The sequence below is a fragment of the Nicrophorus vespilloides genome, unplaced genomic scaffold (genome assembly GCF_001412225.1).
Source record: "Nicrophorus vespilloides isolate i.1.1-1 unplaced genomic scaffold, Nicve_v1.0, whole genome shotgun sequence".
NCBI classification, from domain to species: domain Eukaryota; kingdom Metazoa; phylum Arthropoda; class Insecta; order Coleoptera; family Silphidae; genus Nicrophorus; species Nicrophorus vespilloides.
The window spans coordinates 80217-223085 of NW_017098910.1; the positions used below are offsets into that span (position 1 = coordinate 80217).

At 31.2% G+C, this 142869-nt stretch overlaps 19 protein-coding genes and 1 long non-coding RNA gene across 31 annotated transcripts in view; 11 read left to right on the plus strand and 9 right to left on the minus strand.

Annotated features, from left to right (window-relative positions):
• Window positions 1-6764: 6764 nt before the first annotated feature.
• On the plus strand, window positions 6765-15581 carry LOC108563507 (putative mediator of RNA polymerase II transcription subunit 26). The gene is made up of 2 exons (XM_017922198.1): window positions 6765-6844; window positions 14073-15581. The coding sequence occupies exons 1-2, from the start codon at window positions 6827-6829 to the stop codon at window positions 15579-15581; spliced, it is 1527 nt and encodes a 508-aa protein (XP_017777687.1). The 5' UTR covers window positions 6765-6826.
• A 247-nt stretch (window positions 15582-15828) lies between these two features.
• On the plus strand, window positions 15829-21635 carry LOC108563508 (cGMP-dependent 3',5'-cyclic phosphodiesterase-like). The gene is made up of 9 exons (XM_017922199.1): window positions 15829-16047; window positions 16104-16389; window positions 18745-19436; window positions 19498-19808; window positions 19863-20025; window positions 20506-20637; window positions 20697-20783; window positions 20841-21019; window positions 21085-21635. The coding sequence occupies exons 1-9, from the start codon at window positions 15829-15831 to the stop codon at window positions 21326-21328; spliced, it is 2313 nt and encodes a 770-aa protein (XP_017777688.1). The 3' UTR covers window positions 21329-21635.
• A 7525-nt stretch (window positions 21636-29160) lies between these two features.
• Window positions 29161-60998, plus strand: LOC108563555 (polypeptide N-acetylgalactosaminyltransferase 2). Its single transcript, XM_017922266.1, has 8 exons — window positions 29161-29757; window positions 51344-51603; window positions 55615-55716; window positions 58363-58430; window positions 58492-58679; window positions 59675-60013; window positions 60072-60232; window positions 60296-60998. The coding sequence occupies exons 1-8, from the start codon at window positions 29668-29670 to the stop codon at window positions 60771-60773; spliced, it is 1686 nt and encodes a 561-aa protein (XP_017777755.1). The 5' UTR covers window positions 29161-29667; the 3' UTR covers window positions 60774-60998.
• A 281-nt stretch (window positions 60999-61279) lies between these two features.
• On the plus strand, window positions 61280-61944 carry LOC108563556 (cytochrome c oxidase subunit 7A2, mitochondrial-like). The gene is made up of 2 exons (XM_017922267.1): window positions 61280-61588; window positions 61677-61944. Exons 1-2 carry the CDS (start codon window positions 61544-61546, stop codon window positions 61878-61880), a joined length of 249 nt encoding a protein of 82 aa, XP_017777756.1. The 5' UTR covers window positions 61280-61543; the 3' UTR covers window positions 61881-61944.
• Window positions 61945-63414: 1470 nt separating this feature from the next.
• Window positions 63415-65380, plus strand: LOC108563550 (transmembrane protein 53). 2 transcript variants are annotated; one of them, XM_017922256.1, is made up of 5 exons: window positions 63415-63513; window positions 63764-63849; window positions 63917-64192; window positions 64299-64567; window positions 64619-65378. In XM_017922256.1, the coding sequence occupies exons 2-5, from the start codon at window positions 63778-63780 to the stop codon at window positions 64935-64937; spliced, it is 936 nt and encodes a 311-aa protein (XP_017777745.1). In that variant the 5' UTR covers window positions 63415-63513; window positions 63764-63777; the 3' UTR covers window positions 64938-65378. The 2 variants fall into 2 exon arrangements, with proteins under 2 accessions (XP_017777745.1, XP_017777746.1); XM_017922257.1 differs by having other exon boundaries at window positions 63419-63849; window positions 64302-64567; window positions 64619-65380.
• A 1750-nt stretch (window positions 65381-67130) lies between these two features.
• LOC108563551 (protein Smaug homolog 1) lies at window positions 67131-69936 on the minus strand. Its single transcript, XM_017922258.1, has 4 exons — window positions 69692-69936; window positions 68331-69535; window positions 68086-68272; window positions 67131-67695 (listed from the first exon to the last, which is right to left on the minus strand). Exons 2-4 carry the CDS (start codon window positions 69502-69504, stop codon window positions 67233-67235), a joined length of 1824 nt encoding a protein of 607 aa, XP_017777747.1. The 5' UTR covers window positions 69505-69535; window positions 69692-69936; the 3' UTR covers window positions 67131-67232.
• A 404-nt stretch (window positions 69937-70340) lies between these two features.
• On the plus strand, window positions 70341-74321 carry LOC108563557 (zinc finger matrin-type protein CG9776). 2 transcript variants are annotated; one of them, XM_017922268.1, is made up of 9 exons: window positions 70341-70460; window positions 70645-70814; window positions 70882-70983; window positions 71235-71364; window positions 71424-71608; window positions 71682-72015; window positions 72560-72678; window positions 72760-73442; window positions 73507-74321. In XM_017922268.1, exons 2-9 carry the CDS (start codon window positions 70653-70655, stop codon window positions 74279-74281), a joined length of 2490 nt encoding a protein of 829 aa, XP_017777757.1. In that variant the 5' UTR covers window positions 70341-70460; window positions 70645-70652; the 3' UTR covers window positions 74282-74321. The 2 variants fall into 2 exon arrangements, with proteins under 2 accessions (XP_017777757.1, XP_017777758.1); XM_017922269.1 differs by lacking the exon at window positions 70341-70460 and having other exon boundaries at window positions 70535-70814.
• Window positions 74322-74362: 41 nt separating this feature from the next.
• LOC108563558 (vacuolar ATPase assembly integral membrane protein VMA21 homolog) lies at window positions 74363-74892 on the plus strand. Its single transcript, XM_017922270.1, has 2 exons — window positions 74363-74582; window positions 74653-74892. Exons 1-2 carry the CDS (start codon window positions 74474-74476, stop codon window positions 74799-74801), a joined length of 258 nt encoding a protein of 85 aa, XP_017777759.1. The 5' UTR covers window positions 74363-74473; the 3' UTR covers window positions 74802-74892.
• Window positions 74893-75075: 183 nt separating this feature from the next.
• On the minus strand, window positions 75076-75758 carry LOC108563560. The gene is made up of 3 exons (XR_001891096.1): window positions 75658-75758; window positions 75270-75561; window positions 75076-75216 (listed from the first exon to the last, which is right to left on the minus strand). It is a non-coding gene; the product is annotated as an uncharacterized LOC108563560 (long non-coding RNA).
• A 4475-nt stretch (window positions 75759-80233) lies between these two features.
• Window positions 80234-90601, minus strand: LOC108563515 (aquaporin AQPAn.G-like). 4 transcript variants are annotated; one of them, XM_017922209.1, is made up of 8 exons: window positions 90403-90601; window positions 86017-86199; window positions 82200-82378; window positions 81419-81562; window positions 81251-81358; window positions 81056-81193; window positions 80600-80680; window positions 80234-80487 (listed from the first exon to the last, which is right to left on the minus strand). In XM_017922209.1, the coding sequence occupies exons 2-8, from the start codon at window positions 86150-86152 to the stop codon at window positions 80353-80355; spliced, it is 921 nt and encodes a 306-aa protein (XP_017777698.1). In that variant the 5' UTR covers window positions 86153-86199; window positions 90403-90601; the 3' UTR covers window positions 80234-80352. The 4 variants fall into 4 exon arrangements, with proteins under 4 accessions (XP_017777698.1, XP_017777699.1, XP_017777697.1 ...); XM_017922210.1 differs by lacking the exon at window positions 90403-90601 and adding an exon at window positions 90050-90148; XM_017922208.1 differs by lacking the exon at window positions 90403-90601 and having other exon boundaries at window positions 86017-86456.
• Window positions 90602-92712: 2111 nt separating this feature from the next.
• Window positions 92713-98302, minus strand: LOC108563545 (transcription factor mef2A-like). The gene is made up of 7 exons (XM_017922250.1): window positions 98174-98302; window positions 97865-98034; window positions 97523-97807; window positions 97319-97467; window positions 96491-97246; window positions 94584-95060; window positions 92713-92967 (listed from the first exon to the last, which is right to left on the minus strand). Exons 1-7 carry the CDS (start codon window positions 98182-98184, stop codon window positions 92827-92829), a joined length of 1989 nt encoding a protein of 662 aa, XP_017777739.1. The 5' UTR covers window positions 98185-98302; the 3' UTR covers window positions 92713-92826.
• On the plus strand, window positions 98030-101480 carry LOC108563547 (probable tRNA N6-adenosine threonylcarbamoyltransferase, mitochondrial). Of its 2 annotated transcripts, XM_017922252.1 has the most exons (8): window positions 98030-98148; window positions 98609-98708; window positions 98769-98902; window positions 98967-99223; window positions 99282-99489; window positions 99544-99692; window positions 101077-101222; window positions 101281-101480. In XM_017922252.1, exons 1-8 carry the CDS (start codon window positions 98142-98144, stop codon window positions 101426-101428), a joined length of 1149 nt encoding a protein of 382 aa, XP_017777741.1. In that variant the 5' UTR covers window positions 98030-98141; the 3' UTR covers window positions 101429-101480. The 2 variants fall into 2 exon arrangements, with proteins under 2 accessions (XP_017777741.1, XP_017777740.1); XM_017922251.1 differs by lacking the exon at window positions 98030-98148 and having other exon boundaries at window positions 98458-98708.
• Window positions 99724-100933, minus strand: LOC108563548 (sister chromatid cohesion protein DCC1). The gene has a single exon (XM_017922253.1). It carries the CDS (start codon window positions 100897-100899, stop codon window positions 99730-99732), a length of 1170 nt encoding a protein of 389 aa, XP_017777742.1. The 5' UTR covers window positions 100900-100933; the 3' UTR covers window positions 99724-99729.
• Window positions 101437-103039, minus strand: LOC108563549 (GTP-binding protein 10 homolog). The gene is made up of 6 exons (XM_017922255.1): window positions 102810-103039; window positions 102534-102751; window positions 102256-102474; window positions 101960-102198; window positions 101779-101902; window positions 101437-101713 (listed from the first exon to the last, which is right to left on the minus strand). The coding sequence occupies exons 1-6, from the start codon at window positions 102938-102940 to the stop codon at window positions 101478-101480; spliced, it is 1167 nt and encodes a 388-aa protein (XP_017777744.1). The 5' UTR covers window positions 102941-103039; the 3' UTR covers window positions 101437-101477.
• A 176-nt stretch (window positions 103040-103215) lies between these two features.
• LOC108563530 lies at window positions 103216-110337 on the minus strand. Its single transcript, XM_017922231.1, has 20 exons — window positions 110121-110337; window positions 109828-110063; window positions 109650-109769; window positions 108141-109596; window positions 107949-108083; window positions 107478-107893; window positions 107329-107416; window positions 106513-107275; window positions 106390-106454; window positions 105584-106336; window positions 105164-105526; window positions 104949-105108; window positions 104783-104892; window positions 104569-104731; window positions 104327-104510; window positions 104088-104273; window positions 103808-104030; window positions 103593-103754; window positions 103319-103534; window positions 103216-103256 (listed from the first exon to the last, which is right to left on the minus strand). The coding sequence occupies exons 1-20, from the start codon at window positions 110253-110255 to the stop codon at window positions 103230-103232; spliced, it is 5961 nt and encodes a 1986-aa protein (XP_017777720.1). The 5' UTR covers window positions 110256-110337; the 3' UTR covers window positions 103216-103229.
• Window positions 110338-112808: 2471 nt separating this feature from the next.
• On the minus strand, window positions 112809-128901 carry LOC108563532 (sterol regulatory element-binding protein cleavage-activating protein). 3 transcript variants are annotated; one of them, XM_017922232.1, is made up of 12 exons: window positions 128571-128901; window positions 124161-124441; window positions 117187-117429; window positions 116939-117122; window positions 116731-116876; window positions 115342-116672; window positions 115036-115271; window positions 114782-114930; window positions 114174-114723; window positions 113900-114115; window positions 113566-113845; window positions 112809-113512 (listed from the first exon to the last, which is right to left on the minus strand). In XM_017922232.1, exons 2-12 carry the CDS (start codon window positions 124316-124318, stop codon window positions 113127-113129), a joined length of 3879 nt encoding a protein of 1292 aa, XP_017777721.1. In that variant the 5' UTR covers window positions 124319-124441; window positions 128571-128901; the 3' UTR covers window positions 112809-113126. The 3 variants fall into 3 exon arrangements, with proteins under 3 accessions (XP_017777721.1, XP_017777723.1, XP_017777722.1); XM_017922234.1 differs by having other exon boundaries at window positions 113566-113842; window positions 128571-128886; XM_017922233.1 differs by lacking the exon at window positions 128571-128901 and adding an exon at window positions 124500-124916.
• Window positions 128902-131996: 3095 nt separating this feature from the next.
• Window positions 131997-133425, plus strand: LOC108563509 (protein NEL-like). Its single transcript, XM_017922200.1, has 6 exons — window positions 131997-132315; window positions 132369-132606; window positions 132660-132775; window positions 132827-133084; window positions 133141-133188; window positions 133249-133425. Exons 1-6 carry the CDS (start codon window positions 132264-132266, stop codon window positions 133386-133388), a joined length of 852 nt encoding a protein of 283 aa, XP_017777689.1. The 5' UTR covers window positions 131997-132263; the 3' UTR covers window positions 133389-133425.
• A 2453-nt stretch (window positions 133426-135878) lies between these two features.
• On the plus strand, window positions 135879-136621 carry LOC108563528. The gene is made up of 4 exons (XM_017922228.1): window positions 135879-135944; window positions 136003-136161; window positions 136223-136384; window positions 136451-136621. The coding sequence occupies exons 1-4, from the start codon at window positions 135888-135890 to the stop codon at window positions 136613-136615; spliced, it is 543 nt and encodes a 180-aa protein (XP_017777717.1). The 5' UTR covers window positions 135879-135887; the 3' UTR covers window positions 136616-136621.
• Window positions 136622-136673: 52 nt separating this feature from the next.
• LOC108563554 overlaps window positions 136674-142869 on the minus strand; it is a 12908-nt gene continuing 6712 nt past the window's right edge. The window contains exons 1-3 of one of the 2 annotated variants that reach the window (XM_017922265.1): window positions 141591-141669; window positions 137114-137284; window positions 136674-137057 (exon numbers count right to left, since the gene is read on the minus strand). In XM_017922265.1, coding sequence (XP_017777754.1) covers window positions 136737-137057; window positions 137114-137239 — 447 coding nt within the window. In that variant the 5' untranslated portion in view covers window positions 137240-137284; window positions 141591-141669 and the 3' untranslated portion in view covers window positions 136674-136736. Of the gene's footprint in view, window positions 137058-137113; window positions 137285-141590; window positions 141670-142869 lie in introns of those variants that run through there. The other variant, XM_017922264.1, reaches the window with a different exon arrangement.
• Window positions 139507-142869, plus strand: part of LOC108563553 (serine/threonine-protein kinase OSR1) — a 17226-nt gene continuing 13863 nt past the window's right edge. Inside the window, exon 1 of one of the 3 annotated variants that reach the window (XM_017922261.1) lies at window positions 139507-139591. Coding sequence is in view for 2 of the 3 variants with exons in the window: in XM_017922262.1 (XP_017777751.1) it covers window positions 142069-142121 (53 nt within the window). In the remaining variant the exon portion in view is untranslated. Of the gene's footprint in view, window positions 139592-141783; window positions 142122-142869 lie in introns of those variants that run through there. The other 2 variants (XM_017922262.1, XM_017922260.1) reach the window with 2 other exon arrangements.

Genomic DNA, 142869 nt, shown 5'->3' on the forward strand with positions numbered 1-142869 from the left:
CTTATTTACTTCCACATCTTCATTTCAATGTATTTACTTTGTAAAATTGAATAATTTTAAAATTATATATTTAATAAATATTTAAGCTATTTTTTAGTTGATTATGAAATTCCCATAAAATATAAGAAAATTCTTCAATTTAATCTAAATTAAGCAAAAAACAAAGAATACTAAGCAAGTGTCTTTGAAAGAAGTACGAAATTGCAACTTACTACTGAATAGGAAATTTAACGAGATAATCGAAATTTCATCCTGAACGAATATTTTATATAATTTTCTCCTTGCAACTTTAAGAACTTCTAATAGAGAAATTATTTTTTCAAAATGTTAAATCCACATTTAAATTTATTCAATTGTTAATTGATATAATCCCATTTATTACTTCTTATATGATTTTGATTATTAATAAAAAACAAATAATAATGTTATGTTATAAATATTTTCTAATAATTTCTATCTGTTTTTTTAGATAAAGAAAGAATAGGTTTCTTTGATTGTAAAAAAACTAACTTCTTTTGCACTGAAAAACTAGCAAGACAATGAAGATTTACGATCAAAATCTAAAAGAGAAATTATTTTCTATAATTTGCATCATTGTTTCTTTTTACTTCTTCATCTTAATTTCAATACATTTTATCATATTAAGTCATTGTTTTCAAGAAATTTAAAGAAATTGTTAATGATAAGAGTTTCAGATACTTTTTTTAAATGTAATATCAAAAGACGGAAAAATTTCGACTTCTTTTGAACCAAATTAGAGGCGCACAATCCGCGACTTCTCTTCTCATCGTCACTCGTTATGCGAAACGTCGCTCGTTAAGCGAATCATTTTTCTTACAATTCATTTTGCTCATTAAGCGAAATGCTCGTTATGCGATGTGCTCATTAAGCGAGGTTCCACTGTAATTACATTCTCGAACTGAACGAAAACACAGAAAATGTATTTCTTGGAAAGGAACAAGAAAATGAAGCGGAGTGCGCACGAAGCCAACAACTTTCATAGTTCACTTGATTTCCATATCCCGAGAAATCCTTCCATGTTTATCCAATAAATCACAAATAGTAGTTGTAGCATGCATGCTTCTCATTGCCAATCTCAAATATTTCTTCGACACCTTTAGTTGCGTATTTCTTTTGCCACCAACACATTATTCTTTTTTTCTTTCTTTTCTTTCACTATAAACTATCATTTATTATTATATTACGTGCGTCTCCTCTCCGAAACTTTCACTGATCACAATATTGTTTTATGCAAATGAACTAAACTACTTTCTGTTTCATCTCGTTACTCAATTTTGCTAATGCTTATCGATTGGGACCCAATATAATCCTTTCCAAAAAAAATTCGTGTGTAACGAATGAACTACATTTATTTTATTTTTTTGACACCTCATACTTTCTCATCGGTGTTATTAATACAGATATTTGATTTATTTTATTAACAAGTTTGATAATTACGGATTTCCTATTTGTATACATTTCCTATTTATGTAAGTTATTTAATAATATCATAAATTTATTAAATTTTCTTTGAATAAATAAAAAAATTAAAACATTCGAGTAAAATTTCATATATATCTAATACTAATCTTCAAATAATCAAAATAAATAAATAAATTAAGAAATAACGTAAACTGCAAAATTATTCACTAGAAAATCAGCGTTTATAGTTTGAGGTATAGGTTTTGCAACTTAAAATTGGATTGCGTTATATTTTTAAGTAAATGCGAAATGACAGCTGTCAAAGGTGACAACTACAACCAAATACGTTGGGTCGCGCGGCAAAAATGTTTAGAGATGTGTACATTTGTGCTAGTATTACAAATTAATTTATTAATTGATTTAGGTTATGCTATTATTTAATTAATTTATTTATTTGTAGATTTAAACAATATGATTGTTACATAAACTAGAAACTGTATATATATTAGTTATTGCATTAAGATAAATTATCAATAATAATCTTCATATAAATAAATTCATAACTAAAACAATAGACAAAATCAATTAATAAAAAAGTGAACTGTCAAATTATTGACTAGATCAGCGTTACACAATCAAGAGGCCCAAAATTGAATCTCGTTAAATATTGAATGACAGCTGTCACCTTACGTCATTTGTGACAGCTGTGATTTTGCTGGTAAAATAAATACAGGTATCCCCCAACTTACGAACTATTTCCGTTCCAAAGGATTTTAACAATTTCAAAATATGCTTATCTAAATTTGAAAAAAAAAATAGATTAAAATAAACAAAATACTTACTTACAAATTACGATTATTTAATAAAAAAAAATGACAAAACAAACATTTTATTAAAGAAATTATCAACTTTTGTTTAGACAGTTAAATTTTTTATTACTATATATCTCCTTGTAACAAGTTAGAGCTTTTAGAATTTCGTTCGTAAGTCCGGGAGTTCGTAAGTCGGGGGATACCTGTACTCTTATCGTTATTACAAATTAAAAACAAAATAAAGTTTGAGAAACTTAACAAATTCATTGATTATTATAGGATTTATTATATCAGAATGAAAATATATAATTTAGTTTAATCTTACTAACTAAAAACTTTTACTTATTACTACTATAAATAAGATAATTCTAATTTTGTCGAAAACTTAATTTCTACTAAACTATCCATAAAACTTGACACTTTAACATATCTTGATACAATGAACAATTGCACAATAAAAACATCTGGTATAAAAGAATGGATTTTATTTGTAACTTTGCAGATACATAAAACGAAGCAGCTCAGGTTCGAATCCTTCAATATCCGTGGATGGTGGTAATTATCATCAAGGGCGTCAAGAACTTTCTTAGAATAATGTAATGCAACAACAGTTTATACACTGCACCTTCCGGACTTATGACTTTCAAACTGAATATTTTCTAATTAAAAAATAAATCAGTTTTATAAGATTTAATACATTCTCTCATGGATACAATTATTTCATTATTTACTCTTGTTTTATATTCTCATTTCTTCCGTTTTAATTATTACTATATATACATTTTGAATTCAAAATTATCAAAAAAACTTTGAGAATTTTGAATTAACGAGCGACGTTTCGCATAACGAGTGACAAGGAGAAGAGAAGTCCCGGATTGCACGCCTGCTACATCATTTTTATAATATATTTCACTATACAAGTAAAAATCCGGAAAGTTTGGAACGGATTAAATTCGTTAAGCGAGGTTCCACTATAGTATAAAAATTAGTATATTTCATACGAAATGTGGGATTATATACAAATAATAGAAACAGATACAAATATAACTACAGAATATTTACTCAAATTAATTTGAAATTCTGCAATCTCACAGACGAGAATATTATATTCAATTTTATTATAGTTCTTCAAAACTGATGTTTCATCAAAAGAAAATATTTGTAATTTATAATTTTTATATCTCAAAATATTAGTAAGGTAATATATCAATTAACACGAATGATAGAATTATTCTAAATGAACATTTTGTTGATAAGCTTACAAGATTTATTATAACACAATATTAATTATAACATTAACATATTTTTGAGAATATAAGCATCTTTCTTTTATACAGTCATCATTTTAATTTTTTTTCTGCAACAAATTTGAACTAAATATAATGAGATCAATAATGAGAATAGTAAAGTATTTTATTAAAACGTATTTTTTTTAATTACAACTTAAGATCAGTTTCTCTCCAAATATGCATTTTAAAGCTAAAACTACACGTAACAAGAGAAGTATGCGCAACTGTTGGCCTTCCTGTAATTATCCAACATAATCGTTTACGAATTTACTAAGAACAACGAAAGTTTATTGCTTTTAAAGAAATTCACGAAAATCGCATAACATAATAAAAAAAATTGCAAATTGTTTACCCAACCATATTTAAGTTATTCAGTAAGCATTAGACAACATATGTTTTAGTTCATTTAGCATCTGGCGTTCAAAATAAAATAAACGTGATACCAAAATCAATAATATATTGCCTCATCAAAAAATTTACATTTAAACAAAGTTGAAAGCCAGTTTTCTCATATACAAGTGTATGTAATTAATAGTTTAAGATTCAAAGGTAATTAGATAAAAACAATCTAAATTACTAATTACTGACAATTTATTAAGTTCATGTAACTGATATGGATTTTAACGAAATCTTTGTTGATGAACAAAAGTATTGATTAGAATATTTGATTGTATTTAAAAAAAAATATATAATACAGCATAGTCCGGTTTCAAACAGTGCGAGATATTAGAAAAACCGATTACCTACACTATAGTATGTATTTTAAATAAAAACTTCGATCTCGTTTTATGTTGTTCGATTTTACAATTTTTTACACCAGAAATATTTTCAAAATTGATGTTTAAACGATATTTTAAAGCTTACGAAAGTTAAGCAATCTTTTTATATTTCGATGAGTGATTGTATTTCTTTTCTTATATTTTTTATAAATTAAAAAAAACAATTGGAACAGTAATAAATAAATTTAGGAACGCATTCTGTAAAATAATGAGTGGTATCATAGCAACAGCAAACAATAAATATGTTTCCATAACAATGATCATGTTTTTGGTGGAACGTAATCCTTTCAATAACAGTTTCTATCTGCATTGTTACACAAAGTAGATGAAATGTAGATAGTAAATCGTGCGAAATGAACGAATAATAACATGTAAATCGTACAGGCCACAGCAATCCGCAGTTGCGTAACGTGTGCGAACGCGCGAGAACGATCATAAACGCGTTGTTCGCGTTTCGCAAAAACCGTTTCGCATAAATTACGTACGGAACGGCGGCGAATATTCAAATTCGAATTGTCCGTTTGCACCAATTTGTTCACGTTCACGTGAAACGGACGAATTCTTTCATCCGAATAAACAGGAAATCACAATTGAGAATATTATAAAATGGAAATATTTTATTTGGTTTTCCACAGTGTATGCAATGTCATTTCAGGGATAAATAAATTTCAACAACAAACGAAAATATATTTTTTTAATTTTCCTTGACTTACGAAAATTTTCGATTAATGAAAATGGACGAATTATGAATTGGCAATTTTCTTTTCAAATCAAATCCGAATTGCAAAAATTATCAAAAATACAGATTAAAAAAGTACCAAATAATAAAGTTCAAGAGAAATAATGATTTCGTTTCAATAGAAAACGAGAAAATTATGCATAAAGTATTGAAAGCAAAAATTGATTTTTGCTATTTTTCATAAGATACAAATAATTGTTTTTGATGAAAACGAAATGCTCAATTTTGTAAGAATATAATTATTTCAGTAGAAAAGTAATTTAAATTGCGAAAAACATCAAACTGATACACAACAGCATTTGAGGAAGGAGAAATTAATAGAAATAAATCATTAAAATGAATTCCCAAAAGCAAAAATTAACAAACGAAAAGATACTATTATTAATTTTCCTCAATTTACGAACAATACCGATTATTCATATGAATATTATTTTCCTGTTTTTCCTCAAGACACAAACAATTTTCTTTGACGAAGAAAATAAATGAACAAATTAGGTGCAAATGAAGAAATTCCAATTGTAAAAACTATCCCATTCAATTTTTAATTACAAAATTTGCACCAATTTGTAACCGACATGCGACACGATAAAATTATTTAAATTTTTACCAATTTATTATATTCATGCGAAATAAATGCATTTTTTTAACTTAAAATTACAAAATCTCAATTACCAAATGAGAATTTCCGCATTTAATGTGTACTTCCTCTACTTAGTATCAATTCTGGTTAATAAAAAAGAAAGTAATGAAAAATATTACACTAATTTGTTTATGTGAAACAATTCATTTTTTTCAGCAGATTATGAGGAAATCTCAATTCAAAATATTATCAATTAGAAATAATTTACTTTACTGTTTTTCTGGAAATACAAATAATTAAAATTAAATGAAGAAATAAAGAATTATTTGTAATGTAAATGTGAAATAGAGGTATGTCATTCCTTTCATCCGAAAATGATCAATGTAAAATATTTCATTTTTGTCTGTTTATTTTATCGAATAATTCTGTTAAATAAAGAAAACAATAATGAAAAAATAAGTGCAAATTAATAATATTTGTCTGAAACAATTTCATTCTCTCAGCTGAAAACGAAGAAATATCAAAGCGATAAACGATTTTGTTTTTCCTCGAATATTACTATTTCAAAACCAAGAATTTAATGAATAACAAATAAAAATAATGTTTATTTGTGAAAAAACTTAATAATTTCTAAAGTGAATGTTATTTAACATAAATAGGAAATGATCATTCAGGCGGAACAGACTAATTATCAAAAATATTCTAATTTTTTGTTACCCTTCATTCACAAACAATTCCAACGAAGAAAAATATAATAGTAAAAAAAATGTTTGTTTATGACAAAAAAAGTGTCGTAATGACTTTCGCCGTTGTTTCATATATTTTTTCGGGCACTGATGAGCATTTCTCCAATGGGAAAGTATATAGAAAAAAATGTTAATTACTTCTCGTGTCTTCGGATCAACCATATGCTGTGGCATAATAACATGATAAATCCGGAGTTCGGTATACGCGCAACCGAAAGAATGTCGAGCTCGAGGTGTCTTGGTCTCATGATCGCGTTAAAGAGTGAACATGCAGGAAGAGTGGGCATCGGGGTGGAAGAACGAAGAAGTGGAGGAGTAGCAGAAATCATGGACCATCTCGCACGAGAACGGATATAAAACAATCGCCGCTGCAGCAACGTCGGTTAGTGCGCGAAAGCATCAAGAGTGCTTCAGGTTTCTCGTAGTTGTTTTTTTGTTTTTAGAGGATCGACATACAGGATGAAACTTCTACTTCTGGTAATAACAACAATAATAATAATAATCATTAAACAAAGCAAAGTGTTGTTCATTAATGTTCGGAAGTTTTAATTTTCAAATTTTATAATTAATTGTTCAAGTGTATTTCTAACGGTTTGTTGTTGATGAGATACGGGATGATCGTTCGTGAAAGTCGTCGGAAATGGATAAGATCCTTACGTCTCTTTGCGTCGTGCACTTTTATTTACGGAAATTGTATAATGAGCGCGAAGGCAGTAAAAGCATTGGGTAATAAATTGTGGCGTGCATATATGGTTTTCGTATATTCCTTCGTCTTCTATGGTTTCTCAATTACGTACGACGACAATCGCGTCTCCTGCCGCATTAATTGAGGCGCAAATAGATTATGTCATTTCTTCTTCCTTTCGGAACGAAGAACAATTAGATCTCACCGATGCACGTACAAATTGATGGACTTACGAAGAAACGAAACTTTCTTTTGAACGCAACTTACTATTGAAATACAAATAGAAGGAATCGAATCGTCCAATCGTTGCCTTTCTTCCTCATCCGAACCAACTTTGTTTTGCAAAAACTCTTCAGTCGTTTATTTTTAAATACGTGCAAAATCATTAAACACCAACGTTAAATTAACATGCATAACTTTAAAACCCATTAAAAGTGTTTTTACTCCATCACCATTTAAACATATTCATTTCAATTAAGCAAAATAGAGACATTAAAGTAAATATGTTTCAACCAAAACGATTTAATCATTTGAAAAAATATTAATTTTTGCAACAATTAGAAAATTACAGACAAAAAATGTGTGAAATAAAGACCATCATTAACATTAATTACAAATTATTAATTGCTTATTAAAACAATTTAAACAAACATTTTTAGTATAAAAAAATGATTATTTAACTAATTGTTAATTTCTCTTCACATTTTTTTATAAATTAAAATATTTAATAATCATAATATTTAGTAGAAATTTATTTATTTTTTTAACATAAACTGTAATTATTAATGATGAAAAGATTGTTAGTATTATTCTTAATTTATGTTTATGTATTAATTGAGTAACTCATTAATTAACAATAATTAAAGTAATAAGAGAACATCCATTGAAATATCCAGTGTTTTATACCGTTTCAGTCGTTGGTCTCTAATGCCGTTATGCAATAAGTTAACAACTAGTGCATTTATACGAGTATCAACCTTTCTTTGTAATTTCTAAAAAAAATAACTTCTGTTTGCATCAACTTCTTAGTATAGTTTCTAGCTGTTAATATGCTATATTACGTCTGCGTTTCTTCGAGCAATTTATAATCAAATCATTAATTTCTTTACAACATTGAATATGTTATTAACTGATTTCCTCTAGTTAGAGATTTGTTAGACAAGTTCTTTATTTAAGTTATTTCCAGTCGTTCGATTTTTTACTTTATTATTAAATTAAACTAGATTAAATTTGTTTATCACATAAAACTATTTTGCAAATGATGTAAAGCAATTATCAGATAATTCCAACATTTCAATGTTTAACATTTAATTTTCAATTAGTAATGATTAATTAATTTTATTAATAATTACAGTAATTAGTTCGAATAATGCAGGAAAATGTTTACATAATATAAAATTGCATCAAATAACTTATTAACATTTATGTTCTAACTAAATTTGAAGATAGTTTCATTTTACAAACTTTGGACAAGTGTACCAAAGTGGACAAAGTGTACAAGTGGACAAGTGTATATCACTTTCACTATACATAATTAAAATAACTTTAAAACATAATAATTAAAACTATAATTAATTTTCTTTTTTTATATAATTGGTGAATGTAACAGTAATAATTTTTCAATTTCCGTTTCCGTTATAATAATAAAATTTATATCCAAATTTAAGAAAATTAAACTTTATTGTCTTCACATAAAAATATATACTGATATACAGCAATACCTCGCAAAGTGCGGCTTCGTTCAGTCCGGATTCACTGTTTGAAAATGTCAAAATAAACTAAATTAAAAATAAACTCTGAAAAATTAGTACATAAAATTATTTTTTGTATACATAAATGATTCATTTAATCCGGTTTCAAACAGTCCAAGATAATGGCAAAACCAAGTACTTGCACTATGCGAGGTAATACAGCAATTATTTCAATTATATGTATTTTTATACCAATAAAATTAGTTACATCACATGAAGATGTACCATCAACAATCAATTATTACGTGTTAAATCCTTATAAGCTTACAATCTCACTATACGGAAATGTACGGATAAAAAATCTGTGCTCAAATTACCGTTAATTTTCAGTATGTTGTAAATCATTTACAATTACTGCATTTCATTTTTCCCTTCCCTATTTTTTCAATACTTGTAAAAACGAGTGTATTTAAATATGCTGTAAGTGTTTAATTAACAATTTAGTAATAGCATGCAAATTGCAAAAGTAATGTTAATTAATGGAGCAGAACGACCTAGGAAATATCGCGTTTATGACATTTACAGATGAATGAAGAATGTCAAGTTCCGCGTAACGGAACAAAGAATTAATTTAAATTAATAAACAACATGATTATATGCAATTAAATAATAAACTTTCCTATGTAATTACAAAAGAAATATAAACAATAATAAAACCTTTACAAAACAAGGTGAAATGAATGAAATTGTAATATTTTTGTATTTCAATAAGAGATGTCACTGTTAATTAGTTAAAAAAAAATCAACAATGAAATTCTATAAGCTATAATTTATGGGTCTATATCGCAAACCCGACAACCAAACATTCGAAATTCTGACTGTATTAAAGTCCCGACTATGTCAAAATTTCGACTACCATAATCCCGACGTTCGAAATCCCGACTTTGTCAAAATCCCGACTATATTGAAATTCCGACTACCATATAAATGTTATTATAGAAATTTATAATAATAGAAGACACTGTCGGGATTTCGATATTGTCGGAATTTTTATTGTCAGGATTTTGACATAGTCTTGATTTCGAACGTCGGGATTTAGATACACTCGGTATTACGAACGTCGGGATTTCGTTTGCCATCGATAATTTATAAGTATTGTTAAAAAATTAATTCATAAATATCAGAAATTCGATAATTGTAAAGACTATGATTCTAATTAGTTCAACTGTGTTAATTTTATGTAGACTTTATCAAAAATGATGGACTTATTGAGTCTTTATATTGTTTTACAAATTTCTTTGAATGTGACTCATGTACTTATCACAAAATTTCACTCTCAAGTGTCTTCAAATCTAGGTCGTGTGCAATTGTAATGCCTGAAGAATTTCAATGTTGGAATGACTTTGCAAAATACCGTAAATGTAATCAACACGAACCACTTCAATTCGAGAATGTCTTAAAGAAACAAACGATTTTTATAATATTTTTTTCAAAAAATTTATTGAAAAGTGATTCCATTCAATCGAGAAATTAATATGCGTTGTTTTCTTCATTTTCCAAAAACAACAACAAATTGCAGCGTGCAACTTTTATATGCGCAGCAGTTGGCATTTCGAATGTACACATTTGTACATTTGAGCTTGTTGTGGTATATCTTTAGAACTTTCTCCGTAGATGTTTGTTTATTTAAATTGAATTAACTACTTTCCGTTTCGTTCGTAATTTAACCAGAATAAAAGCAATTAATTGAATGTTTTAAATAAAGACGCTTATATTAAAATTTCTAGATATAAATTAATTATTTTTAATTCTATATCAATGACTTCTAATCTAACTTGCATAGGTAAAGTGAAAATTGAATTAATAAATGAATCGTTTTTTTTTTCATTTTATAATACAGTTTTTTTTCGTGTCAAGAAACGCGCAATTTACTGGACTGTGGATTATGCAGTCATTAATCTTTGGTAATTGAAAGGCCGTTTTAATTGCATTTAAACTGGCCTGCTTTTATTTGTATTTATATCTAAATTATACAGCGTATATTCTAATTAACTGAAACGCTTCGGTTTAGTGTAAATCAATAACTGGGATGCAAGTTTCTAAATTCCAGAACGTTGTATTGCACGAACGTATACAACAGCATTTGCATTTTCATCGCATAGATTCATTAGATTGCTTCCCATTCTTTCAAAAGTAGTCCAAAAACTGCTCATACGCTACATATGCATGACACGAGATGTATATGCATCGATATGTACTAACTACGATTGATTGTCACTTTAAAAGATGACAGTTAAATGGAAATGACAGCTTAAATTATAAAACGTGTTTAATTTAAAGTTACTAATGCTATTGCCATATGTATCATCAATTTATAATTCTACTCTACATGTTTTTGAATTATTTTCAAAACAAACCCCTAATTACCCCATAAGACAGTTATATAAATCTACAAAGAGTGAATAAAATGATATGTGTTAAAATATCAATACGATTGATTGGCACGATGATAGAAGACAATTAAACTGAAATGACAGCTTTCATTTTATATAATACAGAGTATATCTAACATCTATACATATGTGTACTCTATATATCTTTGAATCATTGTGAAAACAAATCGATTTATGATAAAAGTAATTAGCTAAACCTTCAAAAAATTCCTAGAATTATATGTGTCAACTACCATTGATTGTCACAGTGGCAGATGACAGTTAAACTAAAATGATAACTTTAATTGTACAATGTGTTTAATTGAAGCATATATATAATAGTAGGTACATCTGTCATCAATATATATACATATTCTTATTCTTCATGTCTTTGGGTCATTTTCAAAACAAAACGCTTTTTACCATAAAGTAATTAGCTAAACCCACTAAGAGTTAAAAAAAAATATGTGTGTCAATTGTACTAACTATCATTCATTGTCACATTGATAAATAACAGTTAAACTTGACTTGACAGCTGTTTTTACTCACTTTGTTCCCATTTGTACATAATTGTAAGTACGTCTGTAATGGGATTTATACTCTACATGTCTTTGGGTCATCGTATAAACAAAACGCTTATTACCATAAGGCAGTTAGCTAAACCCACTAGGAGTTTATGTCTATGTGTCAAGTGTACCAACTAGTATTAATTGCCACGTTGACAGATGCCAGTTATACTGAAATGACAGCTTTAACTATACAACGTGTTTAATTTACAGCTGCATTCGCACATAATGTTGCCATTAGTTAAACTTTTTAATTAATTCGTATGATTGAAGCAAACATTTTGCATGATGTTATTCCATATTGAACAACGCAACGCCCATCAAATTTTGATCTACATCTGAGTTATATAATATAATTATGCAACAAAACGAAATCGTCAATGGTGTTTTACCAACAATTGTCTTTTAATTTATTCACCGATATTTAAAAAATCTACTTACGAAAGCTCACGGTATTCGAAAATCCAATAAAATAACTACAAATGTTTATGAACTTATAAATGCTCTGACCTTTCTCAAGCATCTTGTTATGTAGTGCAAGAAATTGCATCCTTGAAATCAAAAGTGACTTAAACTGCGTTTTTTGGTCGTGCGTTCCGTTTTAATCTGAAAAAAAAAATGTATTCATTACGATCATAAACATTTATTGCGAGTCGGACCAGTCCTGTCCATATTCTGTAAATGCTGCAATAAATGTGGGTAAAATTATCATCGTTTTACACCGGTAATATCACAGCTTTAAATATAACTAATGCATAATCTTTAAAGGTCCACGTGATTTTATAATCATTACATAATACTCTTAATTGTCTTATGTATTTATAAACATAAATATTTCCATTTTACAATCAGCAGGTAATTAAATCTAGTGCAGATAATACATAAACAAGGTGAATTTTTAATGGACTTGTAATTATAGGAAATTATCTATAAATTATTTTAATGAATGTCTTACGAAATCCACATAACTTTTACTCTAATTTGCCGCGTCCAAAGTTTAATTGAGTTAATTTCAATTGATTATTTCTAATTAATAATTATAAACATTTTATGTTTTAATTAATATAAAACTTTAAATAATCTTATTTTTGTTGTTGTTGTGATAAATAATAATGAAGTAATTGTAAAATTAGCATTGTTTAAACGTATTGATGTATCAATAAATGATGATTGATGTAACCAATTTCAATATACGAAAGCAAAGAAAAAGTCGTGCAAAATGTTCCAATAGATCAACGTGTTTAGTTGGCGTCGTACGTTGCCAGAGAAACGTGAACTAATCCGATAATAAAGCAATCATTTGCATTTTTAATACATTAAAAGTGTAGTAATGATCGTTTAGTTTCACTGGTATCAGTTGGTAGCTCTCGAAAAACAACTGCCATAGTCACGACAATTGTTATTTTGTTTGCTTCTTTCTTTCCTTGCATTATTAAAAACTTTCATCGTTGAATTACTTCTCGTTACGCCTCTGCCTCATAATAAAACAATTTTAATATGTGATTCTTCCTTTTTTTTTGATGCAATTTGCGTTTCCGGACGAAGCAAACACTTCCTCTAAACAAAATCCTTGCAGCATTCAGCAATTGCGTTATTGTTTAAATTCATTACCAAAGGCAAGTGTCGTGCAGTTAACATCTCGTTCGATGAAGGGTACCAATTGTAGATGGATTTTTTTTTTTCGCTTGCTTTCTAAAGAAGTTGTAGTCGGGCGTTTCGTGAACGAATAGTGTAATTAAATGCAGGAGGTGTTTACGTTCCATTGACTTGCAGTCAGTATCTTCAGACAGTTTTAATTATCTGACAGCTCTTCAGGGGAAAAGTGAAAGAAGCGTGGCGACGAAGAGGAGCAGGCAAAATCTCGTGCGGCCATAGAAAGTAAAACCGATGGTTTTTTATTATTTCGGCCTCGCCGATCCGGGTGAAAGTATACCACCAACTGTCGGCTAATTCCATGAGATTGATGCCCACAAATTTTGGTAACAATACCTCCAAAATTGAGTTAATGGGAGGATCACAACAATTATGGGAATTATTGGCTTGCGAAATTTCGCGCTTCCGGACTTCACTAATTAGTATTTATCCGTCCGTTTCCCGTCTGATCCACATCTTTCTTTACTTTTCACCTCCAGTTCTTTCTTATTTCACTAATTGAGCATTCTTGCGATTGTTCATAATTTTGGAACCGAATCTCCTGTCATTCTCTTTTTCTCTGTAAAAAAAAATACCACAACCGTTGTAATTGCTTCAATATACTAATGTAATCTAGAAGGTTTATAAATTTAAGAATATAGTTAAATAAATTTATTAATATTTTTTGTTTTATTTTAGGTGGTTTTGGCGTTTTGCTGTTACTCAGCAACCTATGGAAAACGGATCAAGAAGACTCAGAAGGATCTTGGGACGATTCAGAAGGATGAGAAACACCAAACTGTCAAAACCAAGAAGGGCCAGCAACACCAGAAAGCCATCATTGCGATCGAGATTATAGATTCGAACGACAATTCCACGAAGACAGGAAGCGGTCGTAAGAGGACTATTGAATCATCGTTAGGATACGGCTATCAGAGCTTCTTTGGAGTTCAACAGAGGCCGCCCAAGTATGAAGTTTACAAGTACTCGCAGCAGGACCTCTTCCAAGGACACAAAGGTGCCCAGCAGGAGCAAGTCTATCACCATCAGCAGCCAGCGCAACAACAGCAGCAACAAGCTTTCGATATCCAGAAATCAGTTCAGTACGATTTGGGCACCACAGTTCAGCATTACGAAGCGCCCAAGCAGCAACAACAGCAGCAGCAGAATCTGAACCAATATTACCAACATGGCACTACGCTCTTCTCCAGTTTGGATCAGAACGGTCACGTCAGCCAGTTAAGTTCGGAAGCGCCGCAGCATCAAGGCAACTCTATGGTTCCAGTTATCGTCTTAAGAGTGTACACTAACCAATTGAATCAAGGCGGCGAGCTGCATCCCAACATTCCGCAAAACCATCCTTACTCTAGCTTAAGGTCGGTCGATCTGCAGAATCTTCTCTCTGGTTACGCGCAGCAACAACAGCAGCAACAGCATCCACAGCAACATGAACAGCAGCATTACCAAGAAGAACCACAGCATCAACAGTACCAACAACAACCGCAACAATACCAACAGTATCAGCAATCCCAACAGTACCAGCAATCCCAACAATATCAACAACCTCAACAGTATCAACAACAAGAATATCAGCCGCAATATTACCAACAACCGCAACAAGTTTATTACCAACAACCCAATGACGGTTTGTTGACTCACGAGAATTACCCTAGCAACGATCATACGAAAGTCATTTTCACGAAACAACCGAATAAGGAGACGCCTCAGATCCCGCAGCTGCCTAAAAAATTCAAAATAACCATCCCTGAAAACACTTTCAGCAAGGTCGAAGTGCAAGAGCACACCTACGAGCAGAACCAAGATCAAAATCAGCAACTGTACTATTATCCTCAACCAGCGCAACCATTCTACGAACAACCCCAACAATATCAATACCAATATTATCAAAACTACCCGGACCCGAGTCAATATTACCAACAGCAGCAATACCAATACGAAGAGACGCAAAATCCTCCGCAATACACTTACGAGCAGAACCAACAGCCCGCCCCTGTGGAGGAAGCGCAGCACAGCGAAAGCAGCGATCAGAATCTTCATAAATCCTCGAAGGATTTAGGCCGTGATCTTCATTCGAAACTGTACAACTACCATGCGCATGGACCGAGCACCACTGAGAAGAAGACGTCTAACAAGAGGATGACCAGAAAGAGGCCCGCTGTTACAGTTGAACGAGAGCACAAAGAGTAATCGACTGATCTTTATGTTACATTTGTATTAGTAATTATTTTTGTTAAATGTACGTGTTTTTTTTTTGTGTATAATATTAATAAATTAAATCTTCCAGTTATATTTTCTATTAAATATGTTGTGTTTTGTTATTTATTTTATTTCAATTCAATTTGACATTTGAACGTCACGCGTATTTCGAATTGGGAGGGTGGAAACTGAAAATTCCTGGAAATTCTGAAATAGTTTCGATTAGCAAATCAACAGCATGGATGACTTCTGTCAGTACAATTTGTTCAAGAAGCCCAAGGCTCACCTGATGATCCCGCCTCCTTACGTGCGGAAGAGCGAGGACGACGGAAAATGCAGGAGAAAGCAGACGCCCACCTTGAGGCTGAAGAGTAGTGACCCGGCGCACTTGCTATTGCTGTGCGAATCCCTGAGGCAAGGACACTCAAGGGAACTCGAAATCCTCTTAAATAAATACGTATAATTTTTATAATTGTTTCGGTGATTCATTGGCGCGCCATTACAGATGTTCAGTTTTTAGAGGAGACAACCTGCTCGACCGTGTTCTTAATTAACTTCTTCTCGGTGAGAGGGGAGGCCGTGATTCGAATCATCGGGAAAACTTTGTTGGAGAATCAGCTAAATTTGCCGCTGAATGATAATTTCGTCGAAGATGCGTTCAGCGCCGAAAGAGGCGGAATACACATTGGCTTCAATAGGATGAACTCCGATTTGGCAACGGAATTAAGGGAAGTTGCATCGGACGCTCTCGGTGGTGAAATCTATGCTTTTCCTGTTTTCGAACACGCTGATGAATCAGGTAAAGAAAATGAGTCAAAATCCGTACATGAATCAATTACTTACCATAACATTTAATGTATTACAAATATATAGAAATAGAAATAACAGTAGCAATTCATCATTGAGAGATGCAACAACAACTCCTCATAATCGTTTTCTCATTATTGCCAAAATGTGAATCACTAAACGACTAATATGAATTATATCATTTCATGACGTATTGAATTAGTATCAAAAAGAAATATCTGCTGTGATTACTGCATCTGATTACTCATTTACGACATTGGTAACGCTGACATAATATCTAGACTTGTATCATCTCCTGCATAAAATGGAAATTTCTGTTTCATTATTTCCGTTTTTTAAATTATTAAATATTTTATTTTATATCGTCGTAGAAATGAGCAAAGAGAATGTTTATTATCATTATCTATCGAGTTTTTATTTATTTTACAATGCTGCTTCCCGAACTTTAAAAATTATTACGAGCCATGGTAAATAGAATAAAAATTTAAAATATTTCAATAATTTTTATAAAATTTCTGAGATTATTTTGTTTTATGTTCTTAATAAAATTCCACTGTCCTGAATTGACGACGAAAAAGTCTGGCAACCGTATATATACATCAAGTAGTTTATACTTATTTCTGTTATTAAGAATATCTTATGCATTTAAAGATTTTATATGTCTATGAACATTTAGGATCAATTTTGTCAACAAATATTAAGCGCTAGCTATCTTTTTATATTTTCTCTTTCAAATATATAATTTTTATAAATATAGAAAGTAAAATCAATAATTTTCTATTAATATATGCACAATCATTGTTTACTTGCTTATTTTTGTTTATCGTGACATTTTTTCTCTTGCTTTTTTACCGAATTGAAATTTTGTAGTAATTTATCATATACTGTAGTTAAGTTGGTTATTAACAAAAAAAAAAGTCGATGAAGACACGTTTTGGTAGTATAGTAACAAGCAGGGACGGCTCGTCTATAGTTTTTAAAAATGTGTTTCTATTGTCACCGTGCTTTTATATATAATTTATTTTGATTGCTATAAATGCAACTTCAGTTAATACGAATTAAGGTTATAATTAATTGAATTACAGTTATTTAGAACAAATTTTGATTGTTATATACAGTTTCTAAAAACGTCTTACAGTTGTTATAAACCGTATGACAGCTATAATTGTTGATTACTATTGTTTTTGTAAAAGAAAAGTAATCATCTTAATATGTAAGAACTAAACAACATCCTTTATTATTAATGAGTTTTGTTTCATGAAATATTCGATTAAGCATAAATTCTCATTTTATTGTAGATTCTATGGCAAAGTTGATTTCAGCATCTTATAAAAGTTGCTAATGACATATGACAGTTTATATAAATTATACCTTAATGTTCACTTATAGTTATCAACAAGGGTATTTTAATTATTATACCCCAGTTGCTAAGAAAGACCAATGATTAAAATTAAGTGAGAGTTAGTTATTTAGTTATAGTAATAAAATAAATACTAAATGCGCCGTTTCTTGCTAATAGATGTATGACAGTTAGCAAAAGGGTTTACAGTTATGCGCATTTCCGCAATTACTGCTATTTTGGTTGCGTATTTGTATAAGATGATATTTTAATGAAAATTGATTTATCTAAACTTTTTGAATCGAATTGTTAAATTGGTTGCATATATTACCTACACTTCTACACATTTATTTCTCTTTACGAATTTCAGCAGAATATGTTAATTGTTTGTTTTGTACGTAACAAAAATCTAAATATTTATAAAGTTGAGGCCATGCAAATCCAATTGGAATAATGCATCCCGTTTTAGAAATTCCCCTATTTATTTGCACATTGATAAAAATCTGCGTCTATATATAAACCGCTTTTATTACATGACCTTTGATTCGTTGTGACTTATGTGAAAAGAGAAAAAACAAATAATGGAATGATCAGATAACATTTTGAATTGCGAAGGGTCCAAATTTTATTTCCGTACGTAATCACAACTATTTTTTTTTCTATACAAAAATAAAATGTGAAAAGTGTTACTTTGAATTGTGCTAATGAAAAATGTTCGCTCTGCGGTTCGTGAATGCAGAATAAAAAAAATGCTCAATTTGTGTTTCGATTGTTGCGAATGCTAATGGCAATCAAGATTAGCTTGTTTACTAACTAACCTAACCGACCCGTTTCCAAATTGGCTTTGCGTAACCACCAAGGAAGTGTACGCGAATTAGGCAATTTTGGAATTAATTTCCATTGATGCGATAATGGGATCACATTGTAATTCGGGGGCAGCGCGATTCAATGATGTCACGCTTTCGTTTTCGAAATTGACGTATGTTATGTTATGTTATTACGTTGCAGAAGATGATAAGGGGCCGGTGTTTGTGATCTGCATCGTGAACTGCACTCAGCAGATCACGTTCGTCGGACAACTGATTGACGAGACGTTCAGATTCTGTCTGCCCGTCTTCCTGAACACGCTGAAGGCCGAAGAACAACTGCGGTTGAAATTGCAGACGCACGCGATCCTCACCATCGTGAACGGTCTGTTCACGCGTCTCGTTGATCTGAAGGATCTGCTGCACGATATCTTGGAGGAGGGTAGGATGTTGGTGAGCGCTGAAGTGTGCAGGTTGTACATGTTGGACAAGAAGAGCGTCTACCTGGAGGAGTACAACGACGAAGTGTTGGGCGGAAGTCCTATTACGAAGAACAAAGGTGTCGCCGGTTTCGTATTTTCGACCGGGAATATTTTGAATATAAAGGATGCCTACGGGCACAAGCTCTTCCATAAAGCGGATGACGAAGGTCGTGGTTTCATCACCAGGAACATTCTTTGCGTCCCATTGAGAGATGGACACAACGCCTTTGGAGTTTGTTATTTAGCCAACAAAATCGAGGCCGAATACTTCAGCGTCTTCGATGAAGACGCAGCTAGCATGTTCGGGTTGTACACAGGCCTAGCCATCGCCCATGCCAACAAATACAAGATCATCGACGAGAACTTGGACAAACGCATCTTGACCAACAACATTCTAATGGAACCATTACTTGTAATCATTGCCACCATCATTTTTAGCAATTATCACTATTTTTTTTATGTGCAACATCCAGATAAGACCTAGCGACATCAAGCATATGATGTACGCGCAGAGACCCAAATTCGATGACTTCGGGAAACTTCAATTCAACGGTAGAGACGTTCCATTCCATCAATCAACGCTTCTGGTGGTGCAGATGTTCGAGAATCTTAATCTACTAAGCACGCTCAAGATCGAAAAGAATATTCTCTCCAAATTCATCCTAGGTGTTCAGCATAACTACAGAGCTCTGCCTTACCACAATTGGATGCATGCCTTTTCGGCTACCTGTTTCATGTATGGCCTCATCACCACTCTCGAGTTTTTATCAAACGATATCCTGAGGTTTAATTCAATTGATTCCATCTGTTTCATGCTCTATAATCTTAGTATTTGCAGCCCATTGGAAATCTTGGCTTTGATGGTTTCAATATTGTGCCACGATATAGATCACACGGGCTGCGAAAAAGTTGAAAAAAGCTTAGCCGTCCTGTACACCAGCAACACTTCGGTCTTGGAGGAACACCATCTCACGAGGACTATTTGCGTTTTAAACAGTGAAGTATGTAGACTTTCTGAAACACTACTGCCTTATACTTAATTTAACTATCACTACTTTTCGTATCTAAATCCTTCATTTTGTTAATTTAAAAATGTTTAGTTTAGTTTTCCATAATATTTTGACGTAAACATAAAAAAAAATCTATTAATAATCCTCCAAGTGTCCCATATTTTCATATTTGCCGACAGAAATATTTTGAGTTTGCTTTAATAACTTTTTCCGTATGAAAAGTATACCGCAGTAAATAACGGTTTTTAACATTATATTGAAACGTCAGCTAGTGTCATTTATTGAATTTGACGTAATTATATGACAGCAAAGTTGAAACTATAAATTTTCATATTATTTTTTTGGATGCAAATACACTGATTTACATGGAACTGATAAAATTAATTAGAGGATTGAGAATTAATACACAAAATTATTGCAATATTACTTTGGATATTTAATTTACATTAATAATGTGTTTATGATATAAAGGGTTGCAATTTTCTGGAACACTTGGATCACAAAACGTACTCTCGTTTTCTGGACTGCTTGAAAGAAAACATTTTAGCGACGGACGCATTAACGCACATGAAAATCGCCAGGAAGCAGGAAATAATCTTGACGGTGATTATAATTTCCCCCTCGTAGAACGATTTAACAATTTAAAAATAAATAACGCGCAGAAATGCAACAAACCGAAAAGCCGTCAATACCGAAGATTGCTGTGCGCGCTGCTGATGACCTGCGCTGATTTGAGCGATCAAGTTCAGGTAGGAAGAGAATTTGCGAATTTCTTTTGTTCGAGTTCTACATTGTACACTTTGTAGATTTGGAATGTGGTGAGGATGATCACTGTTCAAATATACGCTGAATGCTTTCAAGAGAATGAGGCCGAAAAGGTATTCGGAACTTTAGAGAACGTGCCTGAAGAGGATAACTTCGATAAATGCCTGATACCTGAAATGCAGATGGACTTCATCCGGAGGCTTTGTTTGCCGCCGTTTAAGTACGTAATCTCTATTCACATATTTGCTGCCCAAAAAAATGACATCTACCTGTAAATCTGCACAGGGTCGTATCGATCCTGTTTCCTGAAACTCGGGTCTTCGTGGATACCTTGGTGAAACACCTGAGGTACTGGGAGGAATCAAAGCAGTATTTCATGTACACGGATGGAACAATCGCCGAGATTCTGATGAGCGACATGCTCGATTTCAGCGACATAGAAGTACCTCCTGAGGAGGAGGCCGAGACCGAAGATTCTGATACAGGCAACTCGATGGATTCGAAGATGTCCGTGCTGAGTGATTATTAAATGCAATAAATCACCAGTTGCACTCAATCGTAAATACCAATTATTCTTCGTTTAAATTAAGCACAAGTTAATTGCATTAATTAGACGGAATGCGACTAATTGTTACCAGCAAATTACAAAAGCCATCATTAATTACGATGAGCGTATTCCGCATAAACTTCTGTTGTTACGAAAGTATATTAACTATTAATCACGCAGTACATTCAAAGTTTGAAGTTCAATACGCAATGCCTTCCCATTATTATTTTTTTTAAATAGCAACAAGTCTGTTCAAATATTTTGTGTAATCGTGTTTTGTCTATGTTAAACCACAAATTAATTTATTATAAAAGTATAAAATAAACTATTTTTTACCCTTTGTATATGTATATTTTTGTATATACCAAACATTTTTATTATACTTATTATTAATTTAACAGTGAATACGTAACAACTTATTAATAATATACATTGTTGACCCTTTGACGTAAAGTGACAGCTGTCATTTCGCGATCCAATTGTTGTGTCCAACCATTATTATTATAATTGTTATTGTTAATATAGTGTATTAACGAACTGGAAACATTCACGGCGTCTCTTAGTCGCATTATTAAATAAACATATACATCAACATAAAGGAATCTCTACCGTGATCCCAGTTCGATACACTTTAATATAAACAAAGGGGACCAAACGTAAACATTCCCATCGATACTCCTATACCTTTACTTCGAATTCAAGTCTTTATTATAAACACATAATGATCATTATACATACAAACGTAATCGATCGTCTTCTTCATATAAACAAATGCATAGGATTTTGTCCCGGTCTTATAATAAACAAAACTACCGAATCCCGTGGGAACGCTTAATCATCAATATATACAAATCCTACTCCCGATCACAACTCCCACCCCGTATTAATAAGAATTGACTTTGTAAGTAGAATAAGTATTTAGAATCAGTCTCAGTAAAACGTTAATATGATGAGCATAGTCTCAGTAATCCCTTCAGACTGATAGAGTCTTAGTCAATCTTTTAAAGTATCTACATTATCTTGGAAATGACCCCAAGAGTACCAATTATAATAATAAACTTGTTGTAAACCAAACGAACTACTTAATTCCTACAACTGAGACTCCACAATGACAACACCAGAGAATATTCCACTGTGTCGAGAATTCCATCACTGGGACACGACACAATATTGAATTGACAAACGCTGCCCTGCGGTTCTATCTACAAGCACACTATCATCCTTTTCGAGACTCAACCTAATCCAAGTGTACAGAACCGCAGAGTCCCGGTTTGGAAAATGTTTATATTACCACCCTACGTTATATGTTACATTTAATTCCTACTGAAGAACCGCTGCTGTATACATTATCAAGTTTTTCCATATAAAAACAACTGCGATATGTGTAAATTATATAATAAAATATTTTCATTGCACAATTAAGCTCAAAAATGCTAACCATTTTCGAACAGTTATATGACTTTTATATTATAATATTGTTACTATAACGTTATTTTATATAATAACTAGTTAATGTATAGAATAGTTAAAATATCAAATTATTATAAAATTCTACATATACAAAAAGCATTTTCGAAAATGTTAGCTTGACGAAACGTCAAAAACGAACAAAAAAAATGTTCTCATTTTAGTGTCTCGGTTTTCACTTTTTTTTCTATTTTGTATTTCGTTTCGTTTAACCCAGTTCCACAACCTTTATTTTAATTCATCGCTCACTCGATGATTTACTTCGAACGGATTTCTTTCCGCATACAAACTATATTTTTATTCCGCCTCCTTTGCATATGACATATTCTTAGAATCCTATGAGTTATTTACCCACTTAAAAATAGAATATACGAACTGCATGCATTTACTTCGAAAGCCATCATTTTTGGAACGGACGGAAAATAACAATATATACATTTATATTATAATTTTAAAGTTTCTCCTTTAATAGTGCAAACGCGATATTGCTATCAATCGTTTCCTGTAAAACTATAATCTCAATGCGGATTTTCATATCGAAGGTTGATGCATTCAGCTGCAATCATAATTGTAATTACTGTACAAATTACTAAAGGATTATTTTCATATTTGAATAGTAGAAACTTTTTTCTTATAATTTATTAATAAAACAACATTATATAACAATATAAAAAATGAGATTTTTGGGAGAAAGTAACTTAAAGAATTCTATCAATATGAATATTTTGTGAAAAGCAATATTTCTTGATTATTTAAGTAATGAGACGCTTTCCAGCAATGTATATGCCATTTGCGTACATTTTTAACAGGATTTTGTAAAGAAATATGCAATCATCTTCATAAAAGAGAAAATTGGAATCAACCAATAATAATCCTTATTTGTAAGTATTCATTGACAATAAGTTTAATTTATAGTCTCCATTATATCAAATTATCATTATATCTGATCACCACTTCTTAACTTTCATAAAGTGTCGAACGTCAATTATCAGAATATCCGACGAATTTTAACTTTTACACATAAATTCAATTTAATCGGCACATTGTTCAAACGTCATAAGCTGTCAAACGATTATGCAATCCGATGTTCAATTTTTATTAACCTCAAACGTCAGGAATTTTTCGCTCTTAACGTAACATTTGATATTCATAAATCCAAGTTAATCGCGATCTAATGAATATCCACTGCTTTCCTATTAACTTTACACCATACCGTCTGGCCTCAGGAAACGGAGCCATCAATTTGAATTATGAAGTTTCACGTGAAATATGATTTTAGTTATAGATCGTCGTCTATTTTTTTTATCCAACTCAATTTCAATTAGGTAGTTTAGTTTGGTAAATTGCCTCTCGGTGGTCGGCACTATTATATGAACGGTTCTTATTCCAGGAAACGTGCAATCTATCCTTTCGGAAAGGAAGCAAAAGAAAAACTAACAGATATGAAATAATTATTTCATATCCGAAACTTTCCATTTTTTTAAAGAATTTCTTATTTCTTTAAATATTCATTTTTTCAAATATTACTTAACAACAATAATATTTATAGCAGAAATTATAAAAACTTCAAATAGTGCGGATTCACTGTAGCACGGTTTGAAAATTTCGAAACAAACTATTTTAATTGAACAAAATACAAAATATATTTTAAAAACTTAATACAAAAATCAAATCTCTTTTGTGGTGTTTATTTATATACGCTTTTAAAATTCTCGATTAGTGCGGTTTTAAACTGCGATTGATTAACCGTACTATGCGAGGTATTCCTGTATTTATAATTCAAATCATAACAACAAAAATTAATCGTTACAACGAACTACTAAGCATAAGTTACATTTTTATATTATCTACTGTTGTATTTACTGAACATTGCAATAGATTTTTCATTGAATCATGGATGACAATATGTTAGCAAAGAAACGATAAATTTGAGAATTAATACATTACTTCACTTATCTAACTCGATGTCTTATAGAAAATTGTTTATTTATAATATGTCACTAACAGATTGAGATTTAGTAAATCAGTTATTGTCTTGAATATAAAAAAAAAACTTTCCATTTTATTAAATACAATTAATAATAATTAAGTAATAACATCAAACAGTTTTAATTATTATCTAGCATTAATTAAAATTAATTATTATGAACATATTTTAATTATTTTTTTTTTATATATTAATTAGAAATGACATATGACAGCTTAATCAGTTATAACCTCAATTAAATTAAAAATAAACTGTCAAATTTTGAATAAAATGTAGCCAACAATCAGAATGTATCAAAGTTGATGTCTTAAAGAAAACTTATTGTATATTTACAATATGTTATTAAAGACAGAAATATATTATATAGATTTATATGCAGGTTCAAGTATAAATTACAATTAAATTAAATTTACTTAACTTTAGTCTAACGTAGTATTAAGAACGATTAATTAATATTAACTTCTTTAAATTATTATTGTTAATTGAATATAATCAACGCTCGCTAAAATGCGTATAATAAGTTTCATCAAAATCGGTCGACTCGTTCGAAAAATAAAAAATATTTTTTGAACGGAGTTCGATTCGAAAATTCTAACAGCGTTATAATAGTTGCAGCGCTCGCTAACTTTATTTATTTAAGCTGCCAATTGGAAACATTTATGCAAATACAGAAATTCATAAATATTTTGTTATTATTTCCAAATTTAACATAAAAACTAATAACACAAAGAAATATTTAAAATTAGAAAGCAATAAAGTCTTATGCAGTGGTTTCAACCTATTGGATAACATTAAATTTTATATTGAGTCGCAAAGTGACAACTGTCATCTTGCGTCAAATGGGTCGCAGTTCAACTAGAGCCAAATGTTTTGCGTCGTATCATAAAACGTAAGTCTTATTTGCCCTTATTTATTATATTATTTTTGTAATAAACTTTTCTAACTTCATCACGTCACTATTTATGTGGATTTACATGGATTTTTGTTTACTTGGGTCTGAGCTTTTTTTAAACCTTAATGTCAGTAATAAATATGTCAACATATGCAATTATTATTGCCAACGTTTACCCCAAATAATCTCTTATTAAATATATTTTTTTGACAAAATCAATATTTTATTCGATTTTTCTTATACAAATAACTATTAACACTTGTATAAAAATATGGTCAAAAAACACCAAAAAAAAAATGAGTATGAGTTGAAAAAAAGTTATAATTATGAAAATTGTATTCATTGAATACACAAGACTCTGGCATTGAATATTTTTTCGTTGTTTATTTTAACACAAGTTTGTATTGTTATGCAGCTTGAACCGAAGTTGAACAACTATATTCATATTTTTTTTCCACAGTTTGCACTGTCGTGTTAGACGTGAAATGGCCAATTGAAAAAGATTAATAGATGTTTTTCGCTTATATGGTTTAACAGGTTGAGCACCAATGCAGACACCGGTGTCCGTTTGATATATAGCCACCGATGACCGCAACAGAGTCCAGTGTTTATTGTTGCAGACACAGACGTAATTTATGAAATGCATATCATATGTCATGGAGATGATCAAAAACACTACATTTTTTACACCTCCGCTTTGACATATATAAAAATTAATATTCGTCGTTTTGTTTCCAGCAAATTTAATTAGTAACTTGTAAAACCAGTTGCCTCTTTCTAATATTTAGTTAAATAAATCACATTCTTTAAAGCCAATGCCAATGCAAAGTTATGCACATCTTTACCATTTATTTTTTGAAAATAAAAGTAAAATACCTTGATTAGTAGCGGATATTGGCGAAACCGATTATCCGCACTATGCGAGGTATTGCTGTATTTGCATAAACTACACAAAAAGAGGATTAATTGTACAAAGGAAATAAAAACATTAAAATTTTCCAATCTTAATTATAGTAAATCCCGACTAATCGAAGCCACACTATGCGAGGTATTGCTGTACATTCATCCAAACATGGGAATTGTTCGATTACTTTTCAATATTGCACAGAATTCTTTGGAGCCTTGACTTTTAATTGTTAGCTTTTCACAACTACTTTTTTTTGTAGTTACATATATAATTATTAGTCATCATTACACCGACATTTAAAGTAATGAATTGGTTCATCACTTTACTAACCGCGTTAACTAATTGTAATCACTTTCATAAAAAAATAAGTTAAATCTTGCAATTCCATTTTAATTAATTTAAATTTTTTCAAAAATTTGATAAAATATGGCAACGTTTCTCAAATTTTTTGCCGACCCAACAGACTTGTTTGTAGTTAGTTAATAACATGTTTCTTGTTGACAATTTAATTCAAAGTGACAGCTGTCATCTTGTCACTCATTAAAAAATTAACATTATTTGGTCGCACACTTAGGTTGAGAAACTCTGGATTATAGTATATCATTAAAAACGTTATTTCAATAGAACGTAGATTATATTAGTAAGTAAAACAGTGACGAAAATATATCATCAAATTTCAGTTATTTGACAGTGATTTCCTAAATAATTTACAAAATACCATAAAACTGCTTTTCCCACGTGTAAATGTGGAAGAATCCTTCTTTTAATGTTACTGTTCATGTCAAATGACGCCCAATGAATAAAATCAAGTGAGAGGAGGTGGCTTCAGCAACATCGACAAACTTTATCAAATCTACATCAAAATCAACGGCTATACAATCATGATCACTACTACGACTCCATAGTGACCATATTTGTGCTCTAGCGCAGAACTCCATCACGGTAATACGACTATTATTGACGATGTGACTGTCAAGAAGCGGCGAATTCCTTGGAAATCTAGAACCCAACATCCTTCCACATATGGTGCACCGAAATAAAGCGTTTCAGCTGCTGAACCTTACCCACCGTTGACAATCTAGGCATCATCCGGAGTTCTATTCGACGATTCTACGTAATTATTTTGCTCCACGAACCAAATTACTAGCAGGGTGTACTGTGGTGCTCACTCCAGCCCTGTATGGTGCGCCATACTTCAGTTGGACATTCCAGGAAGGATTGATAAGGGTACTACCTCTTAACGATGCCTCGGACTCGCTATACTGTAAGATCTCTGTTTTCCTTGTGTTTCTCTATCTGTGTTATTTACTATATCTGATGTCCTTAAATAAACATGTGTGTGAATACCATAATTGTGAAATTAGATGTTTCAAATATTCCTCTCCTATCCATATAACCAAGCATCTTTAAAACATTGTAAATCCTATAAAGACGAACAACGGAGACGAAGAATAATCATCTTTTGGTTGTATTTAGTATTCGCTTTATCACTCCAACAAAATGTGAATTCAATAAGCTGCAAATCCTAAACCCTGAGCGTGTTTAAATGAGTTTTGTACACTCAAGATTTTACATAAAACGAAAAAATAGAGAATAATATTATCAACTAAATAAAATATGTAAACAAAAAATATATAACGAAACACATTCCAAAATAAAGAAGAAAAAAACAAGTCTGGAAATCCTTCAACTATCGAAGTACCTCTGTCATATTATAAATAGTTAACAACGTATATAATCAAAATATTAAAACTAAATTTGTATATTGTCTCTGTTTAATATTCCTTCTTCAATTGCTTAATCTAAATGTAAATTTTTGAATATGTTGAAAAATTACTGATTTTTAATAAATTGTGATTAATTTATATACCAATTCCCAGACTAATTCAGGAACTAAATATAAATACAAATAAATCGCACAAATAATGATTTGTTTGTATTAAGGGAAATAAAATTTGTATTTTTGTATTTACTTTTGAATTTTTCAAACCAGATTATATTGATTATGGACTGATCGAAACCGCACTATGCGAGGTATTGTTTTATACTTTATTAAATTATAAAAATGATGAGATATTTATGGAAACTTTTACATGCATTGTATCCACCGTAACTTTAGCGGTAAAAGCGAAACAATTACGCTGTGAATAGAATTGGGTGTATTCTGAGAAACAAAAAAGAAGAAGCGGATTGTTAATATGTTTACTTGATTAATATAACAGTTATTGGAGAATACAAAAAAAAAATGTATCTAGAAAGCAGTGGGAATTAGTTGGACCGAATTCCGGCGTTTGTGAGGCAGATGCTGGAGAAGGAACAAACCGGCAAAAGTGAAAAGTGAATGGACCCCAAATGTTGTTTGTCTGTTTTCCATCTCCGTCTGTCTGTACGTTATTTGTATGAGAGTGTATTTGTGTCTTTTGTTCTTTGATAAATCCGTGAGTGAGTCACATGCTCTGTCGGGGATGGCCGCAGTCGAAGGGATTACATAATTCGCAGGGGATCGCTATTGAGCGACGAAGAAGCGCGCGCCGTTCCTCGTAATATATACACATGCATACACACGCACGCAGAGCCGATCGAATCCTGGCTGGGTCCGAGCCCCAAACGAAGGAACAACGTTAAACGGGACTGCAGGAGTCGCGGGGGTTGCTCCAGCCACGCTCTGCAGCATACGCAACAAAAAAATAACATATATATCCACCGTCAGCCGCTTACTAAAGACTTGTGCGCTGACGCCATCAATCGTGGTCCATCATCATCAAAGCATCGTCATCACCAACAAGAGCAGCAGCAGCAGCACTCCCACCGCGAAGCATTCTACCTACAAACAAACACCGAAGCGGTTCTGCTCCAATATACTATCATCGCACAAAACAGTACGCGGTGGTCGGCCGATCCTGCTGCGCGTTCCTGCACGCTCAGCTCTCACTTCGGGAGAACCATCTTCATAAACAAACAACAACAACAACAAAACATCCAGAAGACTCCCCTATAAACAGGACATACTCTACATATGCCTAACAGTCTCATCATCTTTCAAAGTCAACCATCGACGCCCCAGTGATATGATGAGACGAAATGTTAAAGTGCTCCTCTTGTTCTCAATCGGATGGATGTTTGTTATTGTTTACTACCTACAAACTGACAGCAATAGAGTAAGTACACCAACCCTCAACACATCTCACATCAATAACAACAATTACCTCACTTAAAATTACTTTCTAAAGACTAGCTTTATTAATTAATAAGTATTACTAACTCGATAAACATGTGTTTAACTAATGACACAACAATCAATGATTACAGACACAAGCACACACATTTTTGTTGTTTGTTTTTCATATCTACAATTTTCGATTACTTATTTAAGTAACTATATAAACTTAAATACTCATTGTCTTGTACATCCGGAATGCAGAAAACTAACATTCGAATCTCTGATAGTGATTTATCTAACGTACTATGAGCGTAGGTGTGTTTACGTTACACTATTCGCTTCGCCCTTGAAAAGAAATAAAGAACTCACACACAACGTGCACTCACCACTATCGCAAAAAAATAAATTTTTCAACCCAAGACTTTCCATTTTTACCCATGCAAAGCAGGAACTCGTAAGCGCTCAAAAAAAAACGATTAAGGAAACACAGAATGACAAAAAAAATAAATATCAAAGAACAGAAGTAGCAGCGGCAACAGCATAATATCATGATTGTGTTTTGTAACGTCTCTGGGAAAACGGACACGGTCTACTTTTCGGCGTTAAACTAATTCGGATTGGATCATCGTCGACGGCGACGGCCTCTTCCGCCTCCTGCATATTAATTCGAAAACGAAGAGGGAATTCGTAGCAGCGAACAATGGTCGGAGCGAAAGAGATAGTTTTCGAGGTATTGAGCTCATCGCGAATTTGCGCAACGATGTAAAAACCTTTCACCCGAGATTCGTGATACAAATAGTGAAAGGGAGAGATGAATGGATGGATCTTTACTATTCCGATACATCTTAATTCCGTGTAAATCCGTCTGCGTTCAAGATACGTAAATATGTGAGCGTCCCAAAAAAAATTAAAAATAAAGAGCGAACGAAATATTAAAAAAAAAAACAAACTGTTTTACTTTCACTTCCGTGAGGCATATTCCGCTTTATGTTTCAATTTATACTTCCTCTCCTTTTAGTTTGTTACGTTATGATTATTTTTTTTTTGCTTGATTTCACGCCCAGTTTCGATCCAGATCGTTAAGATCGAAGCGCCGGCGAAATCCGCCTCGATCCAAACCTGAATTCCACGATCCTAATTTCCCACTCAACAACAACAACAAAAAAAAACGTATCAAAGTTTCAAATCCAAGCGACGATTCACTTTCTTTCTACAACAACAACAACAACATCGACGACAATTGCAACGATTAATTCGTGCGCGAGGCTGAAGAAAAATAAGTAAACAAAAATTGGTTGTGCAATTGAGTATTTGTGTTAGAAAGTGCAAGCGAAGAGCGTCGATCCAATGGTCATCTCTCGTCCTTACTTTCAAATTAATCGATCCATTAGGGGAGCTCGAAATCGCACATACCACGATAAACCGACAATTAACATTTCGCAAAGCCAGTTTCTCGTTGCACTTTTAATTAAATTATGCAATTAATCGCTTCAATTTCTTATTTTTTTCGATGTTGTTGTTGCTTTTGCATGCGCCACATTCTTTCGGTTTTTTCTTTTTTTTTTTGGGTGAAGGGGAACGTAGTTTAACTTTTCCTCGCATCGCTTGTAAACGTACCAATGTGGTCCACAAGATGAACTTTTGCAGGCAATTATTATTCGACTACTGCAATTAGTGAAGCACATATTTGTGTTTCTGCAAGCAAAATGCAACCGTGTGTGCATGTGTTTGAGAGAGAAAAAAATGTTCGCGTATTTCGAAAGGATGGTGCAAATTGCGGCTCTATTAAAATAACCGCAATTGGCTATCGACCTAAATCTGACCGTCAGTTTAATTTAAAATTTAATTGCGATTCGTTTCCTTTTATAAACTTTATTAATTGTTTGGTTTTTACGTGAATACTTCGATTATTCTTAAAAAAAAACATAAAATACATTCTTCAGATAACTTTAATAACACACTTCATTGACAATTTATGTAATCGATTGATTTCAACAATCATTACATAAATTAATTAAATAATATTGAAATTATCTCCGGTATTTTCCAATTATTCATGGATATTAACAAATAATTACTACATTATTTTATGAAATGAAATATTAATAAATAATAGTAATATTTGTTGTGGACAGTTAAACTTTCATAAATAAAACGTAAATCATATTAAAATTTTATTTCAATTTACTTTCATTTTGAAAATTAGAATATAATTACTAATTTGTTGTATATTAAAAAAAAAGTGTTCATACTAAACGCACTTATGAAGTCTCAAGGTAAAAGATGAAATTTCGATGCTCAAATAAACGAGTCAATAAAATGATCACTTCTTAAGAAAACAAATATTTATAAATTTTTATTTAAAAAAAAAACTTTTTATTTTATATTTTTTTGAATAGTTAGATAATTGTAATAATGTAGTAATTGTAGTAATCATATTGTGATAAAAATCAATTTGAAACATTTTAAACGTTTGATTTCCCATAAAAAACATATTTCTTCGATTAATTCAACATGAAAAATGGAACTTTGATTCCACGAAATAACGTTAATGGAAACTTCGTTTTCAGATGTAAAAGACTATTTATTTAACAAAGAAAGAAAAGCTGTATTAAATGAACTGTTAAGTTACGTATAAAGTAAAATCACATTTAAAAATATTAGTCTAAATTTGATTTCATTATCTCTATATTAAATTTTAACACTGATGGCTTAGTAATAACACTTCTTCCTAAATCAGGATCATTTTCACTAACAAAATTTAAAACGAATTTAGTCTTAATTTTCTTTACTTTCATTTCTAACAAGTTTATCTAAATCTTCTACCGAAACATCATCATCTTCATCCGATTTTCATCTGATAATTGTTTAATTTTAAGAGGTAACGTTAACTAAGGTATTACTATACTAATTATACTGTGATATACGAATTAATTAAACTTTTTATTCAATGGTTTCAATGATTTCAATCTTTTGTTACAAATTTGCCCGATAAAACAAGTACTAATAAATATCTATGTAAATATTTCTATTTCCTTGTGAAAATTCTTTTATAACCACATCCAATGATCTTCCATAGTGTCACATTGTTATTACAATACAGTTGAAGTGTAATAATTCTCATGCATTTGAACTGGAATCGTTGAATGGCTTCGCTCCAAATAGAGCTTCAAATTCCATTTAATGGAATGAATATCTTATACAATACCAACATATTTTCTCTAAATGTGAGCGTTTACAAACCACCAAATACGGATCTAAACTTTTATTTAAGTGAAAGCGATTGTCATACCTAAATAAGTGAGAACTATTGCTCTTCATTTGCAGCTGGGTTTAAATGCATCAAAGTTAGATATATCAAAGTTTCCAAATAAAGCAATACTTCGATTCACTGTAGGAAAATTTCGAAACAGACTAAATTCTCATATCTGAGTCAAATACTAATAAATTCTAAAAAAATAGTACACAAAATTATTTTAATCGTTTTATCCTTGATCGGTTTTAATATCGTCGATTAGTCCGGTTTCAAATAGTCCGGGAAACGATTATCCGCACTATGAAATATACCTATTTTGCAACATTCGAAAATATCTTTATTTTTATCAAATTTGGTTTACCTTCACAAAAAACTGCAGAATTTTTCAATAAGTAAAATTGAATGTAATTCATAGAATTTCTCTATTCTAGTTTTGATTACTTATAATCAATATTATTAGATACTTAACCCAAATAGTGTTGAACTAAAAATTCACTCGGGAATCCGTCGATTCGCAAACGTGCACAAACTTAAAATAGGTCAGAACTCCGAACACTATTGATATTTACATTATTACATTTCCACGTCCATTCTCATTTGTTCCTCCGCCGTTTATAATTCATATCGATTTCTCGATAAACTTCATATGCAGATTATTATTATTATTAAATAACTGTCTACAATTCTAGTATTTCAATGTATAATCAAAAACGAATAAAATATAAACACTCAGACCTGTTTTTACGCGAATTATTTGTACTAAATTTAAATAAAAACAGTTTTCGTCGAATGAATTAAAGGTGAAATTCCATCTGATGAGGAATTAAAATAAATCGTCATAACTTGCTCAAAATAGAGGTTGTCTCTTTGTACCCACTTCTAATCTGTGTGTAGAAAATCATAGAGATGATCACGACAAAACTGCGCATACTGCAAGTTTAATATACTAAAAAATAGCTAGTAAATTAAAAAAAACGATTTTCTTACACATAATCTTGATGTTTAAACCATTATTATTGTTATTATTCTTATTAATTATACTTTTTTCTGTATTCAAATCTTCTGATTTTTTTCTACTCAGTATTTTTACACGGATTCTTTTGGATCAGATTTACCGTATAAACACAAGCTTGAAGGTGTTTTATTTATAGCAATTCCAGATTGTGTCTCAATTATAGTCTATTTATGTATAACATTACTTATTTTACGAGACTTTAACTTAGATATTCACTGCCACAATCTAATTTGTTATGTGCTAATTGTATTGTTTAGATAGGTCAGTTATATTTAGATAATAACAATGTCGTTTGCTTACTATTAAATAACAATGTCAAGGTTATCAAAAACCTATTTTGAATAATACCAAAACTAGTGAGAAACAACTATTAACGGAGATTTTTAAACGATTAATGTTGAGAAAAATCAACGTTAGCTTTGATGACCAAGCTTAGAATTAGAAATGAAGTTATCCTTCAATTAATATGTTTAGAAACTGTCGATGAAAGGATTTAGAAAACTTTGTTAGCAATAGAGACAAAGAAAATGAAGATTTAAAAAGGTGCTTAAATTACATTGAAAAAGTTTTAAATCTTGTTACTGAATTACGATCATTAATTTAGGAATCGTTACATTACGATCTTGAAGAATGAAATGAAGATATAAAAAAGTGCTTAAATTACATTGAAAATGTTCTAAATCTTGTTACTGAAAATGATCGTTATTTAGGAAGAAGTGAAGCAATAACTTCATATAGACAATTGATATTGATATTTTTAAATGAAACTTCACTTTGTATGTAAGTTGTTTCTATAATAAAACCTCATTCTGGTCATCATATTTTTACATCTGAAACAAAGTTTCCCTTAACGATGTAATTTTGTGAAACGTGAAACTGTATATATATATATATATATTTAGACTTTTTATTACTTATTTTCATACATTGATAAACCATGATTATACAATTTGGATCGTTATAATATGATGATTTTTCAGTGAAAGAATTTAGAAAACTTTGTTACCCTTAGAGAAAATGAAGATTTAAAAAGGACCATTTTTAAATGAAATATAATAATCGACTTTAGGCTGATATATTTAAATGTAATTTATTTTTGTATGTAAGTTTTCTATTTGTTTAATCAAACTTTTCTTCCCCATTTTGGTCATCATATTTTTATCTCTGAAAACGAAGTTTCCCTTAACGATGTAATTTTGTGAAACGTGAAACTGTATATATATTTTTTTAGACTTTTTATTACTTATTTTCATACATTGATAAAGCATGATTATACAATTTGGATTGTTATATTATAATTTTGAAGTCTGGTAGTTTAGTTTTCATTAAGAAATTAGATGTATCACGATGTAAATACGTATTTTATTTAGATATTTTGTTCGTTCTTCCCATAAGTTGATGGATAATTTTATTATTTGTAGCAATTTTGAAATCTTTCAAAAAAAAAAATCAGTTTTTCTAGAGAAGTTTGGAATTTTATTTTGATATTTTTTAGTACTTTTGTATATAGATTTTACAGTTTGTGATGTTATTATTCAAATTTGATGGAATTTTTAAATGTCTAAAGAAAACATTATAAATTTCGTTCAAAAATTTGAAATTCCATTAGTAAAATCAACATGTTTGTATTAATTCAATAACTTATTGTAAATAGTTTCAAGAAATTTTGAATTTATCAACTTTCAACAAACTTCTAACTAATTTTGTCTTGTCTAATATGATTGAATCAAAGACAAATCTGATAGTTTGTTAGCGTTAAACATAGTAATAATATTTAGTTCAATAATTAATTACACATAATTGTTATTTATTAAATATTTCACAACAATGTGCGCTTTCTATAACCGCGTTCAATTAATTAATGATTTCTTTTTTAATTAATTATAATTACGAGCGGACTTCATTTCTATCGATTTTCCTAATGTTAATAATTGTGTTACACAAATTAAATATTCTAAAATAAATGTTATTTTACAATATTTAATTTTATTTTAATCATTAATCATTATTGTTCTATTTAATAAAAATGCAAAAAATGTGTTGTTACTAGTTTAGAAATTTAATTAATAAAAAAAAATATATTTTACGTTACAAAAATGTAAATAAATGTTGATGAAATACTTCAAAAATTCGACGAAATACCATTTAAATAAATTCTCTAGTTTACAGATTAAATTAATAAACAATTTTTTTATTTAATTTGTGTGAAAAATACCAATAAAAATGTTGATTAAAATGCAAATAAATTCACTAGTTTACAATTTAAATGAATAAAAAAAAAGTACATAAAAAACGTTATAAACATGTAAATAAAAGTTTAAATTAGTTCAAGAATTTAATGAATTAAGTATCATTAATTAATTACGTTAAAAAATGCTAATTACATTCAGTACTTCTCAAATTAAATTAATGAACAAAATTTATAATAACTTTTTATTTACGTTTGAAAAATGTAAATAAAAGTTGAAGTTACTTCAAACATTTAATGAATTACGTATTATTTTTTAATTATCTTTAAAAAGAAAACGCAAATTGAAATGCAAATAATTCACTGCTGCACAAATTGAAATAATAAACAAATTTATCATTACTTTTTTATTTTCATCAAAAACTTTAATAAACATTTTGATGCAAATGCAAATAAATTAATTAATTACGTTCAAAATTAAATTCTTAAACAAATTTATAATTGCACGTTTTCTCTGCGTTCAAAAGAAAAATGCAAATGGATGTTGACGGTAGCCGGTTCACAAATTAAATTAAAAATGCATGCATTCAGTTGGTTGTAAATGGGAATACAAAAAAAGGAAAAAGAAGGGTGGTGGCCTTTTCACACGCAACGAGATCTAATTATGTAAGGAGGGGAAACGCTGTGATTTACGGCCTTCTTAGGGCTGAGAGAACATCTGTGAAAGTTTCTGGATAAGGAGAGGCAACTAAATAAAGCGAACGAAATGAATGCATATTTTTATGTAATACAAATGTTTGCTAGGACGTAAATAGGTTACGCAATAAGTAAGCATAGTTTATAGAACATAACGTAATTTTTGTATATAACAAATAGAAGATTTCCAAATTTTCTCGTCATTTTCATATGTATTCTTAATTACCTATGCTTTTTGTATTTGTTGTTTTTCAACAAGAAAAGAACTACACAAAATTGAAGAAAATTACGAGAAATACTTTGAAATATTGTCTTTAATACAGATCAAAGTTTCGTATATAAAATTTTTGTATTGTTGCTTTTGATCTTCATAAGAGTTTAATTATTAAATTTTATAAAAGTGCAGTTTCTACAAATTTTAGATATATTTTGATCTGTAATAACCACAATATTTCATAGCATTTCTCGCAATTTTCCAATTTATCTCCAATTTCGTGTAGTTCTTGTTTTGTTGCTTTTGATATTCATCAAAAAGTACAGAAATTACTTCAAACTGTTCCTTGCAATGTTTCAATTTATCCAAAGATTCGTTTAATTTTTGTATTTTTGCTTTTGATTTTTATAAGAGTTTAATTATTAAATTTTAGAAAACTGCAGTTTCTACATGTTTTAGATATACTTTAATCTATAATAAACATAATATTTCATAGTATTTCTCGCAATTTTCCAATTTATCTCCAATTTTGTGTGGTTCTTGTTTCGTTGCTTTTGATGTTCATCAAAAAGTAAAGTAAATATTTCAAACTATTCTTCGCAATGTTTCAATTCATCAATAGATTCGTTTAATGTTTATATTGTTGCTTTAGAGTTGTTCATAAGAGTTTTATTATTAAATTTTAGAAAAGTGCAGTTTTTACATATTCTTTTTCATAAAGTTAAAGATCTTGATGGGATGGGACTTTGACTAATCAATTTCAGAAAAGTCCAGTCTATACTTGATTTAGACAAACATTTTTATCTATAGTAAAGTGAAAATTTCAAACATTTTGTTACAATTTTTCATTTTATCTCAATTTTTGCAATAAGAGTTTTATTAATAAATTTGTGCAGAGCAGTAGAAAAGTGCAGTTTGTATATATTTTAGACAAAATTTAAATCTATAGTAAAGTTAATATTTCAAACAATTTCTCGAAACTTTACAATTCGTCTCCCACTTCTTTAGTATTATTACTTTTGATCTTCATGGGAGTTTGACTAATAAATTTTAGAAAAGTGCAGTTTGTACTTGATTTAGATACACATTTTTATCTGTAGTAAAGTAAATATTTCAAACAGTTTCTCCTTCTCCAATTTTGTGTAAGTTTTGTTTTGTTGCTTATGATCTTCATCGAAAAGTAAAGAGATTAGTTTAAATGGTTTCTCACAATTTTCCCATTTATTTCCACTCTCATATATCTTTAGAATTGTTGCTTATGATAGTCATAAAACGTTGATTAATTCATATTAAAAATATGCTGATTGCGCATAATTTATATAGCTAATTTTGATGTGTTGTGTAAAGAGAATCTCTCCAATTGAATCCAGTTTTTGCATTGTTGCTTTTGATCTAAGCAAGTGGTTGATTAACAAGCTAAAATAAAAATCTCTTTGTGCAATTCTCGCAACACGAGAACTCTCGACTCGCTGCAACCGCGTTTGATGTTAGTTTGTTTGAAGAACATTAAATCAACAAATTAGAAATGCTTTTGTAAACAACCCATTACAAATTCGCCGCAAATTGCAATTTCAAACAAATAAATCTGTTAATTACGCATACATTATTAAATTCGTGGTTAGTGTATACGGATCGTTTCATAGTCGAAATATTGTGGACATAAACACTCACTCACAAATCGGGGCAATGCGTTTGAACCCATTCAGTCTAATGGATATAGCGGAGATGCTTTCAATGGAGAGGACAACAATAGGGACGTTGCATGTCGCGATTACAATGAGAAAAGAGCTTCTGTCTACCAGTTAGTTACCCTCAACAACAAAATAATAGCAGCAGCATCCGACGAAGTCAAATATCTGGGAATGCATCCGGATGAAGGATTAACCTGGAAAAGCCACATAGATACATACACACACAAAAAACTACCAGCTGTTATTCAAAAACAATGGAACTAAATATTTTAATTTAAGTCGTTAAGTAATATTTTGTTCGTGTTATTGCAGAAATTGTAATTATAACAAATCCAAAGTTTACAGTGAAAATCTTACTAAATACTATCAAAAGTACAATATACAAAACGTATATTATAAATGGTAAGAAATAACGATAGGAAGATCAAATCTTCAATTTCAAGCGAAAATCTTAACCATAAACCAATGACGAAATTCAAGAATTGTCAATAGTTTTCGAAGATTAAAAATCAACGTTTCATTTCATGTACATTCTAAATGAGTAAATCTGATATGATATAAAGAGAAAATATGATAAAGACATATACCAGAAGTTCTCAAACTGTGCTACATTATGATATATTAAGGGCAAGGGCCGCAAACCGAAAAAGTTTGGGAACCTGACATATACTATTAACGTTGGATGACAGGTGACAGTTAATTTATGACAACAAACAACTTTGGACTCCATGACTAGAAAAAAACCAAGTAATTATGCAAAACGTATTTTCTAAACGGTAAGAAATAACGATAGAAAGATCAAATCTTGAATTTCACGCAAATATCAAACAAAAAAGTCTCAAATTATTAAATTTACATTTAACATTTGAAAGATTTGATTAAAATCATAATTATTATGCAACTGAAAGAGATTATCATCATCAATTTTGGTATTTTCCACAGTTATATACAAAAAATATATATAATTATAATTCGAATTCATTCATGAATTTCTATTCAATCAAATATAAAAATAAATTGTAGGGCAGATAGACCTATGACCTATTAACTCTTTGATTTATGATATTTATATTATTGTATTGAGTTTTTTTATTTTGTAATTTTACTTTTCAATAAATATTGTTTTTCACATATTTTTGAATAATCAAAAATTATAATGAATATATAACTACTACTGGAGATTGTCAATTTTTTAAATGATAGTATTTTCTAGAATATTTCCTAAAAATAAATTGTAAATTATTCATTTTGCTCAAAAAACTCATTAATTAATTCATTTATCATTGATTAAACATTATAATTATTGTACAACTGAGGGAGGTTACAATTTTTTCAAATACTCGAATTTTCTAAAATATTGTAAATAATTTTACAAGAAAAAAACATATAAATTAATAAATTTCTTATTGATTAAACATTGTAATACTAATACTATAAAACTAATAGAAATTACTACGTATTACGTATTTACTAAGGAAGATTAATTTGATCTAATTATTAAAAGAAAATTCTAAATTATTGTTTAAAAAAAAAATGAACATAAAAAATTCATTCATTAATTATGCAAATTCAATTCAACTGATACATTTGAAGAAAGAAAAAAAAAACGAAAGTATTCTAATAATTTAGAAATTTCCAATTAATGAATGAAAGAGATTAACGTCTTCGTCTAAACTATAATCTCTTTTTTTGTATTCATAAATTCGAATAGAAATTGTGGAATTTTCGATGTGGCCTTGACGATATTCCATTTTTTTTTTTATATATACATATTTTTATTCTCGCTATAATTTTATATGTCAAACGAAATGCCAATGAGCAGTTTCAAAATCTTCACATCTTTTTTTTGCATACTACACTGTCACTTATTGCACATCTTCCCCACTAATCCCCATCTCGTAAGAAGCGTTTGCAACGGTAATCGTATTCGTATTATTACGATGACTATTGATTTTTTTTAATGTATTATATTTATGATTCAAAATAGTGAAAGTCCAATGGGATGCCTTTAAATGGTTTCGCGTTGCCGAAGATTTAATTATTAATTCCGTTTTTATTATGGATAATAAATATGTTTATATACGTGGAATAGAGAGATGGTCAGTGATTTGTTTTTTTAGTTGGTCAACAGCTTAACCATGACCCAATGACGCAATTCAAAAATTATCAAAAAATAGTTGATATTACATAAAACTAGTGAAGACGTTTTCAAAGATTAAAAATCAATTTTTCATTGCGTGCGATTTAAGTAATTTGCGGATTCTAAAGGAGTAAATATAACATGATATATGACATAAAGAGAAAATGTGATAATGACATATACCATGAGTTCCCAAACTATGCTACATTATGATATAAAAAAATTAGGAACCTCACATATACTATTAATGTTGGATGACAGTATATGACATAAAGATAAAATATGATAATAACATATACTATTTAAGTTGTATGACAGGTGACAGTTTCTTTTTGACAACAAACAACTTTGGTTTCCATGACTACAAAAATTAATTAATTAATAATAATTAAGTTTTAAGAAATTCTAAATAAATATCACATTTTTTTACTATAATTTTTTTTTATTTGTCTCATACATTTTTGGTAAATATTAAGATCTTGCGATTTTTTTTGTAACATAATATACAAATTTCATTATAAACGAATAACTGTCAAAAAAAGAAAACAATGATGATTTGAGCACCGAAAAACACTTAATCTTGCATCATTCTCTTTACCTATTATTATCAACAGTTATTCATCAAAACCAAATTTCTCACACGTTTAGTCTTCACGCTTTCAAGTTCTTATCTAACATTAAACTTCGTTACATTTATGAAAAATATTCTATCATGTTTGTATGTATTATTTAAAGGAATTGAGATGCGCGGATGATAAATAGTTCTGTAATCAATTTCGCTGTGTGACAGCCGTCGGATATTTCATTTTGAGCGAAAACAATTTTCAAGATACGTAACGCTGTGTAGATGGGAAAGAAATGTGCCAGGAAAACATATTTCTAAAAATAGAAGCGTACGATGTATGTGGAAGATGTTTAGTGGCGCGAGAGGTCGTTTCAAGGGAGTCGAATTTGAAGGGGGGCTTCGGCGTGGAACACATTTTAACATGTAAATCTAATTAGCTCTCTCTACAAATTGAGTTTCAGATGAGTATTAAGAAAAATAACGAAAATGTCTTTCAATTACGCATTGACCATAAGAAATTTTAATCAAATATGTAATATTAATAATCACCCATCCATTACTATAAGAAGTTCATCTCGCTTAATTTTCGTAAGCTTACAAACATTATACAAGCAATGAATTAATATATTATATAGTATAATTTCATAGCAATGCATGACAATACAATTTATCACTATTGTGACATTTCTGTCGTTTCATTGACGCACAATATGATACGTCTTTACAATATTTCCAAATCATCTCCACTCTATTAATATAAAACTATTTATCACGTATTGGCTAAGAATGTTCCTCACCCATTCAAGTAACCAATTTGCTTAACTCCCATGAAATGTCAAACGTTGAATATATATGTGCATACACATTAACAATTCCATGTAAATATGTTACGTCATTTTTTTCTGACGTTTCATTGACAGATACATTATGTGTTGTGTTTAAGTGAAGATTTATGTATATCATGCTTCATAAGTAGTTCATATCGCTTAACTTTCCTATGCTTTCAAACATTATACTTGCAACAAAATTAATATATTACGTAATATAACTTCTTAGCAACGTATGATAATACATTTTAAAAATATTGTGACATTTCTGACGTTTCATTGACGCACAATTTGATACGTCTTTATATTATTTCCTAATCATCTCCTTTCTATTAATATCAAACTATTTATCACGTATTGGCTAAGAATGTTTGTCACCCATTCAAGTAACCAATTTGCTTAACTCCCATGAAATGTCAAACGACAAATATATATGTGCATACAAAACAACAAATATCTTAGCAACAATTGATAATTCCATGTAAATAAGTTACGTCATTATTTTTTTTTTGAAGTTTCATTGACAGATACATTGTAAGCTGTGGTTAAGTGAAGATTTATGCATATCGCATGCGACTAAACATCGATGTGCATCAATTGCATTGCCATCACAACAAGTGGTGAGATGTGTTTTTAATCTGTGACTTTTCACGAAGAGAAATAGATAGAATCAATAGATCAAACAATAAAAGATGAACTTTACATAACATCAGAAAAGAAAAAAAACTATCTTTTCTATACGGTATTTAGCAACAATCCATCTGCATAGAACAAAAGAACGTATTATATAATCTCATATAAGGGATTGATTTTGTTACAATTTTCATGATTACTGTATTAAGAATGACTGGATTCGTGTGCGTTTGAAGCAAAATGTATACAATGGGAAACTTGCATTCATTCAATCGAATCTTGTGGTCTGGACTCAGTCAGGAGGAAAATCCTGAACGATGAACTTATCTTAGCTGTTACATAAAGCTTTGTGCGAACGGGTTATCGACCCCAAAAATTAATATCTTTCCGCTTTTTTTTTCAATAAAATCACTTGAATGACTCTCGAGGCGTTCTATAGAAATTTAATCTGGCCTGTAAAGTTCTTTAGCGAGTTCTTTTTTTTCTTCATTGATGAGTACCAATCAATTTTCTTTTATACAATAGCTTATTAAAACAATTCAATTTAAAATCTGATTATCAAAAACATCTTTATATGTTCAAATATGTGTTGACTAATTAGGAAGTTCATTAAGATAGGACAATGGAAACAATAACTACAGATTTCTCAGATATTTATATATTTATCTACAATATATAAATTACAATCTTATTGAATATATAATGGATAGAAATTTTTAATAACATAAACTCGCGAATGATTTAAATAACTTACGTATTCTTAAGGAGTAAATACAACAATGACATATACTATTTTTGTTGGGTGACAAGTGACAGTTTCTGGTGACATTATGTCTTTTTAATATACTATATAATTTTGACAACAACCAACAATGGTATATAATGATATACAAAATACAAATTCAAGAAATTTATATATATTAAATATATAATAAGCAGTTTAATAAAATATTTGTGAAAGCTTTTAAGTTTAAAATTTTGATATTTGATACTTATATAAATACACATAGCTATACCAGAGTAGTATCTATATACTATGTGTTTATGTATACAATTGAAATTTACTAATCTACTCATTAAATCCTTAAGATAATATCTATCATTAACTTGTTGGTTGTTTGTAATATCTTAAAACTTTATTACATTTTGATAAAACTATATAGTATTATACTACAATATAATATTGGATTATAAAAAGAAAGTTGTAAGATAAAAATTTTAAATTTTAATTAGAAATCTATCTCAATCGTTATTTTGAGATACATTTCTAATTAAAATTTTACAATTATTATTATCCACTTATTTAAAATGTATACTATTTTTATTACGTATTGGACAACTCTTTGTTTATAAAAAAAATAGTAATATGAACTAAAAATTTCAATTATTTTTTTTTCAAGATTCATTTAATTTCAGATATATTTGTAATGAAATTAATTAGGAAAGAAATTTAAAATATTTCTTTCGAAGTTTTTGTTGCTATACTAAAATAATAAAATAATGTGTGCGTGAAGTAAATTTAATTTCAGACAGATTTGAAGTGAAATGAATCTTGAAAGAAATGTACAATCACCAGTATAAATAATTTGGAAAGCCATTAGTTCCGTGTAATTATCTTGCAATTTCCAACGCAGAAAGTACATCGCGTGTTCCTTGTGATGAAAAATATATAAAACATAAAAAGAACGGAGAAGAAGGGAATGATAAATGTATTAATTTCTGCCGTATTTCCAAATACCGTGACCGGTGAATGGTAGATGAGATGAGAGAAGATGCAAAGAACAAGTATGATTTTTTATGTTAATACCTCTCCTCTCCGATGGATGCACCATTTGCAAGAATTACGCAAATCGGCGCCGGTTGCGAAACGCGGCGAGATTGCTCGGAGTGCATCATCAAATCGAAAGGAATCCAACGTCCTAAACTCGCGAGATGCGGAGCGTGAGAGACAGAGAGATGAGGAAGAAGGAGGCTGTTTGAGTATCTTGAACTAGTATCGATCGGGATTAAACTTTCCCTAAATGCGCCAAAAGGAGGCATCGGAATGACCGACCGAAGGCATGACTTTCGCTTTCGTCTTGTGCCGTAATTAATTTCGAAGAAGAAGAAAAAAAGAGACGACAAACAATAATAATAACAGTTCTGCTCTAGCAAATGATTGCTTCCTGCTAGATGGTAAAGAACCGAAGTGAGAGGATGGATGGTCTATTTAGAAATAAAACAACAAGGCGAAAATAAGAACCATCCGACATATTGCACCCGTAACGAGGCGATTTTCTAACTCGTATTTTCTCGAGGCTGGCAACTGGAGTGAAAGGATTTTGCGAAGAAGAAAAAAAGAGAAGAAGCAAAATGAAACACGTTTGATTTACTTACGAGCAATAAATCTTCTCATCTGACGTACATTGTATATTATATCTATTATATTTCTTCAGTATTTTCATTAATTAAACTCTGTATTTAATAATAATTAATTTAAATGACTATTGTATAAAAAAAAATCAATCAATGTAAATAATTAAATGTCATTGTCAAATAGCATTTCATATGTTTTTGTTACGTGGCACACTTAATTATTTTATGCTGTTGCGCTCTTAAGTAACCTAACCTAGTTGACTTATAATTACATAAGTTAACATAAATATCTCGCACAGTGCGGCTTCGATCAGTCCAGTTTTAAAATTTCAAAACAAATTCAATTTTAATTGAGCAAAATTTAAAAAAAAATCTAAAGAAATTAGTACAGCCTTTTTTTGCTGTTTATGTCTATTTTATTTAGTTCGCTTACTGCGAGGTAGCAGAGTGTGGGTAATAATGAAATACCTGTAGCTTACTAAAAACACTCATTATTTATGCAAATATTTACAAATATTTTAATCAAAATATTGTCAGTTTTTATTAATCTGTGTGTTACTTTCATTTATTCATTCAATTATAAAAATTACATTATATAATAACCGATGTTCATACATTTTATAATATCCCATTAAAAATGTATGCAAATACTGATCCAATAAATATAATAAATTATTTCGTTTTTTTGCTGTTGTTATTTTGTTGCTTTCGCTTATTAATTTCTCCGTTCCGAATCTGAGCGTTGGCGGATGTAGTCTTCTCGTGGGAGAGGATGTGTGTGACATAAGAATTTGGACTTTTCCCTCGATGAGTGACTGCTTCGAGGAATGCAGAGGATCCTCTCTTCGTCATTTCTGCGTGCTGTTGCAATGGACTTTGTTACGCTTGTCGTGCAAAGTCAATTAGGGAAGTGAAAGTGTATAATAAAAATAATTTGTAAATTTATCGAATCGATTCACACTTCGACCACTCGTCGTTGTTACTTGGCTCTTACTTCGTACGTGCATCGAACACAATTTCTATTTTCGGCTAAGTAAACTACTCGACCGTTTTATTCATACACGACACAAACAAACAAACAAAAACACTATACAATTATTCACTCTCTTCATGTTAGACATGGAATGAAGTATATTTAAATCTAAGATAAACATAGATTACCATTGATTCTTCTATTTGAAACCGTTTCTTTGTCTTTCCACCTCATCGAGCATTAAGTACCATTATTTTTGTTTACTTAATACTAACAAATATATTTCAAATTCCACTCTTGTTAATCCATTTGGTGTTTGTTTCGACCGTTGAAGCACTTTGAATGGGCACTTGAATGGTTTCTGTTAGAGAGATACAGTTACGGAAAACATATAATGATAGAAGCATTACAGGTATTTCCCATGTCAATTTGTTCAAGAGATTCACTTCACACGCACATCATTTTAGCACAACGAAAAATACTGGATTTTCCATGTACGAATCAATATTTGCTGCAATTCGAAAGAAATTTTAACAAAAATATTTTGGACTTCTGCACAAAACAAATTTTGCTCAAAGTTAATTAAAACTGTAAACATTTGTTAATTATTTATTGTAAAATATTCATGTAATTTTGTGGTTTCCATTAGTAATTAACCTAAAGATATTGTTTGAAGTCTTGTACTGTTAGCATTTGTTTCAAACAATTCTACTACTACGTAATTTACTTAACTAATTGCAAAAGACATATAAAAGCTGAAAACTATATTTCTATTTGTTAGTAGATTTATAATATTTACATCACTTTTATCATTTCGAACATATATAGATTGAAGAAGTTATGTACCTATAATTTATATAATTTATTAACTATAGAAGTTTAACTTTATCATATTTGATATAAAGTAAAACAAATTATGTATATCAATTATTTTACTTGTAAAGTACAAAGTACTAAATATTAAATTTGGCGATCAACGTGAGACAACAACAAACTGCAACAATTAATTTCGAATTAACGAAAGCTTTACGTAACATGTCGCTCGTTGGATCGTGACCGGCAAACAGAAATCGTGATGTTCCGTCTTCCTCGGTGCGGCCTGGCGCCTCGGCTTGTTTTGAAACGAAACGACTTTACATAAACGCCAATTAAAGTTACTGAAATAGTGCTGAAAGTCTAAATTAAGGAGAACAACGAAATTTGACTAACCGTACATTTCTCTTTCCATTAGTTATGTATAATTCTCACACTAAAATCTTAATGACGCAATGAATAACCTTTAACGAGGTTTAACTTCACGAATATTCCTGATTTGCATCGAATTTACTAAAATAAGTAATGAATTTTAGTGAGATTTGTCATTTAGGTTGTCTGTCGTGTAAAAAATTTCTCAATTTTTGATAATATAAAATTATAACAGGTTAACATATTACAAGTACTTACAAGTTCTAACACTTGACATGTTACTTGACAAGTACCAAGTAATATGAAATTTAATCATTTCTTTAATGTATAATTAATTGATATATTTAGATATTAATGAAAGAATAAATGGCTGTAACCAAACGTCAGATTGTCCTGACATTTTAACAGACGCCGTCTGAAGGTTGGTACTTCCTAAAAATCATATGATTTTTCGATAGAGGCTCCATGTATTTGTCATCCTACGAACTTATTGAGTGAGGTGTTATGTTAGAAAGTAACTTTCATATTCACATTACTTGTTACTTTGATTTATTACGACTTAAAATGTCTTCACTCGGCAGTCGCAACTGAACGTCCTTGACTTTCGGTTTCAATTTTGTATAAGGTATGTAGGTGGTGACTGTTGCACACTTATACCATTTTATTTTCTCTCATTTCAACAAATTCCAATTCGCTTTTTTTTAGTTAAAAATGCTAATGCGTAGGTTAGATTTTTCTATTACCCAAATCTAAGTATTTACCATGAAGATTTAGAAGTTGACATTAATTCGTTTTACATAATTATTACTAAATGTATATTTATAAAAATGCGATTTTCTTATAAAGTAAATATAGTATTACCTCGCATAGTGCGGCTTCGATCAATCCGGATTCAATATATACTAGAAACTAAAACTTGGTATACACAATTAATTTTTTATAATGTGATTTATTTTTGTATATATTGTTCATATTTCAAACAATGCGAAACCGATTACCTGTACTGTGCGAGATATTGCTGAAACTATTCAGATTGCAGATGAACAACATTGATATGTGATGAAATAATCGCTGAATAAGAAAATGCAACTGCAATTAGAATTTTTCACAGTAAATAGATGTGGAATAGAGCAGATATTTGTAGAATTTAGCTTGAAACGTACAACGAACGGTATGCAATTTGGACACGGCCGTCTGGTATTCATTTTCGCTTCTATTTATAGAAATAGAGAGAGAGACAGATTCGCCAATACAGTTTTCCTGCGAATTTCGCAACAAAATAAAGAAGATATTTTGTAGAAGAAGAAAAAAAAATAGGACCAAAGAAAGTTGTTTGCTATTGTTCTTAACCTATCACAATATTTCGATTCGCAGTAAATAATTATGTAACATTTGATTCATTCCAATGGAGAAATAAATTATATATATATATATATAAATACCTTCGTTGAAGAATTTAATTCTTTCGTAATAATCGATTAATTATCTTGCAATCTGATGTGCGGTTTTGCAATTCGTAACTGTTTCTATAATTTTAGATGCATAGTGCGGGTAATCAGTTTTGTTAATGTACAGCACTGTTTGAAACCGCACTAATCGAAGACTGTAAAACTGCATTAAAATAATTTTATATAGAATATATTTTTATGTTGATCAATTAAAATTTAGTTTCTTTTAAAATTTACAAACCATACTTTTTTTTTTCATCATACTTGAATAATAATCTTACAGATTCAATTTGCAAATTGCTTTTTTGTAATAATTGAAATCAATTATGTCTATTTAATTATTAAACTTTATGTAAATCTCTGGAAACTATTTAAAATCATTTTTTGGGGTCACGATTGAACGTGTACTAATAATAAAATAATTTAAAAGCCAGACAACAGTGGATTCATTCATGCCCTGAATTATTCAACATTGCATAAGTTGTTGTTTTTTGCAAAAACAATCATTTATAAACTAAATATTTTACAATAATTGAATATTTGTTCTAATTTTTAACGAATTATAACTTTTTTTTCTATTTGCAGTAGGTAATAAATCAGTTGTTATTCTAGTATTTTTCATCGATTTTTCGTAAAACTTCTTTATTTTTGTAATTTAATATTCGCATAAACTCTATTATTCTGCGCTCCGTTGTTTATGATTAATATTTACATTAGGCCACGCAATTGCAAATGAGATCACCAACAAAAAAAGCTATTTTTATCTTGAAAATATAAAAATATTCGATCTGCAAGTACTTTTACATTAAAATAATATAAATAACAATTTAAATAATCGTAATATAAATTATATTTGTGCCCTTTACATTAAACGCTTCAAAACACACGACCCACATTTGAAAGCTTGTTTGCAATTATTAATACCCGTTACTTTCTTTATATATCGCAGGATGATTTCCTAGAAATGTGCAATTCGTTGCATAATCTAGATTCGTTTACGTAAAGTCCGTTCTTTTTTAAATATAATTTGACAACGTCAGATAATTTGACACTGACGTTGTCAAATTACCAAAATAAATATATAATTTGGAATAAATTTTAATAGTAGTACTTTACGTAATAGAGTGCATTATTTTTATTTTGTGTGTGAGTGTTTATAAATAAGTAATAGACATAACAAATTATAATACATTTATTAAATCGCAATAGGCATTTGCTTTTTTGTTGTTGTTTCTGTCTGGTGGAAATGGCACATTATACAGTTGGCACACGAACATCCCTACACTTAGTCAAGCTTGTGTCCAAGTAAAAATGCTCTATTTAAAGCACCTAAATAGAACGTAAGCACGTTATGAAAAATATTGAATTTATAATTTTTTTACTGGACCTAATTTGAAGCCCATTGGCTTTCAATTCATTTGCTTGTTATTGTTATAAATTAAACTAATGTGCATTTTACATTATTTTATGATAATTCAGGAAAATTAGTTAATTTTTCATAACTAGTTCTGAGAATATAAATTTTTAATGTACGTCCTTTATAAATATGTTAGATTATGTATGTTTCGTAAATATATGATATTAATTTGAATTATTTGATAAAATTTGCTATAAACTTTTATTACATATTTAGGAGTAAATTTAACAGATTAACTAAATAATCTAAATTAATGTGTAATTATAGATGACTAAAAGATTTAAATTCTTGTATTTTATATTCATGTGCAAAAAGCATTGCTATTTCACTCACATATTTGAGATCACACGATGTGAATGTATAAAACTAGACGCTTAAAATTCAAGTAAAATAAGAAAAAAAAAAATGAATATATTTAAAGATTTTGATGTGACTCACGTCTACAATACTAAACATACCTATATAACTTAACCTAAATATAGTTAGTCATAAATAATCTATAAAATGTAGGATGTTGAAAATCTGTATAACATAAAAAAAGATTTAAATATAAATTAATATTATTTACAGATATTTTAACTAGACATCATGAGGTTCTCAATGTGTATCATCTTCATTCTAGTAGTTTTAGTTTGTATTAGTCACTCTGTACGAACGTTACTTAAGTGTTGTAATCTAAGAGATGTTACGTCCTCACTATGAGTGACAGGAGACATAAACAAATGTCAGAAGTACCAACTTATGAGCTCATTACACAAACAATAGTAATTGGTACAACTGACATATACTTATGTCAATTGTCAAGTATAGTTGTATATTTTGTTTAATTTCCAATGAATTTAATCAAGGTGATGTTATCATTCGATGCATCCAATCGAAACTTGAGATGCTGCTGTGATCAAGTTTCTTTGTGGACTTGAGGCCGTGGCGAATGCAGATCGTTAAAGTCGATGAACTCATGTTTTTCCTTCGTTTTTCCAGGGAGAGAATAAGGCGCTGCGATTGAAGGATTTGTCCGTGGAGGCGGAGGATAATCGGTCGCTGGATTCACCAGCAGCTCTGATCCAAAGCGCGGAGACGACGGATGGCCGACTGACGTGGAACTACTTCGATGAATCTGGTTACGTGTCCAGGGCCGGACTCAGAGCCGGCGAGGATCCATACTTCCGGAACAGGTTCAACCAGGTAGCCAGCGACAACCTGCCCAGCAACAGGGACATTCCCGACACCAGAAACGCAATGTAAGATTTGCAGATTTTTATAGTAATCTCCAATTAAGTTAGGGTAATCAACCTGGAATTGTGTAATTATATGGCGCGTCATAAAAGGAGCAGCGCTACTGTGACAGCTTCTTACTTCAATCTCTTCTTCGATTATGGTCGTTTCCTTGTACCTCTTGCGTTAATTGAATTTTATAACAGATATAAATGCACTTCTTTTTGTTTTTACTATTATTACTACGACTCTTATGCAATAGCACGTTGTTGAGATAAAATTAGTTGCTTTATATTACACAACAACTGTCAAATGAAAACTGACATAACCCCAGCAGGAAAACAAATGGCGGCAAATTATAGGGTAACGCTATTTTTGTGACACTACTTCAATAGAAACGACCTCAGATCAGAAAATATAAATGTGTTAAAATAGTTTGAGAGTATTAATATTAATTATGTAGACTACTTAACTTTTTTGCTTTTTGACTATAAACAGATAGTTTCTGATAAAATATTGTTGTTAAAAAGATAAGAGAAGAAGTAAATATCAGAACGTTTTTGAAATCATCGAATAAATAATTTATTTTTATTTATTAAAATAAATCAAGTTTTTTGTCTCGTTAGTGATTGTTATGAATATGTCGAGTTTAATGGTTGAAAGGTATTGTAAATATTACGAGAATTCAAACATTATTAAATTATATTATTAGATAATATTTAATTAAAATTTTCTATTAAGGTTTTTATCTGCACATTAAACTGTTACTTGATATATTGCACTGATTTCTACATTTTTATTAACTAAAGAAATTAATTAAAGAAACGAACATCAAAATTAATTACTTAAAATAAGTATTCATTTAATATAAAATGAACAGCCAGAAACTATTTAAATTAGTTTAAAACCTCAAGGAATATCTTAATTAATTAGATTCTCATTCTTTCCGAATTAATTTGCAGTAAAATCCAAATGATTAAATTAAAATTTCCTTTTTCAATTCTCATAATTAATAAGTACAAACTTTATTAATTAAATATTAGTCTAGATCAGCGTTTCTGTCCCTCTAGGTCAGCCGTCGGGGAACTTTTTTTAACCATTACCCAAAATATTTTTGCGTAAGTTGATATTACCACCCCCCATTCTGAAAAGAAAACAATCAATATAACAATAATTACTTTAAAATTGGGACTTTTGATGTAAGAGCAATTTGAATACAGTCTTCGGCGTTTAATCGATTTCTGTTTTACGTTTTTATGTTCATTAGAGTGGAAAAGCCTTGTTCACAAAGGTAGGTTGTTGCAAATGGCAGCAATTTTTTTACCGCCTCCTCATGTGCAATTTTGAAAGCCTTTGCAGCCTTTGACAACAAAAAAGACGACAGATTTGCTTTGGTCTCAAATTGAATACGTGCTTCAGTATTGGATCGCAGTTCAAGAATTGCCTCTGCCAAACCCTTCACATTTAAAAGGATCTACAACCCAATTCACAGTTTGTACATGAAGATCTGAAAAGTAGTCAGAGAACCGCTCTCTGAGTTTCGTAAGATGAAATTAGAAAAATTTCATTTTTACCCCATTTGGGGTAATTTACCCCGGTTCCCCGACCGCTGCTCTAGGTCGTTGCTCAATATTGGGTTGCAGTACATTTGTAATGAGTCTCGAAATGACAGCTGTCAAAAAATCATATTATAAACAATACAACTAGAAACAAATTTGTAGGAACGCTAGTCTAGACAACTTTATATATTATTATTAATTAATTTAAATAATTATAATTAGGTCCTTCAAAGATTAAAATTTCCTTAAACTTTGAAGGACAAAAGTGGAAAAGTCTGTTTTAAATATGTTGAATTCGTTGAGTCTTAGTAACTAAAATGTTGTTCAGCTGTTGATCTGGTTATGTCTACATGATTAAATCAATCACATACTTCTTTCTCAAGCATTCAGACAGTAACGTAAATATTGTAATTTACTGTTACATACATATATTAACAAGTAATTTAGTATTATTTTTTAATCCATAAAAATATTCTATAATTAATAAGAAATTGAATTTATTGTTGCTGTAAATTACAGTTTTTTTTATTAATTCAATTTACAATTGCAAAACACGAAAAAAAAACCAGTCGAAATTATGGTGATAAAAAAATTGAAATTATAGCTGTAATATTGATGAGCTTGTCCAGATTTATGCTGGAAATGCATTGCGGTTTGAATGTAATCCGATGTGTAGTTTGTAACGTGATCCCTGCAGTACTTTCACATCTGGGAAGTCCCTCGATGGTCCATAAATATATATTTTTTCTTGGATGAGCGATCCGTGTAACGTATTTGTTGAAATGATATATTTTTTCAGTGGTTGAATAGAATAATTGGCCGGATGTGGAACAATCCCGTCTGCGGCCAAAGGAACTAGACATGGCGAAAAAAAAATAGAACCGACACGATTCGAAACGAATTAACTCAATTTATTAGTCGATCACGGTTCAAGAGTTACGCTGATTGTCACGTTTGTAAATCATATCATCTAATGATACAAATATATTTATATATATATATTAGTTTCATGTTCGAATAACTTTAACAAAGAATTCGAGGAAAATCACTTCTTTGTATTCTTAAATTTGCACAAAAATAGACAAAAACAAATAACATTGAACAAGAATTTTCAGTTAATAATGTTAATTAACAATAACTTTCTACTAGTATTTGATAGTTAGATAAGTCCGTTCTTATTACGATGAGGCTCAGTGGATGGTGAATAGTTATGAAAAATGATTATTTGAATCCGCACTGATTGAAGCCGAACTACGCGTTATATTACTGTATTTTTATAATTGTATATAAACAAACATAAAGTTTTGTGACAAATCTGTCAAAATATATTTGACATATCATGTGAATTAATTAACAAAGTTATTTCCTTTTATTTTGTTTTAAAATGTGCATGTTTATTCTTAAAATGTGTTTCATAAAAGAAAAGTTACCTTTATTTTTTGTTATTTGATATTCAGCTTAAAATATAACAATTTTAATTTGAAACTTATGGACAGAAAGTTAAGTGAATTGATTTATTTGATGACTAAGTTTGATTCTTCTTGATTGTTTCTTTACTTCAAAATTGACAGAAGTCGTTTCTACATAAATACAATGTCATAAATGAAGAGTTAATGTTTTTTCTGCTTTTGTCAGCACTCAAACTGAAGTCATATCAATTCAAGTATAGTGTCATTAAAGAAGCGTTACTATTTTGGTTTGCTTTCTTTATTTTCTGCTTATATCAGTAACAGATTTTATAACATGTAACAATAGACCGATCGTATCGGATCGAGAGGTTGAAACGTTCAAACATAGGTCTATCCAAAATATTCAAGTTAAGTGTCATAAAAGAAGAGTTACTATTTTGTTATGTCGTCATTCGTTTTCTGCTTAGTTTATGTCAATTTTAATGACATAACTGACAGTCGAGTAGTGTAATTCATCAAATTGTATTTGAATGAGTATGCTTATGTATATTTGTATCATGATATCCGCACTTGATCTGATCGTACCGAAAGGTTGAAACGCTCAAACATAGGTCTGTCCTAAAAATACCGTCGACGATCCAGCTACGCATCCGAACCGTCTATTACGAAAGCGAGTCTGTTGTGCATTTGACTACAGGGGATGAGCGCGAAGGAATGAATCGTAAAGCGTTCCAAACAAGAGAGGAAGACTTCCTTCGTGGAGAAGAGGAGTAACGAACAATCTCGTGGTATGAACGATCGAGCGGTGAAAGGGAATTCGCGTGCGCCACATTTTCAATGGCCATTACAGATTATGGAGGCAACGTAATTACATTAATCCCGGTGTCAAAAGTAATTGCTCAATGTGCGTCTGAGCCGCATCGAATCGTCGTTTCCCATAGCTCTCGCCTCACACAACTAATGATTCATTTACCAATTATCAAAGCGTCTTTCTTCATCATCATCAACATTTTCTATTTTAGTGTATTCATTACATCTTTTTATAATGTTTTTTTCCTTCGTTTTGTAGGTGCCGTCAGAAGCAGTGGTCTTCATCCAATTTACCAGCCACGAGTGTCATAATCACATTCCACAACGAGGCCAGATCCACGCTCCTGCGAACCGTCGTCAGGTAAATTCATCTGCTATTAATTAAATCTCGCAACTCAATTAATTTCCTAATCCCGTTTCATTACAAAAGCTCCTATGCGAACAGACAAACAAAAAATCGTTAGATCAAAAGTCGGTCTTTACAATGAATAACAATAGTACTGTTGCGCATCTAAAACTAAATTTAATCTGTTACCGAACAAAAAAAGGATTTTGTAAGAACGTTCGAAGAAAACCTTTCATTATTAAACAAAATATATAATTAAAAAGGCAACTTTCCATTTTACAGTATTAATATTAACAATCATTATTATTGATTATTATATATTAATTAATTCAAATGAATTGTTTTATATCAAAAGTTTCTCTGCGAAATCAAAACCAAAAATCTTTTATATCAAAAGTCATTCTTTACAATGAATAAGTATTGTTGCGTATCTAAAGTAAATATAATATGTGCCCGAATAATGATCATGCAGTGAAGAAGAAAAAATGGAGAGGTTCGATTTTAAGTGTTATATTCGGTTGACAATTCTGGAAACGTTTCAACTTTCTTCCAAGTTCTGCACGTTAATTATTACCGTTGTTCTCCACTCTCGAAGTGTCCTTTATTTAATTTCACTTTAATAACATTTCTTACTTTCGCCTCTTTCCCTCTTTCGTCGTGCATAATATCCATATTTGATCGCATTGCTTTGGGTTAATCCTAGAGACCTTCTTGCCCACTTCTTTCCTCTCTACTTTCGTCACATCTCTTACCACATTGTTTCGCCGACGTATTTATTCGCGTGCAGGAAATTCCATTCAGCAGATTTATTATAAACAATTCACCATTAACGTTAGATAACTTTTATATATATATTTACGGTAAACGTTATTTATTAGCATAAGAAAACAATAATGCGATAATTAGCAAATATATCATAGTTTCCTTTCGGGATTTTCACAATATTTATGAGTCTTATGTAAAAGTAACTGTATACATCTTTGGATTTTTTTTGTTTGAGGCTCAAAATTAATTTATCTTGATAATTTAGTTTTACGTTTAAGATTTGGGTCAAATAATTACAATAATGTATCAATTAAGAAACATGTCTTTGCTTCCTTATTGTAAAAACAACTTTCGTAGAGTGAAATTTTACATATTATTTTATAAGTATTAAACATAATACTCTTGAAAACTTTTGTATAATTTTCAATTATCTACATTATTTAAAATTATCTTTATGTCTTCATCTTCAATCAGGTCAAATAAATATAGAGTAGAAATGTTGTATAAATAAAACTAATACTTGTCTTATTATTAATAATAATGCATTTCTTCAAACTTTCATGTCAAATTTTATAATTCGTGTGTCAAATATGACATATGTGATTTAAACTAATACTGTCATTTGCATATGACAGAAATGTCATTTTTACATTTATTTACAGTATACAAGTTTATAAAAGTATAAAAGACTTTTTATACATACAAAAAATTGTGAAATTTATAGATTTCTCGATAAATATTTGAGAGTGTTCCAGTTTGTGTGAGCGCATTAATTATGTTCTTGCATAATGTAGCAAGAGGCAATTTAACGCGCCCGCGTCTATTTAAATATTTAATGATAAAAAGGTCCGATGGAAAAGCATTATAATTCAAGATATAAAAGCTCCTATCCATTAGGAGCACCCGAACTTGCATAAGAACTGCATGCATAATGCAACCATAAGATAAGAAATAGCGTTGTTTATCGCGAGAACCTTCCTGGTTTCACCTTATATCCTATCCACAATAAATATATTCTCCATGCTTAGATATAAGGCGATGCAATTTATCCGGCGTTTTGATTGTATTTTCCGCCCCGTGATTTCACCGTATTTGCAAAGGAAATAATTCAATTTCTGCATTTTCTCCTCCTCTCACCAACTTATCTCTCTCAGATTACCGAGAGAAACTTTAGATGGGAAGCAAACGATTCACATTCTTTACAAGAGACACACGGTGATCACGCGAAATTAAATAATGAAAAGAAACGATTTGTGTGTATGCGATTTATTTTCGAAATCCGAAAATGGAAATATGCATATTCCAGTCGTAATGTTTAATAAATTACGCGAAGATTGTAATGACTAAAGAATACAGTTGATGGGAAAACTTTTAAATTTTACTTGATTGCAGATTCCTTCTGAACGTGTGTAATTAATGTTTCTTCAATTTACATTTTTCAACCATTGATTAAGTCATGGGAAAGTTACGTTTAAATACTGAGGAAATCAAACTATTTATTGAACCGATTTTGACGCCGGACAAGGTAAATCGGACGAAATACGTAATCATTTGAGCCGCCGGTTCTGTTACGGTAATTTCCTTATTGGTGTATTCGTTCCGTGTCTCTGTTCCGGATTTTCGAGCAAACGCCAATTGAATTTACTATTACTACTTATAGTTTGTTCGTTTTTTTTAAGGTCGAACGCATTACGCATTCTTATTGCATTTTCTTTATTTGCATTGTTTTATTAAGGGGCAAAAAACAACGGAGAAGTAATCAGAGCATATCTGATACTATGGTGTTATGACTGTGATGATGTTTATTTGAGTTTACTGCTTGTTCAGTCAATGGACTTAATGTTCGGAACGCAGTTCTGAGTCGATGGCTAATATTGCTTTTTTTCTTGTTTGCAGCGTCCTCAACCGGAGTCCGGAACATCTGATTAAGGAGATCATCCTCGTCGACGATTACAGCGATAATCGTGAGTGATCTTTTGAGGTGTAATTTCAAACGATTTGGTTTGATTAAATCTTGATTTTCAGGTGAGGATGGCGAAGAGTTGAGCAAGATCCAAAAGGTCAAAGTGCTCAGGAATGAGAAACGAGAGGGTCTGATGAGGTCTCGGGTTCGGGGTGCAGATGCCGCCACCGCTTCGGTGCTCACGTTTTTGGATAGCCATTGCGAATGCAATTCGAATTGGCTGGAGCCGCTCCTGGAGAGGGTTGCAGAGGTTCGTTGCACCACATTCTAAATCATACATTTTCTCATATCTTCAACTAGTTTACCAAACATTTTTGTTCCGATACATGAACGATCTTACAAGCTCCTAAAACATTAATAGAAATCAAAATGTGTTTGCTAAACACTCGTTTGAAATCAATGATTATTATAGATATTTACTTTACGTACAAGTAAAGTCAATTAATTCTATAATTAAGAGAAGAATAAATTTGCTTAAACAAAATAACCTTCAATCGGCATAAATAAAAGATTGAAAACATTGACAAACAAAAATCGAATCACAACAATAATAAAATTTTACAGGGGAGTCATTATATCATAAATTATTATCATCTTGCACTTTTCTAGTATGCTAAAATGTGCTTAAAGTACAATTTAAAGAATTATTATGAGGTGTAACAGAAAGATTTTTTTATCTTTCATTAATATCTAAATACAAATTTATATAATTATTATATTCTCCAGTAAGATTAAGTACCTAAAAGCAATTATTCCTTTTAGTATGTGTAGGTTATATAAGTATTAGATTGTTAAGTTTAACTGAAAGATAGAAAGTAAATGTACTACATTTATTCAATTTATTTATACATTTCTTGAGTCTTGTTTTATATGTTTATCGGACTTCTAATCAGAGTCGCATTAAGGTTATTGTGAAACCTAAGCACCAGTTAAGAATTAGATGACAAGAGCATTACTTATACAACAAAATTAATGCCGAATTTGCTAATTACGATGCATAAATTATGATTATAGTTATCTCATGTTTACATCTGTAAACGGATGTATTTCTGTGTTTGTAGAATATTTATTTATTGGAAAGGTTTTGCAAAATGGAGCTGGTATTAATAATCAATCATTAATTTTTATGTTTGTTTATAAACAACATCATTTTAGAGAATGTAATAATTGTTGGTCGTAATATTGATGTAACGTGCAGTCAAGTGGTATCAGTTCTGAATATTGCATCTATATTGTCATTTCAAGGATCCCAGGAGGGTCGTTTGTCCCGTTATCGATGTGATCAGCATGGATACGTTCCAATACATTGGGGCTTCGGCCGACCTGCGAGGCGGCTTCGATTGGAATTTGGTGTTCAAGTGGGAATACTTGAATCTGGCGGAGAGACAAAGCAGACAGCAGGATCCAACAAAAGAAATTCGCACTCCGATGATTGCCGGAGGTCTCTTCGTAATAGATAAAAATTACTTCGATAAGCTCGGCAAGTACGACATGAAGATGGACGTGTGGGGAGGCGAGAATCTGGAGATTTCATTCAGAGTTTGGCAGTGCGGCGGAAGCTTAGAGATAATTCCTTGCAGCAGGGTAAATCAATCGAACGTAATTTAGGATGATATCGGTTCTATAGTAATTGTGTTTTCAGGTTGGACACGTCTTCAGGAAACGTCACCCGTACACATTCCCTGGTGGAAGCGGAAATGTCTTTGCAAGAAACACTAGGAGAGCTGCAGAGGTTTGGATGGATGAATACAAGAAGTTCTATTATAACGCTGTGCCTTTGGCGAAGAACGTTCCATTTGGAGAGTAAGTTTGTGACAGCTTAGGAGCTTTTGTGGCAGGTCTTTTCAATATCCCATTAATTTTCAGTATCGAAGATCGACTCAGTTTGAGGAAGCAGTTGGAGTGCAAACCATTCAAATGGTACTTGCAGAACGTGTATCCCGAACTGGCAGTGCCGAAACCAACGAAGTCGGCTTCCTTCAACGAAATCCGTCAGGGCTCGTTCTGCTTCGACACGATGGGTCACCTCATAGATGGAATGGTCGGTCTGTACCAGTGCCATCACACCGGTGGCAACCAAGACTGGGGCCTAACGTCGACCGGCTTCATCAAGCATCACGACCTGTGTTTGGGTCTGAGTGAGTTCGTAAAAGGTGAACAAGTAACGATGCGCGTCTGCGATGGATCGGATAACCAAAAGTGGAGGCTTCTGGAGCCGGGCGGTCTCCTCAAGCACGAACTCGCCTCGCTCTGCGTGGACACATCCAGTTCAGATCTCAGGGGCCTCGTGGTGGAGAAATGCAACAGCAATTCACGCACGCAAAAGTTCGAGCTGATCACGTGAAAAACTCACCGGCTGCGTGTCCTCACGTGACATTCGACGATTAAATTATATAAAATAAAGAAAAGAAAAAATAACTAAATAAAACGAAACCCAAAAGACAGCTTGTTGTCAATTCATAAGAAAAACAAAACAATTATAGGCGAGATACACCTTTCTGGGAGGCTGCAATAATTTACAAAAAAAAAACAATATAAATATATATATATTATACATACATACATAAAAGATATATACTTGTAATGAGAGGCTGACTAATTTAGTTATTTCGAAATCGAGGATGGAAGCAGCTCAACTGGCCAGTGACTTTAATATTTACTATATAATAAGCTGAAAGAAAACACACACGACAAGATTTTATTAGATAAGTGTAATAAATATTGTGATATAAATAATATACATTAAATATTTGTACGTTACTTTAAGTTTATTTTTATTTCTTTTTTTTTGTGTTTCAATTAGGAACTCTAGATATTTGGGACAATAAATGAAATGAGAATCGCGATGCGCGCGAAGCCGCACGACAACCTATCAATTGTAAATGTATGATTTTCTAGTTGACGCTGAAAACTTAAAAATATTCCATTAGATTATAAGTTTGTAAAAATTAAAGGTCTCCGTAAGAGCTAATCATCAATAAATAAATGAATCTGTTAGACGATGTGGATATTAGATGAGTGGATTTATAATTAAGTTCGCTCCAATCAAGGTGCAAGATTCCTTGGCAAAGGAGGCGTAGTGTGAATCTATTAATTGTTTAGTTTGCTAACGAGATGCAGTCGCAATGCTTGAAAGTGGTCTTCGCTGCAAATCGTTTGGTAATGTGAATGCTATTCGTATAAATTGTTCGCAACTTTATTTGTTTTTTCTTTCTTTTTTTTTGTTTTGAAAACGTTTCGATTGCAGCTGGTGAGAAATTACGGAGGACCTCCGCCTAGGCTTCTCAGGAAGTACGAACTTTTCCAACAGGATAACGGCCTTCCCGTTCACATTAAAGGCGGATTCGCCGATAAAGCCCTCTTCACCCTCACCGCAGTTTTGATTGCAACTGGAACCCTCGAAGGTTATCGCACTCTCTTCAACATGGCTAAACCGAAAAAGATCAAGTAATCGCTGTTATATTCAAGTGTTATGTAAATAACTTTAGTTTAGTAATTATATTCGTTATATAACACATCGAGGTTTTTTATCATTTCCCTATTCATTACACATTATTCTTAGCGTCATCAATTTGACATTATTTTCATATACATTATCATTTTTTTTTAAATTGACGAAATAATATGTGAATCATCTCAAGTTTACATAACGATCTGTCAATAATTGTCAAATTTAAATCAAATATTATGCAATCAAAATTAAATTTAGTCAATTTATAATATATTTACAAAAGTTCAATTCAATTCCAACGTCTTATTACGTTTCCTAAACATATTAAAAAAATTGATAAATCCATATTTTTACTTAGTTTGATGTATTCATTCATCTTCTCATATAACTAAGTTACATACATTACATACATGAATGAACAATACTCAATTTATGTATGCAACCAAATTGACAGGGTCGTACAAAAGTTGCCAATATTCCTTCAAGTATTTAAAACTTCACATGGTCCATGCGATTTTTAAAACTAGCAGCATAAATTAAATTATACATTACAATATAATATAGAATATTTAAGTTTAGAATCAAGCAATAAGACAAGGTATTAATCATTTTTGGATATTTATTTTCTAAACTTGTACTTAATATTCAGAAATTAGGGCTTATTATATAAAATAATTTTATTTTATAAATATTTAGTAAATGGTAACATAAGGTATATATATATAATAGTATTTAAGTAAGGAAATACCGGAAATTGCGAGATGTAGCGTGTTAGAATGCCATAGTATGTAGTAGAGGTCAAGGTCTATAATATTAATATCGTGTTTGCTTTACATTCTGTACATTAAGTAGCAGAGAAAACCATTCATGATAATAAAAAAATATGAAAGTGACTTGACATGATGTAATTTTTTTTTAGATAATTAGAAGCAGTTCATGGTGAGTTTAAACAGTACTCAGAACGAATAAAATGTTTGTAAAAATCGATAATATGTAACAAATACATTTATTATATTTGTATTTTTACGCAGATACACGCAGTCTTTTAGACCTATTTAATAAATTAATCTAAAGTGTACAAATTAATGTATATACAATAAATAAATACAAATACAAAAAAAAATAGCTAATACATTTGTCTATTACCTTAATGAATTGATTGTAATTGTTTAAATACTGATTAATTCTAGATTAAATACCTATTGTATAAAAATTGGATATTTTTCATTACATGACGGATAAATACTTTTAAGCAAATAGTCTGTAATACTTTAAAGCTTTAAACAATAAAGGAAATATATGATTTTGAATAATATTTGATTGTATGCAAAAATTATTATGATTGAAATGTTAATTCAATATCACGCATAATATCATATGTTAATATATATTATTGGATGCTGTTAAGCATTGAACTTTGACTATAAATTATTTTTAAACAATTAAATTGCAAGTGCAGCATTATTAAACTGCAGTGCAAAAAACGGCGCGACGCGACTGAGCAAAAGTATCGAGGTTCACCAATTGGTGGAGATCACCGGACTCTCATTGGCTAAAATTACTTGGACACGTGCTCTCCGTGTGCAAGGCAAGTAGTAGTAACTGTGGGTGACTGCTGCTGTCAAGAGAGAATGTGAGTAAATAGTTGCTTGTTGTCGTCGTTGTAGCAACTAACAACAATCGACGCCATTGCTTATCTACGATATTTAAACAAAATTGGAAACCGTAGCAGAATAAACGTGCACGAAAATGTATATTGCTGCGATTAGTTGAATCGCAATAATTAGGAGAGTCTAAAGTCCACAGACCCAAACCGTTTTACATTGATTACGAATAGCTGAGCTTATCGTTAAAATACTAATTTTTCGTACTATATCCAACAGTTTAGTGATCCAGGATGTCTGCTTTACGGTATGGCATTTCCCTGAGCAGGAACTCCCTGTTCAAAGGCAAAGTTCAGCAGAAGGTTGTAAGTAACTTAATTAAATAAATTATGATAATCATTCATGAATTCACCCCATTCATTGTTCTCACAGAGTATCATTGTTGGCACAATGATGGCAAGGAACCTATCTACAATGCAGGTGACCAAGAACATGATGTTCATCTCTGATAAAAAGTTTGAGGGAAACATCAGCAATCTCCAGTTGGTGCCTGCAGACAATAAACCACTTGTTATCATGTTACCATGGTTACTAGCTGAGAAGAAGCATGTGAACAAGTATGCTGAAATCTACACAAGCAAAGGTTTCAATGTTTTGAGCATAAGTTTAACTCCGTGGCAACTGCTCTGGCCAGCCAAGGGAACACAGGTAGAATTCAATTGAAAGCTTTAATTGCTTAAACTGTTCTGCACAATAGCCTTGCACTAATTACATTGTTTTGGATGAATGTCCTTTCGCTTCGTTTATATATCAGCTGGTTGCCAATGACGTTCTAAAGTTCATCACCACCAATACGACGAACGCGCCGCTGTTCCTCCACGGATTCTCCGTCGGCGCTTACATGTGGGGCGAAGTTTTGGTGAAGATGGCCGCGGAGTTACCAAAGTATCAGCCCGTTATTGACCGTGTCGTCGGGCAGATCTGGGATAGCGCCGCAGACATCACCGAGATTCCCGTCGGTATGCCGATCGCCGTGTTCCCAAAGAATGTGGTCATGCAGAAGGCTTTAAGGAAATACATTCTGTAAGGAAAGCGCATATACTTTGTTGTTTGCTTTAAACGTGTCGATTGTAGCTACCATATGAAAACATTCCATAAGGTGGCCACGGTCCATTACCTGCGCTCCAGCCAGATGTTCCACACGAACATCATCAGAGCACCGGCGCTCTTCTTTCTCAGCAAGACGGATCCCATTGGAGCGGAGTCCTCGAACCAGAGGGTCAGGGAGAACTGGGAGAGCATGGGTATGCAAGTCTATTGGAAGTGCTGGGACAAATCCCCGCACGTTGGTCACTTCGCCAGGCATGCGGAAGAGTACAAAGCGGAATGGATGAACTTCATCGACAAGGTCTACGGCGATGAACAGCGCCAATGCATCCAAGCCAAACTCTAAATTTGAAAAATCTCTTTATTAACGTGCATTATTTCATTAACATAATAATGTACGTCAATTATCATTAATGCAGCGCCGTTGAGAAACTGCAGTATCGACAATATTAAGAACCGTGCTGAAATTAATTCTAAATTATATATTCATATCATCAATTGGTTCTACAATCAATTGAAAGGTGTTGCAGGTCAAGTATTCATACCATTTATTATTTTTTTATTTTTATAAAGAATTGGGTCGATTGTTTGTAACGAACGACATTATCTATTAACGGAAATCGAAATCATTGAAATACATTTTTGCACAAATATATACCTATTTATAAAAAACAAATAAATAATTTGTAAACGACAAAATATGTGATTGAACTTAAAGTAATAAAGCATTTGAGTTCGCACGAAGAAAGAATCTGTAAAATATCTTCCACAAAAATAATTATAATTACATAAAACATAAATATAATTTTTATATTAGTATATTAAAATGCAATGTAAACTTGTATTTTACCAGCAAGAATTTAAAATAAAAGCTAAATGATCATATTGTATATCGTTTGTATAGTTTAATTGCAGTAACACTTCGACGATTGCTAATGCGACAGGTGTATATTTAAAATAATGGATACAAAAGTAACTATCAAACCACAATAATTAACATATTCTAATGAAGGTGTAAAAGAAAAATGTTTTTAACTTTACTTAATGGAAAGTTAATGAATAACATGTGAATTCTTAATTTATATCTGGATATGAATTTTAAGATGCCATAAACACGTTTTAAAAGTCGTCGAAATTATATATATATTGAAACTAAGGATTTCACCTCATTTTTTAACAATGAAACAAAAAGTTTCGTTGTGAATGTTCATAAATGTATTTTTTAATCTATGTTTTATCGAATATTCGAACAATAATTCAGCGTTTCATGTGCATGTATACTAATTAAAATCGTTTTTTTTTTAACCAATTAACTTTGTGATGACATTCAGCGACACGTTTACAACGTTTCCTTTCTTAACAACAATTTGTATTACAATCATTCTAATATTTACTGGACTGAATTTTAAACATTACTAATCATAAAGTATATAAATAATTAATACTGACCACTTATTAACCCAAAATTATCTAATTTATTTAACAATTTTTTTTGAACCATTTTTGGACAAAATGCGCACCAAGTTTATCTCAGAGCGAAGTTTATGTTAACCCCTTAAGAAGTTTCATGCATTGTATGAAATGGATCCCCAAGTGGCCACGTATTTTTGTTGCCAGCGTATCATTATTCATGATGCGAATATATTCGTCATAAGCGCTACGCAATACAATAGACCATGATGAGTACAAAGTTTTAAGTTTACAACAGAAGTTTGTAAATTTAAAATAAAATTTGCAAAGTCATTAAATAAAACTATTTATATTTAAATTTTTCATATACGCTGACAAAACAAAAAAACAAATATAAAATGGGAAGGAGTTAGGTTGAATAATCTGAAAGGAAATGCTGTTCTCTTGCTATAATTTATTTAGAAATCAGTCTTTTGCTTCAGTTTAGCCAGCTGGCGCAACTTGTATCACACAAACAAATCACAAAAACATACACAGTCAAAATTACAAAATGTCATTAAAATATATATAGTATGTATATGTATAATATTCAATATATAAATATAAATGAATTTAATTCATTCATTTTCTTGTTACTCATCCTTCTCCTACCAATATTTAGTTTCCTTTTGTTCTCTGGTGTGTGTGTGTGTGCAAAATGAGTAAATCGCATCAATTTCGTACTCGCAACAGAGAAAAAACAGTCGAACCGTACGAAACACACAAACGAGCTAAAACAAATTCACGCAACACAATGTGAGAGTTATTTCTAACGGAATTATATATATATGTAACATAACATAATAATAATCATCATCTAGCATAGATCTGTGTCGATTACAAAAATAATAATAAAATAAAAACACAATATAACAAATATAATCTGCCAGCAGTATAAAAAAGCGCTTACGTTCCATTAATACATATACAAAATAAAAAGTCTTTAATTATTACGATAGATAGGCCTTTCCTGCTTAAGTCTGTTTTAACAGAGTAATTATAGTTTTAAATAATAGCTAATAAATAAAATCTTTGTCGAGAGAATTCTCGATATAAATAATATATATGTATATATAAAAAAAAAAACGAAATAAAAAATATATAACAATTTCATCATTATTAGTCGGGTGGGCGAGTAGTTCATACAAAAATATATACTTTGCGGAGAGAAACGCGAATATTATAATCGAGTTTAAGGCCCTAGAGCGTGCTCCATCATTTGCAAACAGAGCGATTCCAGGCTGCTCTCAATGTCGTGACTTTTGGTGAGTATTTTATCTTTGCTGTGAGCCTCCTGGAATCGGACGTGATGAAGTTGCGGCGGCTGCGGTGCAAGCTGTTGTTGTTGCTGCTGATTTTGGCTTGGCTGAAGAAGGTAGTGATTTTGTTGTTGTTGTTGTTGTGGGGGGTTGATGTTGAAACTGGTCATCGTCGTCGGTTGATGGAAAGTTTGCATCAAGCTGCCAATCGAGTGTCTGTGACCACCAATCACCTGATTGCTCTGTACGTTTGGATACGAAGATGATTTGTGGTGGTTGTACACTTGTTGCAACAGCAACGAGGAACCCGACAACCCACTGCCAGCGGCCGCAGGAGACGGGAATTGTGATTGCTGCTGCTGTTGTTGTTGTTGATGCGATTTGACTCCCCCATGTCTAAGTCAGTCAGTGCAACACGTTCATAAGATTTGTACATATTTCTCAACTAACAAAGCGCTTACAAAGTTCCAAGTAGCTCAAAAAAAATAGGCATTTACCCAACTTAAATTGCAGTCTTTTTTTATATCAATTATCTATATAAATGAAGTGAATAATAATTAAATCAAACAATGATTTCGCACCTAATTAGCAAAAATATATGAAATACGTAATTCAAGAAATTGTTAAAAATTAATAGTTAGAATGTGATAATTATTTATGTTCGTAATTATCGATGTAACGGCAAACTAATTAAATTTAATGACTTCTTTAAACACATTAAATATATTTCCGAAACTTTGTAAATGCTTACAAATAATATAAAAAAATAAAGTAATGAGTTCTTACCTATAATGATTATTTCCATTATAGTTGTGATTTCCATTGCCTTTGCCCAACTGTCCACGCCATAAAGCAAGTCGCCTTTTCTGCTCGGTGGTAAAAGAGTCGCAGACCTCGGCTCTCTCGCAAAGGGTTGAGAATAATGAAAGACACTCGTCTAACGGTTGCCTGAGCATCAATAACTGAGTACAAACTGTAAAAAATTGTATACGTTTGGATCTTGTAAATCGAGTGTTATAGAACAAACAAACCTTTTCCCATAACTTTTACAAATTGAGTGGACAAATCTTCGCCGTTGCACACCTGCAGCGGACTTTGCAGAATGGCTTTCAACTTTTTGAGTGCATTTAATAAATCAGCGCCGTTCATCACCTCTGTCTCTAATTCGGTCAGCGTTGCGCTGCGCTCTTTCAATTTGGCTATGCTCAGTAGAAGCTTATGTCTGGCGCCCTTCGTTATACCGATGGCTTGCAGAGACTCGTCTGTGAGTTCCAACATCTGATGGTAGTTCAGGTTGTTAAAGACCCAGCTGTACTTGTGCAATCGCAAAGATTTCAGCCAGGATACGATGCTCTTCATCATCGGTTGATTGTTCATCGTCTGCAAATCCTGCAGGCGCGTTTCCGAACTACTCAATTGTAATGAATTATTCTGCGGTAATATAATAGTATTGTCATTTGATAATGAATAGCTACGGGGTTTCGAGATTAGCTGATTTGAGAGGTTCTCCTGCGAGGACCACACCTCAGCCTCCGGTTGTCTGGTAATGAGATTCTCGTGAGAATTCGTCTGAGCAGGGGTTAAACTATTGGAACGCCTGTTTAATCTGACAGAGGCTTGATTATTGATACCCACTGGTTCTGGGTTAGGACTAACAGACTCATCGCTAGATTCATTAACAGGTGAATGCACGAAATTATCTGGGTTTACTTTACTAACAACCTGCTTCAGCAGCTGTTTGAAAGACTTCTTGTCCTCCTTACCAAAGGCAGGATGGACAAACACATAAGACATGATTTCCACGCACTCGTTGTAAATCTTAAACGGCGGCGAAATCAGCTCAGCTAAGACCTTTTTTATTACCACCAAATAAGAATCTGAGGTCTCCTTCTTACCAGGCCTTAGCAGAGGCAAATGTGTTAGGAGCATGGTCAGTGCTGTTTGTGGCCTTTCTGACAACAGGTTCATTACAAATTTTGCATCATTTGCATTCTGTTCCAAAGAAACAGTTTCTGGTGTGCTCACTTGTGATATGCATTGCTCCAATGCATGCTGCAAAAACCTAGCATTTGAAAATGGAAGACCCACCATCAAGTAGTACAGGGCTACAGTTCTTTCACAGCTGTCCCATTTGTGGAATCTCAGTCTCATTTCATTGAGATTCTCGCAAAACTCGGAAAGGTCACGCATCGGCACATAATCCATGGTTTTTTTAAATTTGATTTCTGCAAAATTACTACAAGAGTGGAACATTAGAAGTAGATAAAAAAAAACAAAATGATAAGTATTAAATATATATATATAGAGTATTGAATGCATAAAAAAAATTGAACATGAGGCGGGATTTTGCTGATATTCTTTTCTCGTGCAAAAATTAGCAAAAAAATCTTACCTCCTCTTAAGCTGTCTCTGAAGTAAAACTCATTAAAATTATAAATTAACCCCACTTTCAACAATTTTACGGTTCATTCCTTTATTACTCTGATGATTTCAAACATGGGATTCGTATTCTAAATCCCCAAACATACATTCATACTCTCACTCATCTATACACACAAATTACAGCTCTTGCTGACACTTCTTCACTCTTCAATTCTTCGGTCTTGCAGTCTTTCTTATAAGCAATCTTGCTACATTGATCACGCCCAATTAGAATGAAGTTGTTATATTTCTGTTGTATGCAACCGCATATACTTCTTCAATTACATATCCTAAAATATCTCTTGAATGCCATACAAATTTAATAGATTTTTAGTAAACTACTTATAACTAATTGCAACAAACATATTTGGTATATCATATGTAATGAACATAATTAACATAATTAGTTTAAAAATATATAAATAATAAGTACTAATTGATACAATTAACAAATAATTTATGAACATTTTTCACTTAGTAAATACTTCAAATTCATACGGAAAATATACTAAAGAATGTAGAATAATATTGATCTATTTTTGAATTTTCTTCATTTATGTTGGACATTCTGACAAACAGAAGTATAAAAAGTAACACACTAAAACGCTGACTTCAGTCCAAAGTGCGGTATTAACTAAATAATGTTCGTTCTACTTGAAAGTCGATGTGTTTTATCTAGCAATCAAATAAATAAATATTAATTTCTACATCTGTTTAATTCGGATTAGTTAATAGTGAATGTAAGTATTAAGTTTCGTGATACAAAAGTGAAGTTGTTATCTCTGGGTAATTGCTCTTAACAGTAGGGATATTTCTTTCCTCTTTGCAAATGAATGGCGTCTGTTTGAAGTTCGTTGCCGAGGCGTTGTTTTTTCAATTCGTTGCACTCTAAAATATTTATTCTATTGATTTCGCTTTCGTTAGAGTTCATCATGGGTGACTCCAAATGCAGTCCAAACCGTGATCCGAGGCTCCGATCTTCGTCGGCGACCACTTGGGACAATCAGGTATCCCAAAACAATCAATTCAATTCCCAGGTTCAGCCAGTGCATACAGCCTACCAACACCTTCATCAGAATAATATGTACAACAATGTAAGTGAATTGCTTGGAATCACATTTGAAATTGTTCATTGATCATAAATGTCTTTATCGTTTTCAGCCGAATCAGTATGCTAATCAGCAGCAGTACTACCCTGGTTATGATAACTATAACTACAATGCCTATCAGTATAATCAGGCAGGTCAAGGGTACATGAATGCAGTAAGTAGATCTTTTGATAGCTTTAGCATATAGTATTGCAAGCACAGTTTATTTACACATTTCACCAAGCTAAAATTTTACAGAGAATCCCAATTAGTTAAAAATATATATAAAAATCTTTGAATTAATAAAAATACGGACACAAAACAGTCATGTGCTGTAATATTGAGTGTAAGTTGGTTGGTAACTGGATATACAACTAAGTGAACTATTGTAAACAATTTTTATTAAGTTGCTCTTATATTTTGCAGAACACCCAGAATACAACAGAGAATTATACTGGAACTGGAGGTTGGACCAGCGCATACAACCAGGCAGCTCCTGCACCAACAACTGGATCTAATTTTAATTATCCACCAGAAAAACCAAATAAATCGGAAGGTAGGATATATATACTTTCCTTCTATAACAGTTTAATCATTTTTAAATTTCTTCAACAGCTGTAGCACAAGAGTTGGTTAAACAAAAGGAAAATCTTTTAAAGGAGAGAGAAACTTATAAAGATAGAGTAGTTGATTTGGGCAAGAAGCTGAAGATGTTAGTGGAGCAAAAGGATCAGTTAACTTCTAAACGGTCGCCCGACAGAGATACGCTGTATATAATTGAAGAAAATACCAAATTACAGGTATTTATTTTTTCTTTTAATTTGAAGATTTCGATTGTATGTCTTTAATAATGTTTTTAATTAAATTTTTCAGCAAGAAATCCAAAATAAGATTAAGGATGCAACTAACGTGATTGAAATATTATCGGGATCAATTGGCGATGGAGGTAAAACTTTAGAGAGCGACGGTTTAATTAAAGATTTAAAAAATGACAAGGTGAAGGTCAATTATAAACATTACGATCCTGAAATTCACTGGTGTCGGATGTGTGACGTGTTCCCACAGTCGGCTCGCAAATTGCTGAATCATTTGCACTCGAAAGGCCATCAGGAGATTGTTCAGGAAGAAAGTCCATGGCATAAGTTGCCACCAGAGCCGAAATTTCCTGTATACGATGGTGCACCCATCAGAAGATTGCCCATTAAAGGTAACGCGTAAAGACAAAATAACTATAGTTAACTAATATTAAGTTGATTTGCATTGTCAAGATTTCTGTGAGTTTTTGACAAAAGTTGGTCTGTATTTAGACTTTTGTCAAGAAACGATCTGATTTGTAGTAGATTAGTGGTAAATATCGTATAACGAATAATCCGATAATCGCTGATATATAGCGATGGATAAGTACGACTCAAAACGGGACTTGAAATTATTAAGAATGCATTAACTTGAACAAAGTTAAGTCCATTCTGGTGAGTATGAATTTTTGATGAAGAAATCAACTAATGAAACATTTTAGTCAGCTATATCTATGTATATGTAGTACTTACCCATCCCTACTGCCATAGTTTGGTATTTTAAATTTCTGGTTGGTGATCGGAAAATTGTTTTAGGACATGTCATTTAAGAACTAGAAATGGACTTATTGAAGCAGTTTATCTGTTTTAAAAAGTGTGACTCTTTTGATTGAAATGTAGGCAATATGCCAATACCTTTCTCATTTTTCAGAATCATTAATTTGTTGGTGATTTTAGGTCTTCAATTTTTTGTCGCCTCTACTGCTTGGTATTGCCGCCTGTGCGATATATGGATTGGAGATCTGCACTGCGCATCGGAACATCTAATGTCCATTACTCATACACAAAATTACTCGGTAACTATACATATATTCATTTATATATTTTTCCAAATTATTTCAATGTGTTTCGAAAATAACTAACCATATGTACTATAGAATTTTGTTGAGCAAAATCCGCATTGGGAAATTGAATGGCTGAAAGACAGGGAAAAGGCATTGGAGAGGATCAAGCGTAAAGAAAAACAAGATTCGGACTCCGATGACAAGAAGAGAAGAAGGAAAAAGGATAAATATTCTTCTTCCTTCAAGGACAAGAAGAAGAAGAAACGCAGTAAAAGAAGGAGGAAGCATTCCAGTGATTCGAGTAGCAGCTCTAGTTCTTCGTCCAGTTCTGGAGAGGAAGAAGACGACGACAAATCAAAATCAATTCACGTAGCCATGAGGAATAAGATTAAATTGTTTTCTAATAGTGATGATAAATTAGAAATTTTGGATAAGTTGTTGCAAGAAGAGAAGCAACGACAGGTGACAGCCGCCAACGTTGTATCTGAAGATAAGCTTATGAGCCAGTGGATGACGGTCAGCGAACCACCAGACAAAGATAAAAAGTTGCTGGAGAGTTTAAAGGAAAAATTGAAACAAAAACAAGATGCGGAAAAGGCAAAAGCCACCGCCGAGTATGAAGCCATGAAGCGTGTAAAGGAAAAAGAAGAATTTGACAAGAAACAAGCGGATAAGGCTAAGGCAGAAGCAAAGCATCGCGAGGAAGAGGAGACGAAGAAACGAGATAAAATGAGTTTAAAATTGAAAGAACAATCTACGAAGGTGAAAGGAGGAAAGTAAGTACATTGAACACTGCATAATCCATCAGGAATACTAAATTTCATTTTGTTTTTATTTCAGACGTTCGTATAGATCGCACTCAAGGAGTCCTAGCAGAGATAAAAGTCCGAGTCCGGAGAAAAAATATAACAGAAGAAATTCTCACCGTCGGCCTTACGAGGATTCCCATCGTTATGACGATAAGGATAAGAAAAATAACTACAAGAAGTTTGGTTTTATAGGCAAGATGCCTCTATTTAAGAATCAAAGGGTTAAGAAGCCTGAGAGTGATCGAATCGAAAAAGAGATTCAAAGGGAAGACTACGACGTCCCAAGAAAGACTCGCTTCCAGCCCGGAAATTTAGCAAGAGCATTTATCCCAGAACCAGAGGTTGTCCTCTTTCCCAAACTATCCTCTTATCCACCGTTAGCACCGCCGCCTCCGCCAGCCATCACGTCTGAAATTCCTCCGGCTCCTCCAAACATAAGCGTGCCCGCTCCGCCGCCGCCTCCAAAAATTGAACAAGCAATAACTGTTCCGGAAGTAGAGCCTGAGCCAGAAATAGATGATACGAAAGAGGAAATAGTTGAGGAGCAGGAGGAAGAGGAAAGCAAAGACGATTATGATATGTTATATGAAGAATATGGTAGTACAAGTGACTATAATCAATTATATCAGCATCGGCAACCTCATTCATATGATTTTATGCAGGTACCAAATGATACTGATCCTGACAATATCCCTAGATCACATACTATGCCCTTACAACCTCCTCCATTACCCCCAGATGATCCAAATGATCTTGCTATGCTTGGAATTAGTTCAGATGATATGGCTGTACAACAAATGTATTGAAATTTGAAGTGTAAATAAACATATAATTACATTGCTTAAACGGTTGCGTTTTTCTATTTTGCATTTTTAGGTTAGGTTGCATACTGACATACTCAGTCTTGAACGTCAAATTTTGTTTGTTCTGGTTCAGGGAGTGCTAGTCTCTAGAAAATCTATCGTTTTACAAAGTAATTTATTAATTAATATTTTAAAATGTCGACGTCCAGCTTATCGATATTCAAAACGGTTTTATACTACTCAGTATTCATCATTATTGCTCCAATTTCAACGTTTTTCTTCACCAAAATTGTCTTCTTTGAAAGTAAGTGAAATTCATCACATGATTAGTTAAATTAACATCTTGTAACCCCTTTTTTTTTCCATATTTACAGAACTGCTGGGTACCTCTTCTGTTGCAAGCAACGTTTGGTCAGCAATTGCATCTATAATTGTTTTGCATATAGCATTGGGCATGTACATCATGCGAGCATATTCTGATGCAAACAAAGTCAAGTCTGATAAAGAGGATAAAGTGGATTAAATGGTATTTGCTCTATTTTTGTATTACACTGTGTGCATTTTGTTACAGAAGTAGATTTTTAAGAGACTTAATAAATTAAGTGTAGTATGTATTATATTATTTATTTCATTTACTTTCTGGCCTAATTACAGAAGAAACCTTTTCCAAAATTATTATGTATCCAGTTTAGTGTGAATATTCGTGGTTTCATTATATTTATTTTGTTGAACCTCAAAATTAAATTATCTCCAAAATCAATATATTTCTGTATATGAGAAAAAAATCTAAACCTTTATTAAAATATTATTCTAAAAAGTGTTTTCTGGTTGTTTACATAAATGTTAGTTAAATGCAAATACAATTTGATGGAAGGCATAATCCATCTTTGTAGCCTTTTGATGAAAAGGAACCACGTCCATCCGGATTATGGGATCCTCTGCAAAAAAATATTGAATTAATAATAAATGAGAACATTGTATTTGTACTTACCAATACTCGCCATTTCTAAAGAACTAATAAACAAACACAATAATGTAGTGAAATACAATAGTTTCATTTTATTTAATAATCTATTTGCGTTCCTCTATTGAAATTAAGAAATTTGATGTAACTATTGTAAAAATGTGTTAATATCAACTGCAAAAACAGGTGCTACTAATACATGTGCCTTTGGTGTATCCGTATAATAAACGTAAGCAGTATTCCTTGCAATCCTGCAGACGGTTTCTTCTCGATAACAGATCGCATGCACCTCTTACGCGGTGTGAATCATCAATGCTGGCTGCAAACGCAATAAGTCTTAACAATAAGCTTAACTCAAATAATTTGTGCAATTTTATAATAATTAGATTGAACAAACGTTCTGTATAAATCTCACCAGCTGAAATAATCAGAATCTGCGACAGAGCCAATATTGCTGCGAGAAAAATACACAGCGACTTCTTGTCCATTGTTAAATAATTTACTTAATGAGAAGAGAAACGTTTACCAAAGACTACTTATACCATTCATTGGGACACGGGACTTTCCTTGCGAGATTATCCCAGATGTATAATTCAATTAATTCATATTTGATAAGATATTTTGTTTATTATTTCCGGATCAAACTAGTTTAGTTTATTCATTGATCGATAGATTTATTTAATATCATTGATATATCCTGAATAAACGTCATTTATTAAATTATCAATTACAGCCTCATCATTTTTATTAGATTCAATAATGATGAAGAAAAAATCAGTTATCATTATTTTTTTTTATAAAATATGGATTAGCGAATTAACTTTCTAACGTAGAAGCAATTATTACTAAATATCAATAATTCTTATGTTTCTATCAGCTTTTTGTATTGCATTTTCCAACATTATGTTTATAATCTACATAGCAGTAACAAATTCCATGAAATAGCAATATTTGCTGACGACAAATACATTTCTGCCAATAATTGCAGAAGTATACTTGAAGTATGACTCAAAACTAGAGGAATTTGGGTAAATCCCCAAATATATATGAAGTTATAAAATTTACATTATCCAAAAATGATTTCAGACATCAATAATATCTTGTCAAAACATTTAAATCGATTAATAAACTTGTTAACTAATTAATGATGATGGTTATTTCTTTTATTAAATGAATCTAATAAGAAATCTTATAGGAATTTCAATGAAACAACGATTTTTTACTTATTTTGTCTGATATTGTAACACACTACCTCCGTTTAGTATTTTATAATCGTTATATCACATTACTAGTTTCTATAAAATGTTCATATAAAATGAATATGAATTCTAAGAAATCACATGTAAAGCACCGATTTGTTATAATGATAAATATAAAACGAAATATAATGAAAGTGATTAATAAGATACTGTTGGCTTTATTCATGCAAAGTACAAATTCCAAATTTCAGACATAATTATCATTCTTTATTAAAGTTAATTTAAATTAATACTGATTAATGACAGCCAACTGGCACAAGCATTATAAACTTCAAATAAAGACATTTTGCAATTAATTTTAAATAATTTATTTGAAGTTACGAAAATCTTGCTAAACGCTTCAGGTTTTTGAAGTTTAACACTTGATGTTTTAGTAAAATAGATTCTTTTTGATAATATCATAAAAAAAACTGAAACGTTATCTTAATTACGAAATATCATGTTTTCATTTCTGTAGTAAGAGACACGTTTGATTATATCTGCTATAAACATAAGCAAAGTCCAAAAATAGAACAATGTTTAGAATTAATTGAGATTACTTTACTCACATTAATATTAAAATTAGCAATGTCCACTTCTGTTAGAAATATATTTGTAACATGATGTCTTCCAATCTCGGTGCTAATATTTTCAGTATTTCAATGTTAATTGATGAATTTACTGCAACATCAGTAGTATTTTCAGTTTAAAATTTAAAAAAAAACAAATTAAATGAATGCGATGAATGAATGTTTGAAAGTAATTAATAATAAGACATTTTTAATTATAATTACTTTAATAAATATGACAATAACATTTATCGTAGACACATTTTCCAGTTTTGAAGACGCCTTTGAACGTATTTCGACAATAATTCGCGCAAGCCGAATGATCGAGCGTGAGCAAAGACGTGGCGAAACTGTTGGACTGACAGACGGCCCTTTTCATCCTTTTCAACATCCCTAGAAAAATCATCATTACAAACTCAAAAGCACTCAATTTGGTAAAAAAAAAATAAAACTTACCCTCATTATGAGGCATCGCCGATAATTGGGCCACAATCAAACACAGGATGAACGACAGAACCAACAACTTCACCATCTTCGCCATTTGATGAGGAGAAAATCAAATGCTTTTGCACATTCCAGACAACATTCTTATTTATATACACATATATAGATCACGAGGAAAATCCAAGCAGACATCTCTCGTTTTATAAATACACATTTTTTTTTAGAAATTTTGATATACATATATAAAATTAATTTGATTATTTTCAACCGGATAATCTCTTGGCCAAATGCAAAGGTCGTCGGCGATAACTGAAAAATATAAAATATTACGCGTTAAATTTACAGCTGCAAAGAAAAACAAGTTTATGAAGCGTTAAATTGATTATTGGCATTCGCTCTTCTGATTTTCGTTACGAACGACTCTTTAATTTGGCAAAGTGTGCGATTCACAATTGTATGTATGCAAAGATTATAGGAAATCTAATCGGTAACGCGTTGAGGAAGTATAAAAATAAAATATATAAACAATATTTCAACACGAAATAATGTGTCGGCTGTTGAAATTCAACATCATCATTATGTATTTCTTTTATCTCATCTCTGTGTGTTGTAACGAGAAACATGTAGATAAATAATGTACAGTTTGTGTTGAACGTCTATAGCGACCAGTTTGCAAATAAATGTACTTATGTTAACATGAAATTTATAATAACGTTGGGGTGGTTGTTGGTGGTGGCTTTGGTTGTTGGAGTTGCATATTCGGTGCCAGTCGGATCAGGTGAATTCTTCATTTCATAATGCCAAAGACGCAGTAGATTTATCACGCCGTATTGATAATGGGGTCAATTTTCTATTTGCCTATAATTTGATTATGTTTTGTGTCGTTGCTAGATTTTCACGTGAGGACACGGAGGACACTGTGCTATTCGAATGGATATTCAACGCATTTCGTGCCTCTTAGTTCGGACGTGTGCTCAAGCTATTGTCGACATGGGTACAAGAAGTTCTTCAGAACGGGAAGATGCATAAATGAGAAGTGTCAATGCATCACTTGAGATTTGATTTCTTTGAATACTATTAATGTAATTAAGCATAACTTAATGTAGTTATTTACAGTTTCTTATACAATTTTGTGCGAATTAAAAGTGTTCCTTTTTTGTATATGTTTTGTTTTATTTTGTCTTTATTTATTTACTTATCTCATCAAACTTTACTATATGGAAATTACTGCCTTTCAGTTGATTTAAATCAATAAGAAATAGAAAAGTAGAACGTTTCTCTCTTTGAGTCTAAATAGTACCTCGTGATACAAGTAAGTCCTAACTTACTTTATTAATTTGGAGACTAGTACATTGCTTTTGTGATCTCCAAATAAAGCATTTGTTTCGATTGGATTTTGATTTCTATAATTTTTTAAAGCATTTCAATGTTAATTTGTCATACTTTATCAATTATTCCAATAAGAATACATTAATTGAAAAGCATGAAATAAATACATATAACTCAAAATGTAAAAAAAACTCATCAAATTATATTATATCTAAGAAAAGTGTTGAAATATTACTTAAATAATCTTTCATTTTTGAGAACGAGATTAGAGAAAAACCTCGTTCTCGATTATTATTAATTATATATAATTTTAGAATGTAAACTTTAATTTAATATTTTGATTTTTTGTTTATAAATTGTTTAGGTTTTTTTAAAATCTCCTGCATTTGCCATTGATAACATCAATTTTTTAAAGTTATTACTAACAAATGTGTACCTTTGTCTTGTAAATCCGTGTTTTTCAACATTTTTGCTCCACGTTGTATTGACATATGAAAAAAATACAACATACATTTTCAAAATTATTAATTTTTATTTGTATAAACGATGTTTTATAATAAATATTTCTATTTCAATAATATCAGGTGGTGGGCTATAGCAGACTTCATGACTCTGTTATATCGCTTCGGTGCATCGTCCCCTCATCGTAATTATTAGCATCAGGGTGTTGAGATACTTCTTTCTCTTTTTCTAATATCTCGGACATCATCCTAACGAGTCCTTCAGGACTGAAACATATTTCATGTCTCTCTAGAATTCTACTTATATTCATGGTTTCTACATCTTCTATATGGCCATAGTTAGTTTCGTGATCGTCTTGGAAGTCTTCATCCATGCCCATATAAGATTCATGCACCTCCATATCAAAATCATGCGGATAGTAGCATACCTCATGCATCATGTAAATTGCAAACTAGATGCTTCTTCTAATACTGACTTCAAGTAACTGGAGATAGCAGTATGTCATTCACCTTTTATATTATATATTTTACAGGTATTATTTTCCTAATTTTATTAAGTGCAATAAATCCCCTATCTTTTTGACTAGATCTTTTGTTACAAAATTGTTTTGTTCCTTGATTTGTTCACGTTTTACTTAATTACTGGAAATCTAATATATTGAATAGAAGTAATATTGGTCAGAAATATATAGTGGAACTTCGCTTAACGAGCAAAATAAATTGTAAGAAAAATAACTCGCAAAATTGAACGCATTATCGTATTTTAATTTATATTTAGTGTATATGGGGAAAATTGTTTCACTATACAAGTAAAAATCCGGAATATACTCGTTTAGCGAGGTTCCATTTTATATTTCTTTCCAATATTACTTCTTTTCAATATCTTAGATTTCCAGTAATTAAGTAAAACGCGAACAAATCAAAATGGGGTAAAACAAATCTGTAATGATGTAGCAAAAATTGAAGAGAATTTATTTCAAGTTTTTATTTTTAATTAAAATCACAATTAAATAAATAACTATCTAAACTGTACAATAAAAATATCTTTCATCAATAACAATCAATCTTATCAATTCGAATCGACCTTTTGCAAGGAAATATCATCGTATTCATCTTCATTCTCCGCCTCATCAGGAATAGCGTACAAAAACTTGTACAGGTAGGCGGCTATGACGGCTCCCAGTGTAGGTCCAACCCAGTAGATCTATAATAACAATAATAGCTCAATCAAAATACTATTTGAAAAACGATTAAATCGAATTTGATCAGCCACGTAATTCGATAAGAAATATAAAATGTTTTGTTTCATCACTCACCCAATGATTGGTCCAAACGCCATTCAATAAAGCCGGTGCGAAACTCCTGGCTGTGTTCATACTAGCACCAGTGAATGGACCCTAAACAACAATAATTAAAATATTAAAATTTATGTTTTAAATAATTATGGAAAAGTTTTGTTCATCAAATATTGGTTACATAAAATTTAAATAAAATTAATTCGTTACCTAGGTGATAGATAAATAAACATCACTTTAAGTTGTATAATGCATGATTTTAAATAATAACTTAAAAAAGCACTAAATTTTTGTTTAACTGAAACTTTTTCTTGTAAATTATTTAGTTAATTAAAAGTTTAAAATTTAATATTTAGTTAAACGTCAACTCAATTAGTTTCATGTCAAATCAATTTGATTACTATGGCAATTAACAATAATTAAATAACAATACTATTTCATGGCTAATTATAAGAAATAATTAAAAGTAAAATTTACCGCTGCCATTGCGAGTGCGGCAATTATGAAACCGAAACGAAGTGGGACTGAGTCCTGTTTCTGTGCATTCCTCCTGTCCCACAATCCAAGACAAACCAGGATCAAGACAGCTGTGATCACGGTTTCAATGGCCAAACCCTGCAAATCCAAATCAATGAAAATTGTTCGTGTGTGTTGAAAGTTCTGAATATTTACCTGCATGGTGGATGTTTTGGCGTGAGTATTCGTCACGCAGAAGCCGGAAGCCGTTACGTTTTCGCTGATCAAGATTGGAGATGCGATGTATTCAGATGGTACCAACAGCTTTAAATTGTAATTGTAAGTTATTCAATTTGTTGTTGTTACCATAAATCAGATGCATACTTTTAAACCTGCATAACCGAAGATTGCTCCTACGAATTGACCGACAACGTAGATTCCAGCCGTCTTCAGATCGAGATGTCCGAAGATGTAACTGACGAGGGTCACGGCCGGATTCAGATGAGCACCAGAGATGTGTCCAAAAATCTACAAAATTTGAATTAATACATTTTGTAATATTACCAACAAAATTGAATGTTTTTTTTTTATGAACGATTGGTTAAATAAAAGGTTTTCAAGCGCATTTGTAGTTTTTTAAGGATTATTTTCAAAAGAAGAATAAAGCATAATAAGAAGCATAATTAGTCTTTTTATATCATTGAAATTTAAGTGTGCCGCGGAATTTTAATTATATATTCAAGTAAGATAAAAATGGTTGAAAAGTAACGAATTCAATAGTAACCTTCTAGTTCAAAATAAAACAAATGAGTAACGACTTTCCGTTGAATCGCCTTCGACTTTAAGTTATTGCATTGGCAAAAATTAAATTGTATTTCCTTTATAGATTACTTAATTAATAGAATAACAGCAAACAAGAACTGTGAAAAATGTTAAATGAAATTATGAATTTAAATGATTGTACAATAATTATTGCTTTGCAAATAAATTGAACAGAAATCTCATATTTTGTTTCACTTATTGCATAAACGATTACTTCAACAATCGAATTTAGTTAATTGGTCAACGGTATCTCCGATCTAGATAATCTTAATCGATATCGCTATCATTTATACTCATTAGAATTCCTCGGAATTCCAAATACTTGAACTATGTCGATATTTACCTGGATAATGATCATGATCGTAAGACCAAAGGTGATCGAAGGCATGTAATGACTGATGTAGGTCTCCTCGTACCCGGTGATGCAGCCCATGCATCCTAAGAACAAAAGCAGAGCTGTTCCCAAGAACTCTGCCACAAGCAAAGCAATCATGTTGGGCTGCTGGTACGTGGTTTTCTGTCCTGCAATAAAACAAACATTTTAATATTGTCATGGAGCTAATAAATAAAGTCAAACAGTTGTGCACTATGGTTACGTAATCCTGAATCAACAGCCGCTACCTGCGTTACGACGAAAATGTTTACGAGCGAGTGTGGATTATCTTGCGTCTTTAAATGTTTACTGTGTTTACGATTTTGAAAACATTATAAATGGCTTATAACAAATTCTTAAGAAAACACGAAAATAGCTGATGGAAATGTTATAAAAAAAAACTGAATTCAATAATATAATTAGCGATTAATAGAAGAAAAACTTCATATTCCAGTTAATAATATTAATATTTCATTTTAGTTATCGCAAAAACCCATTTATCTAATGATTAAATAACTTTTATACTATATTCAAAAGTTTTATGAGATTTTTTAGAAAAAGTATATTCTTTTTGTCTTTGTTGAAGTCTCTTTGTCTACGCCTATTTAAATATGACGGAAATTAATAACAATTTTGTATTGTTTAATTATTTAGTAATAATTATGTTTTTTCTCTATATACATAAAACTATTTCAAAAGTAAGTCTTTAAGGACTAAATTTACTAAGTGTTACATAATACCACACTTAGTAAATTTAACTTTATGAAATACTTATTTTTTTCTGAAAATTAATTCAAAAGATTCTAACCGATTAGATTTTAAATGCACGTTCGATGATAAGTCTAATATCAGTATTGTTTGTGATTTGAATCAAATTACAAAGTTCACAAATCTTCTGTTTCTTTATATAATCATAATGTAATTCTATTAAAGCCTATAAAATACTATAATACTATATGAAGATTTTACTAAACGTTTGTGAACTAATTGTTACTCAATCTACTAACTAATAACTTTAAATACCTTTTCCCATTATAGCGTTGTTCAGTGCAGAGTATCAATTGGAAGATGGTCAAGTCAGTTTTTTTCTTATGTGGATCACCACTCGAGGGTAAAACATAAATGCCATTCGAAATCAGTTACACATTACTATATCGTTCTGATTTAATGTAGTACAGATAACGCCTCCAATGATAACAACAATAAATCGCCACTTTTATTTATTGCACGCCAGAATCTGGTCTCTATTTGTGACGCTTAATCTGCTCCCGTGATAATTAAGTAAATAATTCACAAAACACATCGAAACCAAAATACAAAAAAAAATAAAAAATATGTGTGTGTGCATCGGATTAACGGGATTAGTATTTATTGATATTGCTCTTATCGTGATTTTTTTTTTGAGAATTCCTAAAATCTACTAATCGTGCATATAATTATTAAGTTGACATTTCAATTACGTTAATCACTTTTTTTTTTTGATTATCTTACACTCGATAACAAACTTTTTTCGATCGATAAATTATTAATAATATTAATTTTTATTATTTGTTATTTTTAAATCTAAATAATTGTATTCAATTTCTAAGATTTAATATCAATTAAAACAGTTGCATTTGTCATTGTAATCAAACACAAATCAAAATTTAACGTTGGTACTCGCTAAAATAAAAATAAATACACTGAATGTTTACGAAACAAAAGAATTGTAGTTAATGGTAATACGTAAAAATGTGTCAAGTGATAAACAGATAAGTTATTTTTTGGCGGTATCGAAGTATTTTGTGCAGATTGCAGAATTGTTGAACAGGTATGTTAAAAACTCCTAATTCTAATTGGATTTCAAATTTATCCCAAAAATTTTTTGATTAACTAATCAAATTCCACTTTTGAAATCTACATATTGCAATTCTGACACGTGGTGTTTTTTGTTATTGCATTGGCGATTTGATCTCTTGAACTATCATATTGATCAGTAGATCAAACTTCTCGAGAAAAAAGCACTAAATTACCCAAAAATTCATCTATTGGCAATAACGATATAAGTGTCATTCGTTTGCTTATCATATTTTCTTGATTTCAAATATTAATTGAGTTTTAATTAATTAATCATTAATTTTACGGTCTTTATACGGCCGATAATATATCGAATATTGAAAAATATATTGATTTGTATACATATTCTGAAAGGTGAGACGGTTATAGTTTTTAGAAAAAATGTTTGGCTCAGATGAAATGATTTGTGTTACTTTAGTACCGTTTTTTAAGATAGAGGAAAACATTGTAAATGCACAATTACTATTACTGGAAATTCAATTATGTAACTAAAGCAATAACTAAGATGTATGCTGATTATTGAGCTAAGTTTAGAGCAGGTGTTTTCAGTCATAAAGGTATTATAGTAATGAAATCATGACATTGATCGAAAATAACCAATACTACATGACATGTAAATTAAAAATATCATTTTTTGAGACTTGGTTATATAAACTGTACAAAATATTAGTTTTGTAGAAATTAACTTTCAATGTTCAGAAATTTATAAATTTCATTGCCGTAAATTAGGTTCTATAAAAATATTGTTACGAAACATTAAACTATATAATAATTCTTTACTTTAGTTTTATAATATTTCAGTTATACCATTTCTTTTTTTTTTAAATTTAATTTCTTGAAATGTTACGTCAATAACTACAAATCTCAAGATTAACTATAAAATTCAATTAGTATTAGAGTGAAGGTTCTTTATTCTTGTTAATTAATTTTTAATCGTGTGGAATTTCAATTAATTGATAACAAAATTTTAAATTGAAATGTACATATTAAACAAATTAATCTAGATTTCATAAATAGTTCATCGAATATAAAATACATTTAGATTATTCAACGTAAATTCTATCAAAATCTATTTGAAAACTTTAGAAGTTATAAAAAATATTAGATTTCATTTCAATTATTAAAAACCTCAGCTTGCACATAAAAATTGTGGAAGTCAAAGTTCAAAGGAAAAAAAATTAAGGCATTTCGACGACTTTCATCATACTTTCCACATAGAATCATATACTTTAATTGTTAAAAATCAGTTAATTTACTGAATATCTATAAAGTATTGATTATTAATTGTGTAAATAATTTTATTTATGTTTAACTTTTCATATATTTATAAAGTTATTTGTATAATTTATCATATTATTAAAGTAGCAATTACGTAATTTGCATGTTTAATTAAGTAATTGCAAAATATTCTTTTTTATCCATGAAATGTAAAAATATTTTTTAATGAGTGCATTTGTTTTTATGCGATAATTAATGTAGAAAATAGTATTAAGTGTAAATTCTGAATATTTAAGTGAGATAACAACTTACGCATATAAATAATTATTATTCCACAAGATGCGAACATTTGTCTGATAATAAATTAGAGCTTAACATACTTATAGTATCAAACAGTATTTATAAATTGATCATTTGTTATTTAATTTATTATTTTAAATTAGTTTTCGATATTGAGCTCAAAAATAATTATAATAATTTAAACGTATAATATTTATAATATAATTAAAAAAAGACCATTATTACTATTTCGTAGTTATGTGAATCATTATTAAAAGCAAATAGAAATCTATACTCACATATAATGACAAATTCCAAAACGTAATTAAATGCGTTTACAATGTCCACAATCTGATTGCATTGAGATAAAATTGGATTATACCATTATTATTACTTAAACACTTATCATAATCGATAATCTATAAAACTAGTATATTTACAATGTCTTCTTTACCTTTTTTCTGTATCTTTTTCTCAGGTTTTTCGCTTGACTTTTCCTTCGAATCCTGCTTCATCATGTCCTGCAGATCGGCCACCCTCAGGCAGACGCCGTTGATCACGTTGCTCGGGATATGTTCTTTAATCGTCATCGCGTTCTCTAATGAAGACCTCCCGGTACCTGCTCACAATCTATATACTAAAACAGAACGATTATGATATTCAACAATGGTTGTTGTGCAACAGCGACAACACGAATATAAAGAAATTGATATGTGCATTGTTTTTTGAGATGATTAGAATAATTGCAATGCATACCATTTTTTTTTGCTCGATAATTGAGCTTTGTATGGTGTGCGATAAAATCCGGTGAGTAATTGCGTTTCAAAATATTATTACGCTTAAAAAAACATCAAAAGCAATTTTTTCTCTTTGCGCAAACTGATAACTAAATTCCAGCATACTATCAATGTTAAATATGTGGAAATATGTTTTATAGTAAAATATATAGATTAGAGTGAACATTCTAAAGAAATATTGAAGTAGTATTTTGTAATATTCCCTATATATATTATCTACAAGTAAATGTATAACTGTCGCAAACAAAGATTAAGAGATTTTTTTGTTTCAATTTCGATTGACTACTTGATTTTTATACCAAGACAGCTAATACCGGAAGTATTGTTTTTGCCCTATGATTTTTAGACAAGGGCGCAAATTAGATATTGGCGCAATATTTCCTTGTTGTACTACTTAAATTGTATCTTAATTTTCTAGAAAATATAAAGGAAAGAGGAATTATCATGTTCTGAATTCATTAAAAATGCATCAAATTTTATTGTTACAAATACATTTTACAAATGAAACTCTAAAAATTGAATTTAGAAATTTAGGAATTTCTGACCATTACAGATTTAAGCACTTATAAAGAAAATAATTGAATTACTTGTATTTTAAAATATTTGCTATTTACCTATTCGTTGTTTAACTTTTATAAAATATCCAACATTAAGTATTTGATAAAATCTACCACGAATTTAAACTTTATCAGTTTTCAATACTTTTCTTTCTTCAATTTATAATTTACAATATTTAATGTGATTTTTTTTTAATTCAAACTTTTATTGTATTTATTCGATATTTAGAGGAATCTAATTTTTAACAAATTTTGAAGGTTTTTATTTTTATTGCGAATTTAAACTTTTATTGTGCAAATTATGTTTTCAAAAATATTGGTTTATTTTTTTTTTAGTTCAAGGCAACCTGTTTTAACTGAATGCAAAAATATAACACGGTTCCATCAATAAAACGGTCATCCAACCGGAAAGGTCGCTGTGTAACTGCAGCGAAATGAAAATAAAACACATCCATTTATTTTGGTAATAAAATTATAACAACTTCATCATTGATCAGTACATACGGAAGCAATGAACTCGAATTATTGAAGCAATTCAAGTCAAGAGACTTCTTGTGCCACCTGCTAATGGACAGGAAGTCAGGAGCTTCAAAGAATAACAATCGCGAAGTGACTTGAATAGTAAAATTGTGCGTTCGTTCAAAATTCAAAAACGTAATTAAAAATTATGCACTTATAAGCTAATAACTATTCATTAATTAACTAAGAGATAATTAACATTCTGGAATTACCGCATTATTATCTTATTAAGCTAAGAAAAAAAAGGTGTGTGACAAGTGACGATAAACAGGTTGATTCTTCGACATTTTTCATAAACAAATCAAAATGTAAATATTTGCAAATGCTTTATATAGTACACTTCAAAAGTAATACATTAATCCAATAATATATTATACCCATTACATTTATGTCATTATATTATTTATACATATTTTTCACAAGATTTACAATTTTTTTTGTATATATTTCCTCTTTTTATGTAAAAATTATTTTTTTTTATTGAATTTAATTCATTTAATCTTAAAATCTAATTAAAAATAATGAATTTATATATGATTTAAAAATATATTTTTGACTAATTTTTTTTCTGAAATTTAAATATATTTCTATTATTATATATTTAGATCTAAAAATTGTAAAAATTTTGCTGTTAAAAAATAATATTTTAATTTAATTTTCAGTGTTTAAATGCAATTGTGAATAGAAATATAGCGATTAAAGATTTCTGTGAAAATACGTCAATTTACTTTCTAATATGTATTTATAGTTTAATTCATACATGGATATTGATATTAATATAAAAAAAACTATTTTTTTGTATAATGAACTGAGTATAATAATTCATGACCTTAACTTAACAAAACTATTTTGATCACATAATCAATTGAAAAGCATAATGATGCATAATTCATTTATGCTGCATACATTTGATGTTAGAAATTAAGATATCAGCTGTTAACCTTTTAATATCCATTTTTGTTTAATACATTTTATGAAAAAATAAACTTTGCTTTCATGAAGTTAATTTGGCTTAGAATTTTATCAGTTGTAAAAAATTGTGAATTGGAGAATTAACTTAAATTTTGATAATTTTACTTGATTAATAGTAATTAATAACCTTTAGATACTTATATAACTTATAACTTAATGTTATAATTTTCTCATATTCTTATCGATACGTACAATAATTAAAATCCAAGGTATTTATGAAGTTGCGGTACTTCACTGACTAAGGTCACAATTAAATGTTATCGCACTCATGTTTTCATGAAGAAAATATTATTTATCCGATGGAAACCGAATAGAAAGTTATATACAGTTTGTAAAAAAAAACTAATTCAAATTTATAATATCAGCGTTTCTCAACATTTTTGTCCCGCGTCGCAACATATTTGATTGTATTTATACTACAATCCAATTGTATATTTTTTTTGACGCTTTGTCGTAAGATAACAGCTGTCATTTTAGGACCCAATTATTTATAATATATTTTTTGACGCTTTGTCACAATTTGACAGCTGTCATTTTGCGACCCAATTGTTTATAATATAAATTTTTGACGCTTTATCGTAAGGTGACAGCTGTCATTTTAAGACCCATTTATTTATAATATAATTTTTTGACGCTTTGTGGTAAGGTGACAGCTGTCATTTTAGGACCCATTTATTTATAATATAATTTGTTGACGCTTTGTCGCAATTGACAGCTGTCATTTTAGGACCCAATTTTTATAATATATTTTTTGACGCTTTGTCAATTGACAGCTGTCATTTTGCGACCCAATTGTTTATAATATAAATTTTTGACGCTTTATCGTAAGGTGACAGCTGTCATTTTAAGACCCATTTATTTATAATATAATTTTTTGACGCTTTGTCGGTAAGGTGACAGCTGTCATTTTAGGACCCATTTATTAATAATATAATTTGTTGACGCTTTGTCGCAATCTGACAGCTGTCATTTTGTGACCCTTTAAAAATTTAACGCAACCCATAGGTTGAGAACCGCTGTTTTACCAGACTTTGATTAGTTTCAGTTATTTACATTCCACTTTTTATTTAAAATTAATTCTTAATTAAGCATTTTCGATGCACCCAATTAAACATTGTCTGATAACATCAGTAAATTGGCATTTTTTTTAATTCATCAGTTATATTCATTTGTTCCAGCAGAGATCCTTAAGTTTAGCAAACGTAATGTTTTTTTTTGGTATGCAAATCGAAGAATCATGCAAATCCGTTATGTAACATTTATCAACGATTTCTTTTATATCAAACATAAGAAACGCGATGCTTTGGAAATGAATCAGATTACGCAACATTCGTGCATCAGAATTATTTCCGCCACTTCGATTAACACCGTGCAATTAATTGACTATTAAAAAAAATGCATGCAATTTTATTTACCACAAAATAATGTTATCAGTAATGGGTATTCTATGTACAATAATAAAAATGCATTACTCACGCTTTTTATTTAGACACATTTGCGAGTTACAAAAACATTATTTGTACATCAAAATTATATTTTCTGTTAATGTGTATATTAAATTTAAAGTTTTTCAGTATTTTTACTCGTAAGAATTAGTATGTTTTGTACTTTCCAAAAGTAAAATTGAGTAACAGGAACTTACCTTTAATTCAATTCAAACAAATCCAATCTACGATTCAAATAATATTATTTTTTGATGAAAACCACAACTTGTATATGCAATAGTAATTGTTTCTCGGTAAATTCAGGTTGAAAATAATGAATGACTGACCGATAAAGTTGTATGTCTGTAAATATATATATGAAAGAAAAACCATGAATATCCCTACTACAAACATTGTTTTAAATATAATTGTATTTCTTACTGTTGTTAACAATAATAGTAGTAATATTATTCCAGCGGCGTGGCATGTTTAAGAGACCTTTACAATTATGTTCCTATGTGCGCGTTCCGAATTAATTTTTATTTCCGAACGTTTACACCGCTTCTTACTTTTTTTTTTATAATGCAGACTATTTGTACATTGACTTCCTCCTTCGTTTCCGATTTGAGACATGCATGTACGTATGTATACTTGAAGCTGCTAAATTCGCAAATGCTAATCCATCATTTCCGGCACGAATAGAACTTTACTAATAACATCCGCGACGTTCGGAATTTCAAGTTTCGCACGAGTACGTTCAGGTTTCACCGCAAAACTGTATTCTGTCGAAGACTATATGTGTTTATTCCATTTAATTGGAAAATACCCATTCTGTTATCAAATGCAGTATTAGTTTCCAAGGTTAATAGACAGTATTTTTAGCGAATTATAAAACGAACAAATAAGGATAATGTTTTATATGATTTAGTAGACAAAAAACTAGTAATTTGTGTTTGCTTAGTTTAACAGTAAAGATGGGTAATTATAAATAACATGAGTCAATATAAATATAATAAGAATTTATACAAAATAGACTTTAAAAATATTCAATTCCATCGATAATTTATACGAAAATAATCTTGGAAATTGTTGAATGACAAATCTTAGAATCTTATATTTAAAAAAACGCCCGTAGTGATCAAAAGTTCCCTGTTATATAACAATTGTTGTTCTTCATTAGAGACTTAATTTGCGGTTTTCTTTTACGCGTCACAAATTTTCTCGAATCTTCAACCTAACACCAACCACATATTTTTCGAAATTATTAAAATGTAGAAATGTACAAAATAATTAAATTATATGTATATATATTTTAATCATTATATTCTTGTTATGCAACGTGAATTTTACGATGTTGATATATTTTTGTGGTTTCTTGAGACTTGATTGTCGTGTCCCAGGGATGGAATTCTGGACACAGTGGAATATTGTCTGGTATTGTCGTTATGGAGTCTCAGTAGTTAGGAATTAAATAATTCAATCAGTTCAGAACAAGTTTATTATAATTGGTACTCTTGGGGTCCTTTTCCAAGACAATGTAGATATTTCAACAGTTTGACTAAGACTCTATTCGTGTTTGAAATAATTATTAAATAAATGAATGTTTTTCTCATTTTTTTTTAAATTTTATTGATTAACTACACTACGAAATAAGCAAAGTTTCATAAATATTTAAGGATGTACAAAGTGTTCTGCAATAGAACAGAAAAGTAGATTAGTAGATTATATAATAATACCTTTTGTAAGTTTTAAATGTAATATTAAACACGTTATTTTTAGATAATTCAATAGTTGTTGTATTTCGTCCAAGACATTACCTGAAACAGAAGCAATCAAAATTAATATTTATTATTTAATTAAACATTAAAGCTTTTTGTTTGATGAAATCGCACCAACAATTCGGAATAAATAAAACGCACTGCTTAATTTCGAGTACTAAATATATTTGTTGTAACAAATTACATTAGGTACAATAATCACTATTTCGGTATCTTGCATAACCATCGAGTTTTACAATACAAATTGTTGTTCATGATGATATTTTCTTCGGCTTACATTGTTGCAACAAGGCGCAGCGCGTTTACAAACAATTTGATTTATTCGCTTACAATAATAACGATAACATTCAGATGAAAAACGTTGTTACTTTATAAAATAAAACTAATAAACGCAGATTTTTTTTACAAGGATTTATTTTCAAGACAAATAACTTAAGACATAGGCTGCACGTTACATGCTCTCAATTAATATTATACAAACATTAGAAGAAGAAAAATGCACAGAGAAACATTAATTGATGTGACTTAATTTAAGTTAATTAAGTTAAACATTGCTTGATACAAAATATTTAAAAATGAAAAAAAGATATAAAATTAGGATACAAAATTTAGCACGAAAATGTTTAAGTCGAATTTGTTTCAATTCCAATGAAAGATGAAATGACAGATTTAAGGATAGTTAGATGATATTCAGTAAAATTTAGACTGTTTTGAGTTTAGTGCAGGTATTAACTTAATTAACATCTATTTAATGACACACATTAGAAAATATTTTCTCAAGTTTTCTCTCTCATTGATTATAAAATAATAAAATTATATTCGACTTAATATCTAAAGTAATGTAGTACGTCGTACACTATGGAATCGGACAATTTTCTTGGCGTTAAATATCAACAAAAAGAAACTTGTAGGCTAACTAATTGACTTATTAGAATTTAAATCTACTTAATAAGAAAAGATAAAATGATATTAATCCGAAGCACTAAAATGAATGAGTGTTTATGAAACGTTTTAATTGAATCTAAATGGAAACTGAGATTGTGATAATGCTGCAATAAACTAAAAACTGAAAGTAGTTCTACACTAGATTAATAAACTTAAAAAAGAATATAATGTAAGCTTTATCATTCAATTTAATGCCATGAAAATCGTCCGACATGATTCCTCGACATCCATCCGTCGTCAACGCATTTTATAATTGCCGACATTTCATAGATTCAGCCAACGGCCTTCAAGGCCACTTGTATAACCGAGAGATCTAACATGAACCGTTGGTATTTCTTATAAAACGCATGAGCGGATGCAACACTTTTAAAATGTATTGTTACTTGTCGCTCCTTTGGTGACAAATCGATTTTCTGAAAATATATACACTTCGTATGAATGAACATGCTACAAATTTCATCAGAAATAAATAAACAGGAACGCATCTTCTCCACAATTTGGTTCAACTTTGCTTGAGAATAAGGCAGCTTCGATTTTTGAGCAATCGTTTTCATAACTATATCACATATATATAATATATATATAATTGTATCACAGTTGCTTTTCGTGTTTCATCGTGTCCAACTCCCTCATCGAAAATCCATCTCGATAAAGAAAACACTTAAATATTTGATTTATGTAAAAAATAAATAAAGCACTATCACTTTCTTGAAATGGATGTTCTTTAAAAAAGATAATTAAGAACATCAAGACTTTGGTTTTTGGGAATAAATATTGTTCTCGAAGAACATCGTCACAATAAACGTGACTTTAATATATATAAAAAGACATCGTAACGTAATTTTAATTCAGTTCAGTTATTATGTTAAACAAATTTCTATACTTGTGTCCAATAGAATAGCAATTAAATAATTAAAAATTGAAACGAAGATTAAAAAAAATGACGTGCATTAAGTTATGAATCACATAATTAAAATAAATATTAAATATCTAAAAATACTAGGTAGAAATGTATAAAGAAATAGCTATTAAACTTTCGTAAATATGTACCGAAAGTATAGTTATTAGTTGACGGTATATAATGTCATGTTATATAAGTTATGAGTGAATGGGGGAAGAAGCTTTACAAGAATATGAATGACTCAGAAGATTGGAAGGGATTTTGTTTATTTTAAAAAAATGGTCCTCACAAACAAAAACTTTAAGATAATAAACTTTGCTTGTAATGCAGAAAGTGGATTATAAAAGGAAACAGAAAAATGTTATGAATAAATAATGCAATTTATGCTAAAAATAGGACATAACATAATATATATTTGAATATATGGTTGAAGACTATAGTAGCTTAAAGTGAATAGAAACAAAACCTAGCATGTAATAAATTCATGAAACGGCAAACTCCGCCCATTAACTGTAAAACGCCCATAAATAGGCGTAACATTTCGAGGAAAACTAAGAAACTATTATAATTGGTTTGCTAATAAAAACGATATTTATTATAATCTTTTCAAATTCGATTATTTGAAATGCGAGATCTGACTAAAAACTACGATTTATTTAAACAAAATATATTGAAAACTATATAAAAAAATAAATGTAAAACTGTAAGGTATAATTAAAAAATTCATGAAGTATGATCGGAATATAACAAGTTTGTATGAAATATGCAAATTGCAGGATTTTTGTAATGATGAACAATTGTTATTGGTGAATTTAAATTAATCGCAATGAATTCCGATAGAAAAGTAAATGATAATGCTAGAGGAAAAACAGAATATTTATTTCATTAAATTTTAAATAAAAAATTAAAAAAATTGGCGGTAACAAAAAATGTAATCCAAAAGAAAAAACAAACATAAACAATACTTCATGCACATATTTACAAAATGAAAATTGAATGATAAGAACAGAGATTATAGTGATGATCTTTGAGTTGTAGCGAGAAATGATTGTATTAAATGATTTTAATGATCCTATTCAAAACTGTCTTTTCGCCCGATTCTTGTTTCATAAAATTATCACAGCTTACCTGTATGTCACCCAGGCCCTCGCACATTTTGCGCAACTTTACTTCGGACGTGCCAGCAGCGAGGTTGCTTACAACTACAAGCGACGTATCAACTAAGCTCTGGTCTTTTGCGAATATCGTTCTATTGCTCAAAAAGGATTTTAGCTGCCCCTTGTCTACCTTATTCTCATTGCCGCCTTCGGTCGCATTTATAACCTTAAGATTAGGATTCGCGTGAACCATTTGTTGGTTGGCAGGGTTCTCCGCGAGCTTTCTCTGCGGCTGAACCGGTATTATTGCCGGTTGCACCGCCTTCATCAGTATCTCTTTTGGGCTAACCACGGTCTCGTACTCCTCCTCCGCTTGCTTTTTCTTTGCCGCTATCTTCCGACGCTCCTCCTTCTGTGCCAGCAGAAGTTCCCGCAACTTCTTTTGCTCCTCGATCTTCTCTCGGTACTTTTTCGTCTCTTCGTCCTCCACTACTTCAGGGGTTGCAGACTATAACAACGTTACTTACATTATTACCTAAATCTAATCGATAGTACACATATTATATAATTGCAATCAAACATTAATTAATATTTTAAATTTAGTATATAAGCATCGAATTGCCATTAATTAAAATGACATTATATAATTACAAATTATTTATATTAATTACAAAGTTTCTTTGAATATCAACCATGTGTGTTTTTTTACAAGAATTGGTGCCGATAATGTATAATAAAGAAAATGGTAGATTTAAAAATTTCTTTAGAAAACATCTTCTGTTACAATCACTTATTACTCTTAAATACATTTAGCAAACTTTCATTTATTACTGATGTATAACATAAATGCAAATTTCACATGGAAGAGACTCGAATTGAGCAAATAACATGTATGAAGTAACCATAAAATTGAATACCTTTATTTTTATTAAACTATCTTTTATACATATAATTACATTATATAAATAATGAGGAAAAAAGTATATATTTATTTAATTACGCCGTGGAAAGACCGTAATTTTTTATTTACTTATACTTTACATTAAATATTATAATTAGTCAATACAAATAAGTTAACTATTTACATGTAGTGATTAAAATTTAAATTCACGATTCTTTCTATTCTGTTTTACAAGATATATTGAATTTACATTAATGAATATAGTATTAAATAAGCGCTTCAACGCTATTTTCTATTCATATAAAACAAGTTTTCTTGCGCTATTTACATGTGACTGAAACTTAAAAAGAAACATATACGCAAAAGTCAATTAATTTAAAGCTTCAATAAGCCGTACACCGTGTTGTATAGATGCCAGCTTGTAGACTTGGAATACAAAACAAGTTTTTTCAGTTATGTTCTCGCGCTCAACTTCGCTTCTTCCGCTATATCTGAAGTATTTTCGAACCGAAGAAAACCATGGTGAATTGTGCGGCGTGGATTTTGCAGAGTCAGTCTGCAGTTGGCCATGCCTAAACAAATACACAAATCAAAATCCATGCCTCATAATTCATCATGTGAAGACGTAGCTATATTTTTTCAATGTGCTAAATGAGAACTGAGTACTGAAATATGCATTTATGTTTATGATTGACTCAAATCAAACAATCTTAATTATAGTAATGTTAATAATATTCACCAACTTTAAACTGAATTATTATTAATTCTAGTTTTATCGTTTATTTTTCATCAACTTTCAGTAGTAATGTTTTTATTTTATTCTATCTTTACTTAAAGCTGCTACTTAACATTAATATTTATATTAATCTGAAAAAATAATGCTGAACATGCATTTGTTTGTTATGCTATTAACTGTGCTAATGCAAGAACAGCAATTAAGGAAATCGCTTATTTATTTTATGGTCACTATCAAATCAAACTCGGATAAAATATTGAATTTACTTGTTTTAATTGTGAAGAAATTAAAGAATACTCACCGCTTGGTATTGCGTTGTTGATATGGTGGTGTTATTTGATGGTGTCGTTTCCACCGTCTGCACCTGATGCAGCACTTTATTTTCGTAACTCCTCCTTTTATTCACGCAGTAGTCATCGACGACCTCCGGCCTTCTGTCGTTTCTTCGCTTTCCAAAGTTCTGCTGATTGTTATAAAACACCTGCCTATTAATGACAGGAGTAATAACCGCATCGGCTTGTTGATATCTCGGCTGATGTTGCTGTTTCTGGTGTTGTTGTTGGTGGTGCTGCTGCTGCTGCGTTGGAACATGGTGTTGCTGCTGTTGATAGTTGTTATGATAATTTTGATTGTAATTGTTATCGTTCGCATTGTACTGTTGAATTTGAGGTGGAGGCGGAGCGAATGTGTTGAATGTATGGGAATCATTCTGATAGATCTGAGGTGGAGGTTGATTGAAGATTGGCGGAGGAGTGTTCTGATGGATAAGCGGCTGCGGGGGAGGTGCGTACTGCTGATATACATTTTGCGGCGGTTGCTGATACTGGTTAAGGTTGTAAGACATGTTATTCACTGGAGGCTGGTACATTGGAGGAGGTTGGTTGTAAGTCGGCGGCATATTATACTGGTTGTTGATTGGGCTAACAACAGGGGGCGGTTGTTGCATCTGATTCACGCCCATAAATCGCTCTTGTTCATAGTTGCTGTTCACTTGCTGCGGAGAGTACGAACTGTTATTAATTCCTAATCTTTGGTGAACTGGTGGCTTGTGCATCATCTATAAATAAAATTAACAATATCAGATTAATAATGAATTTACGCAATATAATGTTGTAAATATAATAAATACCTGATGCTGATGTTGGACTTGTGGTTGTGATTGGAAATTATTAACAGGCATAATGGGCTGTGCTTGATAATCATTAGAAGGCTGGCTCTGATGCTTATTATGCCAAACATGGGGTAAAGATTTAGGCTTCTGCTCCCATTGTGAATTATCTTAAAAACAATTAATTTACTTTTCAATGTACAACTACATTGCAGAACTACTTACAGTTAATGTGAGTGTGTCCTTTAAAATGGGGATTTATAAACAGTTTATTGGGTGGAGGCTCAAACCTAGGTGTAAATGTTTTATGCCTTCCAATGCTATGGTTGCCTCTTGAGAAGCCTCGAAAGTGACCTCTCATACCTCTGCCCCTGTTATTGGTCACATTATTATTTATGTATTTGTATTGCTTGTTATAATTATTGTGATAGTTATAACTTCTGGGAGTATTATTACTTTCTGTCTGTCTCTCATTCAAAAACTTTGATCTACCTTCTGAATCACTCAACTCTGAAACAATACATCTTCATAACTAATCTGAACTAATTTTTCAATTGTGAAAATTACCTGTATCATCATCTTCATTTAGTGCATCATCTATACTTAGTTCTAAAACATCTTTTGTCTCTTCATTATTTCGACTGCCATCATCATCATCTTCAAGAAGAGCATCTTCCTCATCATCTTTGATATCGTAATCTCCGACATCCTCTTCGCCGCCTAACAGTGCATCAACGCTGAAAAACAAAACAAGTTGCTAGAAAATGAATCATATAGTGACATAGATTATGTTGAGTATTGTTATTCTCAACTGATTTATATAACTCTCAAAGAAAGAGTTAATATGAAAGGTGAATATTTTAGTTCTATAATTACCTATCAGACATAACGTTTTTTTGTTCTAGATGTTGTTCAATTTATTTTATTTAAACTCACAACACTTAACCAACAAACCAAACCATAAACTAATTAACAATTGACATACTTTGACGTTTCAAACAATGCCGCCAACATAATTTAATAAAGAAATTAAATTCAAATTTTAATTATTTCCAGTTATTTTTCTAAAATAGTTAGAAATAATACAATGTTAAACTTAATTAAATCGTTCAATTAGAGAATTTTAACTCAATAAAGTATTTAAGCTTATTATCCAATGTTATTACAATTCGGTAATATTTAAACTAACCTATAATTGAAATTTAAACGCGTATTATTGTTCAACAATGTTGAAAACAATTATTAGGAAAATATCAAGACCACTCATTAACAAACATTTTTACTCTACAAATAGAAATGCTATTATTCTAGGTATAGAGACATCATGTGATGATACTGGATGTGCCATTGTAGATTCTGAGGGGCATATATTGGGAGAATGCTTGAATTCACAACATTTGGTCCATTTAAGGTATATTAAATAATTTAATAACATATTAAGAATGATAATTTAAATGTAATCATATTTAAGAAATGGAGGTATCATTCCTCCGATAGCCCAGAATTTGCATAGGCAAAATATTGAAAATGTTGTAAACACAACAATAAAACAGGCAAATATAGACTTCAGTCAAATTGATGCTGTTGCTACGACAGTGAAACCAGGTGAGTGTAGTCAATTGAATTAATCAAAATGATAGATCATTAAATTTTTAGTTATTGTTGTCAGGTCTTCCACTGTCTCTATCAATAGGTTTGAAATATGGAAAGCATTTATGCAGGACTAAGGGAAAGCTGTTCATACCTATCCACCACATGGAATCACATGCCCTTACATGTCGCATGCATGATAACAGCATTGAGTTTCCTTTTCTGGTACTTCTTATAAGTGGTGGTCATTGTCTGCTGGTTGTAGCTCAAGATGTGGATAAGTTTCTTTTGCTTGGTGAGAGCATAGATGATGCACCTGGAGAGGCATTTGATAAAGTAACAAAAAAAAAATGGTTTTGTTTAAAGTATTTTACATCTAAATAGTGAATTTCAGATGGCAAGAAGGATGAAACTGATGAATTTACCAGAGTTTGCTACACTATCTGGAGGACAAGCAATAGAGCTGGCAGCATCCAAAGGCACAGATGCAGAGCAATTTAAATTCTCAGTACCTCTACTGCAATACAAGAACTGCAATTTTAGTCTGGCAGGAATTAAAAACCAAGTTTGGAGACACATTGTTCAACAAGAAAAACTGCACAGTAAATATGAAATTATTTCAACACTAATAATTTCTAATGTAATTTTGTTATTAGATGTTGAAGCTGATGCATTAATACCAGACGTGTTTAATCTATGTGCTGGATTCCAATTGACAGTAACTAGACATTTGTGCCACAGAGTCCAGAGAGCAATTGAGTTTGTGAAACTCCACAATTTAATACCTGAAGAAAAACAAACACTTGTAAGTAAATCTTTATTTTTAAAAACAAACATCAACATTATTTCAAGTGCTTGGAGGAGTAATATTTAACATCATTAACTTTAAAGTTTCTGGCATGCTTTGCCAGCAATGCATTCACATCTAGTTTATCAGTTGTTAATCTAGCGATGTACGGCGCTATTTCTTCATAGGACCACCTTTCTTTGGCTTCAAACAATACCTTGAACCTATCATTTATAGTATCAGGTAAATCAAACTCTGAAAACATCCATATCACATTTGGCATTGACTTTCTATTGATCAGGGCAATTCCATGCAGCATGTTTTCCTCAACCTTCATACCCTCTGGTACAGATTCTTCCCATGCTTGCATGAAGTCTTTAAAATTAAATTTGCCAGCGCTGTATAACAGAACTTGCGCGAAAAAGCGACACACCTCTCGTTCCTTGTACCTGTACAGCTGAACGCCATCAATCATCTTTGTTTCTTCTGTGTACATACTGAACATACTGTTTATAATATCACTTGGTACTAAATCCACCAGAGAGTTAACAGTTTCTTCATAACATATTTGTTCTAAGTTCCATGAGAATTCATCTATTAATTTTAACATGAAGGACAACACTCTAAAATGATACTCAAACTCTAAGATTCTCAGCTTGTTGTTAATAGTAACAACATTCAAATCTTTTATGGTACTTTTCAATTCTTCTTTGGATGCTTGTGTTTTCATCCATAAGTCTTCAAATGTTAACAGTTTAGATTCATCAACCTCATATTCATGCTCTTTGCCTCTATAAACTGTTGTACTCAGCAGTTGCTTTACTTTATTAAAGTCTGGTTTAATTTGAGCCACTACAAAGTACTCATAAGATATACCTACAACAGTCACATCATGCACACATTTTTCTTTCTCATCTTTTATATTGTTGTGCAATTTCAATCCATTGCTTATTAATAAGCTGTTTGATGTTTCTGCTGTGAATACATTGAAGGTGTTTGTGTTTGTGCAAAGAACTGTGTTATCAGAGCTGGATCCATTTATATACAGTGTATCACCTTTTTCTAATTCTTCTTCTAAATGTTGATTCAGTTCCAATAGCTTGAAATCACTCACTTCAGCAAACTCTGGATGGAACGTAAATATTTCAGACACTGGATACACATCGCTTTCAGTCAGTTTTGCTGATAATAATACTTTATTTGCTTGATCCACTTTGTTTTCCATCTTTCATTAACTGCATAACCTAAACATTTCATTTTCGCGCCATTTCATAGATCTGAAGTTGGTCACATTCTAATAAGAATATCAATAATTTAAAGCAATTTTCAAAACTTTTGTGTAAAACTTTAATTTATATTTAACGTTAATTTATTTCCTGTTAATTTTGTTTTTAATACATAGGTTGTATCTGGAGGCGCGGCTTGCAATAATTTTATAAATAAAGCTTTACAAGTGGTTTGCAATGAAATAGGATATCGATTGGTTCGACCACCACCAAAACTGTGCACTGATAATGGGGTAATGATTGCATGGAATGGCATAGAGCGGTGAGGAATTTCTAAATTAGTTCCATTAAAGAGATGTTCTTGATTGTATTTTTAACAGGTGGCGGAAGAATTTGGGTGTAATGAAAGACTTTGATTCAGTTGATATTGAAAAAAGAAGTCCATTAGGTATAAACATGATCAAAGAGGTCACAGATGCTCACATAAGTTGTAAATGGATAAAATTAGGTAATCTGTATGAAACGTAGACCGCTTCTAAACGTAAACAATAAAATTTATTCCATACATACAAGGTTATTACACAAGTAACGGCGCCCTTTCCTTCAGGTCATCTTTCATTTTTTTAAACATATCACTATTATCCTCCTGTTTACCTTCTTCTTGAATCTCAGCGAAAACATCCAGCGTCTTCCTCAACTTAGTTTTGACCATTCCGATGTCTTCTACGTTCTCTTTCGCCGATATTGCCAACACTTTTTCGAATTTGAGCGCCTGCTCAGGTCTGTACTCTTCAGGATAATCTTTGAAAATTTCTAAAAAAAAAGGCAAACATTTATTAACAATTCTCAATTTATCCTCAAATGCATCATGTTACTACCTGATAAATTTTTAATTTTATCTTCTATACTTTTGAAAGTCTCCATAGCTCCCTCTGAATCCATTTTGTTTATAATTATCATTGCTGGTTTATTAAGCAAATCCTTGTTGTACATTTCTAATTCCTAAAAAAAAGAAATAATATGAATGTTTTGCATACATTTACCACTAGATTAGATAACCTTATTCAATAAAACAATGGTATCTATGCATGATCTGAAGTCATACTGTGGACCAAGTTGAAATCCATTGATATCAACAACTAATAACAAGAGTTTTGTTCTTTCTACATGTTTAAGAAATTTGTGTCCCATTCCTCTGTTATTGTGTGCACCCTCTATTAATCCAGGAAGATCAGCCATGGATATTTGCCTCAAGTCTTTGTACATAATTATACCTAAATTTGGTCTGATTGTGGTAACTAAAATTCAAATATATAATCTCACATTATAGAAATGTTTTAAGTGTATAATCGTACATGGATAATTCGCAATTTTCGGTTTTGCATGTGATATTGCTTTTAGTAGAGTGCTTTTCCCTGCATTGGGGAAACCAACCAAACCAATATCAGCAATTAACTTCAGATCCAACTTGATTGAATATGATTGCCCCTTTTTACCCATAAAACCATTCTTTGGATGTCCACCATATCCTCCTTTAGCAACTAAGATCTGGTCTCCTTCTTTGTTCAATTCACCTAAGTAATTACATAAGATTTGTAGTTAATATTACAATGGTCATATTTAAACCAATTACCAAGTTTCTTTCCTTCATCTGAATAAACAGTTACACCCACAGGTACTTCAATGTTAATGTTATCACCAGGTGGTCCCAGTATGAAGTTGTGACTGCTGTTTTTACCATCTTTTGCAAAAATGCGTTTGCTTCTGTTTGCTTTAAATACATCATCTAGTGTTATTGACTCTTTTGCTACCACTGAAATGTTTCCACCTTGACCCCCAATACCACCAAATCTATTTAAATCAATAGTCATTAATCATACCTTTAACTAATACATTGATCTCAACTTACTTTGGTAGTCCATTACCACCAGCACCGCCTTTGACAAAAAGTCTTAGCGAATCTGTGAAACCACTTTTCACGTATTGTCTGGGAATTCTGGTTGACTTTGCAAAGAATAATATTTTCGTAATAAAAACCATTATGCTGAGTACTTTTGGAACATGCTCCTCTTATAATATCCAAAATATCATAAAATAAACGTAGTTTTTAGGTTATATTTACAAATTTTAACTTTAATTCTATAAGATTCTGGCAACATAACTACCTGTAACGCGTTTCTGTTGCATAACTATTAACTAACCAAATAACTTTATATGGACAAAGAAAAGATAGCAATATTTGAAAATAAATTATATTCACAATACAATAATAATTTATGAAGATTATTCAAAAATATAATTTTATATTTAACAGTACAACATTTAAATATTAATAATTGTTCAGTAATTTCACAGCCTAGAAATAATAAGAAAATATTTAATAATTATAATTACTTTAATTAGCAAATTTTAACTTACATAGCTCGATCCTTGCAATCCAAACGATTCCAGGCAATTTATTGCTTCGATTATGTTTTCCTTATTATTCGTTTTTAACAAACAATCGGTCAACTTGTATTGCATATCGTCATCGAGGAAATACTGCAGCATAATTGCAGCCAAATCGCATCTCTTCAGTTCAATGCATTTGTAAAATGCTTTCTCCAAATTGAGACGATATAAAACTGGACACGACTAAAATCGAGGGATCGTTAAAACTATATATTATGTTAAAGAAACTTACAAAACTTACTTGCAACGTTTTCAACTTTTGTATGTAATACTTTTCCAAATCGTCTCTATTGCTGGGATTAAACAGATTGTCCACAATCGCTTGCCACCCATCGATGTAACATTTTATATGAGGTATTCCATTATCCGCTAACAACTCCAAGGAATCGTGTATATCGTCATACTAAACATAAATTTATGAATTATTTTCGAAAATATAAAATATGTAATGCGTACCATTTTCAATTTAATCATGTTGTAGATAATGAATTGCCATGGTTTTATATCAGAAACATTAAACACTTTGCAAATGAACGCCATCAATCGCAAACCTAACTTGTTGTTGGCGATTTTCGACAGTTTCTTCAGAATATCCTTGTAGTGCTCCAAATCATCGATTTTCATGTCAATTCCGAGACTCTGCAGATCATGGATTATAAACAGCTTATTTATAAAATCTCTGCAAACAAATTATTACTATATTCAAATATTAATTAATTTTCTAAATATGTCGTACGTCATTGACTCTCTGTCGCTTTGCGCCAACTGTTCTAAGCTATCATCATCGGAAATTACTAAGAAACATTTCAAGATTCTTGCTTGATATTTATGCGAAACTGTCTTGTTTTCATCGTATATTCCTTTGCTCACTAAATACTGCTGCCACGTCTTAAGTTCGGAACTCGAACATATGTACGACGCCCTAAAATAATATCAAAGTAAAATTTGCAGAATTCAACATCAGCAGATCCATACTTATTCAAATAATTGTTATCTTTTTCGTTTGTGTCCACGTTTGTATTCATGAAACTGAATGAATCGTCCATATTACCGTTGAAATATTGATCACCCGTGAACAATTGTTCTAATAATGTCTTTCTGTGTTCCATTATATCGATATCGAAGATCTCGGCAATCTCATCAACGACTCTATTAATATCTACAATTATACAGTAATATTTTTTTGGCAACAATTGTTTAAGATATTGGAAAATTACCAGATTTGTGATGGACGGTCTCCTTGTTGGTGATACTCTCATCCAAATAGAGGGCATCGATTAACTCTTTAGGATGATTGACGAGTTTCAAATATTTCTCTTGTGCTAAATTATTAGTGTGCAAAATGTGCAAGGTGGAATAACCCTGGTATTTTGATTCTATCTAAAGAGAGTTTAAATATCGTTTTAATAATTGTATTATTGTGTTCATTACCTTCGTATACGCTGAAAGCACTCGTTCCTTATCCTCTTCTTTGTGAGCTGCATCTTTATACAATTTGGCATATTTGTAACTCAGTCTAGCTGCATTTACTTGATCGGCTCCTGTTATTGTTAGATCGTTAATTCTAACTGTTAATTCTTGAAATTTACTTGCATACCTGGAGGTGTGTTATTTAATAAATGGTAAGCTACGGAAGTTGCTCTTTCCAGTGCGGGTATGTGCTGAATGCAAGCATCTATTTCCTCGAAGAGACGAACGTGTTGAGGATGCAAGTTCCAAGTGACTTTACCTTCACTTTTCAGTGCTCCACTTGTTACCTATTTAATGTTGAATCTGTATTTCTAGCAAATACCGTTTATACGATAATCTTACCACATTTTTGATGACATAGGAGCATATATCACCTTTGTTCAAATATTCTCCCATGAAAGGTAAAATTTTAAACCAATTCTGGTAATTGTTCAGATTCGCTTCGTACCTCAAAATATTCCAAATATCTTTAGTGTATAGAGTCGAAGTATATGGTAATCGCATTTCGGATAAGGGATCAATTTTTTGAGTATTCGGGAATTGCGTGAACCATTCCTCCTGTTCACTCGTACTCGGCTTTCCGATGCGTGTAAAGCTCTGCAGAAACTGCAGCAAACATAGTTTTTGAGAGATATTCTTACTCGTATTCAGTATTGCTATAATTTTATAGATGCAAATGAAAACTTCGTAATGGTAAACGTTGACCTGAAACGATTAATCTTTTACTATCAGATCTTGGAGTTTTTCTTTAAATATTTTTACCTCTGTAAGCAATTTATTGACGAAATTATAAACCGATTCTTTATCTGGTATTGAACTGATGATGTTCAGGCACTTCTCGAGCAAGTCTGAGCTCTCCATGACCAAATATTTCTTCTGTTTAATGTCAAGATCGATTCTCCAGACTGGTTTCCAATTGACCAAAATGTTCCTCAAAAACGCGTAATAGTAAGGATCTACATTCAAAGAGAAATCAGCGCAGAAATCAATTATTTGATCTACAGTAAAGTAGTTGTTGGACAATATTGCCTTGAGCAATTCGTCTTTGTTCATCGTGAAGAAATCTTTGTATGGAATGACGCATTGTTTTATAATTTTCCACCACTTGATCAGTAGCACCATATCGCAGTACTTCTTGTACTGCTTGTGGTTGAGTATGTCATGATACTTCGACAATTTGATGCCCAACTCCGCTAAAGCTTTGAACTTGTCGACGTCCCTTTTGCACATCGAAAGCGCGCAGTTTATTAAATAAGTGGCTTTCTCGTAGTCATAAAATAGTAACAAGTCGAAAGCTAAGCACGCGTCGATGGAACGACAAGTCAGTATCTTCTGGATCAACAGTTTGTTGCATTTCAATAAATATTTTGATAGAAGTTCTCTTTCGTCCGGAAACTCCGGGAGGCAATTTTGCAACGCTATAATAAATCGACAGGCGTGCAGAAATTTACCTTCGCTGCACAAGTTATGAATTATCATAGGAAACCTAGTGTTTAAAGTTTCTTTCAAATTAACCTGGAACGTATCCATTTGTAAAGTTATGATTTCAATGCTAGACATAATATTACCTTATTCACAACTGGTTGATGCGAGTTGATATAGAAATCTATCTGCGGAGGAAATTTACTTGTACCTGAAAACATCAATAACAAATTAGTAATAAATCTTGAATAATCTTTAGAATATCATACTCATGAAATTAGTGAATATGCTGAAAATTTCTTTCATTGCATTGACTACGCCTAGCGATACAAATTCTTTGTACACCTCGGGAAATAGACACAACTCGTTCCTATTGGTCTCTTCTAGATTATTAGAAATACATACGGCCCAATTGAAAATATCTCCGATTTCCATATCACTAGCATGCAGTAAAGCCTTTGTTGCCATCTTTTTAGCATAATGCAGACAGGAATTCAACAATTGAAAATCTAACTTATTCGAAATCTTGCTATCCTCCATCATACTAATCTCGAACTCGTTATTAGTAGAATCATCATTTAAATTGCCAACGTTCTTCAAAATCAAAGTAGTCATTTGGCAAAGGACCTTCGAGTTAGATGATTTTTCGTATACGTTCATCGCGCATTGCGTAAGCAGATCCAAATCCAAAAAGTCGTTGCACATCCTGACCAGGACTTGTTCAGGCTCCATGCTCAGAGCCCAAGCAACTTTTCCACAGTTCTGTATTACCTCGATAATACCATCCGTTTTGTCGAGCAAATTTCCTATCAGCATAGACAGAATAATCTTCAACACTTCGTCTCTCTGTTTGCGCGTTGCGATGCAGCTGGTTTTTAATTTTAAGGAATAGTTTTTATTCAGGTAACATGTGGCTTTCAAGCAGTGCGCAAATTGACGGTAGTCTTGCTTCAACTTTATTGAATCACTTCTGCATGCCTTATTTAAAAACGGGTCTATGATCTGCACGTATTGTTCAGAGGCTCCACCAAACTGAAACGAACACACACTAAGTTTTAGCGTTAGAAACCTATTACTTATCATACCTTGCAGTAAGATATAGTTTGATTCACGTGTGCTAGAAGATCCTTTTCATCTTGTTTGCTTATGAACTTTAAAGCCTTTTCAAGTTCGCTGAAATTAATCGAATAGTTTTTTTTTGTGTCGTTTTCTTTCATAAAACTAAAGTACTTACTTGTTCCTAACGAAACTATTTAGCAGCAATCTGTTGGCCAAAGATTTGTTGTTAAAACGTGTGCTAAGCGTGTATAGATCCTCTTGGACTGACTCCTTGCCGCTTTTGATGATTCTCATGAAAGCAAAGTAATCGTCCACTTGTTGAATGGGCAGATGCTTCAATTTATAATCTTCCTTATTCCACACCACATATATTGGCTCCCTTTTCAGTTCCATTTTGATCTGCTCCACTAAGAAATGCTTGTAATCCAACACACTGTAAGCCATCTCCTTGATGTAAGGAGCCCACGGCAAGCGGGCGTACTTCAATATTTGGAGCATCGCATTCAACTTCAATTCCATAGAGCTGATGTACTTCCACAGACTTGGCACTATATTTATCCAAACGGTCTCATCCTCTTCTTCCATAATGTTCTACAAAATTCAAATTTAATCATTATATTATGTTTACATCGATATTATTACGTACATCGATTTCGCCCATGAATACTTCATCTGGACTGAGATTGTTCTCGATGATATAGCCGATTAAGAAATTTTTAATAAAAGCATCTATATCGGATATTTCGCAGTTCATAAGGACGTGAATCAGTTCGTAGGATCCCTAAGAAACGAATAAAGATAATTTATTATTGTTATAGAGAACGGTCTATTAGATTACCCCTAGACAATTATTAAGCGGAACTAAGATCATGTAGTTGTTCTTCAATATCTGAATTATTTTCAAGCATTTGACTATGGAATTGAGCTCCTCGTAATACGATTTGGTCCTGGTCGTCGGACAGTTCCTTTCTATATCCGGGTTCGCTGCGTTGCTGATTTTCATGCATTTTAGCATTTTATCTAAAAATTCAATCGCATTTTCTGGGAAATTCTCAAAGTCCCTGTATTCTATATAAAGAACTCTATCTTGGATCCATTCGACGAACTTGTGAATTGACGTTGAGTTGTACAAAAGAGTTTTATCCATGAATGTGAGCAGAAATGGAAAATAGATTTCGTGCGAGTATTTATTCAAAAGCTGCAGTATTTTCGAAATGTCGCTCGCTTCCAATGATTTTATAAAGTTGCGATCCATTCTCGAATATAAAATGGAGCACATCTCGAATTGTCCTTGCGACAGGTTTTCGCACAAGTAGTCGTAAAAATTGCATGTGCTGAAATCGTTCCAACTGATGAAATCGAATTCATTGTATTTGCACAAAATTGAGTAAGTGTCCAGCTTATGCATGATCTCGCTGAAGTACAAAAGTCTGGGAATAATGTCTTTGTAAACGAGTTCCTTCGGATCCTGTTCGAGGGCGTACGTTATAATCTTCCTCACGTCTTCGAAATTGTCGCATGTCAATTTAAAGCAGCATTCGAATTTGAAATCTATGTCCTCGATTTCTGAAATGATGCTCATCAACTGATCGACCTCGTTCGATGTGCATCTCTCTTTATTTGCAATCACATTTGCTCTGGCCTTCTTCACTTCCACTAAATCCAGAGAAAATTGCTTTGCAAAGACCTCGGCTTCATCAAATTTCTGCGCCCTCAGCAGACGCTCCAGTCTTTTCTCGGGTATAGCTTCATAAACAATTTTTATTCGGATCTCTTGATCACAAAACTTGGATATGTATAGCTGAGAATCGCTAAAGTTCTGAGGATAAACAAGAGATAGAACCAACTCCTTCTTCAACGTCAAAGAATAGATTATGGAGTTATCGCACATGTTCACCGCTTTCAAAATGCAATTACCATCTTTGCCCGGCTGCGTTACCAATAAACAAATATTGTTATCTAAATCGTCTTGGTAGAAAAGAATCTTTTGGAAATAATCATGCGAGAAAAGATTAAAATATGTTCCAGTTGAAGCGCATATTAGAACGACGTTATTCTCTTCAGTCAAGGCGATGAATTTCTTTGGATGATATGGATATATTTCCTTGAACTTCAAATTGTCATCAATAAACACTTCATGCTTATCACTGGCAAAGTTGTAAAATATCAAATTATTTCCACACAAGGCCAACACATTATTCAATTTTGCAGCATATGTAATGGGCATATCCAAATTTACAATTGTTTCTATGGCTGATTCAACATTTTCTTCAGCCATCAAATTAATAGAAATCCTATAAGAATGATCACCTAGTTAACATTATACCGAAACATCTTTATAATTTACCTATAGACAATCCCTTTCTTATTAGTTACAATGAAATTCAATACATCCTTAGAGCTAGATTCCTCTGCAAATACATGTATAAAGTACATATCTTTAAACCAAACATTTTGAACCACTAATCTATAAAGGAAAATTTAATTAATCTTCAATCTTCTAACAATCATGCAATATGACATACGAAGTTGTTACTATACTTAAGTTTTCTACATCTATAAGCACAATACCACCATTCCTAAGGCAGGCCAATACATAATTCAAGTATATGCAGAAGGTGTCAATTGTCTCCTCCAACTTGGCATTGAAAATAAGTGATGTGCAATTGAGATCCTCGAAAATCCTAATGGACTTGCCAATGGTAAATATCAATTTGCCATTATAGATTTCTGAATGAAATTCAGGTAGTGTATCATCAACCTAGGATGATAAATTGCTGATGTATACATCATTCATGTAAATAAATAATGGACTTACAACATCTTCATTGCCTCTCAAAACACACAGAGTTGCAGTTTCATACAGTGAACCACCATCTGAGAAACATCTCGTTCCGAAGCACAAGGTTTCGTTTGCAGTGTTAAAGTATTCGACGGTATCATAATCATCCATCGTGGTGATTTTCTACAGCACAGTTTTTGCAAAGTTCTTCCTTAAATGATTGCTGTTTTTTTTTTCAATTTTAACCGTCACAGCAAACTATTTGAAATTGACATTTGTTAAATGATGAACCAATGGAAAAATACGAAGTAGTTCAAATATGGTTCATTCATTTTCTCTACTTCTAAATGAAAATATTAAAAATATACTGTAATATTTATTTGTACATGTAATTTTTAGAGTCTCATTATTTAATTATAGTATATTATATAAATATTACAAATATTAATGATGTATGTTGCGTTGGTGGCCTATTCAACAGGTGTTGAATCTTATAAGATCTGGAACAATCTAGAATATGAGTTTAATATTTTTTTTTCCATAGAACCAATCAAGGGCTTATATAATTAAAGAACATATACTTTTTATACTTCTATATTTAATAAGATGAATTTTCCAATTGTCTAAAAGATTTTTCTCTATTTACGTCTTTTTTTATTTCAATAAAAAACATGAATTATTTACGATATTTGCACTTCTGAAAGTAAACAAACTATACAGAAGAGAGGCTTTCCTGGTCTTTCCCAGTATTCCATCTCTTTGTTATATGGACCAAGTTACGCATGTGCATGCAAAGATGAATTACAAGCAATTACGCATACCTAAGTTGTGTGATACTGTCTTAGAACTCCAGGTTAGAATATCTGCATATACAAATTATAAAGTGATTCCTTTGCAACTGTAATTATATGTCTTTGTGACCTATCAATATTTTGACGACTTTAGTATATTATTCTGTTGTGAATATATATGGAGATAATGTCAAAACATTCAGAGACTATGAAGTTACTAGAAAAAATAAACAACATAGATGAAGAGTGTTCAGAATTCGAGGATCTTTCTGAAACTGAATATAATATAGAATACAATGATTTATTAGATATAGCAATAAAAAAAGAGTCTTTAGAAGAAGATAATGAAGATGTGAATATTTTGAATAAACATAGAGGACAAAAGAGAAGGTTTAGTTCTGGTTCTGAAAGTGATGATGATGATGGGAGAGTTTGGAAAGAAATAAAAGAAGAATTCAAACCTGGAAGACCACAAGTTCACAATGAAATTTTTAAGGAAGTGGCAGGTCCAACAGGATATGCAAAAAGGCATATTATGAAAGGGCATGTAAAGACTGCATTTTTCCTGATTATTGACCAATATATGATAGAAAATATAAGAATATGTACAGAAACAGAAGCATTTAGAGTGCTGGGTACTAAATGGGAACTAAGTGCAGCAAAATTAGATGCATTTATTGCTATTCTGTATGCTCGTGGTGCATATGATGCAAAAAATCTAGACATATCATATTTATGGAACAAGAAATGGGGACCTGCATTTTTTTCAAAAGTCATGAGCAGGAATGCATTTACTGAAATTTTGAGGTTCATACGATTTGATAAGAAAAGCCAAAGGAGCCAGCGTTTGCAAACCAATAAATTTGCTTTGATATCTGAAGTGTGGGATCAATTTATTGATAATAGCCAAAATTGCTATACACCAGGTGCACATATCACTGTTGAAGAGCAGTTGTTTCCATCCAAGGCTAGATGTAGATTTACACAATATGCCCCAAAAGGACCAGTCAAGTTTGGAATTAAATTCTGGTTAGCATCAGACGCCAATAGCAAATATATTGTAAATGGATTTCCATATTTGGGAAAGGATGAAGAAACAGATTCTTCAGTTCCACATGGGGAATCTGCTGTTCTCAAGTTGATTGAACCATACACAGGATGTGGAAGGAACGTGACCACAGACAATGTAATTACGAGCGATTCGCTAGCCACAAAACTGCTAGCAAAAAGAACCACGGTTGGAACTATCTGCGGAAATAATCGAAAATTGTCAGAAATGGCAAGAAAGTACAGCGTGAAATCTAAATCTCGTAGATGGCCTCTTCATGTTTTTTTCAATATTCTTGATCTGGTTGCAATAAATGCATGGATTCTGTATAAAGAAACAACAGGAGAAAACATTACGAGGCAGGAATTTTTATTCCAATTAGCTGAAGAACTTGCCGCTGAATATCAAGAATCGCGGGTAAAAGAAAATATACAAAGAACGTTAATGATTAGTTCTAATGTATACGTACGAAGTAATTGTCAAGGAAGTTATTGTAAAGGTAATAAAACTGCGAAAATCTGTTCGAAATGTAATAAATATGTATGCGGCAAATGCACGTTTGAGAATTTGATAATTTGCAGAAAATGCAACGAAGAAGAATAAGTTATACATTATTTATAAATGTATATATGTTGTATATAAAATGTAAATATGTGTAAGTAAATTCAGGACGATAAAATTAGCAAATTGCTGCCACGTGCCGCCACCCTGGTCAAATGGAAGAAACTGTTAATTTTTATGTTTGTATAATTGAAACGAATTTTATTTTGTTATTTTGCGAAAATTAAAATATATATTTGACCGCTGGCGGTAGGAATCGTTATATAGTTTTAGTATTAATAAAAAATATACTTGCGTCAAATGCAATTAAATCAAATAGTTAGCTTATTGTAACAATTTATTATGTCATGTTATTAAATCTTAGGAGATACAAAAATATCTAATATGTATGCAAGTGGAAATATTTTAGTTTCGTTTTGGTATAAATAATAAATAACTTATTAAAATTTGTACATAGTTATAGTAAATAAAAACACCGAGTACAAAATACTACAGAATCTTTCAACAAAAATAAATAAATATAAAACTTATTGCGTTGCAAATTTTGATTATTAGCATTTTCCTGGATTTGGTCTGAATTATACAATAAGTACGTTCGTCTCGTTCCACTTAAAAGAGTAATTGTTATATAAAAAAGTGTACTTAATCATATTTATGTGTAATCAGGGGAAACCGCACAATCATCAATTCCTTTCCGAAATCGCACAACACTGCGTCCCTTAAAGTAACAAGCTGCGACACGAATATAAAAGGTGCATGGCCAAGTACAATGGATCGCACACTGTCTCCGCTGTGGACGTCCCAAAGAGATAAACCACCCGCACGTGCGGTGACCACGAGATGCGGCGTCAGCATAAGGACTTGACTGGTATGGGTTCCGTTCACGTGGATGGTGTTCAGAAGGTGACCCTGGAATCTCTCCCAGACGCAAATCCTTTCGTCCGCTCCCAACGAGATAACGTAACTGGCTGAATAGGTGAGCGAGTTTATTTGGCCATCGTGTGCTTGGATACTATACATGCAAGCGCCTAAAATATGTGATAATTTAGATTAGATTAACGAGCGATCAAAAATTAACTACCAGTCAAGAGATCCCAAACGCAAAGCATGCCATCTTGAGACCCGCTACCAGAAGTTGCTGGGGATATTCTATCAATAAACAAACAACTGATGGGGCCGGAATGTCCGTGTAACGTATACAGATGCTTTCCATCTTCCAATCTGAACACTTTCAAGGTATGATCTTGGCTCCCGGTCACAACTTTGCCTCCTTCGCAATCCAAACAGGTGATTGGCTGCTGATGCGCTTTGGCACTTAACATCTTAACACATCGCATATCCTCCCTCGCTTCTTCATTCTGCTGAAACAAACAATATAATTAAAACGAAAATCTGTCGCAAATTGAATAATTTACCTTTAGATACGAATAGTCACTAATTGACCCTGCGGATCCAGTTCGCACGTGAGTTCTGCGATACGCGCTAGTAAAATTCCAATCAATCTGTTTGCCTTGACTGTAGGTTTGTAATTGCAAAAAATCCAAGCTTCCATATAGTCTGGCAGCAATCACACGAGACCCGACCAGTTTTATAGCTGTTATTCCGATCCCCGATTCGTCATCAAATAGACACTAAAACCAAAGTTTAACTATTTATCTGCAACATTTACAAAATTATATAAAAAAATACTTTGAATTTTGCCGTCGTTCCCTCCCAGAACTCCACCCGTCCGTTCGCGCAACCAATCACAATTAAATTATCCACAAAATCTATACACCAAATTGGAGGCACTTTGTAATCACACACATTATGGCTAACACCGTTAACACTTTTAGGACTGTTCATGCTTGCCATGTAATCTTTAGAGTAATGTCTGCTGTTCCGTATATCAATGGCACTGCTTCTATTCGCACCGGTGTATCTATCGCTAAAGTTCTCAGGTTCACTGTAATTACGTTCACACTGCAGCCAGCCAGTACCATCGTAATGTCTTTGCTTCAGTTTGTTCGAATGATTCGCGTACAACTCCCGGTACTGATCACCGAAATCGTAACTGTCGCCTGTATTTGTTACTGGTTCCAATGTGAAATTTGAGAAGTTCGTGTTGATTTTATTCCTGAGACTTGGAAACGACATGAAATTCTCGTCGCGGGAGGGTGGCGATCCAGATTCGTAGTCCGAATGACCGTTCTCATCACAGTCCAAGTTGGAATCACTTTGGTTCAATGTATCTATAAGTCTGTAACGAGTTATAGTAGTTAGCGTATTGATATTATTAAGATTTGTGATGAGCTTACTGTCTTCTGATGATGTTGGTTATTAATTCTCCAGTATTTGCATCCCAAACTTTTAAATGTCCACCTAGACATGTGCTCACTATGCTAAAACCGTCTGTTGCTATACATTCTATTTCTTGAGTATGACCATCTAATACCACTGGAACGGCCTAAAGAAAAATAAAACATTTTGTGTAAAGTAAATGAGTATTAACGTGGGTAGATGAAATATATTAAAAGACAAGGATATTAATTGCCTTAGGTAAAAAACTTACTTCAAGTAATACAGGAATATCGCTTTCGTCCCCAGATTTGTCACTGGTCCATGAAGCCCTCCATTCTGCGTAATTTCTGGAACAGATGCACTTGTATAGAACGAACACGGCGTAAGCCAGTACGAACACACTGATGGCGCATAGAATCGCGGTGAGGAAGATTTCCATAGGTGATGTAGGATAGAAAGGTCGATCCGATTGCGGGAAATGCTGCGAGCTGCTAGTCCCCTCCGAGTCTGCAAAGTAAATCAAGATTATTGCAAACGCATTCACGTCCGTGCGGACACAAGCTTATAGAGATATTACCAGAAAAATCGATCGGATCTAAAGCCAAGGCCAACGCATGCCATTCAAATTTCCTCCCGTACTTCTCGTCGGCATTCCTCAAGAGCACTGCCTGCTCCGGAGCGACGGCATGAGAGATCTTAATGTTGGGAAGGACGGCGATGTGTCCACGGGTCAAGCTCACGTTGTATTTCCTCAAGATTGATGGCCAATGCTGAGTACTAAGACGCATCCAAGGGACGTACTCGCCGTGCTTCAGCTTATTGATTTCGTCCGTATTGTTGAAATTCAACTCGGTGCTCTTCTGCGTGACGAAGTTAACCATGTACGTCTCGTTTGAATTCAATATAGGCAATATGTTAAATTTAACATTGCTTTCCGATTTATTCTTCCCGTCGCCCTTTTCCGTAATATTATACAGGTCCAAGAAATACTGCTCCATTATACCGCTGTTGTACAGGATCATACCGATCCAAATCACCATCAGTATCATAAAAGCACGCTGGAAGAACCGCGTCCGCGCCCAAATATTGACCAATCTCAGTCGTTTCGGTATCTTCTTCTCTTGCTTGCCCTGAGTCTGACCTGCCACTACGTTCGTATGAATAGAATTCAACCGTGGGTGCGATTTCGACCTATTCATACCAGCTGAGTTAATCTTCTCCGAACTAGATGTTCTATACAGGTTGTTTCTAAAGTTCAGATTATTTTTGTCAGTCTTCTCGATGTGCCTGGTGTCTATACCCAAAACAGTGGTGAAGAAGAACATTTGCAGGAAAAAATCGACGATGAGACCGACGATTGCGAAAATGCAAAATTCCTGGATGGCCGGGAAGAAAGTGAACAAACCGATCGTCAGGATTGTTATTTCAATTAGAAGATTCTTCGTGATGGACCATCCCTCTTTACTCAATCCTCGCGCCACCCGGATTTTGATATCGAGATGGGACGGCGTCGAAACGATGCTTTTGGTAAGGACGAGTACGTTCTCCAGTCCAACTAATATTACTAGGTACGGGAAGATCTGCTTGTCCTGCATGTTCAGTGTTAATCCGAAGAAGAAACAGACTCCCAGGGTCATCGACAAACTGCATAGTACGGTCAGGACGACGGTGAACGCCATTCCAATCTTCGAATTGATTAATTCAATTTTCCTCACCGAGAAGTAATAATAAAAGAAGAGCAGCATGTACGTTATAATTAAAGGCACGTATTCGAAGTAATTAATTTCTCCAGGATAGTGGATTAAAACGGTGTCGTTCAAATACGAAGGTTGCTCGTAGTGGGTTTGGTTTAGCTCTTGGTGTAACGGGTACAGCGTTTGTAATTTGTGCCTAAGACCCGCGATGAACCTGCAACACGCAAACAATGAACTCTCAATTGGATTGTGCAAAAAAGACGAAGACTCACTGCTCATCGTATTCTTTGAAGAACAAAGTCACGGCGTATTGCAAAACCCGTTGTCGGTTCCTCAATGGATATCGCTTTATGCCTGTATCGACCAGGTGCATTCCAAACAGCATCTCTGCAACTGATGTTTTGCCTTTTTGTAGATTCTGAGGAAGCGAAAGGAATATTGCATGAAATACGCGCGAATCTCGCGGAATTAACGTCGTACCTGATGGTTGAAAATTGTGTTGAGTATGGACGTGTCTTGTGCAAACAGTTGTACGTCCTGCTTCCACATGTTGGCGGGCGAGAGGACAAGACAACTGTATTCGGGGAACACATTGTTCTTTGAGTCTTGGACCTTCTTCTTGATGGATTCCACGTGAAGGCAAACGTGGCCCAGTGTTTTTAAACTGAAATGAAAAATGCCTCGGTCACAGCTCCGTATGAACATGTTAATTAATTGCATTCACGCACCTGTTTGGATCTTGATAGTTTCTAACAACATCAAGCAGCTTAAAGGCTTCGTACAGAGGAGCTCTGAACGCGTCGCCGATGGCCAGGGAGTCAGTCCAAGGGACGACGGCACTCCGCAATACGACTTGTTGTACGTAACATTTTGGTGCGTCCACAATTGGAACTCCTCCGGAAATTGCAGAGCCATTGTTCGAAATGTGGACTGGCAAGTTTCCAGATAGAGGTAGATTCAATAAAGGATAACTGAAATAAATAACGTGGATTAATTATGACAAGTAAGATGTTGTAATAAAATTTTATTTAATTTTATAATATAATTTTATTTTGCTTAATAATACAAATAGTTTCTATCGACATTTACAAGTTTATTTACACTTTTGTAATTACGGTATTTCCGCAACAAGCGATAAGGATTTAATCAATGTTAATATTAGTCTCAGATAACTGACGTTTGCTATTTTTTTTATGATGCTTTAAAATTAAGTAGATTTTCCATTCGGTCAGTAAAAATATGTATGCATCATAGGCTATAATTTAATTAAAAATAAAAAAACAAATATGTTGCGTCAGATCCAAATGCAATTCAAATTACTTTTACTTCGGGAATATCTTAGCAATGCTGTTGCTATATTTACATTTATTAGAAGCGGAGCTTCGAAATAAACATATAAAACATAAATATAAATGTTCCATTTTTTTCGTAGTTTTATTTAAGTTTCAATATTGTACTCACAACAGTTTTATACATTATTGCTTTAGTTTAACGACTCTAAATAAATTCATTAGACTTCATAGTTTTATATTTATTGTACCTAATTAAAGGCTTCAAATTGTAAAATATTCAATTCAATTTTGTATAATTCTATTAGATATGAAAAAAAAAAAAATGAAATAATCCTATCGATAAAACGTGTCTGCTTACAATGTTTATTTTTATATCATCTTTTATCTTAAGAGATAAATAGAAAATATTATCTTTTTTTATTAAAGTTTCCTAATTTAATATACGAAGTAAATGTAACCTAAATAATTGTATTTTGATTACATAACAGAGAATTGTCAGTATCAATTTTAAATATCTAAACAAAACAAGTATTAATATGAACCTAATGGTTCCTCTGCGATATAGTAGAGAAACTTAGAAAATGTAAAACAATCTTCAGATCAAATTTTATTATATGTTTTCCACTAACTTATCTTATCTGCATAGCGAATAACAAACAACAATACGTATTATGTAATAACTTATTACTCAACATTAAGTAAAACTGTAAATTCTTGTAAAATTGCAAACTTAGATAATTGTATTATAATTAAAACAGTTTCTGAACTACGATAAGCTTTTAGTGGACATGTTTTCGCACTGTCCGGCGGTATTTTCTTTATAAATAACATTTTTTTTATATTTATTTTTAAACGTGCTATATTTGCGTAAGTCTATTAGTAATAATTATAAAACTGCTTTACGATTATTTGATTCTAAAAAATAATAGATTTCTAAATGATGGAAATAGAACGAGTCAAAATTGTATATTTTGAGTTAGCGTTATTTGCGCTATCTATTAATAATGAGACATAGAAGTAAATACTCATGATTCTCATTTGTATTTACTTCTATAATTTGTAAAATGCGAAACAATATTTCCGTTATAATCTATATCAAATTATAGTTCGATGATGAAACTTGGAAGTTGCAAATCTTGGCAGTAGGCAATGTGCATCGACTATCGAAGATTGCAATCTGTATATCGTGACGCATGCTACATGAACTTTATATCGAGGCTATCAGAATTGAAGGGTACAAACTCAGATTGAGATTTTTTCCCGCCATTCCTGTACGAATCAACGATGAACACGACCTCTGTTACTTTCGTTTATTGCAAACTGGAAATGATCGAAATAAGGATAAATATGGTATTTAAATGTTAGAAAAGCAGTAATTCAGTATTCTAAACTTTATATATATTATTTCAAGAAAAGAGCTATCGATTCTGCCCAAAAATATATTATTTTAATTATTATAATGAATTAAGAATTTAATTAATAGAATGAACTACAATGAACTCAAAATTAGACACCAATATGCATAAAAAACAAAATCTTGGATGAAAGCCATTAACAATATTAAACATACTTATTTACGATTCTTTACGGATGTAAAATGCGGAACGTGTTCGAACTGACAAAGAATTACCGGAAGCATTGATGGATTGCCTTGCGATGAACGAATAAGAAAACAATATTTTTCCCAATAACGCTAAAATACAAACACATAACAATTGTATTGAATGATGACCCAATTCTTTACTTTGCATATTATCACATACATTAACTTCACCAAAAATAAATTACACATTGATCAATATATTCATCGGAATCTAAGAATATCCGGACAGAATTACATATATTATATGCAAATAAATTGATTTGATCTAAATATAATACACGGACGCATATACGTTTCATAACTGAATTAATAAATGATAACACACGTAGTACAAAATCGTTTTACCAAAGCTGCAAATACATTATTTACGAGTTCTCTGAAGTGCGCTATAAATTTGATTCAGAGAACTGATGTTTCATTGTTTAGATAGGTATTGATGATTAACCGGATCAATAACATTCAAACGATTGCTTTGAATAAATCGCAATAAGATCATTAATATAATTATTAGACAGTTATCAAGGCACACGAGATTCAATTAAAATTTGCCACGAAAACATATTTGAGATAGAATGCAATATATATTTTGTTCTTAGGTATATTAGCACCTACAGTCATCATCTATTTAGTTGGTGCCTGGTCCTACTTTAATGCGGCCTTGGTGTACATATCGAAATTAAAACATCATGATTTAAGAGTGCTGCTGATGTTTAAATATATGTCCAAGTGAGCCTTGAGATAAAAAAAGGTAAGAACATAAATAGGCATGATAACACAAAGTTATAATGGCGACATCCTTGATTTCCTTTTACACTTTCTGTTCTAACTCGACTGTAGAAAAAGAGAAAAATACACAATTGTCGGAACTCTTGTTCATTAATGTTCATTCAAACAGTTATTTCCCTTTATATTTAAAAAAAATAATTTATTGTTATTATTATTATAGTTGAAGATCAGTAGTAAACATTGATTGATTTTACGTTTGAGTGAAAGAGAGATTCGTTAATAAAGGTTAAATGGAGATATTATTTATATATATCTTATGTAAGTGTTGAAATGCTAGTTACGCAATTAAAATTTTACATAAATTAGCAAAATTGAAAGTCATCATGTATTTTTTTTGTTAAGTGCTTGACGTTCTGGGAATATTGCAATACAGAATAAATAATCATTAAAGAAAACATTGTGTACTTTTAGTTCCATAAATATTGAGTTATTTTTACTTGAACATACAATGTTATGGGACGAACAAGCGAAGTAAAATATAATTATAAAGATCAGAGGAATTGCTTAAGAATTGATGTGTTTTCCTGTGACTTGTACACTTTCACTGATTAACAATTTTGGATCTAGTAAAACGGAGATTTAATAGAGGATTCAGTGAAATCGCCACTAGGTGAAAGTTTCTATCAAACAAAATTGCAATTCATATATCAAAACGAACCGACGACCTTTCTAAAATAAATAATCAATCCATCCAAAATAACGAATTAACGCAAACATTATTATTAAGTAATATTTACACACGATACGTTATATCTGGTATTATTTGTTACGGATCAAAGTCTTTAAAATAAAATTATCTATACTGTTAATGTTATGTTTGAAATGATTTCATAATCGTCAACAAAAACCTTAATATTCATTGTAACTGTTTCAATTCATTATTTAAAGATGGAAAACGGCAAATAATAGGTAAAAAAAATTTATGAAAGTAGAATACAAATTAATTTTGGATATAATAAGTGTATAATTATTATATCCTCAATTAATGAAGAAAGAAATAAATAAAATCAAGTATTGGCATTTTGCATTGGAGAAATCTACAATGTGAAAAGGCTATTTAATAATCACATCTGTAATAATTAATGCATTCGTATTAAAATTAACATATATTAGCGCTATTTTATATTATTGTTAGATTACATTATAGAAAAATAAAACATGAATTAGTCATAAGAAACTGTGGAGGTAAATTTCCTCTCACTGTCTCTTATAGCAGTGAATAATAACAAAAATTGTTGCTTTATTATCCATTGTTCGCACGTATTTTCTCTATATTTTTCTAGTTTATAGAACAGAAAAAAAAACTTCATAAAAATATATTTTCACAGAATCTATTGTGCTTGAAGATTCTTGAATTAGGATTATACTTTCAATATTCATAAATGCAAAAGTTTATTAAAACCGTCGGAGAAATTTCCAGAGCAAAACTTAAGTTTTTATCGTGTAATGTTCTATTCATTCAATCAATTTATACATAATTAGCAATTGTTTTGTAAAACATGATTTAAGCATTTAAAGCATATAAAAAAGCAAGTTTCTTGCAATTAATTTAATTATCGCTTAATGAAAAAGTTACCATAATTACTTCTTAACCTTTAACTAGTCCCGCTGGTGTAAAACTTAACGTACCCTATGCTCAAAGTGTTTACTAAACGCTGGTGCAATATTGTGTTGACTGCGATGCAATGAAGATGTTTTATTCTTGCTCTGCAGTGTCGGTGTAATAGCAACCGATGCTGATATCTCTATTGACGAATTTATAGAGGACAATGAAGACAATTTTAATTTAGAAATTATTATATTAATTTATTACAAATACTTATAAATCTAATGAAAAGCATTAGTTAACATGAAGAAGTTTTTTCTTGTCGTAATACAATCATTTATGCACTCCGTCTGGCACTAATACATGTGGTGTATAAAATACACCGCGCGAGTAGTACATAGAAATTTCAGGGCGCGAGTAGTTAAACTTAAAGTAAAGATGTGAAAACTCCATAGACTCGAAATCAGATTATTTTTAAGAATTTAATAAAACAGGAATTATTGTAACAAGTAAATATTATGTATATAAAGCAGACAGTAAATATTTTAAAATATAATAAGATTGGTTCAATCATAAATAATAATATTTACTAAAAGATTACAACTGTAAATATTAAATGCGCATAAATTATGCAGTCAATAAAACCTGTTCAATTCAAAACGATTATAAATACATCAAGTAACTGAGGCATTTTTTTTTTCTAAAGCATAGTTAACGTTAGATATTAAAGAGAGGTTCTCAATGATATTTGAATTAAGTACTTTAGATCAGCGTTTTTCAACTTATGAGTTGCGATATGACAGCTGTCACCTACTGTTAAAGAGAGGAACAGGTGAATTACTCTTTGCACTTACAACTACAAACAAATAGGTTGCGCGATTGAAAAATTTAGAAACGCTACTACAGATTATTGGAAATACAAATGTGGATATTAGGACTTTCAAACTGAAAAAAAGAAATGGACAAATGGAGACAAATTGATTATGATCAATCAATCAATCAATCATTTATGTACTATTTTATTATAATTAATTTTTATTGTGCTCAATTAAAATTTTGTTTCTTTTGAAATTTTCTATAGTGAATGGGTTTCTAATCGAAGCCGCACTATGCGAGGTATTGCTGAATAGAGATGTTAACAAAAGTAAAGATCGTATCAAATTTTATTAATAATTTGTGTTTTACCCCTATCTAAACAACTAACAGATGTAACTAACGAGTATCTAAATTTAAGACTTAAACAAAGGAGTGTTCAATGCGATCACCATTGTTTAATTGGGTTTTCGATTTATATTATTTATTTAGTAAAGTAAGCAAACCCATTCTGATAAATGATTTGACCAAATTAAATCAGTGAGTTTAATGAGCTATTATATTTTTTATTATATAACAAATGCATATTACTTAAGATTATAAACTTAAATATAGTAGAATTTACCAGATTACACAATAAACCTTTCTGCTAAAACTAACCACTTAATATAGGCTAATTATGAAAAAAACTGGTTATAGTAATCAATAAATGCGATAAATATATTTGTAATTAGCATGTTTACCGAGTTACTGCCTTTTTAAATTTATATAATGATTCTAACAATTTAAAGTTGAAAAGCACATTGCTCAACTACTCGTAATTTAAATAATATATGAATTTTTGTTCCATAGGTTTAAGATTTCAAAGTAATTATTTAAGTAATTTTGAAAAAAAAACAACATAACTAATTAATAAGATCTTATAAACATAATATTTAATCCTCCAGCATCAGTGTACATGTACGTACATGATAGATCTATGAATAATTTTTGATTATTTCAAACACTCTTCTAGCAGATTCATACTTTAGAAATCAACTCAAAAGGTTAAGAAAAAAGATAGAAAAGAATAATTTTATAAGATATTTTGAATAGCTTCTTGGGCCTCATTAATTTTTTGATCAATAGAAATTTGTTAATAAATGAATAATTGATATTATTTATAAATTATTATACAAAATTAATGAACGTGTTAATGAAATTGCTTTCAGGTTACATGAATTACCAAAGAAATATTCAATGCGAGGAAACAAAATATTTTGCAATTAGTAAGCTTCATGAGCTATTATATTTGGGGGCAATGTAATTATTTTCTATAATTAAAGTAATTCTTTAAAAGCTATAATTTGCATTAAGTATGAGGTTAATTAATGGACTGACGTACGTGTTTGCTGAGTAGATTTTAATTGCTCTATTTGAAAATTGCAGGATGAAATTAATCTGCAAATATTATTAGATAATATTTATATAGTCAAGTCTCTTTTTATGCCATTTATTTTTGTATATATTCGGCTCCTCGCTAAGTTTGTGTTCGAACAGTGCGGTTTCAAATGTTGTCGGAACCGATTACCCGCACTATGTGAGGAATTGATGTATTATTAAGAGACCAATTTGGAGTGGTATAAAATTGTAATAAATATAGAAATGAAATAAAATATTTACCAGCATATGATGGCAACGATGATGGCTATGCTGATGACCGTAGTCGGATATGACGAACAGAACAGTCCGTGGGAGTAGTACAGCTGTGCAACCCTGTTCTGAAGGGCTGTGGCTTTGGCGCCCCGTCCCCGGGGAGCCTCTTCAACTCGCGTATTCATTTACATGTAGTACTTTCCAAAGTCCAAATAAATCCCAAAACGGACGAAGCTTATCCACCAACAACATGTTCGGTGCAGCTCGAATTAAAGCAAGCGACGCATACCTTCACCTCTTCATTGGACCTACAACAATAAAATGCAATTAAAAATACATACAAAAAGGACGAAGAATAACCTAAACTTATATTTAAAGTCTGTATGAATTAACGTTGTAATTTTCCAAACAGTTCATCTTTTCCATTCATATAAATGAGCAAAGGCGAATTAACTGCAACGCAAAACAATATTAATGATGTGCATGTACGTAAATCCCGTTCTCCCGTATTTGTTGATGATTATTGATTAGGTTATCGGCGAAGTACGTTTTCCTTTGCGTGATCTCATTAACTTTAACATATTAACTCGAAACCAATTGGAAAAAGCTTTCAAGAGAAACATTTTCCAATTTCAGTTCTGAGCATCATCGTTCGTGTACGTAAGAGCAGATTACTGCTGCGGCTTTTAGTGTATATTGTTACTAATAAGGTCAAGGACTCATCGCAATTATCGTGATTTTGAATATAAACAGTAAATTAATTAAACAGTAAATACGTTTTTTTTCCTTACGGCCTTGCTATTTTTATATTGATAAATAATAATTGCGATGGGGCACGTGGTCGTTACTTTTTCTCAACGAATTATGTACAAAAAGTTAACACAGAAACATGAAACTGATAATCACTTAATCTGCACAAAGCGTTTTTCAACACGAATTTACAAACGAAAATAGCTGCGAGCGATGATGCGAATCGATATGTCGATGGAAGGAATCCAACTTTTTTTTTCTTTATTTCAGCGAACGCTTTGGATGTTGTTATCCATCGTTGACTTTCGCATTCAAGATAAATGGGCTAGCAACGGAATGCGACGGCGTATTTCAAGAAGTGGGTAATCGCTGAAAATAAAACTTAATTGAGTCTGAATTGAATTATCTGGTTAAGGTCCATTATATACAATTGACACCCAACTGTATGTATAAATCATAGCATTGAAAGTTGCATTGAAGTGATTGCCACTGATGAGGGCACCATTCAAACGCGCACAATGCAACGTTTACAAGCAATTTCATGCTTAACGGTTGGTTATTATTATTATTATCAACGCTCGAGGCATAAGATTACACGAAAAGAAGCGCTCGCACAGATAAGACCCAAAAGGGGATCGTGTGTCGTCTATCGATGTCGGTTATTATCGGAATTAAATTGGAAACCGCAAACGTATAGGAAGGAACTCATCTTCAAATCAAATATAAACATTGTAACATGAAACTATACTATGATCATGAAATAGTGTAAACCAACGTTTCTCAACCTAGGAGTAACGTTAAATTTTTAAACCTGAAATGGACAGTTGTCATCTTACGTCAAAAAATATATGTTATAAATAATTGATTTGCACAAACAGGTCAAGTCATTAGCAATTTGCAGTATTTCAATTTAGTTTTATTTTTGTTATTATGTTAAATTTATATTATGTTTGTTGCAATAAATATTATTACCATTAGTTATTAATTACAAACAAATGTTGAGAAACGCAGAAAATGTAGAAAAACTAATATTTGAAATCATTCAACAAAGTATACAAATTCCCTAATTTATATCCTTTGAAAGCGAAATCAATCTCGTTATCAGTTTCAGAATGTATTGCTTGAATTTAGTTTGTTTAGAAAATATATCAAAATCATTTCAAAGCTGTACAGATCTTACTTACAAATGTATTCTGTTGTATTACAATAGATAAAAACTTATAATATTCAAATTGTTTACATAGATAGACGCAAATTATAAAGAAAAAAAGGTGACTAAAAGATGACGAATAATAATTAATATATATGCATTAATAGAGGTGTATATAACGACCATAAAGGAGCAAGAGCAATAAAAAAAACTAATAACGTAAACGCAATTAGTTCCATAACCATTAAGAAAAGTAAAACAGCGCTTAAAGAAATAATACGGTAATACAAATCTCGAAGCACGAATTCCAAGGCTTTTACCGTATTAAAAATGATTATTAATCTGAAGAAAGAAAAGAATATAAATTAATTAAAATTAATTAGTAACAGGGATATTGTTTTAAACAGAACTAATCGATGAATTAAGTATATACTAAAATAAATTTGTTTGATAAAATAACATTGTGTAATTATTTTTTAGAATTTATATTGTTCAATTAAAATTTAGATTGTTTTGAAATTTTCAAACAAAACTATAGTGAATCCGGATTGATTGAAGCTAGACTATACGAGGTATTCCTGTTTAGTTTCAGTTTCGTCTTTAGTCAAAGATATTTATCATAGTAAAACTATTGTTTGTTTGTTTTGAATTGGAAATATCTAATTTGAATTTGGCATCATCTAAAATGAACATTTTTAATTATAGTTGCAGTAATAATTTGAATTTAAATCATTTGATCCTAACAATTTAATTTAAAGCATATTTTACACTTTTACATTCATACACTATGACAATCATTCATTAATTTGTTTGGGAAAATTGTTCTTTTTATATTAAGTGTGTATTATCTATGACTATTTTCAGTCCATACATAAATAGTTTCTTGAATAATGTTGACAAATATAAATAAGATTAGGTCAGAGTCCTGTTGTCACCAATGCAGGGAGACACAGACAAAGAATAATATATTTTCGACATTAGTAGAAAGGCCATTGACCGAAGCCTAGTTTATTTTCAATTATTAATATTCCTTAATTAATGTCTATATAAATATGCATTTTCGATTTGAAAAGTACAATAATTTGAAAAAAAATCCACAACATCATTATTATAAACCGTGAACTGAAACTAAATATCTTCTAATTAACGTACCAGAGCGAGACGTTTCAATTTCATACAATTGTTCTGTCTACTTTTTTTTCTGTATATAATCCAGATATATACTATATCGATCCGCACACAAAACACAGTAACATTCAAACAATTATTACGTAGATTTAGACTAAGTTAATTTTGAGAGCGTCATGCATTTCCTGTTAGAAAATGGTCCGCAATTTAGAATAATGCAATATCACACTGGTTGCGCCGTAGTCGCCTCTTGCATTTATTCTTGGTTCAAGGGCAAACTACAAAGAAGACACAAAGAACAATTTAAATATACGCACATTTCGTACTCGGTCACAAAAAATATATATATTTTGCATATTTTCTAGAATATACATTTTTAAAAATTTAAATGTATCTTTGTTTTACAACTAGTTACATAATACAAACGGTTTTTTTTTTTGTAAAGGTGAGTAAAACTCGAAATTTGTCTTGAGTTAAACATTAAGCCTACATAATAAATTTGGATATTTCTATCAATAAGTAAAAGTATGCGTGGGAATTGTTGCATTCACTTAGAGAATGGCATTCATTGATTTATTCCCATGATTTAGCTTCGACGTGCTTCATTTAAATTACCCGTGAATCAATCATCTTGAAGATAAATCAAGCGTGAACTTTAATTAACCTGTAACATATAGAGCGAATGGTGCATTTAAATTGCAATGTAAGCAATATTAATCGATTCATTGTTTATATTGATTCATACCATTCTTATAGGAAGTAACAGATATAATCCAATTAGATTTCCAATAGGATTATAAACAACTCTCTAATCGTTCAATCAGTAAAATGAAAAAGTTAATTAACAGTAGCATTTACGATTTTCTAAATATTATTAATACGATCTGTATAATCAAACAACTTATGTATTGAATCACTTCACAAATCGAATGGCACAAAGCCAATGACAATAAATGAAAACGCAAATCAATCAAGTATATTCGTTCCAACTGAATGGTAAATATTTAATTGAGGTTATGTGATATTATCCTGCGAACATTCCATGTGTACTCTCAAAGTCAAGGTAACAGCACTTGACTAACACGGATTATGTAATGAGTGCGGGGCACGAAGAGCCAAGGACCGTCGCGTGGTAAATTGGTGAATGCATGTGATTGAAAATCTTCGATCTTTTGCTCAGAACAAGGAAGAATTAAGTTAGAAAAAAAACTGTATGATAATTAAATGGCAAAACCTAAACAGGCAGTGTTGGGTAAGGTCAATTGCGAAAGTGACCGAGAAGGCGGGATTGGATTCAATTGGAATCTAGTAAGCACGTGTAACTAACTCTAGCTGCATGCAGATGTTTAGCGGCAATTTGTTAATTCGGTGTTGCCAATTAAAATTTGTGCAATTTTTGGGCAACTTACCTATCAGTTCAATCGAATATTCCAAAGAGTAGGTGGTCAAGAAGTGTTGGCCTCTTGGTTTAGAGCACTGGGTTTCCAGTCAACACATTTGTTCCCACACACAAACTTTTCTGATTCACACTTATGTAGATTTACATTGCTCGTACATCCATATGCGATCTCTTTCGATGATATCCACTAAACTGAATGTTGCCGAACTCCTCAGATTTCGTTTGTGCCGCGGTGGTTGGTATTACGTATTTCTACTACGAACTTACGTCATTCGTGTTGTTGATCGAGCCATGATCTTAAAAGACCAGAGGGCACTGCTTAGTCACTGATTTATTTGTTTATTTCCACATTTAGATTGTTAATTATGATCATATTTTCCTCAATTTAACATCAATTGTTTAATCTGTTGTTCTGGTTAAGTTTCCTAACACATCCTATATGACTGTTCTTAAGATAGCTTTAACTGTATGCAACCAATTCTATTCTTGTAACTAAATATTGCCTATATCAATAAAATAATTGTATGTATTATGATGCAATTTTTATTTTATTTACAATTATTTTAAATATGTCATAATTAAACTCAAACTTTAAATTATATTATATAAATGATATTTTACGAAATTATTGTTTTAAATGAATTACTTATAAGCAGACTTATTATTTATTTCTGTATTTTATGTGTTTATAAAAATAGACATACCATTATCTTTTTACTTTGTTTACACACATTTCTACAGATAAATATAACGATGTGAAACACGAAACTGTAATGCAACATAGAAAATTATCATATTATGCAATTTATTCCGATATGTGCTTTCATTTGCAGTAATTAGACGAAATACTTTTGTACTAAAAATATATAAAATAAACAAAATTGTTGATCAATCTTATTTATTTCATATAGAATTTTATATTACAACTAATAATGCCATGTATTAGTAACATGTTTTATTTCATTAGTTGGAAGTTTTGTGTAATTTAATTAAATAACGTACTTTGTTTGATTCACTTACTACTTGACTTAAAGACTATCTTACAAGATGCAAAATGTACACTTTATAGATAGAATTTTAACATAAACAATATCACCATCACTAAATTTATACTTTAAAACTTGTGACATTTCTAGGAAAACAGAGCACTATCTTATTTCCTGATTTTTGTTATCTATTTTCATGAGTTTTATTACAGTTTGCTAGAAATTTGATAAACACATTTTTAAATTTTATTGTTATCAAAAATAAATAATCCAAGTCATTTCCTTAAATATACACGGTTTACTATTTAATGTCTCATAAAATTAAGTCATATACAGAATCACCCACTTTGAAGCTTACAATTTACATAGATAACTATTAACTGTCATTTATTATAACGTAAGTGTTTGTAAAATATTTTTTTTACATTTTTGTGTTGGTGCATAATTGAAGGCAAAATTAATATTGTCTGACAGATTTTTTTTTATAGAAATTTATGACCCACCTCTGCAATGTAAACTGTAATTGTTAAATACACAGAAGATTATTTGAATCAATTGAAACAATTCTAAATTCTTAATTGATTGAACGTACAAATTAATATATTTTCTGATCAATAGTGTTTCTCAACATATGGATGACTGCTGTCATCTTGTGTCAAAGCGTCAGAAGATTAATGTTATAAACAATTTGGTCATAATACAACTAAAGGGTGTCCCAAAATTAACGCAAGATTTGAATTAAATAGAAAACACAGTTTTTAGTCTTCAGATTATGATTTTGTGGTAAAAACTGTGTTTTCTATTTAATTCAAATCTTGCGTTAATTTACAAACTGGGTCTATATCGCAAGCCCGACAACCGAAAGACCGCCTATTGAAATCCCGACGTTCGAAATCCCGAGTGTATCGAAATCCCGACTACCATAATCCCGACAATCAAAATCCCGACTATATCGAAATCCCGACTACCATAATCCCGACAATCGAAATCCCAACAGTGTCTTTTATTATTATAATTTCTACAATAACATTTTTAAATTATTGTACTATATTTTAATAGTTACGACGGATACTGAAAAAAATATTTTTAAGACCTCTTTTGCCCGATTATTAATTGTTGTTATTTATTATTAATAACAATAAATAATATTAATTATTATTGTATTTTTTTTGTTGACTTATTCATTATAAAAATTAAGAATAAGAAATATTCTATAATAAAATTAGTTTATGTTATTAACAATAAATAACAACAATTAATAATCTTATTAAGTTTTAGATTGTCGGGATTTCGATATAGTCGGGATTATGGTAGTCGGGATTTTGACATAGTCGGGATTTCGAACATCGGGATTTATATACACTCGGGATTTCAAACGTCAGGATTTCGAATGTCGGGATTTCGAACATCGGGATTTCGATAGACGGGATTTCGGTTGTCGGGCTTGCGATTGCCACCGTTTACAAACACATATGCTTACCGCAAAAAAGTTGAGAAATACTATTCTATAATGAGAATCGATGAGCATTCAATGCATTAAGTGTAAACGTTAAACTATAGAGTAAATTTTTTAAGAGTTTTAATTATTCAATATAATTATTTTTGGAGTTTAAGAGACCTAAATACAATTAAATTTTCGATAATAAATGAGACAAAATGTATTGTTTTACTTTTGTTAATAGCATTAATTTATTAATTAATTAATAATCTTCATCGTGTAATGAATTCTGTCAGTTTAGTATGTTATATAAAGACATATTAGCTTAGGTTATGTTAAGTAAGGTTAACTTAAATTGATGATTCATGTTGACTAAATTTTGATGATTTTTAGAGAAAACAATTGTAAAACAAAACTTAACTTCAAAAATAATTCAAATATAATCAGAAGAAAACTATATATTTTACTTCATGGAAAACTATATAGAAAAACGAATAACAAATAAAATTTTAATTTATCTTGCATATAATTTTTTTCATTCTTCTGTTTGTACCCTCTAATACTAAAACTATTTTTTTAGTGTTTTAGGGCAGGACGAAATTATTTCTTCAGGTTTTTGAAGATATTTAATAATTGATTTTTCCATAGCATTTTTTTAAAGTTGTTGTTAGACAGTCAAGAATAATTATTTCTTAATTTTCTGTTTGTATCAAGAAACTTAGTATTTAACAATAATCCCGTTTTTTGTCAGGGAAGATTTTGTGTCAAAATGTTTATGTTTTTAATCAAATAATTAATTTATTTTTATCGTTTTACTATTATATTATAATATTTACTAAATTACCTACAATTTTAGTTGTAAGAAACTTAATTTGCAAGAGCGTTCACCTAAATCAAGTATACATTTCAATCATTTCATTATCGCTTTAATGACTTTAATTGCTTTACTGTTTATAACTGAAATACGATTTAGTTTATTTCACAAAATACTATTTCCTCCAAATCGCTTGAAAATGCGAAAAGTAATGCTTTTCCACGACGCAAATATTAATTAAAGAACAATTAGTCATGTATCTGCGAGCCGTAAATTTGATAAAACCTGAGTCCTCGTAACGATTTAAGTATAGGTTTGGGACGTTTTAATGTCCATCATTTCCATTTCCAAAGGTTATCGTGCCGCCAAAAATTTGGCGCTTTTCTGATATATGTCGTATATATATAAAAGTTGGACACCTCGTAAAAACACAAACACGCGTTTTTCGCAAAAACCAGCACAAGAATGGAACTTCTGCATTTGGCGATTTTAGTTTGTTGCGTTTACCTGATTACAGGTAATGGCGAATTATTGGTCTCTAACTCTTTATAATTATCTGTTTTTTAATAGGTGATCCGAATTGCGATAAGATGGGGTTGCTGTTGTACGAAGAATTGGGATGCAACCCGGTCTTTGCTGAAGACAATAATTCCTGTCCGATAAGTTACGACTGCAAGAAATACGAGCGTAGTCTTCAGCAATGCACGTATCAAGGTAGGACGTATTTTCCAGGAGAAGATATAGACAAGGACATTCTTAATCCCAGCTGCCACGCCGGATGTCAGTGCGTGAACAAAACCAATCACAAGTAATTAATCTCATTATTTTAATGGAACGAAATTCATAGTTTATTTTCTTTAGATGCAGCATTCAATGCGCTATATTAGATTGTCCCGAATACATGGAACCACCACTAGATTCCGATTGCTTCTACAGCTATTCTCTTAACACTTGTTGCTCTGAAAAGATCATCTGCGGTGAGTTGTTTTAGATTTCTATTAAACTTACAATTACAATACAAATTTTAGAACCTTTCGATGGTTTGGCCGTTTGCGAAGTCGATGGATCCGAGTACTATGAAGGTCAGAGATTCAATCCGAGCGGAACGTGCATGAACTGCGTCTGCCAGAAAGGCTTTAATGGAAAATATGAGGCTCCGTTTTGCACGAGAAAGAAATGCGGGTTCGAAATCAGGCATGCTGAGGCTGTCGAACAGAATTGCGCTCCCGTATATTTCGTGAGCGAGGGTGAGGAGGCTTTGTGCTGTCCGCAGAATTTCATTTGTCGTAAGGATTTCTTCAATTCGTGTTTTTCTTTTTTATTTTTTTTTAAACGTTTTTAGCTCTTGAAACCGATGAAATTATCGCACGTCCCAATGCGCCGCAGAATGGTAAATATTTCTTCATAATTGACATATTAGTTGTTATTATCGTAATTGTTCTGATTTTAGATGGAATTTGTAAGTTTGGAGATAAATCCATCAAATTTGACGAGAAAATCGTGAGATATCTTTACCAATGGGGAAAGACGAGAACCGTTGAATGCGTTTGCGACGTTCCACCTCTATTAACCTGCACAGCTCCTTATTAATATGAAAAAAAAAACATTTTAATTTTCAATAAATTGATCTAGCAACTAAACTGAATTATTATTATTATTGGACAGAGATAATGACAGATTACTTCAACTATTTTGTATGAAGCATTATTATTTTGTTTTTGAGTCGAGGTTATGTTATTTTAATATGAATTGACGTCAATACAATAATATAATTATTGTAATAATTGTATCAATTAATTATTATATATGCACTATCCATTTTTTGAAATTTACAAACCATAATGTAATAAAGCCGCACTATTGAAGGTATTCGCAGCGTCACTAAGCACAGGGCTATTGCCTTTAGGGGTGGCAATTTTGCTTTCCCTCTTATGAAGAGGCTTATGAAGTAGACCATCGGAGACATGACTCTTATTACGGCCCTGGTTATTGGCTGTATTTAGTTTTTTGTTGGTAAACCTGAAGACTAGAGAAGATAGATCAAAGTACACTTCCTTGGGGTACATCTGGCGTAATTAGAATGGAATGTGGCCGCGAATAGGAAATATGTTGTTTCGTTAAGTAAATAAACAAACTCAATCTATATTTTACATTATTTCATTGACAAAAATCTGTAAAATTATTATTTCGTTATTTTGAGCGCAGATTTAATTATTTGATAATACTAGTCCATAATAACTCCAAAAAGAAAACAATTTTATTATATAAATATAAGTAATGATGACTTCTGGAATTTTAATAACCAATTGCATTTCTTTTTGATTGTTATTACTAACCAATAAATACAATTTACAACTTATTTTAAAAATAGTTTTTTTTATTTTCCTATATATTTAATTGTTAAATACTACTTTGACAAGACTTAATTAAAATCATCTAAATTATGTCAGGCAAAACAAAAAAAACATTCTTAATTTGTGACATTATGTACTTAAAATATAAGTACCATAGAGCAGTGTTCCCAACCTTTTTATCGCCGCTGACCGGACACTTGATAAGTTTACAGCAGTGATTCGACCCCCAGGGGTCTATGACAACTTGCAAGGGGTCTACGTCAACGAAAAAAAAATTTGGGAGTCCATAAATGGAAACGTACACTGATAGTACCTATTTACTTACATTATACTATCTTATAATATAAAGACATATAAATTATTTATAAAAGTACTTATGAAGTACAAAAAATATTATATATGTTTATAAAATTGTGTAAGTTGTGGGATGTAGGAATTCGCTTTGTGGTCGCAATACATTTTGAACTTGTAAAAACCTGCGCATAATGATATACCAGTATCATCTTGTTACAAACATACGCGCAGTCTCAGAGCAAAGATCTTAATAATTATAAAGATGTCCTAATATAAATAATAAATTTACAAAAAAATCAATATCAGGTAAGTAGGGGGTCTACCCAAAACAGAAAAACATGGCAAGGGGTCTACGACACAAAAAAAGTTTGGGAACCTCTGGTTTACAGCGACCCGTTTACCGGGGGATATGTTGATACAGTTACACCAAAAAATGAATATAAATTGATTTAACATTTAATTCACTAGATTCTAGTGAGTTAAAATAGAATGGAACCCCCCATGTTGGGGACCACTGCCATAGAGTAATTAGACATTAATATTTAATTGAAATGATTTAATTAACGATGAATAAATATATATGTTCATTAGAAACTCAATAAATTTAACTCTATTAAAAAAATATAGAATTTTCAAACGATACATAATGAAATTAATAATTCTATCAAATATTAATAATGTTCAGAATTGGATGCAAATACATTATAGTTTGGCATTTAGCAATTGCCAATGAGGAGTTATCAAATTTAACACTGATCGCTTAGCAATATCACTTCTTCCTAAATCAGGATCAAATCATTTTCACAAAAAATACAACGTTTTCAATTACTTCTTTAGTTTTTCGTATTCATTTTATTTGTTGCTAACAAGACTTTCAAAATCATCTACTGAAAAACCATCATATTCTGCATTAAATAAATTTATAATTTCCTCTTAATCGTCATTTTCAAAACCTATTACAATAATTTCTTGGATGTTATTTCCTTCTTCAAATACAACTTTTGGCCATATTTTACGTCATTCTCAAATAACGATTTTTTTCAAACTATCAATGTTTTTGTACAAATTCAAATTTCTTTATATAAAAGCTTCGTTATCAAAGGTATTCGCAATGAAAATACGTAAAAAGCAAACTATAAGAACATAGATAATTCAACTCATATTTTAATCATTAATAAAATTATTTGACAAAATTAGAACTAAATAGTTTATTTAAATATTAAAGAGATTTCTACTTTTTCATAGAGATTATCATTGTAATTGCTTTATTTTGGATTATTTTACATAATTTTCTAAGTATTTCGAGATCTGCATCAGATTTAATTATTTGATAACGTCTCTTGAAAGCAATCTATAATTAAATCAGTTTCACAAAAAAAAATGTATATAAACCCTAAATCCTTCCACATTAATTGGTTGAAATCCATATAGTGATAGAAACATGTTTCGGAAAATATTAATATTATTAATAGTAACTTCGGTTTTGATATTTGCAAAGGTAAAATATATCATAAAACTATTTGTAAATGTTTTTTATATGGACTTTACCTTTTTAGAAAAACCCACTGTACTCGTTAAAAATCGATCGTTCGGAAATATTCAACTACGATTATTCTATCGTCAATTGCACTGGACACTGCAGTTTCGTTAACAGATCGACGAAAGCTTTGAATATAATTTTGAATTTCAAAAAGGCGATGCTCGATACGAATATTGTGAGTTCAAGATTGTCGTAAGATCAAATTGCAAAATGAAAATATAATTAATAATTGTTAGATGTTGATGCGGTCCATGGTTTGGCGGAACAACGTTTGGGTGAAGTTTTCCCCTTTGGAATTCTCCATAACGCTCAAAGACTTCTTCAAGTACGATTGGTTCGATATCAAGGGAATACGGGAATCTTGTAAGCCGCCAATGACGTATCCGTGGCAGAAAACGGTTTGTTATGAGGACGACATTAACAATAAAAAAATGTTTTTTTTTACAAATTTTTGTTTGTTCCAGACATACAAACTGTTGAATTATATACCGAACATGAAGCATTATCCTAGCTTCATGCCGACAGGGAGTTACAGGGTAGACGTGGAGTTTTGGGATTCTAATAAGAAGCTCAATAAATTCTTGGAACATCATCTGTACATGTTTATAGATGAGATTATAAAGCATTAATCGTTCTTATGGGTGTTTAATAAATACGATTTGTATGATTATAGTAGTTTATTGTGTCTTAATATAACAAACGAAGAGGGTCCTCGATATTTGGCGTTTCGGAGCGTTTTTCAGGGATGGACTAAGGGTTGATGTTGATGGAAATATCGCAATTGCAGCCAATCGCGATCGTTTCTGTGTGCTTCTCCCAGCAGCTGTTCCTTCTCCGCTTGAAGAAGTGCGTGGTCTTCATTTTGGTTTCGCAATGTTTTCCGTTCTTCAAATTGTAGCAGAGGTTGTCATCCGTGTCGTGGATTGGATCCTTGAAGGGATTTCTCAGCGCGCTGTAGCTCGGAACGCAAGTGATGTTGTTGAAATATGGTGGATAATACTCGAAATCGTGATCGTAAAGTTCAGAGAATTTGATTTGTCTCGACATCGTATTGCATAAGGTGTAATCGCTCTGAAAGAATGGATTAAAATTAAGAAATTTTCGTTTATTTAAATCCAGAAACTCACCAGATGTCGTCTATCTGCTCTATTTGAATTTTCAGACACATAAAACTCATTTTCACTACTCTCCGGGTTATAAACTTCCTTGTTGCTCACGTAATCCAATAATTCGTTATCCCCGTAATCAGACATCACGTAACTTTGCGTTCCCACTGCGAACAACGCAAGCACGAAAATCTGAAAATACAAAAAACATATTTCTTATTTGCATGTTCATATCATGGATTGCATTAAAAAATTCGAAGCAATTAAAAACACAAAAGTACGAAGATTTCAAATTTCTATAACTTTAAACCTTGTATCAAATATTGTGGATTTTACGTTCGAAACTTTGATAAATCGCATCAAAGTTTCGAATGATTAAAAAAAATAAATAATGGAAATGACTACTTGAAGGTCCCACGTTTCGGTAATTTGTTTTCAAAATGCAAAGCGTTTGTCAAAAGATAAGGCAAAAAAACACGCAACAATTAACTTATTTTATAGCCTATAAACTTAATTCCGATTTCTGCGTATGATAATTTCGTTGTTTCCATAGTACATAAAACAATGAAAAACAAACGAATAGTGATACTTTATTTCTGACAGTTCATGGAAATTAATGGTTGCTCATGGCTAGATGAGTGTTCAAAAACATCTTCAAATGTGATTTAAATAAAATGACAATATTAACCAGCGTTTCTCAATCTTTATTACCGCGTGAACCTAAAATTATAGTGCGACACAAGGTGACAGCTGTCATTTTGCGAGCCAATATATTTGTTTGTAAATATCTCAAATGTCAAATGACTTAATTTCTGAGAGTATTTCACCAGTTCCTCGCTTTGACACAAGGTGACAGCTGTCATTTTGCGACCCAAATTAGGAAATACTGCTTTAGACTTTTACTAAAGTGACATGTGTCACTTTGTTTAGTAAAAACGTTGTTTGTTGTTGAAAAATCTTAATCTTAAATTCTAAAATTATCAAATAAAATTAATTTAATAAATCATATTCATATTACTTTATATATTATTATAGATTGGTAATCGAATGCAGTCTGAAAAATAAAAAAATTCGTTTAACTTTATTCAAATGTAAGAAATTTGTTAACATTAATTTTACCAAAAATGGAAATTTAAAATGTAATATAAAAATGAGTTAAACTTGAAGAAAAGTCAATTTTAATTAAATATATAAAATAATACTTCTAACAGAAAGACAAATCTGTTGTTTATTTATTTATATGAAATAAATATGTAAGACTTTCTAATTTGAATCTTTGTATAATGATAAATATAGTTCTTATCGAGAGAATGTTTTCTGCAAAGCAAACGTTGCCTTTTCAATATTGATTCATTATGATGGTTAGTTATTATCAAGAATCGAGAAAACATTAAGTAATGTTTAGAATGTGAACAATCTATTCTTAGCATTTCTTGAATAAATAACATCCGTTCTTATCTATTTATTGGCTACGTAATGATGCAACAAGAAGATGATTGCAATTAAATTGAGTATTGGAAAAAAACGATCTTGGAATTATTTGTCTTAAGGTTTCTTACTTATACAATAATATCGTTGATTCAATTGATGTGTAGTATTGTTGAAGATACCTGAAAGCTAATGGATATCATATAAAGGGTAGATGCAAAAAATTACTGTAATAATTTAGTTGATACATTTGTTGAAGCACTTTTATGTTATAGTTTTATTTTGAAATTAATTCTAGAGGTTCAAAAATTGGAGTATATTATTATTATTAGACTAGTCAAAATATACTCTATTAATACCGTATTTCAATGCTTTAAATGTTTAATGACTCGAAATGACAGCTGTCACCTTGTGTTAAAAAGTCAAAAAAAATTGTAAATAATTTTTGCGACCAAAAAATTTATAACAATTTTGACATTTTGACATTAGGTGACAGCTGTCATTACCACTACGACTACAAATAAATATTTGCAAAAACGGTTGAGAAACGCTGCTATAGAATCTACAGAAGAGTTTTTCAATCTTTTTTAATAATCTATTTACGAAATAGGGGCGGATGAACAATGATCTATTGAATTATTTTAGTGTTAATCTGTAAAATGACTTCAATTTACCTTTTATAATAGTTTTTTTTTGAATATAAGTAAATAAATTAATAATTGTTAACAAAAAAATGAGAGATTATTGAATAATATTCGTTAATCCTCGTCACAAATCAATTAAGGTATATTTTTGTTGTAATAAACTATTGAAATTTTGATTATTTCACAATGAAAACTCATGACATTCGCGGGAATTTTAAATTGATTCTGGACTGTTCCTAATACGTACAAACTGTGCCAAATCTGCGTGGGTCACCAAATATATATATATATAAATTTGGCTGAGATTTGTGCACGTATATAACGTAAAGTGCGGGAGTACAGATCAGAATATTTTGTTGTTGTTGGTGTAATTGTGCAATGATTGCAGGAAGGGCTTCAAACATATTCGATTGCAACTGTGGAAAAGGCAAGTGCACTAATTGCTAAGTAGTATTGGGAATATCCGTACGCAGCGGAACATTTGCGCAAGGCCAATCTGTTACATTCAGGAAATGAATTGTCCTTGTAGGAATGTTCCGCTCTCTGTCATCAAATGATACAAATAAAACCGAATTGATGCATGCAGCAGAAACAAGATTACCAATATTACTACAACAAAATATACTAAATATAGTGTTTAGAAACAAGTTTCGTTTGTTAATTATGTATCTTGATACATTTTTCCATTATTTGAAGATTTAATTAACCTGAAACTGAAATTTTAAGTTTGCATTAGAAATTAAATATTTAATCTTAATGTTGTCGGAAATACCAATATTTTGAGTGTTAATTAAAAAAAAAAGATTATTAATATCAAAGTATTGAGACTAATCCATTTTGAGTTTACATTGGAAAATCAAGTTGCAATTTGTCAATATCTCTTCTTTTTTTTGTTGAGAGTGAGAACAATGGATTAAGGCGAAACTGAGATTCGAATTACGCGCGCTTCTTTGGAAAATGCGTGGATGGTGCAAACAATCGGAGTGTTTACGGGATTAAGGTTTGCATCTGGCGCCATAAGATCATTTGACCCCGTAATCGTCTCTGCCCCCACGACCGTGCAAGCAAATCTCTAATGGGTAATGACCGAAGGGTTCATCGATTAAATGCATATTTAAAACTCATTAACTTATCTGTCAAGTAAATTTTAGGATCAACTGATAGGTTAGAAAATTACACGACTATAGTCAATAGTTTTTGTTTAATGACAGATGTATGATTGATTTCCATGGTAATTTCCACTGACACTATTTGTTACACAAAAAATGTTAACCATTCTAATCCAATTACAGATTATTATCTAATAGAAATTCAAATTAATACTATGTTCAATTTAATTAACTTTTATTAAATAAAATGATGAGTAAAAACTAATAAAAATTCTTAAATATAATCGTATTTTTGTACAATTAATCTATATATGATAAAAACAGAACGTTTTAATTCATAATTTTATTATTAACTATTGCTGTTTATGAGTTTGATTATTAAAAACCGGTAAATTTTTATATTAAATACCGATTATAACTAAAAGTGTAAATTATTTCGTCGATTCCCAAAAAAATGAAGTTTTTTCAACAGTACATCAAAAATGAATTTAGAAAGAAAATTTCTTTGATTTTGGATAACAGGTCAACATTGGATATGGTTAATTCATCAATTGAAGTACAAGTCTTATCGATTTATATATTGAAATTTCGTTTTCAGAACATGAAATTAATACTATTAATACGACAATATCTACATTGTTACTTCTACAAATGGCTGTAGAAGCTTTAAGTGCCTTTAAGTATATTACTCAATTAAATTTATAGATAAATTGTGTCGTAAATTCTACTTCAAGCAGTTAATTAAAATCACAATTAATTTTAAGTATTTTAAATCGACGCACAAACTTATCGAATGTTGTCCATTTTTTTCACATTTTGTGCACAATGAGTTATGAGTATGCAATAAAAATAATAGTTTTTCGGTAGAACGAATGATGCAGAAACAATTATAATTTTACAAAACAACTGGAAGAAGAAACAACAAGAAGACTTAAAAATACTGAAGTTCTAATATAATATGTTGAAAAAATCTCTTTAGATATTGAATGTTTTAGATATTTCAGCTAAAGGTCATAAATATATGGAAAAATCCGATTACTTATTAATTTAGTTAGATTGCCTTACTGTTAATAAAATAATATTCATATCTGAAATTCTTTAATATAGTTGTAATCAGTGCAAAGAACTTTTACATATTATGAATTTTGTTTTGGATTTATGAAAATGTAATTGACGTCCTCTGTGTCTTTATTAATAAGTCTAATTAACGGTCGTCCAATTGTCGGGACATGGTTGCATAAATATATATATTGGTTGTGGTAAGTTGATGAGTTAATAAGTAACTCCCGTGATCTCTCGAGTACGAATGGCACCTACGTCGAAATAAGTCACTAATTGATTTTAACAGATAAATTGTCCGGATAAAACGAGCCCTAAAGTCGTACATCCATAAAGACGAGAATCCTTCGACAACGCTCAAATTAACGTGTAGACCAATTGCAGTATGAAACTTCGGTCGCGTTCTCTCTCCGCTCGACACAACGCCACACTATCAACAACAAAAAAGTTTACTATATCTTCGATGTTCTGCAGCCGCGAAGCGACCGCCGAAATCAGACGTCAAAGACCACTCACTCACAAGAAGTGGAGGAAGAGCAACAACGGATGATCCGATGTGCGGTTCGGTGCAGTAACAACATCTTCGCTCTGTTTTTTTTTGTTGTTGTTGTTAGTTTTTATCATAAGTGCTGTGCATTGATCGACAACAAAAAAAAAACACATATTTGCGAACGCATCCGCACGCAACACAGAAACAATTGCTGAAGAGAACGACAACAATTAGTGCAACAGATAAATGTTCAAAATGTGGACGTCGAAGAACGAAAAAAACAACAAGCAAAACAGAAAGTTAGTATTCTTGAAAAGTTTTATCAGCAAAAAAAAAATTACACAAAGAAATCGCGTCCTTTCACAATTTCTGAAGCGAAAAGTAAAATGAAAAGCAACTTAGAAACGGGTTTGTTTTAAGCATTAACGGATCGTCGATGATTTTTTGGAAGGACGCGATTGCTTCGTGCCCGGACATTTTTCATAATTAGTGATAAATTGAGAGAGGTCGAGGTTAATCGAGTAGGATTTTTGTTAAATTTCTATGTCATATTTCCTTTCTTTTAGTTTTTGATATTTTGAAGTGAATTATTCCAACATTTTGATCCAAAATGTCTTTAACGGTTTTGCATACGAAACGCGTAAATATCTATATTGTAAATATCGAGTTGTTGTTTGTGGAAGACGATATCCCTTCTTATGAGCGATAGCAGTGTCACGTACTCAAATGGAAAAAGATTTACTAACATTAACTTCTATAAATAAACTTAAATAATACGGTCCACTGAGTGATCAACAATTGTTGAATGGAAATTGTGCTCTATATATAGGCCTAGAGAGTTTTATTACTGGGGCAAATTGGCGCATTATCCACTAAAGGTCATACTGATCATCATCATCATCCTCCTGATGATGATGATGATCATCGTCGTCTCTGGTCCCCCTTTATGTTTGGTGCTCGCATCAAAGAATCAATATTTTCAATGAAGCGAATTGACCGAAAACAAGTAGTTGTGTCCCGTGATCATCGGAATTGGCGACGATGGCA

Coding starts and splice junctions, on each gene's coding strand:
- LOC108563549 (XM_017922255.1), bottom strand. CDS start 102,940: ATGGTTTTTATTACGAAAATATTATTCTTTGCAAAGTCAACCAGAATT. Junction 102,752..102,809: donor GGTGGTAATGGACTACCAAA/GTAAGTTGAGAT, acceptor TGATTTAAATAG/ATTTGGTGGTATTGGGGGTC. Junction 102,199..102,255: donor GAAAATTGCGAATTATCCAT/GTACGATTATAC, acceptor TTTGAATTTTAG/TTACCACAATCAGACCAAAT.
- LOC108563550 (XM_017922256.1), top strand. CDS start 63,778: ATGTCTGCTTTACGGTATGGCATTTCCCTGAGCAGGAACTCCCTGTTC. Junction 63,850..63,916: donor GCAAAGTTCAGCAGAAGGTT/GTAAGTAACTTA, acceptor TTGTTCTCACAG/AGTATCATTGTTGGCACAAT. Junction 64,568..64,618: donor GCTTTAAGGAAATACATTCT/GTAAGGAAAGCG, acceptor TGTCGATTGTAG/CTACCATATGAAAACATTCC.
- LOC108563532 (XM_017922232.1), bottom strand. CDS start 124,318: ATGAATACGCGAGTTGAAGAGGCTCCCCGGGGACGGGGCGCCAAAGCC. Junction 116,673..116,730: donor TTCAAAGAATACGATGAGCA/GTGAGTCTTCGT, acceptor TGCGTGTTGCAG/GTTCATCGCGGGTCTTAGGC. Junction 113,846..113,899: donor GTGACTATTCGTATCTAAAG/GTAAATTATTCA, acceptor TGTTTGTTTCAG/CAGAATGAAGAAGCGAGGGA.
- LOC108563551 (XM_017922258.1), bottom strand. CDS start 69,504: ATGGATTATGTGCCGATGCGTGACCTTTCCGAGTTTTGCGAGAATCTC. Junction 68,273..68,330: donor TGTAAAAGTTATGGGAAAAG/GTTTGTTTGTTC, acceptor AATTTTTTACAG/TTTGTACTCAGTTATTGATG. Junction 67,696..68,085: donor AATGGAAATAATCATTATAG/GTAAGAACTCAT, acceptor TGACTGACTTAG/ACATGGGGGAGTCAAATCGC.
- LOC108563508 (XM_017922199.1), top strand. CDS start 15,829: ATGGATGACTTCTGTCAGTACAATTTGTTCAAGAAGCCCAAGGCTCAC. Junction 16,048..16,103: donor AAATCCTCTTAAATAAATAC/GTATAATTTTTA, acceptor ACAGATGTTCAG/TTTTTAGAGGAGACAACCTG. Junction 20,638..20,696: donor AGCAGGAAATAATCTTGACG/GTGATTATAATT, acceptor AATAACGCGCAG/AAATGCAACAAACCGAAAAG.
- LOC108563558 (XM_017922270.1), top strand. CDS start 74,474: ATGTCGACGTCCAGCTTATCGATATTCAAAACGGTTTTATACTACTCA. Junction 74,583..74,652: donor CAAAATTGTCTTCTTTGAAA/GTAAGTGAAATT, acceptor CCATATTTACAG/AACTGCTGGGTACCTCTTCT.
- LOC108563547 (XM_017922251.1), top strand. CDS start 98,524: ATGTTGAAAACAATTATTAGGAAAATATCAAGACCACTCATTAACAAA. Junction 99,490..99,543: donor TCAACAAGAAAAACTGCACA/GTAAATATGAAA, acceptor TTTTGTTATTAG/ATGTTGAAGCTGATGCATTA. Junction 101,223..101,280: donor GCATGGAATGGCATAGAGCG/GTGAGGAATTTC, acceptor TATTTTTAACAG/GTGGCGGAAGAATTTGGGTG.
- LOC108563556 (XM_017922267.1), top strand. CDS start 61,544: ATGCAGTCGCAATGCTTGAAAGTGGTCTTCGCTGCAAATCGTTTG. Junction 61,589..61,676: donor TCTTCGCTGCAAATCGTTTG/GTAATGTGAATG, acceptor TTTCGATTGCAG/CTGGTGAGAAATTACGGAGG.
- LOC108563548 (XM_017922253.1), bottom strand. CDS start 100,899: ATGGAAAACAAAGTGGATCAAGCAAATAAAGTATTATTATCAGCAAAA.
- LOC108563555 (XM_017922266.1), top strand. CDS start 29,668: ATGATGAGACGAAATGTTAAAGTGCTCCTCTTGTTCTCAATCGGATGG. Junction 58,431..58,491: donor CGACGATTACAGCGATAATC/GTGAGTGATCTT, acceptor CTTGATTTTCAG/GTGAGGATGGCGAAGAGTTG. Junction 60,233..60,295: donor AAGAACGTTCCATTTGGAGA/GTAAGTTTGTGA, acceptor ATTAATTTTCAG/TATCGAAGATCGACTCAGTT.
- LOC108563530 (XM_017922231.1), bottom strand. CDS start 110,255: ATGGATGATTATGATACCGTCGAATACTTTAACACTGCAAACGAAACC. Junction 109,597..109,649: donor AAGAAAGGGATTGTCTATAG/GTAAATTATAAA, acceptor TCATTCTTATAG/GATTTCTATTAATTTGATGG. Junction 106,455..106,512: donor CATATTCACTAATTTCATGA/GTATGATATTCT, acceptor TGATGTTTTCAG/GTACAAGTAAATTTCCTCCG.
- LOC108563509 (XM_017922200.1), top strand. CDS start 132,264: ATGGAACTTCTGCATTTGGCGATTTTAGTTTGTTGCGTTTACCTGATT. Junction 132,316..132,368: donor TTGCGTTTACCTGATTACAG/GTAATGGCGAAT, acceptor GTTTTTTAATAG/GTGATCCGAATTGCGATAAG. Junction 133,189..133,248: donor TCCCAATGCGCCGCAGAATG/GTAAATATTTCT, acceptor TTCTGATTTTAG/ATGGAATTTGTAAGTTTGGA.
- LOC108563528 (XM_017922228.1), top strand. CDS start 135,888: ATGTTTCGGAAAATATTAATATTATTAATAGTAACTTCGGTTTTGATA. Junction 135,945..136,002: donor CGGTTTTGATATTTGCAAAG/GTAAAATATATC, acceptor TTACCTTTTTAG/AAAAACCCACTGTACTCGTT. Junction 136,385..136,450: donor CGTATCCGTGGCAGAAAACG/GTTTGTTATGAG, acceptor TGTTTGTTCCAG/ACATACAAACTGTTGAATTA.
- LOC108563545 (XM_017922250.1), bottom strand. Junction 95,061..96,490: donor CAACAACGCAATACCAAGCG/GTGAGTATTCTT, acceptor ACGTTGTTATAG/TCTGCAACCCCTGAAGTAGT. Junction 92,968..94,583: donor AGGGCCTGGGTGACATACAG/GTAAGCTGTGAT, acceptor ATATATTTTCAG/AAAATCGATTTGTCACCAAA.
- LOC108563515 (XM_017922209.1), bottom strand. CDS start 86,152: ATGACGATTAAAGAACATATCCCGAGCAACGTGATCAACGGCGTCTGC. Junction 82,379..86,016: donor GAAAAAGATACAGAAAAAAG/GTAAAGAAGACA, acceptor GTTTTATTGCAG/GACAGAAAACCACGTACCAG. Junction 81,359..81,418: donor TCGGTTATGCAGGTTTAAAA/GTATGCATCTGA, acceptor TACAATTTAAAG/CTGTTGGTACCATCTGAATA.
- LOC108563557 (XM_017922268.1), top strand. CDS start 70,653: ATGGGTGACTCCAAATGCAGTCCAAACCGTGATCCGAGGCTCCGATCT. Junction 70,815..70,881: donor AGAATAATATGTACAACAAT/GTAAGTGAATTG, acceptor TATCGTTTTCAG/CCGAATCAGTATGCTAATCA. Junction 70,984..71,234: donor GTCAAGGGTACATGAATGCA/GTAAGTAGATCT, acceptor TATATTTTGCAG/AACACCCAGAATACAACAGA.